The sequence below is a fragment of the Apteryx mantelli genome, chromosome 18 (genome assembly GCF_036417845.1).
Source record: "Apteryx mantelli isolate bAptMan1 chromosome 18, bAptMan1.hap1, whole genome shotgun sequence".
Classification (NCBI taxonomy): domain Eukaryota; kingdom Metazoa; phylum Chordata; class Aves; order Apterygiformes; family Apterygidae; genus Apteryx; species Apteryx mantelli.
This window is the reverse complement of record NC_089995.1, coordinates 5899545-6038676: the sequence shown is the minus strand read 5'-3', so window position 1 is coordinate 6038676 and position 139132 is coordinate 5899545. Positions and strand designations below refer to the sequence as shown.

The window sequence follows — 139132 nt, the reverse complement described above, 5'->3', positions numbered from 1 at the left end:
TTCACAAATTTCAGACCACTTCAGAGGCACAAGGCATTTTTCTCCAGGAAATCCTTGCTGCTCCCCATCTTCAGACCCGCGAGCCTTGATCTGGGAATTGCTGCTATCAGTTGCCTGCAGTGTTCTGCTCCTGGCTTATCTTTCCTGACACAGAAACGACACTGTCAATTGCTAATCAACCTCGAGCCACAGATCTCTGAGAAACATCGGCAGCAGCCACACTGTTCCCTCTTATTTCTTTTCTCCTCAGCTTATGAAAAAAAAAAAAATCATCCTTTACTGTCTGTAATTTCCTTAAGCTTAAAAAAAAAAGTTGAAGCAGAATTTTAATATGCTCATAGAGTCATTGCACTGACATTTAGCTGAACTTGATTTTTAAGCGCAGAACTATTTCAATTCAGAGTTATGGGCATCGTTTTCCAGATTTTGGTCAGATCTCTCTCAACAAAGGGTAATTCCTCAACAAAGGGCAAGAGTAAAGGTACTTTAGTGAGAATTGTATCTTTTGCAGGAATATAGTCGCAATTCTAGTTTGGCCTGTCACCCATGTAGCTATTTTGAACCGAAATAGCTAACGTGTGCTAAAAGCACTACTCTCCATGCCCATGCTGGCCTTGACGTTTGCTTGGATTGCCTATAAACTGACCCTGCATTTAAGCCAACTCAAAAGTTTCAGTTCAGTTATTCAGGAAAAAAAAAACAACAAAAAAACCAGCTTTTCTTTTATCATTCCTGCTGCCACTCCTCCTTCCATTTCTTCTTCTGCCTGGACCGCTAATATTGCACTTGTCATCACTGTGCCAAAAGTGGCAGGAATGGCAAATGTTCCTGCTGGAGTGTGTGGATGCAGAAGAAGACTTGGGGTCCTGGGATGGGAGAAGGTGTCTAAGGAGGGTTTGTCTGATGAATTGAAGTGTCTGTTTGAGGTTTCCATGAAGTTCAACTGAAAAATCAGGTAATACGTGCAGGCTCGACCTCCAACTGTAAGCCCTCGTGCTTGGCTATAAAGACCCCAGGCACCGGGAGCCAGTCTAGTCAGGACCTATGGCTGCATAGTGTTCATTTCTACAGGAAGGTGAGGCAAGGGCATCTACCCTGGCACATCGGTCCTGTGCGACTGCTTCCTGCGGTGTTTCCAATGTGTCTTTATGGCTAGCGAAAATCAGTGTCTGCCCGAGGTGAGGTTTAGTGGCTGTGCTGGACCCCAGCCTCTAGCCTTTCATGTCTTGTTATTTAAGGCAAGCAAGCAAGGTCAAAGCTACAAGAACTCCCTCCTCCTTTCTTCACGATTCTCTCGCTGTAATTTTTTTCTAAGAGCCAGCCATGTGTGAAATCAGGCAAAGGTTAAATTGCACAGCTTTCTTAGCCAAGGAGAGACCTGACTCCTAGCCTGAGGCAGGGATGTCTAGCTCGAGCTGTTATATTGCTTGTTAGATTCTGTTTTTTTCATAGACAAAACGTATTGACAACATAACCTCACTATACTTGTTTCCTGTGAGGAGTGACAGGTTTTGGTCAATCTGTGTAAATGTGATCTAACACACGCGGGTAACATGTTCCCTAACACTTTGAATGTCAGGCTGCCAAAACCAGGCTGCACCGTACGTTTCTGTTGACTTTTACACCAGGAAGAAGCTGTGCATGTATCTGCATCTAGTATCTGGTGAGTGGGAACTGGGAATTATTAGAAATCTTTTCAGATTTATTCTCCTGCAGACGAGCAAGATTTTTGTTTCCCATCTGTGTATATACAGCGCGTATCTTGACTCGCGATATGTCCATAAGTGCTGACTGATTGCCTCTACTCCATCAGGGAATTTATATGCCTTATAAGTCTTATTTGTAAGGCTTCTTGTATAAAAAGAAAGTGAAGTTGTAGCAAAGGAAGCCACCACCGTAAAACCTCAATGTGGGCCCATCCTTATGGACCATCTGGCAGATCTGTCTGAATTGCAGAGCCTGCAGGGCTCCGTGTCTAGTGACACACAGAGGGAAACCAAGCGGAAACAGAAGCGCTGCTCATTTTATCAGCAGGAACAGGACTTAAAATATGACATAGAATTTTATAATAGACCTCAGAGAAGATGACTGCTATTGTAGTTAATTTTTTTCCATGGTGATGTAGGCAGCCCTCACTTCTACGTGTCCTCTGTTTTTCTGGCCCCTGAATAATTTGTCTCATGAAAAAGGCAGCAGTTTCTCCAACCGATCCTTCCGGATTCCCTTTGTGTTTTCAGGAGTCTTCCTGATCACATCTGAATGTAGTTTTAACTTGGTGACTGAAGCGGAAAATTACAAGAAGTCCAACACCATTGACTAAGTCTCAAATATTCCCTGAGCTACGGCTCTGTTGAGCCTTTTTTTTCTTTCTGCCTGTTTCTTCCAGACATCCCTATGTAAGTAATATATCTATAAAACAAATATTTTGATAATCAGGTCCCACACACTACTACAGAACAGCTCCAACCTTCTTTAAAAAGCCAGAAGAGCCATTTTTGCAGTGACAGTCCGGGAGCCGAGCCTGGGGCAGGCAGAGCACCGCAGAGGCTGAGATACTTGTAGCCACCTTCCAGGCAACTTATTTTCTTCTGGCGGTCAAATTAAAATGGTTAGGAGCCCAAAGGAGCCCAAATCTATGACACATTAAAGCCACCAGCATCTAAGGTGGATTTTGGAAAAAAAATTACGATTGACATTTCTTTCCCTTATGTGGACTGCTTGTTTCTCTGCTGCCTGTACAACATATGGCCCTGCAGACAGAAAACAACCTTGGCTTTCACGTTGGGATTCAGATAAACAAAGGCATCATCATCATCATCTACCCCCAGAGAGGCTGGGCTGTAATTGAGGTTATTAGCTTTGCTGTTTTTCAGGCAGCGGCGCAGGCTGGCGGGAAGCCAAGGCTCGCTGCGCTGACAGCGGCGCTGCTGCTCCTCCGACCGCTGCATTAAATGCCTCCCCTTTCGCCGCCGGCCCCCACCTCCTTTTCGCTCTTTCCCCAGGCTGCCAATCCTCTTCTCACCAGGGAGCGTTTGAAGCGGCAGCACGTCTGTTTAAAAATAAAATGAAATTTTAATGACTACAAAACGTCCCCCTTTTTCATCCAATTGCATTGCGGAGGAAGGGAAAATACGTAAGCTGGGGAATGCCCAAGAGCAAAAAAAATGCAGGGGCAGAATGGCTCTCACCTGTTTTACCAGGGGCTGCATGGTGAAAAGAAGCAGAACAGATAGTTTAATTAACCAAATTAATCTTAGATTGTTTTTAACAGCAGGGAGTGGGGAAAAAGTGGCGAGGGAACCATTTGTTTTACTCCGTAGCAGCATACACAGGCAATCAGCTCTATTTATATGGTTGTGCTGCAGCCAGTGCCTGACCGCCGAGTACATTTCTGGGCCCTCCTACCGACATTTCCAAATGTGTCCAAGTCTGGACACCATGGAAGAACCGGATTTACAGAAAGCACTGAGCACCCGGGCTCTGAAGGTCAGGTGTTCGCGGTGGAGACCAGTCGTGTCCTGGACGGCGCACGAGGGGAGCCCGGTTAAGCCTGGCTATCGCCTTCCCGAGGGAGCTCAGCCGGAGAAAGCCTTGGCGTTGCGTAGCCCGTACAGTCCAGCGAGCTGCTCTGCTCTGCGTGTTTGGTCTAGACTGAATTTGTCCCTTTCCCCGATTTGCCCTTGGGAAAACCCCATGTCACAAAACTGGTGTTTCCGGGGACTCAACCGCGGCGCTGCGCTGGTCTCCAGAGCTGGGAAGGGAGCGCTGTAACCCCTCCGCGCCTTCCTCCCAGGAGTAGTTTGTGACCTCTTCTAGTCATTGCTAAGATAGATTTGGAGACACTGGATGAAATGATAAGCCCATGGCAAGACAATATGCCTGCCGACACAGGGACGGTGAGGCGGAGGGGCCAGCGGCGTGACGGTTCTCGTGGGGTTGGTGGCTGGTGGACATCCTGGCCAGCAGCACCATCCGCAGCAGAGCTCTGCAACAACCTGCTGCTGCCGAAACCTTCCCAGGGCACTGCTAAATGCAGCGCTTTGGGCCCGAAAAAGGGCATTTCCCTGGCAATACATCCTTGCTGAGCAAAGATGAAACCTGGAGCACCCCGGTTCAGCTGAGGTTTGCTGCCCAGCACGGGTGCTGCCCTGGCTCCCGTCCCGCTGGCTGGTGGAGCAGCAGCAGAGTCCCTGGAGGTTAACCGTGATGAGTAAAAGCGCCCAAAGAACTGAATCTGTCGCACAACATCTCATCCTTAGGGCTGCTAGAGAAGTCTTAGGGAATCCCGGAGGCTACCCAGCCTCCACGGTCTTTCCTCTGCCAGGTGCGTGGGGCATTTCGTAGTGCGCCGGTCCGGGAAGCCCCCTGCATCTTGTGCTGAGGTTGCCCTCGTAGGATTCCCTTCCGCCTCTGCCAAGAGCTCACGATCAACGGTCGCTCCTTCATCCTGTGTTTGCTCACAATCAGAAAACATAAAGCCACAATCATCATTCCTATCTGCTCTGTGACTTTATGGATTAATGTGACATTTCTGACGGCTGTAATTTGATTACGGATACAAGGTATTAGCATCTAGAAATTAAAGTGATGGGTGCTTTGCAAATGTCTAGATACCTAAAAATAGATGCAGAATACAGTGATTCTAGTACGTTTGAAGCAAGAGGACAAGACATGAAAGCTTTCCAAGCAATGCTTGAGGGAATAGCAGGCTTTCTATTTAAGACTGTATTATTTAATTGGATGATCTGATTAAATATATAGGTTATGTGAGGACCCAGTCCAAATCCCCTTTAGAAATTGCTGCATACATGTGAAAAATGTCATAACAACCAACTGCATGTGAGGGAGAGTTACAACAAATGCTGTTCTTGACGCAGTTGCTCTGGAGAAATTGGTGGCAGATGCATTCTGCTGTTATTTGGATAAAAAAAGGCTTTTATCCCCGAGATGAATCAGTTTATAAACTGCAGTGAATTGTTCTTTGCCAAAATAATTGATTAAACCTGGGTCATTGATACTGGGTATTTTGTTTGAGTCTGCCCTGTTTCATCATCACGCTGAATATACATATCCTCGCAAGAGCGCTGCTGCCGCTGTGTACAGACCTGCCTGAAAGCCACTGAAGCTGCTCTTAGACCCCCCTTAATTCTGGTAGGAGTCATAGCTGATTCTGTGCGTAAAGTGAATATATTTAACTCCATGCTTTTTCTGTGCCTGAGCAAGGCATTTGCCGTTCCCTGCTGTTGGCTGTTTATTAGCATGCTTAATAGCTAGCTATAAATAGAAATAAAGGGCGCTGCAGCCTGCGACCTGCCTTCCTAAGCTATCTCTGGGGTTGTTGCCTGTGGTCTTTCTTTTTTTTTTTCCTTCCTTCCTTTCCCATTTTCCACATTGATAAATAGTTAAAAGGCAATTACAATGTTAATTTGTTGTGTTAATGCGCTGCAGCAGGAAGGCGGAGGGAGGGAAGCGCGTGGGCTGATGCGGCGAGGCAGTCGATTCAGACGAAGGGGCCGGGCCGCCAGGGAACTTCTCGGCCGTTGAAGAAAGAGGAAACGCAATCAGTGTGTTATCGAGGCTGACACCGAAAATGATGCAATCATGTTCAAGTGTCCCAGAAGGACGGTGGCACTGAATAAAGATAAAGCCACTCAGCCCTCTCTTTCGTCGCTAGGGTCACGGGGAAGGGAAGGATATTATTAGCCAAGCAATAAATCTCGCTCCTGAGGCTTCTGGTTTGGGGTTTTCTCTGCTTTGTTCCTCTGAGTTAGGTGAGGAGGCGGATGAGGGACACCAGCGTCCGTACCTGCTGCGGGGCTGCAGTGGGCACGGGCGGGCTGACGCCTGCCCACGATGGGACCGTGGGTGGAGGACAACCCCTGGGGCTCACCCTGCTCTCCTGGAAAGGAGCCGCGGTGCGCGGGAGCGAAACGGGGAGACCGAGGCTGGGCCCAAGCTTTGGCGCCCAGCACGGACCTTGGGCTGGGAGGGAGCTGTGGTAGGGATTGACGGGCTCCAGAGCGAGTTGCGATCCTTCCCTCGGGTCCATGCTTTTATCTGCTTCTGCCAGTACTTTACTGAGGATTTCAGCGCTTTTCCCTCAGGGAAGGGTCCTTCGTGCCTGCCCCGTGCTCTGTCGGCAGCTGGAGTCTGCCCAGGCCCCAAAGCCGTGCTCTAGCGTAGGCTTTTCCACAGCAGCAACAGGAGGACTTTTCCCTCTTCCTTTGCCTCCCATCGCCAGCCTAGTTCCTTCCAGAGAAAGGGGTTAAGAGGCAGAAGGGTATTCTTTCTGGTGCCTGAAATCAGGAAAGTTTCTCTTGACTTCTGGAGTCTTTTCTGTGAAGGATGGGGCTGAGGATGATGGGAAACAACTCTCTCCACCCTGGTGAAGGAAACCAGTGAAATGCTTGTTCTCCCCTCGCTGGCGTGCGATTGAACAGAGCTGCATAATTCTTACAAGTAATAGCACCATTATTTTATTATTTTATTATATTTTATTATTTTATTTTTTTCTTCTGGGGCAGAACAGCAAAAAAAAGCAAATAATTTGCAAGGTCTTCATCAAGAAAGCAGCAATTAACAGCTCTCCTCTTGCATGCACCAGGAATCCCTTCTGCCTCCCTAGGTGTTAGTGTGGACACCCATTTTGCTGGGTGCACATCTTTAAGCAATAATGAAGGCGAACGGCCAACTTCCAAATGTACAGTGAGGATCAGGAAAGCACTGTGTACCCCTGTCTCCCAAACTGCCTTCAGTCTGGTGGTCCCTTACATGGTGACTTTTACTGGAATCATTAGCAGCAGAATCTTAATTGAGCTGGATATTAAGGTGAGCTTTGCAAACCCAGACCATGGGCAGACATGGTCTTTCAATAGGTTATCGAAATCTGAAATTTTATTCCTGGCTTTAGTGTGGGTGCAAGATCTAGCCTGTCTTTTTATTTTTCCTAAGCTGCTTTCTGCTGTTTTTTTAGCATGCTACTCTGAGGGTATGAAAATTGCTTATATACCAGAGTGCTAGTAGAAATGCCCACATTTTGGCCTTTAGCTAATAGCATGTTCATTCCATTCCACTTCTCCTTCTTTTTGAATGCTTACCAAATAAAAATTGCTCAGGAGTAATCCATAAAATTTCTATTTCTTGAACAATAAAGCACAGCCTTAATCAAATGCTTTTTGGTCAGGATATGCATAAATAAATAGATATACTAGTCTCCAAATCAGATGACTTTATAATAATAAAAAAATCCCTTTTTATTCAAGTAGCTGACCTTCCAACGAATTATAACTCATTAGCCTCTCCCATTTTGGAGAAAAAAGGAAAGCTTTTAAATGCCAATTTAAAATCCATTTGCCTGCTCTCTCGAGGCCTTTTATTGCCACTTGGATCCAGTAAGGAATCTCTGTGTTCAACAGCGGGAAAGTGCAGAAAGCAGCAGTGTTCTGTGGGGAAACCTGGATTTCTGAAATCTTCTTTTGTACTAAAATAAATAATAAACTACTAAACTAACAACATTTTCAAAAATGTCCATGGTGCCTATAAAGAGGAGAGAAGTGGAAACTCGGTGCCAAAATAGGCAAGTTCCAAGAGGACAAACGGCACATTCCTGCCCATCATGGACTCAGGCCCATGCCCGGTGCTGAGTGCTTTCACTGTCTGTTTCTCAGAGAGGAAAAATAAAAGATATTTGCAGAAGGTATCAAATTAAAGTCACAAAATCAGATATGTGATAGCATACTTTCTTTCCCTCTGCATTTACTTTTTATTTGAGTTTCTATGTGATTTGAAATGTAACACCTAAACCACTGTACTGGTGCTCTTTGCTTTCTTGGTTAACTACTTGACATCTTGAGGCCTGATTTTTCGGTAGTCCAGTTCCTCAAATCTGCCTTTAAAGTCAATGGAATCTGGATTTTGAACATAACAGTTGCCCAATAATATGAAATTCCCTTAAAAAAATGAGATCCTGGGTGTTTCAAGTTGGCATGCACAATTAAGCACCACACTTCATAAGTAAAACTGGGATAACACTGCCATGCTCTACTGAATTGATATGCAGATAAATCTCTTAGGCTTGGAAAACCCAGTTGCTGTAAAGGCCATCAAAAATGCGTGACAACAAATACTCTGACAGTCAGAATATTATCCTACCACTATGCAATAAATGAGGCTTGTGACCACAAAAAAAAGAAGAAAATGTTGCAATTTATTCTCGCGTTGAGTGTTATCCATGCCGTGCGCGGAATGAAGCAGGGCCCATAAAGAGAAAGTGCATTGGTTGGAAGGCCGACTTTGGATCTGCACAGAGATGCTAAATTAAACCTGCAAGGATGAGTTTAACTCTGGTACTTTTGGTCTCCTGAATACTTTTTCCAACGGTCCCAGAGTTATCTGAGTATAGTTTGTGTGTTGTTTCCTGCCTTTAGAAGGAAAATTATGCTGACTTCTAGTTTGTTTGCTAGCAGGGCTGTAAACTGTAGATTCACCAGACACTTGGACTGATGGAGCAGCTATTAGCTGTCCGATATGTTATAATTCACTATGTAAACCCAGGTGAAACATGAAAGTGTTTTACTAGGTGGTTTTATAGTTATTTTCAGACAGTGCAGAAATAGAGAAATTCATTACTTGTCCCATTTCCCTCTTTCTCAGACTTCTCCCCCCATCTCCTTCCTCGCCGTATCTTGTATCCTGCCTCCCTCCCAGCCACAGCGCCCTCGGGCAGTTCACGCCAGCTCCCCCTCCAGCATGTTTTTGTTTGCACCAAGCATCTGTCATGGGAAATTTTGGTCTGAAAAGTCAGCGTTTGCCCAAGCCGAGAAGGGCTGGAAGAGGTTTTCAGGTGGGAAGCGCTACGCCTTGCTATTGGCTTCGAATAATTGACGTTTCTCGCACACCACATTCCCGTGAGAGAGAAAATTTGTGGCTCCGTTGGTTTGCCAGTAATGAGGCCGGTAAACCACGGCTCTGGAGTCACGGCGCCTGTCCGGGACAGGATGGGGTCTCTCCTGAGCCTGTGAGCGATGCCGCACGGAGCAGCACCCGGCTGGCCCCACCGCGCCATGCCCTGCGGGAGCCCCCCGACAGCAGCGGGTTTGGCATAACCCGAATGCTGAGTGTGAATTCAGCCATACCTCAGTGACGATGCAGTTTTTTAAAAGCATCCCTATCATAAAAAGTAACACAAACCCTGTAGCTCCGCTGAAGACATCACCGCCTCTCAGGATAACTCATGAAGATGCTATAGAGACATTTTTAGCCTTCGCACCCTGATCCTGCTGTTCCCGAGAGCCAACCTGAGTATGCATTAGACTCTATCACAACCCGTATCATCCGACGCTAGCCGTGACCTCTCCGGGCCGTGAGACGAGGCCGGGAGTGTCCCAGCTCGCGGCACTGCGCCTCTGTTGTGTCACCTCGAAATGCCACGTGCTGTGCTGAGAAGCTGCCGGGGTGGGAGAGGACGGTGGCGTGTGGGGACGTGCCAGCTGCGGAAACCCGCACCACGGGAGAGGACGGGGGGTTCGGCAGCCTTCCAGCATGGGGAGGTAAAATTAAATAAAAATCTCGATTGAATATTTCAATGTGGCAGCAAATGTTTGGGAGAAGATTAGTAAGGACTGTCCCTGTCCCATGGACATCTGGAGAGCAGGGTTTGGTCCTCATAAAAGATATAATGTAGCCTGAACTGTGAGGGTGTGTACACGTTAATGTCAGTACAATATTCCTGATTTATAAAGATGATATCCTGGGATACTTCCGTATGTCTACTCTTTCCTCTTGTTACACCTCGTTTTGGTACTTCAGGCCTTGTTCAGTCTTTTATTGTCACATGAGCATTGTCACGCTGCTCGTGCTGGCTCCTTGACAGCGTCTGAAGGCATCTTGCGCCCAACAACAATTTCCAGCTAAAATAAGATCAGGCAATGAAAAACACATTAGTTCACCTACTATTGGTATTTTCCTATGAACCGCGGTATTCACAGTGTGAGTCTTCGCTGAAGTGGTGTCCACGTCATGCCAGCATGGCACAGGTTGGAGGCAGCAGTTGCCTTCAGCGCTTCCCATATCTGGCCGAGGGTCGGCAGCACACGTATAACTCGGCAGAAAAGAGCAGTGCCGGGATTGCCACTGCTTGGGTATATCATGATATATACGTAGCTGCCCCCAGTGTGGCACAATATAAATAGTGCATAGTACAGAAGTATTGAGGACTTCTGTTTTCTAACGTGGGCTTGAGGGCTGGGCAAATCTCTGCATAAGCCTGGGGGCACGTTCACGGCTATGAATCCATCGTACTGCTACAGTGCCCATGTGAGCAGGTACAAGGGAGTGAACACTGCTGTAAAAATCTCTAATTTTGTAATTACAGTTTAGTTTGGATGGGAAAAAAAAAGGGTCAGACTACAATGCCTTTAATATATGTCACTTTGCCATTAAATCCTGTATAATGGTGTTATATCAGCATACTGCATTAGCAAGGTACCTCACTTGAAAATTCTTCCTGAAGAGTGTTTTTCTCTTTATGTAGATTTAAACGCTTTGCCCCATTTGCCAGGAAAGACAGATTGTTAAAGGCCCTAGAAACCCTTTGCCTCTCTTGGCACTCCGCAGTGCCACACAGCTGCTGCGAATTTTAATATTACCATCTTCAATTTTAAAAAATTAAGCCAATTTTAGGAAAAAGTAAATAGTCAGGGTTTTCCACTAAGCCCAGCTCATCTCCCTGCCCTTTAAAATTTTATAAACAGAAAAACATCATCAACAAACTCCTTCATTGTGCAAGAGCCTAATTTCTTCCCCTCCAGTGGGATCTGGTGTGTTTTTCAGCCCCTGTCATTAATTGTGCTGTATTGTGTGCATTTTCTGCTTCACTAGTTAGTCAGATAGGCAGCAAATGGAGTCAGCTCTAGGTCACAGAACACAAAAAGCCAACTCCTGCTGTCTCCCAATCAGGTAGAGATATTGAATTGGGCTTCACATAATTGAAAACATTAGCAGGCTAGAAAACAAGCCAATTTTTAAACACAGAATCCTGAAATGCAGAAAAGAGACAAGCTCGTAAATGCGTGATGAGTCTGATCCAACTCCCGCACAAAGCAGTAGAAATTCTCCCGTCTCTTGCAATGGGAGTAGATTAGGATGCATGGAAAAAAAAAAAAACAACTGAGGGCACAGTGATTTAAAGGCAGAGATCAAAATATTCAGCAAACAATGATACTTCCCTGTGACCTGTGAATCAAATAACTTCTAGTGTTCCCACTTTTTGAAGAGGCAAGCTGTGACATAGGAAAAAATGTAGGGATTTTTTGCTATAGTTTTCAAAAAGAATGAATATGGACTTTCTCTTCTCTACCAATAGAGTTCATAGGAACATCTTATTTGTTTAGAGCTTTTCCTTCCCTAACTTCATGTCTAGAACTTGTAAATATTTGACCCTCCTTTCCTCAGCTGTTTGTTTTTTGGTTTTGATGCCCAGGTCAGGCGTGGTGTAGATCACTTTGGCCCTATGAATATGCAGGGAAAGAGGTTACAGTACCCTGCAATGCTCTGCTTTTTATGTGCCGCACAGCACAATTGCTGGTGGAAACTGGAGACTCCTGCTCCGGCGAGGTGCGTGTCACAGCTAGGGACAGAAAGCTCTTGAGGATGGGCTGCTCATTGTGGGCATCTCAAAACACTTAGCCTGAGTCCCACCTCTGATGCTAAAATACCGGGAAGGGGGTGGCAGGGAGGGAAATGCACATTTTTCTGTGCAAATCTCTTCCAGGATAACTATCATTATCTTACTACTTCTCAGTGACCACTATAATGGGATTCAGCACAATCTTGCCCGTTAACCTGTACCATGTGATTCTTGGGATTCCTTGTCTGGTCTCCACTGGGGATGCTGTGACACCAGCAGCCAATATATGCATTTTAATTAGAATTAGTTTGGATGTGCTTTCTTCCGAATCTCCTTAGATCTAAAAAATGCAGGATAATAGTTGTGGCCAGGCAGAGGATGTAGGGCAAGAAACTGTACAAATGTGCTTGATGGAGCTTTCCTTATCAGGTGAGCAGCACTGGCAGATGTGTTCCTCTGGGACCTGCCAGAAATGATGACGTACCCTGAATGAAGGAGATAAGGCAAGGAATAATTCCCCATTGCTTCCTGCTGCTTCTGACCAGCTATCTACATCATCACAGCCCCTTAGTCCGTGTATGCCGAGCATTTGGCAGGCGTCACAACAATACATGCGCATCAAATCAGCATCAGAACAAAATGTTTGGGGTTCGTTGCTCTAAATCTGCTCAGCTCAACAGTTTTGAAAGGTGTGAACTGGAGCTTGCTGCTGCTGTTGTGTTGTTGGCCCCACAAGAGCAGTGTAATTCCCTGAGCAAAGGGGCAATTCAAATATACATGGATGGACGCTGATGAATAGCTGTATCTCCAGCAACTGCCCAGTACCCTATAGAAAAGGGCCCTTTTCTATAGAATTTCTGTCAAATGGACAAAATCACCCTTTACTGAATCTCCACGGAAAAAAATTGATCTACTGTAGCCACTGCATTTGTACATGTAGTGGCGAGGTGTGCACGCAGGGTATGTACCCTTCCATTTTGTCTCCTCCACCTCCACATTCTGAACGACAATTTATTTTATCATGGCAGTAAACTTCAAGATGCAGCACTCTGAAAAAGAGTGTGTGCCCGTTCAGAAACGCTTCCTTACAACCTCATGTAATGCTTTGCTGATACAAATCATACATCGGAAGTGCGGTACAGGTTTCACAGTGTCATCGTGGGCATAGGGAAATACTCCAGTCATGCGGCTGGACGCAAGCCAAAACTCAAAGCGTGCCTGTTCAAACACGGGAAATGTACAGTGGCTTGTACATTCAAAGTGGATGAAATGTGTCAGGTGTAAAATGCTCAAACATGAAAACAGATTTTAGTACTGAATTTTCTTCAGCATCACTCTAGAGTGCACCTCAGAGCTGTATTACAGGTTTTGATAACAAAACGTTGGGGAGAAGCAGGGAGACACAGCTTTTATGCAGGTAAATATATTAACGCTGTTGATGGCGCAAGCAGAAATCTCTTAGCTACTTGTGATGGAGGGGGAGACTGCTAACGTCTGAAAATAGCTTTGTGGAATACTCTTATTGTCTGCACACTCCCGTGCTGCTGCATCCCTTATTGGTCAGCCACGTGGTCTGTGACGATCACAGAAAAGCAGCTGTTAGCCAGCGATATGGACATACAGGTCACATTCATTAAGTTTCAGAGTAAAGATAATAATAAGTAATAAAGATAAATAAGGCAGTTCACAAAGTTCAAAGAATAGAGAAAGATAGGCTTTCAGGTTTCATAAAGATTCCCAGAAGGTGAGAATGAATGTCTGTCTTGACCCAGCTGTATGCTGTTAGCTGACACCTTTAACAACATCCTTTTACTACTAGAATCGTTGGGGCATAGCAGCAGCTGAGACCTTTTAACAGGTTTACATGTGTGATGTTGGTGCTCACAGATCCATGTGGGAGAGCAGTTGCCATCTCAGTGAAATGAGATATTTCTGGGTGCTCAGCAGAGGGAATGAGTCTTGCATGTTTTCAGGTGGCGTGCTCTTTGATTTTTTGGTGCTGACCCCGAGTTGAAAGCTGAATGGGATCTCTCCCTTGTTCAGTGATGGATTTTACCTCGTGGCTGCAGGAATCTGACGTAAGTATGGGGCTGCCGAGATGCTTGGTATTGTATCAGGCTGCTCTGGATGTTTTGGATAAGGTGCTTCCAGGAAAGATCGTGTCACTACTGCTGAGCTGCACCGGGTTGGGGACAGCTGCATTGCAGTACTCAGCAGGTCTTGCTGAGCCAGATTTTCCTTTCTGAAGAAACCCCTGGAAGAGGGTATGTAAAGAACATACACTTTATCTCATTGGTGTGGGAGAGATTTCCTCATGGAGAAACCACTAGGGGTATGACCTGAGACCTGGCAGATTTCCAGGACAGATGCTACACTAGATCACAGCTTCTCTGGTGCTCCTCCAGCGAGAGCAGGACACCTTTCCTTTCCAACCATGAGGTTCTCCTCTGCTCTGTCCTTCCTCACCTCTTTTCACAGCAGGTCCCATCACACTCCTTGCCCAAAAATCTGGGTGATCAACAGGAGACTGACCCACATCTAAAGACAAAGCTTCCTCAGGTCCCAGATGCGTGGAAGTTGCTGAGCCCTGTGTTGAAGACAAGGCAAATAAAAAAGCCTTCTCTGGTTATTGATCTGGAGTGTGTGGTCCTGTGTTGGGACCTCTCTGTAGAGCCAGCTAGGACAGCTTAGAGATACATGCAGATGCTTGCAAACCATCCGGTCACCGCGGTTATAGCTGTGATACTTTAAGCCAACAACTTCTGTTGCACAACAGGGACAGGCTAGGAATATCTACAAAGTTGACTAGTGTGATTTGGCTGGCAAGTGGTAACTTATAATGCCGTAGTAATTTGTTTACTGTAATCACCTGTCCATAGTATGACTTCTTCTTTGGTCTGATTTGACCTCCCTGCCCTGTCTTTTGTTTGAGAGGCTGCTGTCGTGTTAGCACTTGCTCATGCACCCTGGGGTATCTACATGGATGCTTCTTCCTAGCCTGGTTTGCTCTTCAACCTGTAGAAGGTGTATATCAAACTAAAATCTCAGGGTGATGTTGACATCTGGAAATACTAGGTTAAAATAATACTTCTCTGTGCTATTGCTAAGGCATAATTTAGAGACTATCAAATTTTGTGCTTGTATGTGTGTTCTTATACTAACAAAATGGCTTTGATACTAACTGAAAATGAAAAGAAACTATCTGAGGGTAACAAGAAACAAAACGGAGAGAGAGAGATACAGGTTTTGATTATAAAATAAAACTTTAATTCTTATAAAGCCCCGAAAGAGACACAGGAGGGGCAAATATTTATTCTGCTACTGACCTTCTCAGGCAAATAGCGCGTTAGGCCCTGCCGGGGCCAGGAGCATTGTACTGCAGGGAAGTGAGAAATCATTAAAAACGAGGAAGGGTTTTAGAGAAGCAACTGATTGCTCAGGGGAATGATAATGAATTCCCCAAATTTCAGTGTGATGAAAAGCCATTATCTGGATGAATGTGGCCAAATAACACCCTTGGATTTTTAGAGTAACATCTGTCCAAACAAACACAACATTTCCCCCGCTGGGTTGTGCCGACATCCTAATGGTGAGAAGATCCCGATGGACGCTCAGACTTTGCAGTTGCTGCAGCTGAGGCTCTGGGGGAAGATCTGGGACACCCATGTGTCCACCAGTCTGAGAGCTGGGCCCAAACCCCTTTGGTGGTTCTTCATTACCAAATTTCTATAAAGCTGGAACACAATTGCTGAGGATGTGCTTAAGTGGCAGCATAGTCTTGGCAGATACGGAGCAGCAAACGTCAGTCGTGTCCACAGGTTGCTCATGAGGGGTTTATCCTCTTCCTCTGGTGAGATGTGACATTGGAGGCGCCTGTTTTGAGGGCAAGACTTCGTAGCCGTGCATGCTTGGCCTCTCACAGCAGAGCCTCCTCAAACGCCCAAACCTGCCTTGGGAACTGCTGCACGGGAGCCTTCCCGGGGAGCCCCAGGAAGGGAGCGTGCGCTGGGCTGCACCTCCGGAAAGAGCGAGGCTGATCTCTGGCTGTGGAGCAGTAGGAAACAGGATAGGAACTTTTTTCCTCATGCTAACATCACCCCTGGATTACACGGAGCTGCAGCAGACACTGTACGTGGAAATATAAGTGGTGGATAGTACCAAAAGCTGTCACTCCAACAGTGAAGGCTACTGAATAGAAATGCCTTATGGGTTGAGCGTATTTTCCTTCAGGAGGCTTCACAGCCATCTGCTTCAGCATTTGTACTGATAGCACAGCCCACAAGAAGGAAGAAAATAGTTTAAGTGCTAGATAAGTTTTACTGTTCCTTTATCAGGTCCCATTATTTCTAACTTCTGTTTGTTTTTCATTTTTAAAATACACTCAGATATGTGTCTCTTGTGGGACAAGATGAGAGGAAATACTCTTTTTGTGAAAAACGCCTTTTAATGAGCCTTCTATAACATACCAAAGGCCCATAGCCTAGTCTTGACATGTCTTTGTCACAAATAAACCAACCAAAAAAAATCGGATCTGATAAAAAAAGACAGAGGTGCAGCTAGTGCTGAAAGTGTGACAAGAGGAAAAAATTGGCCAGAGGTTTTGGTCAGAAGACAGTTAATGCCACCCATTTGTGGTAACCATCCTTAGTGACAGCTTCCACCTTTTAAAGCAGCGTAGAGGGTCGGATGCTGAAAGCTGATGTGAGGAGGGAGAGGCTCTGCCAGAGCGAGAATAAGGGTTAATTCCACCGAGGATCAAAACCTGCTGTTCCCTGCCTTCCTTTGCTGGCCTCCATAGACACGCAATCCGGTGAGGGCATCCTCAAGAGAAAGCCCTCCTGACGTTGTTGGACATCTCTCTTTGCACTTGAATGTGTCAAAAATCTGGTCTGAAAGACTGTTTTTTGGAGCCTGCTGCCCCCTGCGCTGTGCTGTGCTCAGCCGATGCCATGACGCTGCCGAGACACCGACCTGAGCCCTTCCTTGCTTTGTGCTGTCAGCTGGGGGACAACCCTTCTCTTAACATACGAACTGAGCTTGTAATGGTTTCTATGAAGCTGCTGAAGGCCTAATCCAAAGACTAAAAAGGTCAATGGGAGTATTTTTTCTTTTGACAGAAGTAGCATTTTGATCATACTCTGAGGGACAATAGACATAAAAATAGTCATATTTCTTAAAATATTGACACTTGAATTATTGGTAAAGAAAGTCTAATATTGATTTGGGCTGGTGGGCGTTTCCTGGGAGGGATGAGCAGCGTCTGTGGGTTTTGGCTAGGATGTGGAATGACGTTGTACCAAATATCTGTTACAGCCGCTTAGACGTGTGCCCTTATCCTGATGTGGACACGCAGGAGCGTACCCTCCCCAGGGGGAGAGCAAGCCATTGGCACTTGCTGGGGTTTTCCCTCAGTCGCAGCGTGCGTACAGGTAATTGCAATGCAGGAATAGCATGGGTGCCACAGTTTGTCTCTTTGCATCTTGAAACATTATGGACCTTTCGAAGGAAATCTTGGGGTCTGCCTGGTTCTTTCAAACATTTGCCGTTCTTCAGTTCATCAGTAACAATGAAATTTCAGGCCTCTGAGATGGTCTTGATTTGCCACCAAGACTGCCTGGCTGGATGCAGCTGCTTTAGTCCGCACTGGCTGCCAGCAGGGCATGTGCCTAGCGGTGCCCAGGCCCCTGCGGACCATGATGACAGCTGCCCGGGGCACGGGAGTTGGTTGCACCGGGTGCCGCTCCTAGCGAATGCAGCGCTCCACAGCAGCAGCAGCGAAGGCAGCCAGACTGCACTCAGGGAGGAAAACTCTACTGATCAGAAAAGAGCCTGATTCCCACCTCAAGTCGCAGTGGGCCAACTCCTAACAACAAGCCGCATGGATCGATTGCAGTTATTACAAGAAAAATCTGTGCGGCGTCGGGGAATCGTAAGATAGCTGAGGCCCAAGGAAGCCCAGAGTGTGTCTGCAGAAAATGGACAACTTGCAGGGTCTTGGGAAAGGTATCTGCACCAACACACTGAAGTAGCAGTGTGCACAAAGTGAGAGAAGAAGGGAAAGCCAAGTTTCGGAAGCCCACTCGAGAGTGCAGGGCTCAGTTATGTTTATTCCTGCTAAAACAAAATAAGAATAAAAGCTGTCTAAATACTTAGAAATCATGTGGATTGCCCACTCCATCCCCTCGGAGCTATGGGGATGGACCTCGAGGACCCTGCTAACAAGCTGCTGAATTTAAGTGGCGGGTATGAAACATTTTTATGCACATGGAGGAAGACCCAGCATCAGAATTAGATCCACAGCAGATGGTGGGAGACTAGCTGAGCACCACTAAAACATGGTTTCAAAAGGCATTGGACAAAATTCAGCTGAAAATCATCAGAAAGATGCCTGAATAAGAAGCTCTTTTGCATAGTTAACAAAAGATTTTTTTTCTCTTGTTCATATTTACTATAAACTTGATACAGCTTTGAATGATAGTTTTCTCAGGGTTAATAGTTTTGCTGAGAATACCAAGATTGGTTTATTTCTGCAGGGTTAGCGATCATTGCTGCTGAAGAGAAAGAAATATGTTTCCAGTGTGAGTCTAGAGTTGAATTTCAACATATTTTCAGCATATGTGTGATTTTTCTGCATGTGAGCAGTCCTGCTGCTTCTGCTGCAGCAAAATGGTTTTTATTATGTTGAGCTGAGAAACGGTCTTTGAGTGAATTTGGGTAGAATTTGCCATTCCATCACATGGGTAAGTCAACCTTGGCGCTGCCTGTGTCTCCACGGGCATTCACCTGCGCTGGGCAAGCGGCAGGAATAGCCGCTTACTTCACCTACCGCTATTAAAAGCGATGTTGCTGCTCTTTGGAGTGCGCACGCTGCGGGTAATGCAGCCCATGGAGCTGGTGGTGACTCTACCACTGTGATTCTTGCCCAGCCTGGAGGTTTGGGTGGGTTTAAGATGCAAAGGAGAAAGAACAGCCAGGAAAAAAGCTGCAAGTGCAGATACCTGGCCGATAGGCTAACGGGGTGTGCAGTACTCACGACTCCCGGGCTCTTCCTTGCAGGTTTTCTCTTCCTGAGAGCACCCCTCAGTCGAGTCGGTGGCTTTATTCTGGGCAGCTGATCAGCTCCATAATGATGCCATTTGTGACTAATCTTCCAGGATTAAAAATGAACTGTATCTGCTGCAGCTTCCACCTTTGCCGCATAGCAACGAGAGCAGAAAGTCAATTAATTACCTTCTCGCTGGAATCCGCCGGCCTTTCGTCCTCGGCTCAGTCAAGTGTGTAATGGAAAAAGGAACGAGGCAGGCTGCATCTGGCCAGCAGGGAATTGCATGACAAAGTGAAAGATGAGCTGTGGGAAAACACGGGAGGGAGGGCACTGGGGGGAAATCCTGGTCCTACAGGTTCATTTAAAAAAGTAAGACACCACTGATTACACAATTATTGACTTATTTCCCTGCTTTCAGCCCTAGCTACAGTTGCGCAGGCACCTTTGTCTCCTTGCCGTGCACCACCTGAGCTCTTGGTGATGAGAGGTGTTCTCCACCAAATTCTTCCCTGCTTTAGATCTGTGCTTTGGAGAAGTTTGGGGTTTTTTTTCCTTTCTTTCTTTCTTTCTTTTTTCCCAGTGATGTTCACTTCTTGGCTGTCAGAGCCTCTTACGTTGCCCCAGACAGATGCCACATAGCAACCGGTGGCCAGACCTCCACTGTAGCCCCGAGAGCTGGTTTCCAAGGTGGCCGTTTTGCTGTTCTTTCAGGTGGCTTCCTATGGTGAAGGTTAGTGGAAAAATAATTTTAATGGTCAAATTTCTTCAGAAAGATTTGACTGGTGGGTACTAACACAACTGCGAAAGCACAGGTGATGAGCTGAACTGATGTTAGGTTTGACTCCAGTCAAGAGGAGGTGGCTTGCCTGTGATGTGAGGATTTTTAATATCACCCTTGGCCCTCCAATGCTAGGGCTTAGTGGGCAGAGCCCTATTTGGGGTGAAACTGGGAAAATGCAAGAAGATAAGGGACCTTTTAATGTCCATTTATCAGGTCTAGCAGCTTCAGACCCCTCTGCAATTGCCTGTTAATGAGAGAGTGAGTTAACGTTGCCTTCAGGTTTACCAGCAGCACTCATCTCACCTTTCCCTGATGTCCTACCATGGTTTAAGGACGGGGTCATCATGAAAGACACCTCCTGGGCAGGGTGGGAAGAAGTGGCAGCGGCAGGGGGGAAGGATGAACTGGGATGCGCATAAAGCCTCTGATGCGGGACCTCTGCCTGCCCTTCCTTTGGTGGCAGAGACGTCATTTAAGGTGCCGGAGAGACGGAGCAGTCCCTAAACTGGCCGTCCCTTTGGTGTTGCTGACAGACCTGGGGGCTGGAAGGGGCTGGTAAGGCATTTTTTCCCTCTGGGGACCGTCCCGAGCACAGCAAGCAAGGCAGCTCGTGATCCGCTGAGCTCTCCTGAGAGCTGGTGGAATAAGCAGCATCCGGGTGAAGTCAGGATGAGGGACCCCCGCGATCGGAGCTGTCGGGTTGCACCAAGAGGCTCCAAAACACCGTGGGGGAGCGAATCCGGCCTCGAGCCCGGCCGCGCCGTGCGGCGGCCCTGTGCCAAGGCGGAGGGAGAGGGCGGAAACGCTGCTTCGGCACACAGCAAGCGCTTCGGGGGGCTGCGCGCTCACCGCCCGGGGGGGTGTTTGCTGGCCGGGGGGGGGTTAAAGCTAAAATAGGGTGGATTCAATAGAGAGGGGAAAAGGTGCTAAAAATAGAATGTAAGGATTTTCAGGCTGGAATCGGAGCCAGCAGCCAAAGCATGACAGACCCTCCTGCGCTAAAGCGTCCCGAGAAGCCTGGCGGCAGGCGTCCCCGGGTCTGCAGCAGCAGGAGCGGGCGACCCGAAGCCTTTGCTGCCTCGCAAAAATCCCCCCTCTGCTCCGGCTGTGACCTTCTGCTCCCTCCTCCTCGTCCCCTGGGAAGGGACAACTTCAGCAGTGCCCAAAGGTCTGTTCTGTTACGTTACACTGGGCAAAAAAGCCTCTTTGCCACAGGCTACGGAGCCAGCGCCGTGTGGGGGGACGCTCAGGGCTCAGCCCGCCGGGGCGGCCGGGCTCTGCCGGCGTCGCGTGGCCGGGGCATCTCGCTGCAGAAAGCCCAGCCGGCTGCCTCGCCACAGTGGGAATCGCTCCTGAACAGCACTAAATCCCACCCTTGGCCCGGCTTGCCATCTGAAGCATCGACAGGAAAGCTTTCCACATCGGTGTATTTGATAAATTATATGGAAGTGCTACGTGTAGAACACAATTAATGTGCCCTGTCGCCGTGCTTGGGTCCAGTCACCAGGGTGGACCTGTCTGCAGTCCGAGACGATCTGCTGCTCGATTGCGCCAAGGACTGGGCACTTGTCAGAGCAGGATGGGGCAGTTAAGCAGTGGTTTTATTTGCTATTTGGGCCATAGAAGGAATAGGCAAATTCTCTATTGCCTGAATTAGACATAGGTAAACTGTGTTTACCTGCATTTGCCCTCAGTTACACCCCTAGCCACAGTGAGGCTGGTTCTGCGGGATGCGGCGAGTTTCCTTGCGGTCTCGTTGCCTTTGAGCCGGCAGCGCGTTTTCCTGGCACTGCGCGTTGCTGTGCTCACGCTGGTCGGTCTGAGCTGAGAGCGAGCGACGTGCCTGGAGCCCTTCTGCAAAACACGGCTTTTTTTTTTCCTCTTTCTTTTTTCCAGAACAGGAAAACCGCAGCCCCCAAAGGAAGCCAAGTCCAGCGCAGGTTTCATTCCTCCCCACCGGCCCCACGAGCCGGCCGCGGGGCTGCAGAGGACCGGCAGCCACCAGCGCAGCGCGGCGTTTTGGTGTTGCATCCTTTCCAGCAACGTGAAGCAGCGGCACCGCTCCGTTTGGATGGAGTGATGACGCACCTCGCTTCGCGGGCAGAGCCCGGCTCTTTGGTTTCCCTTGACGCGGTAATAGCTTCGCGCAGCGTGCTTCAGAGCTCCGCTTGGGATCGTGTCCTTCCCGCAGCTTTTATTTTTGGCCTCTGGCAAGGAATAATTGATGACATCCGCAGGCGGAGGCTGCGACGGCAAATTCTGCCTCTCGAAATAGCAGCCTCGCTGCAGGCAGCACGAGGGGCTGCGGTGGCTGGTTTCGGAGACCCGGCGGGAGGGCTGGGATTTCGGCACCCTCGTGCCAGTGTACCCTAGGTGTGTCAGCCCAAAATGCTGCGCGAGGTCCTGCTTTTGGGTGACGCAAAGCTCCTGCCTGCTGCTTCTCCTTGCCAGCCTTGGCCGACCTGCCAGGAGCACCGCTCGCCGCCCCGGCATGCTGCTCTCGGATGGGGTTAGGACGTGTTGGCGAGGGATGGGTTTAGCTTCCTACGTAGTTACCTGCCTCCATCAGGGTGCCGCTGGCACGACAGCGAGGAGGGAACGGAGCAGGTGGGGATGGACAGCACCGAAACTGAGCGCCGCAGGCAAGAAGGCCCCAGAGGGCGAGCTGCCTGCCCGCGCTGCCCCGCGCCTCTGAAGCAGAGCCTTCGCGGGTAAAAAATTATACCCGGGGGAAAAAACACACAGAAATGTATAAATTCTGTAATAGTGGGGCTGCTGACTACAGGCTGCTTAGGAAGAAATTTCCGCTCCCACACAAGGAGCTGTCAGGCCGTGGCCGTGCCTAACGCTCGGTTTTCTGCAGCTTGAGTCCACCGGAGTTTTGTTAAAAAACACGCGCGCACACACACACACACACGTGCGCGTGCGCACACACACACACGTGCACACACGCTCACAAAAAAAAACCACAAGAAAACCTCTCAGCATTACGTTGGAGGAAAACAGTTTGTTTAGGACCAAGGAGCGTGATAATTCCATAATTTTGAAATAAGGCGCTTAGGTTATAGCACTGTAGCAGGAGAGAAGAGAATGGTGCTTCTTATTTGAAGGTCAAAGCTAAAAAACGTGGCATGTATGAACTATGCTCTTTCTGTTCTTGGTCTGTAATTCTTTCCTAGGAGATGCAAGAGCATGAATATATATGGATATTCAATTTGTCAGTGATGAAGCTTTATACGTTTTGTCAATGAAAATGCTCTTAAGCTCACGGGGACAATACTATTTGCCTAGTAAGCTGGGGATTTGGCATAACAAATAACCAATGACTTCACTTCATTTTTAAGTCAATAATAAAGACACACTCTCAGTTAAATTTAATTCCAACTTATTGGGAGTATCTCTGAGAACACGTTTCAGTCAAATTTTGAAGACGCTTTTGCTTCACAGATGATAGTGGTTTATCAGGGCTCCCCCCTTCCGGTGGCTGAAAATCACAGAAATTCACATACAAATTGGCTCCCAAATTACAGCTCAGAAGGTCTATTTTATAAATAGGGAGATCGAATCGAGAAGCCTATATTTAGCATTCACGTTTTCCTCGGGCGGGTTTTCTTCAGGGCTAAATCCGAAGCCATCAATCCGAAATGACGATACTCCCGGCCATTTATCCGCTGCCTCTTTGTTTGGCGTCCCTACAGTTTAGGCAGCCATTTTGTGTTCTGCAAAGGAGACTGAGCGAAGGGGGGACACCCATCGGGAGCCCCTGCTCCTGGAGACGTCGCTTTTGGACTTTATTGCTTGGTGTGATCTTATTCCAAAGTAATTGGAATTTTATATCGTAGTAATTTAATGGTGAGTTGAGCTTTAATATCCAGATCCGAAAGACACACAAAAGGGAGCTAATACGAGCGCTGGTTCCGTACGCAGCGCTCTCGCTTCATGCTATACACGCAGACAGGGTGGTGCAAGAAGGGGCGGGCGGGGCAAGGGGCAGCCGGGCAGCGCCCCACGCCCCGGCGCTGCTTTTTCCGCGTGTCCCCAGGGCGCTGCGCGGCGGCGGCTGCTCCAGCCCTTCCCCCCCCCCCCCCACGCGCGCTCGCACCCCCGGCGCCTTTTCCTTCCCTCCCTCCCCAAATTCCCAGAGCTATTAGCCAGGTCACGGGAGCTGCTCCCAGGCCAGCAGTTTATCTAATTGCCTTTTTAAGAGTTCCTTGTGCAACTCTTTATTATCCTGTCAGCGCCCCCCCGCCCGCGGCCTGCGGCGCCGAGCGGGAATTAATTGCCGCGGCGGCGGGAGCCGCTTTGGGCCGCGGCGGAGCGCGCGGGCTGCGGGCGGGTGGGGGGTTAGGCACGGGGGGCACAGGCACGGGGGGCACTTTTGTGGCACAAGGGAGGAGGCTGGCCAGGGCATCCGGGGGCTGCCTGCTTGCAGGCAGGCACCCCCGCTCCTTGTGAGTGTTGGGCAGGAGGGTGAAGCTGAGCACGGAGGACTTGCCTTAAGTTCCCTTTCGCGTGTGGACACGTTTCTGGTACTACTGAGTGTTCAGAGCGGCCCACCGAAGCCGGTGGGAACCAAATCCCTTGGGGGTTGGGAGCGTGACTTTGCAGCGAACCAGGCGAGCTGCTGGTCCTGCTGCCAAAAAAATCGTGCTTCCGTGCAACTGTTGCCGCACTGTGCCGAGCAGCCCCGAGAGCGGCTTTGGAGGGCTGGAGAAAGGCACTCTGCCCGGGACTGGCCTTTCCTGCTTTGCTCAGATGAGTTTTAGCATGAATCGCTCTTTTCCCTCAGTTTGGTCATTAGAAGTGGCAGCCACCAGCCCCACGGAGCCTGCTCTGCGGAGATAAGGCAGCGTCGCTCCCCTCGCTGCCTTCGCCGGTCTCTGGGGAGGCTCGGGGAGGGTTTGGGCGAGGGGACGGGCTGTTCCCCGCAGCAGCAGGGCTGCCCACGCCGAGCCCTGCGAGCCCTCGGCGGGGGACGAGACCCCCAGCCCGGCCCGGGAGCGCTGCAGAAAAAGCAGCCGCGGCTGGAAAAATCACAGCACGACCGCCCCGGCCGGCGGGGAGCCCTGCTGTGTGCGGAGCGAGGGCTGCGGGGTGTCTGCTCTCGCTCGCACGCTCCCCTTTTAGCTTCGGCTGAAATGATTCGCAGCTCAAACACCCCCCCGAGACCCGCTAACCTTTGGACAAGGCTTGGCTCTGTTATCCTGCTTGGGTTAATTAGGGGTTAGGGGGAGCCCAGGAGTGACGCGGCTGCCTCCATGCATCCCTCCATCCCTCCGTGCATCCCTCCGTCCTCCCTGCCTGCTCCCTCCAGTCCTCGCTCCCCAGCGGAGCAGCGCGCTGCAGGCGGCGATGGGGAGAGAAGCAGAGGTAAAAGCCAAAACCCTCCTCTCTGTCTCTCCGGGCTTCTCTCTTTCCTCTCTTCCTCTGCCTCTTCCTTTTTTTTTCCCCCCTCCGGTGTGTTTTATACCCGTTTTTTGGCCTCTGGCAGCAGGTCGAGGGGCTTTTTCTAGACGGCGCAGAAAGGCGCTGCTGAAGAAAGTCTTTCTCGCCGTGCTCGGGAAGCGGGGCAGGAGCGAGCCCCCGCCGCGGGGCCGGCTGCGGGGGGAACCCGGCTCCGGGGCCGGGGGCCGCCCCGCTCCGCGCCCGGGCTCCGCGGTGAGGGGCGGGGCGGGGGCCCGGCCCGGCCCGGCCCTGCCGGCGGCGCTGCGGGGCGAGTCCCGCTCCCGGCGCACGTCGGGGAAGTTTTTCTGCCGCGGACTTCGGAGGACCCCGGCGTCCTGCCCAGCTCCCGTGCGGGAGGGGGAGGGAGCCGCGGGGAGAGGCAGGCGCGGGGCGGGCTGCGGGGGAAGCGGCCCTCGGCAGCCGCTCGCCCGCTGCCGGGGTTCCCGGGACCCGTGACCGTGTCCTCTGCTTTAATGCCCCGCTCCCAGCGGAGGCACCTGCTTTTTTTGTCACTAAAGAGCCCCAAACTTCGCCTCGTTTGTCACTGCTCGTTCAGGCGTTGAATCGCCGCCTGCGGGGGTTGGCCTCGGCCACGGGAGTATTGAGCGTGTGCGGGGGCACCGCCTGCACCCCTGCACCCCCGCAGCCCCTGCACCCCTGCACCGCCCTCATCCCCTGCCCCCCCACATCTCCCGTACCCCTGCACCCCCTGCACCTCCTGGACCGCCCTCATCCCCTGCACCCCTGCATCCTTTGTACCCCTGCACCCCCTGGACCGCCTTCTTTGCCTGCATCGCCCTCACCCTCTGCACTCCCGCATCCCCTGCACCTCCGCACTCCCGGCAGTCCCGCACCCCCTGGACTGCCCTCATCCCCTGCACCCCACGCCGATGCCTCCCCTGCACCCCCACATCCCCTTGGACTGCCGCATCCTCTGTGCACCCTGTGTCCCCTGCACCCCCGTGGACCGCCCGCATCGCCTGGGCCGCCGGCACCCCTGCATCCCCTGCACCCCCCCCCACATCCATTCCACCCCCCGCATCTCCTGCACCCCATATCCCCTGCTCCCCCTGCATCCAGTGCACCTGGACCTCCTGCACCCCCCACATACCCTGCACCCCCTGGACCGCCTGCACCCCCTGCTTCTCCTGCACCCCCCGCATCTCCTGCACCCCGTATCCCCTGCACCCCCCTGCACCGCTCTCATCCCCCGGTTGCCCAATTGCCTCGGTGTCCGCCAGGCTTGGCGAGCAGCTGTTTTTTTGACTGGGGTGATAACGTGAGGGGCTCCTTCGGGGCAAGAGGAGGTACTGCTGCACCCAGCAGCGCATCGGCGGCAAAAAGATCCGCCACCCCAAGGCCTCCCCCCGGTGAGAGGATCCAAGTCGCAAGCGGGGGCGAGGGGCGGGGGGGGGATCCCATAACCCGTGCAGCTGCAGCTCCCAGCAGCTCCTGCCTCGCCCTCCCATCGCTCCTCTGCTCCGCAGCCCCGAGGAAGCGGCGCTGATTTTCAAGCTCTCCCTGGCTGTCGTAGTGAGCAGCCGAAACCGCGTCCCTGCGCCCTTGGCGTGATGCTGGCGGCCGGGGCCCCCCCGGGACCGCGTGGGGGCGGCCCCGCGGGGCGGCTGCGGCCGGGCCGGGCCCTGGTGGGGCGCTCGGCGCGCCCGGGGAGGGCAGCGGCGTGTCCCAGCGCGCCCAGGAAAGGGGCAGCCACCAGGCACCGATTTGGGGGATTCTTCGTTCTTTCCTCCCTGATGCCCCCTGCAGCCCCCAGAAATCTGTCTCTTTCACGTCATTTTTTTACAATAAACTTGTCTTCGGTTAAATAAAAAAAAAAAATCGTTCAATTAACCCGCCGAAGTGTTTGTCTTAGCGTTTTTCAGCATTGTCAAGAGGCGAAACGGGGGCTGTTCGCTACTGCTGCTGCCGCAGCCGTTTTTTAGATAAAGGCAGCAGTTATGGTCAAAGCCTTCGTTTCCTCGTCCGGAGAGATTTTAATTTATCTGGATTAAATTCTAGCCGCGAAACGCTCCTCGCACGGCCCCAAACGCAAGCTGGACATTTCTAAATCTGGAGCGCGAGTGTGCAGCGCTTGTCTTCCTCGACCTATTTGTGCAATGATATGTAATAATTTCTCTGCAGAGCAAAGGCAGAGATGCGCCTTGTTTTGCTGCCTTCTATGCCTTGCAGAGGAGCATTTGCTATAAATAAGCCCCATTTTGGGGGCTGGGCCGCGGCGCCGGCAGCAGCCGCCTCCGCGCCGAGCGCCGCTGCCGGCCCGGGCCGCGCACAGGTGCCGCAGCACCGAGCAGGGGCCACGGACCGGCGTTTCGTTGCCGTCCGAATTAGCGATGTTTCTTTTTGAAAAGTGACATTTCAGCCACTTTGCAACAGGTTTCCTTCCGAAGTCCATCAGACAAATCGTTTCTTTAAAGCGTTTTCTGGAAAACGGGAGAAGGATCGTTTCCCCAGCTCCATTCGTTCTCGTGCCGCATCGCACCTGCAGCCGCGGCTTGGTCGCACTCGTCCTCGTCTCCCCTGCTTTCAGTAACGATATTAGAAAAGAATTTGGCGTTGACGATTCCGCTCGTCTTTAGTACAAAAATGTGCATTTTTTGCCTTCTAAAAGCAGCAAAAGAGGCATAGATTATTTTCCCCTTTCAAGGACCATCTTATTTTTTAAAAAACAAAACCATTCAAACGATTTTTCGCTAAAGCAAAAGGGGGGAAGGAGTTCTCAAACGCACTGCTTTAAAATTACAAAGGTTCCCTTGCAACAATGTGGTTGTCTTTCGTAGTGGCTTCTTTGCCACGGAATAGGACAGGGATTTTTTTGTTGCCATTATTTGCCGTGTTGGATGGTCACCTCGGAAGCATTTAAAATAAAGACGAATACTATTTTTTTTATTAAATCATAAGTATAAGCATTTGGAAGCCAAACGAAAATATTGGTACTTTTTAAGGAAAGGCGAATCTCTACATTTATATCGTAGAGAAATCTGTAACGAAATATCGCCGTAGGATGCAGATGTCACATAGCTACACAGTGTGGGGACAATAACGACGCGTTCCCCGATGCAGGCGCGGAGCAGAGGTGTCATGGAAGCTGCCTGCCTGGCTGTGAATCCCAGTCAATAGGGAGAAACCTGCATTTCCATATGGATTTGCCGCACACAGACAGTCGGAGTCGTTCCAGACATCTAAGTCTGCGTTCGCTCCGTGCAGATTTCGTTATACCGCAGTGGCGCGCCCGTTCTGCCCCGCCCGCCCCCACTGCTGTGCCCACCCTCCACATTACTATTTTTTTTTGGGGGGGGGGGGAGGGAGACAGACTGGGGGAGGGGGAGGAAAATTCCGTTAAAACCCGTTTGTCCGCCCCTTCAGTGGGGATTTCTATTTTGGGCGCCCGTTCTGCGGTCGGAGCGGGCTCGGGGCTCGGGGCTCGGGGCTCGGGTCGCGGTGCGGTGCGGTGCGGGGCGGGGCGGTGCGGGCCGTGCGCGCCCGCGGTGCTGCGGCGGAGCGGGGGGCCGGGAGGCGGGGGTGTGCCGGGCCGTGCCGTGCCGTGCCGTGCCGAGCCGTGCCGAGCCGTGCCGGGCCGTGCCGGGCCGGGGGGCCGGGCCGGGGCTCGGTACCTCCCCCAGCACTGCAGCAGCCCGCCCCCGCGCCCGCCGCTGCCTGCCGGGGGGCCGCGCTGGCGTGGGGCCGCGGTGCGCGCAGCCCGCGGCGGGCGCTGGCCGTCTGCTGATCACCGCGCGTCCCCCGCTCCGCATTGCCCGGCCACGCGCGGAGCGGCGCGGAGAGGCGCGGAGCGGCCGGGCCGGGCCGGGCCGGGCCGGGCGGCGGCGCGCGGCGCCCGCACCTTCCCGCGGCGGTGTCATGCCCCAGGGGCTGCGGAGCGGCCGCGGGGCGCGCTGCGCTGCCGAGCGGAGGTAGCGGCTCGGCAAAGCCTCCCGCAGCGGCGCTGAGGTGCCGTGCCCCGCTCGCCGCCCCGTCGGGTCTCTCCGCCGCAGAGGGTCTCGGAGCCGCGGAGCCGGCGCGCCGGGCAGCATGGCCACCCTGCTCCGCAGCAAGCTTTCCAACGTGGCCACCTCGGTGTCCAACAAGTCCCAGGCGAAGATGAGCGGGATGTTTGCGCGGATGGGCTTCCAGGCGGCCACCGACGAGGAGGCGGTGGGGTTTGCCCACTGCGACGACCTGGACATGGAGCACCGGCAAGGGCTGCAGATGGACATCCTCAAGTCCGACGGCAGCGAGGAAGGCGCCGAGCCGCCCCTGGAAGGGGATATCCACTACCAGCGCGACGGCACCGGCCCCCTGCCGCCGTCCGCCTCCAAGGACGCGGGCGTGTGCGCGGAGCTCTCCGGCCAGGGCAAGCCCAAGATCACGGCCTGGGAAGCGGGCTGGAATGTCACCAACGCCATCCAGGTAAGTCCCGGCTGCCGCAGGCGCCCCGCTCCGCTCCCGCGTCCCCAGACCCTAGCGACTTCTGTGCCCGCCGCACAAATTGCGTCCGGGATCGCAAACCCCCTCCGCGGGGGGGAAAATATACATATATATATATATGTATATATATATTTATATATATATAAACCCCCAAACAAACAAACAAAAAAAACCCAAAGCCAGACCGTTTGCCCTGCCCCCCCCTCCCCCGCCCGCCCCCGCCCGCCCCCGAATAACGCGCAGAGCCAGGGAGGGGGCGGCGAGCCCCGCGGCGGGGAGCGGGGTCGGGAAGGGGGGAGCGGGTGGCCCCCGGGGTGGGCCCGGCCCGGCTCGGCTCCTCCCGGGGTCCCGGCTCTGGGGACGCCCCCGGGGGTCGCAGTGCACTGGGAGAAGCTGCGGGCGGAGACGGCAGAGATGAGGGCAAAGGCCGGTGTGCGGAAACTGTGCTGGCTTGTTCTGGGTGCGATTGCGCGGAAGTGTGCGAGTGTGCGGGTGTGACAGCACGGGTGTGATTGCGGGGGTGCGAGTGTCCGGGGGCCGTGTGTACGAGGGAGAGAAAGGTTGTGTGTATAGCTGTGTGTGGCTGTGGTTGTGGGGGTGTGATCGCGTGGCTGCGTGTTGGTGTGCATGGCTGTGATCGTGTGCCACTGAGCTAGTGCGTGTGTGTGAGCCTGTGACTGTGCAGCTGCGTGTGCACGGGAGCAGGCGCCCGCCTGGTCCTCCCTGTGAGACAAGCAACACAGTTTCCATTTTGTCTCTTTCCAGGGGATGTTTGTTCTGGGCCTGCCCTATGCCATCCTTCATGGTGGATACCTAGGACTCTTTTTAATAATTTTTGCTGCAGTGGTTTGCTGCTACACTGGGAAAATCCTTATTGCCTGTCTTTATGAAGAGAATGAGGATGGGGAGATAGTCAGGGTGAGAGACTCCTATGTGGACATAGCAAACGCTTGCTGCGCGCCCCGCTTCCCCACGCTCGGAGGCAGAATCGTGAACGTGGCTCAGATCATTGAACTGGTCATGACCTGCATTCTCTATGTGGTGGTCAGTGGGAATCTGATGTACAACAGCTTCCCAAACTTGCCTGTCTCCCAGAAGTCATGGTCCATCATTGCCACGGCAGTGCTCCTGCCTTGCGCGTTCTTGAAGAACCTCAAGGCAGTCTCAAAGTTCAGCTTGCTCTGCACGTTAGCCCACTTTGTGATCAACATCTTGGTGATTGCCTACTGCCTCTCCAGGGCACGTGACTGGGCCTGGGACAAAGTCAAGTTTTACATTGATGTGAAGAAGTTTCCCATTTCCATTGGTATCATTGTCTTCAGCTACACCTCCCAGATCTTTTTGCCTTCCTTGGAGGGGAACATGCAGAACCCCAAGGAGTTTCATTGCATGATGAACTGGACTCACATAGCAGCTTGCATCCTTAAGGGACTCTTCGCCTTGGTCGCCTATCTGACCTGGGCTGATGAGACCAAGGAAGTCATTACAGACAACTTGCCATCTACCATTAGGGCAGTAGTCAACATTTTCTTGGTGGCCAAAGCCTTGCTTTCTTATCCCTTGCCCTTCTTTGCAGCTGTGGAAGTCTTGGAGAGATCCCTTTTCCAAGATGGAAACAGGGCCTTCTTTCCTAACTGCTATGGGGGTGATGGGAGGCTCAAATCCTGGGGACTCACCCTCAGATGTGCCCTGGTAGTTTTCACCTTGCTGATGGCCATCTATGTCCCTCATTTTGCCCTCTTGATGGGTCTTACTGGGAGCCTCACAGGTGCAGGTCTCTGTTTCCTGCTCCCCAGTCTTTTCCACCTCAAACTCTTGTGGAGGAAGCTCTTGTGGCACCATGTCTTCTTTGATGTAGCCATTTTCGTTATAGGTGGTATCTGCAGTGTGTCTGGGTTCATCCATTCTTTAGAAGGCCTCATAGAGGCCTTTAGAACCAATGCTGAAGACTAAGGAGTGGCCAGAGTTGGTTTCATTAAAAGAGAATTGCATTGAGCATCGGCATAGCCAAATAATTCTGCATCCTTTTAATGAAGAGTCATTATTTTAGTTATGTGCATCCAACAAATTCTATGTCATAGAATCTAAAAACTAAATGAAATAAAAGGAAATAAAAGTGTTTGCCCTAAAGTCTTTTTAAATAAGCTAAGATTTAAATTTTTTTTTTGTTATTTAGATTTTTTCAGAGGAAAATATCTGATGCCCCACCCCATCTCCTCACTAGTTGCCTGAAGCTTGGCTCCCAGCAAATGACCTATTGGGAAACAATCAGTTTTCAATACTCTTTACAGATATGCAATTCAGTGTTTCAGGAGCTCAAACAGTTGCCAATCCAATGGATTTGGGTTACTGTGCTTACAATTAGAAGCGAATTAGTAGTGAGTGCTGGGAGCAGGAACCTTGTGAGACAGGTGTAGATGAGACCTAGATTGTGTGAACAGCCTGACAACTCCAAGCAACAACTGATGACCAGCGATGCCAGTTACCTCTAATGTTTACACTGTAGTTACATAGCACATAAGGACTGCTTAATTCTTCCATCTCAATTCATATCGAGGAATGGCGCTTCCCATCAATTACGATATTTTGCCTCCAACCGAAATCACAGAATTTGGAGTCTGCTTCTTGGTGATAGTTTTGTTTTGTTTGTTTTAACAAGTGGTACTTCTAAATTATGGGGGGGGGGGGGGGGAAACAACGTTGTTGGATTTGACATTGTTCAGGATACAGAAACAAAACTAAGACACAACTCATTTTGTGCAATCTACCAGATCCGTGGAGCTGTTTCCAATGTATGTGTGGTGTAATTGTGGTAAATAAGATGAAAAATGTATATCAGAAAAAAAAATCTATCTTTAACATATAATGTGGTACATAAATATATCAAACAATAAAGAGGAAACATAACCGACACGGCTGGCCTGGTCTGTTGGGGGCTCGCAGGTGCTGCGCAGGGCCAGGAGTGGAGGGAGGGCAGGTGGTCTCCGTGCTTTTCGGTGTTTGAGAGGGAGCAGGGGAGAAGGGAGAGCTGCCTCCGGTCCCGCGGGGGCCAGGGCAGGGGGGGCCGGAGCGGGCAGGGCCGGCGGCAGCGGCAGCGGCGGCGGCAGGGTCGGTCCCTGCCTCGGCCGCTTCCCACGGTCCCCGCGGGGCAGCCCTTGGAGGCAGAGCTCGGCATCGCCCCTTCCCTTTCAGCCTTTCGTGGAAGCGCCTCGCTGCTTTTAAGCAACGGACGGACAGACGGAGGTTTCTTTTCGCCGCCTTTGATCGCCCCGGGCAGACGGGGCGCGTTTCGCAGAGCGCGGTGCGGGCACTGCTAGCACAAGGACGGCACCGCAGCCGGGCACTTGTTTCTCATCACCTGTCGAATTAAATTGCTCGTAACAGGTCTGAAATCTGCATTTCGTGAGCAGCTCGTCCTGCGCCCAGCGAGGGGGGCGGCCGCTGCCCCGGCCCCGCTTCCCCGCGCCGCGCTGAGGCTCCGGGCTCGCAGGCGCCGTTTGCAAACGCATCCCGAGACTTTGCTTCTTGTGAAGGGGAAAAAATCCCACGAACAAACGAACGCCGTGGGGGAGAAAACGAAACGAAATAACGGGCTCAGAGCAGCCCTCGATGAACGAAACTCTCGTCTGAGCCCTGCCTTGCCCCAAACGCTGCGGCCGGGCGCGGAGCGGGGCCGGGGCCGGGGCGTTCAGCCAGGCGCTCTGCGTCCGCGCCCCCAACGCCTTGATCCGCAGCAGGAAAACGCTGGCCGTTTTAAAAGCGGCAACGGAACAAGTTATCCTCCGTGCATTCGCTGCTGGGGTACAGAGGAGCGTTTGCAAGCGCCGGGACCCGCCGGTGCCGTTCCCGTAGCCCCGCACCCGGGGCTTAGCGGCGCGTTAGCAGAAGCGGTTTCTATTCCGATTGCCCCCAAACTGTGTGCGGGCCCCGCTAGGGGCAGGCTCAGGGCGGGGGCTGCCTTCCCACCCGGTGGGACCGGCGGCGGCGGCCCGCCACGGCCGCGGGCAGCTCCGCAATGCGGGGCCGGGGCGCCGCGGCTCGCCCGGCTCGGGGCCGAGCGGCTGCGGCAAGCAGGGGGACGATCTCCCTTCCCCGCACAACACCAGCCCGCTTCCCTCGCGGGTCTCCCAAAGGAGGCCGAAGGGAAGCTTTCGGCGTGAGCCGGGTTTATTCCGTGTAGGGAAAAGCACCCCACGCGCGTCCAAGCCTCAGACACGCGTGCCGCGGGGCGGGCTGGCGCCGACCCCCACCTTGTGGCGGGTCTTTGCCCCCCCCGGACAAGCCACCCTCTGCTTCGATCCCTCCCGGGGCAGCTCTGCCCGAGGAGCCGCACTTCTCTCTCCTTCCCGGGGAGATGCACCTGTAACCGATCTCATCCTGCCCCAGGAGCCGGGAGCAGGTGAGCCGTGATCGACCTCCCTGCTGTGAAACGGGGCCGCCGGGAGCCGCCGCCAGGATGAAGCCCCCCCCCGCCTGCGCCTCCCTCCCTGGGGCCGGGGGCTGCCCGCGGCCCCCCACGCTCCCCACGCTGCCCGCGGCTCCCCACGGTGGCCGCGGCCCAGCGCAGGAGGCGGCGCGGAGCTGCGGGCGCGCTCGGGGCAGCGCAGCGCCCTCGCCCGGCCGCGGCCCCTTCGCACCGGGGCGGCGGGGAGTCGCCGGGCTCCCTCCGCCCGGGAGCCTGCCGTAACGGGCAGCAGGTCGGTGCAGGCTCTGGTTTCCAGGCCCGCCAGCCCTTGTCACCTCTCCTTCGAGTCACAGCCGCCTCCTTCCTTGGTTTCTGTTGCTCCTCTTTGCTGTGACCTCTCTGTTTCAGCCCCGCTTTCCTTCGAGAGTGCTGTGGATGGGACCAGCATGGGAGGAGATCCACTCCACCGTCCCCCCCTCCCTGTCCCATGTCAGGCTGAGCTACCCTTCGGGTCCCGAGAGTAAGTGGGGCGCTGAGGACCCCTGGAAGGTTAACCTTCTCCTTTGGGTGTTTGTATGCTGTGGTTTCAGGGTCCTTCTCCCTGTATTCCCCCCTCAGGCTGCAGGAGGCAAGTGGATGTGCCCAGGGCATCTGCATCTGCTGCAGCGGTAGCACAGCTCACTCGCCTGCCCTCGCAAGTGGTGCATGTGAATGTTCACAGATTGTTCTGGTGGTTTTGTGGTTTTTTAGGGGCTAAATTCTCTCTGGTTCAGGACACAAGATGATGGAAAATGTCTTATGGCACTTTAACTTTGCAGAGGTTTCAAAACTAATTTGGGATTTTCTTTTTTTTTTCCTTGTGAACAAAAATGGTTCCTGATCTGAGGGTATTTGGGGCTGTAGTAGGCTCTGTGCCTTTATCAGGATAGTGGGGGAAAGCCAGAGCAGCAGAGGGCTCCTTGTTTTGCCCTTGGTCTGTGCCATGGGGGGATGACCAGGCGAGTATGAGCAGAGACCATCACTCAGTGCGAGGTGTGTGTGCACCCGAATCCTCTCTATGTGCAACCTGACCCACGCACCGGCTGCCCTGGGAACAGAGCTACCCCAGCTAGAGAGACAGTTCCCACTCGTAGGTCCTACCTCTGAAACACGCTGTTGTGCACACATGTGCATGCACACACCTCCTGGGAGTGGAGAGGACACTGCCTGCCCCTTTCCTATGGGCTCCTTGACGTGCACCAAGCAGAGCCCTCCTGGCCCAGCACCCTCGGCACTGCTCTGCTTGCAGGACTCGATCCAGGACGCTGGCAGGAAGGAGGATCTGTGGAGGTGGGAATCCCCTTTGCAAGGCAGTTATGTCTCCGCTGTGATGCCTTGGAATAGGCTGTGCTGGATGCAGAGGATGACGGGGCATCTCAGTCTGGCCGGCTGTAGTTTTCAGCTGTGGTAAAGTCAGAGATCACTCAGAAAGACCAAACGGGCTTTGTCGTGCTGTCAGCTCTGCTCAAGTGTCCTCCTGCGCGTTGCTGCCAGGCTGCTGCCACACTCTCGCGGCTGTCGCGCACACAGTGCCCCGCTTGCAAAACCAACACGCTCAGCAAGATGAAGCGATAAGCCGAGGCTTTGTCCTCTAAACTTGTCCGTGGCTCAAAGGAGCGCGGTTGTTTGTGCAGCCGTTGTGACTTGGGCTTTAAATGCGCACAGGCTGCGTCCAGCCTGCTGGAGCAGACGTCCTGGTGCTGCGCTGATGCTAGTGCAAGTTATGCAAACACAGTTTTGCTGGAGATGTGCAGCCTTTAAGCAGGGAATGCAGTGAGGTGATCAAAACAACCCCCCAAATAATGGCAGGGAGGAATCAACAAAGAAATTTTCTGAAAAGCTAGCATGATGGGAAAGTACGATCTCTATTCCAAACGGCTTTTCTCTGCAGATTCGTAGCTTTTGGTCATGTGCTGTACCAAACCGTCTCATTCTGGAAATGAATAAAACAAAGGCCCTCTCTGCCCTGGGAGGAAACAGATTTCTTTATCTCTCTGTGTCTTTATAGTTCCTCAAGTACAATAGGGACCTCTATTTGGGTTAGTTCCCCTAGACACCAGTGTAATATAAAATATTCATTATTATCATGCACTTGTGCTGCTGTACCACCAAACAGATCCATGGGAGCTACAGTGAGGGGAAGGTTTAGCTCACTCCCTCTCTGCATGGTGGTTATGGTGCTAGAGCTCAAAAAGGGACAATAATGGCTCTGCATTTTACCCCAGTATGTGGAGTCAGTGACCTTGGCAAGAACAACTGACTGTCTTGGCCTAATGAACCTTGAATTCCTCAAATCATGCATCTAAGACTGCTTCCAAAAAATGTTTATTTTGATGGCAGTCATATGTTTTTTTTTTCTAACTGATGTTGTCCATCAGCTGCCTTTATAACCACATCTTTACGCCCTCTTGTGTATTCAAACCCTGCCTCGGCTCACGCTTTTCCGGTGGCCTCCCCTTGCACAGGGTGACCCTTTTCTTTTTACAGTGACCCTTTTTCTTTCTCCTCTTTGGCCTGAGATCCCCAGGCCCAACTGGGAGGTATACCTGCCGATGGGGAGGCGGAGAGGTAAGTGGATTGACAGACATGTGAGGAACTGTGATGCAGTTGTTTTTGTTGTGGGTGTTCTTGTTTTTGTTTTTCAGAGCTGTGGGACCCAATTGACTTGATTAGGTCATGATCCCGTTCCATGAGAGGGCAGGTACAAAAGGTCTTTTAAGTCAAAAGAAATGTAATCAGAAATCCCGTGTAATCAGAAAATGCCTTACACCTATGAGGTTTGTATTTCAGGTAAGGAGCTGGAGGTTTCCTTAGGGTAGTATTAGCTGGTGGGATAAGGCAGAGCAGAGGGAAAGTGCATCCGCAGTGAACAGCCGTCTGACTTCTTGCTTACTCTTGAAGTAATCGGCCCATAGCAGCTGTGACGAGAAATGCCATCCTTTAGCCTCTGCTAAGAAAAAAAGAAAAGGGTGGGGGGATGCAGTAAGTCCATCAGCATGCTCAACGGGACAGCTGCGTAAGGAGCCCACGCAGTGCTGCGGTGCACCGCTGGCCCTTCGCGGTGCTGGGCACCCTTGGTGGCGTAGCCCAGCCGCTCTGGGGTGCCCTTTGCTGCCTTAGGCCCCGGGAGAGGATCCTGCGCATGTCCCGCTCTTGCTGCAACATCTCTGTATCGCGGATGAATGATGCACCTCACTCATAGGAGAGAAGCAGCAATATGTTTTACTGAGATAAGACTAATTTAACAAAGTTCGATGGCAGATAAAACAGTGATTTAACAAGATTCGATGGCAAGGTACACTCGGTTATTTACTGCATGGTGGGAAGGGTCAGACAAAATTGTCAAGGAGACCCTCAAGCTCCTGCTGCGTCACGAGGTTCAGAGTGGATCCCCTTGCTTTCCAGACTCCTCCTCAGAGGAGTCTGGGTGTGGTTGGATCCAATCTTAGTCCCAGACTTGGTCAATGGTTTATGTCTAAAGGATTATGTGCACAATTGTTCAGAGATGCAACTTTGCAAAGTTTCAGCATGTTATTAGTCACTTAGGGAGGATCTGTTGCAGGTGAGGAATCTCTCAAACTTGAGGAGTAACCCTGAGAGGTGTCCCTGCTCAAGAGGAGGTTCTGCAGCGCAGTCCACTGCCGTGCAGGAGAGCTCAAGGGGCTCTGGGCTGCCTCCTATTTATGGGATAAGATGGTTGACTCGTAGTCATATCTGCATACCAGCCGTGTTTGGCTGGGCACATGCTTAATTAGCCCCTGGCTGTGTGCTGTTTACGGAGAGGTCAGGTTGGGGGGAGGTGTGGGGGAAGGAGCACACTGTCACACTCTGTCCCTGTCAACAAGGTGGGAGGTGGGCTGGTGGACCTCCTTCAGGGTCCGTGAAGAGAGCATAGCTCCAGGGAGGGGTATTTCTCAGCACAGGGAATGAATACAAGGGGAATGAAGGGGAGCAGGATGCTCAGAGGGGAGATTGGAGGGGACCTGGAAATGCAAGAAGAGAGAGCTTGAGGAGGGGGCCCTGACAGGCCCGGAGGGGAACGGAGAGGAACAGGGAGCAAAGGGCAGCAGGGAATGGAGAAGGCAATGAATTTGATTTGGTTTTTAACTTGGGCTGGTTCCAGCAGCATTCCCCTGGGCCAGTTAGCCCTTTATGTGCCTAATGGGAGGACTTGGATCTGACATGCACCCAGGGCTCAGTCCTTGCTTGCTCTTCAGGTGTTTGTTCTCGCATATATGTGGCCCTGGATGGGGAGCACGGAGCCAGAGAAATGTTATGCAGGAGACAAAAATGATTCTGTAGGACTGTTGTACCTGCAAAGCTCAAGCTTGTAAATGTCCCCAGAACTCCTGTCCAGCTGAGGCCCTGTGCACAGGGTGGTGGAGGCTTACGGGGGCAGTGCTGCAAGGTGACAAAGATCCATGGCGGATGGACAGCCTTGCACAGCTCTTCCCTTGCCAGCAAGCTCAGGTGGATCAGTGGTGGATCATGTCCAGATCCAGGACTTCTACCAGTTCCCTACTACCTGGTGCTGCTGATGTTTTGGAGGTGACACATGCCTCATTACTTCTGCTAGGACCTGGCATGTGACCCGGCATAGCCTCCAGAAAACAGAGCACTTTGTTCTAACCCTTTGCACTGCCCTTGGAGGTGAGCTGCCCTCTAAGCCCCCACAGGAGGTATTTTTTTTCCTCTCCCACCCTAGTTCCTGTGCCTCAGGCACCTCTAAGTGATGGCAGGGTAATAATTTACTTCCTGCTATAAGCCACTCCTTCGGACTTTCCTTCGACCTTCAGACTAAATCACCAAAATAAAAACAACAGGAGGGAGAGAGGTAAATGCTGCCTTCTGCAGCTGGCGCTAGGCAGCTGCCTGCCTTCTCCGGCTCCCGGGAACCCAGGAGTCCTGCTCTCTGCTCCTCACCCCTCAGCCGGTAAAGCTGACTTACTTTCTCGTTGATGATGGTGACTTTCTCTTCTCTTAAGGACTTAAACTAGTTTGGGAGAGGGGTAGCTTTTTGTGAAGGTCTTGTCCCTTACTACTGGGGAAGTACTACCAGGTTCAGAGAGGACCTGGCTCATGGGAGAGCTGGTTGTGGGCATGGTGGGTCTAGCTCTGGAACAGCAGTTGGACATGGAGTGGGGGAGGTATTTTGATTTCCAGAATTGGGTTTGTTTCCCAGTTATGGAAGATCACATGAATCACTGCAACTCCAGACAGGAGAGAGGCAGCCTGCTTCGATCCCCTGGAATTGCTCTGGAGGGTGGAAAGATTCCTCATGTTGAAATGTGGCTTCCCCAGGCCAGCGATTGCTAGGAAACCACTGGGCAGGGGTCAAAGGAGCTTCTGTCCCTTGCTTGTGTCCTTAGTCCTGCTTCAACTTACATTCCTGGGATCTGAGGAGCTGGGCTGCACCTTGTGAAGTTCAAGGCTGCTGTGTCCAGCACCCCTTGTTTGGGGTGCCCCAACTCCCCCCTCCGGCAGGGCAGGCTGTTTCTGTGAGACAGAGTTCGACTCCAGAGCTGGGAGAATGAAGGTTCAGCAGAGCTGAGGACTGGGTACACGCACAAACCTGCTTTCTGTGTTATTTCATTGGGAGGGTGTTGGGTGGCTGGATGGATTTCACTGCTTTTGCACAGATGCTCACAGTGCCAGACAGTGCCTTGAGCAGCACTTGGCCCAGTCTGGACTGGGCTGCCTGCTGGATCCAGTATTTAACTATATAACTTTGTTGGAGATAATGTCTTGCCATGCCAGCACCAGTTGCACTCCAGGTTTTACATGTGGATAAAAAGGGGTAGAGGCTGGCACCTTGCGCAGCTCCCCGCTCCTGCAGGGAAGGGGAAGGAGCAGGGCAGGAGGAGGGGTTGAGCTCACAGGTTTGGGGGCAGGCAGTCAGGCCAGCATTCCGGGGGATGCCATCCAAAAGCTTTCCGGACAAATCCAGTGCTGTGCCAGCAGAGTGGAGGCCTGGTTTTTGGGAAGTGTGGCTGTAGGAGCCATCTGTTAGCTGTTAAGTTGTGCTTGATCCACCTGGGATGCTGCCAGGAAACTGCCTCTCTGCCCTTGCCCCGGTTATGCCCGTCACACCTGAGGGTCGGAGCTGTGGGCAGCAGCCCTGCGTGTGCACCCTGCATCAGATATACTTAAAGGTGAATTGCACTGCAGGAGAAAAGGTGAATTTGTCTCAAAAAGCCAGATATTTTGCTAAGAAAGCCCCCAAAACTTAGGCTGTAATGTGACAAAACTATTCCAAAATCCTGCTGGGGAGGAGAGAATGGCAAACAGGAGAGTTGCAACATCACCCAGGGACTGGCCCGGGCAGCTGGGAGAGGAGGAGATGTTTAGAGTCTGGCTGCTTCCAACTTTGTTATTTATTCTTTGAGATTGTGTCAACACTTAAAAAAAAAAAAAGAAAAAAACACTTGGGAGCAAGTCGTAGCCTAATTTAATGGTAGTAATAAGATCAGGTGTTTCTTCCTCTGAAGATGTCAAAGGCTTTACAAAAGAGATCAGTAATGTTCTGCCATGTTCGTGGTTGTAGAAACCGAGGCACAGAAAGTTGCAAGCGTTGGTCAGAACCACAACTCTGCCCTGTGGAACAGAAACCTGAGCCAGAGCACTCTCCTCTTGGCTCCTTTCACTAAAACATGGAAAACCTCCTGGCGTCCATGTGAGACTCCTTGCCAAAATCAAGGGATAATACCTTGGGCAGAGCCCTGGCTTTCTGAAGCTAAAAGAGAAGGAGAGAGAAGGAAGATGAGGAGAAGAGAGGAGGAAAAAAAAGAAAAGCAAAGATTTTAAAGAACCCCATTGCTCACCAAAAGTCTGTTCAGTCTTTCTTGAACCCTCTTAAGACGAAGAAATAGGCTGAGACCTTTTAAAGGGCTATGCTATGCGATGCAATGCTATTCCTTACAAAACAGAGATAACGGAGCAGCCAAACATCTCCCAGTAGTGCCTTAAGCATTTTAGGTCACCTTTCACTGCACATTGAAGGAAACTGTGCTCTCCAGGGAAATGTTTACTTTAACCTTATCTGGACCTTTCCCTGTGATCCTGATTGCTTAGGACTATGTAGTTCCTCTCAAGTGATACATTTATGATTACGGTTATGGATATTGGTGTATAAAGAGATTAAGACAGGACAACATTATAAAATAGCTGAATAGCATACAAAAGGTTATAAAGCAGAGTACATACAAGAGAGTGAGTGAGGGGGCGCTTCTCTGCATGCGTACGTGGGCTGGGCCCTTGTCCATCGGAAGCGTCTTGCCCTGGAGCAGCCAGAAATGCGGCCTCCATAGAGGACAGTGACAGCAGCCGGTCCGGCCAGGAGGGCCAAAGCTCAGCCTTGGCAGTGCAGAGGATCCACGTACCCCATCTTTCATGTCTTCCTGGGGTTTGGGAAGGTAAAGGCAGCTTTCCTCTGCCAGAGGCAAAAGGAAAAAAAATGTTTCCAAGTACAGGCAATGTCCAGAGGCTCTGGGCTACCCCAGCGCAGCCAAAAAAACAGCTTTCTGTAGCCAAGGCTTGCTCCCAGACTGTTTGCCTGACTTTGCCACTGTGGTCTGATGAAGCCCAGCCCAGGCAGGAGCCGTGGGCACAGAAGGGGTTAAACTGCCCGAGAGCTGCTAATCACCTCTGGACTGACCTCCAGCGAGAGCTGGTGCAGATAGGCTCTCTGGAGGGCAGGGAAACATCCCCCCACGCAAAGGGCAAAGCAACGCCGGTAAACCCCAACACCGACACAAGCTGGCCTCTGGCTTTACCCAAATAATTCAATTTTGTTTAGGAAACCAGTTTAGACTGTGCCAAGATGAACTCTGTGAGCAGTTTAATCCCTACGTGCCCTGGCCAGCCTGCGAGGCAATGCCTCCCTCTGCACCCAGGGCCTCGGTCGTTTGGCAGCGTCGCACGTCGCTGCAGGGAGCAAAGACCCGGGAAGGTGCAGTGGAGCTGGTGACTCCTCCAAACACCCTCCTTTGGGGTTTCCTGAAGTGCAAAGCTGCAAGATGAATAAATGCTGGGACTGAAGAGCCGAGAGCTGAGCTCTCAGGGGCGCGGATGCGATGAGCCAGGTTTGGGAGCTCGAGCTGGCTGGGTGCACGTGTGTGTCCTCGCAGCAGTCACTGACAACCTGCCATTCCTTCTAGCAGCCCAGGCGGGCTAGAGGGCATCGGCCCTGTTGCAAGCTGTGCTCAGTTACCTCGGCAGCCCCTCTCGCTGTAAGGAAGCCGCCAGCCGTTTTAGGCAAGACCTGGGTATTCAGAGGTCTCTTTCCAAACCCTGATGCAGTCTGACAGCCCGTCAGGGTGGGGGCCTGGTGTCAGCAGCCCTAAAGTGACTTCCACCTCGATGTGCTGCCGCAGAGCTCAGCTGGTCAATATTTAATTGCAGGTGTTGTTTAATCATTAAAGAGCCCAGTTCCTCCTCTGGTTCCTACCCGGCATCAAAGGGGAAGAAGACGCAGTCTTGGTGTCTCCCATCCCGGGTTCCCACTGCTCCAGACAAGGCACAGACTGTACTATTTCTCAGCAGGATGGATGATATGTATGGACATAGCGGGAACCTGCTGGGTGCTGGGCTGGAAATGGGTCAAACCCAGTTCCAGGGTAAGGAGTGCCCACAGGGACGCAGGCGCAACAGCAGGGCCTTGCGGAGATGCAGGGTGTGCTGGTCCCTGCCTCCAGGGTTCGGGCTGAGGTGGCCTCATCTTCTGACCAGGAGGGTCTGCAGCGCGGGTGATGGGGGCTCAGTGCCGAGTACCTGTGCTTAACAGCTGGTACCTCCAGTGGGAGCCACCAGGACTCGCAGGGAGCTGGTCAGTCTCTGCCATCCCTCGCCTGCCCCATGCTGCCCTCCTGGCCTGTGGTGGCGGTCCTGTGTTCTGGACCTGGTGCAGAGTCCCGCCTGGACAGACAAGGACGGGGTGCCACCTTTGCCTGACGGCCGTGGCTCCCGGGTGTGGGTGCACTCCAGCCGTCACCCAGCTGTGAGGGCTTGTGCCAGCACTCAGCGCATGACCATGCCCTGCAATATATCTGGGGAAGTGGGCCTGAACAGCCGTATAACGTATGTGCCCTGCAAGCGTTCCCACGTCCAGCAGCCCGTCCTGCCCTTCAGTGTGGCACCAACATGTCTGGTCATGGGTAAGGGGCAGCAGGGAGCTGCGCGGGGGGCAAGAGCTGCTGCCCCAGTGCTGCAAGCTGCTCTGGAACATGTTTGTGGGTACATAGGGGCAGGGTGAGGGAGAAAGCTTCATCCTCCTGCACGTACCAATGGTTTCCTGGGTGGGAATCACGATGGAGTCTAGCCCTGCTCACACCTACCCTCTGTTCCACTCATGTCACCTATCAGGGGGACAACCAGATGCCTAGGACACCTCTTCAAGCTCTGGGGTTCTCCAGGACAAGCCCCTCTGCAGCTGCCCCAGCAGTCTGCGGGCATCTGGGCCCTGATGGTGACTCTCCAGATGGAAGCCCACCCTACACTCAGGGTATACCAGCCCTCAGCACCTCCCTGCACTTCCAGAGCACGTGTTCTCCTGTGTCGGGGAGCCATCCATCCCCAGGCAGTCAGCGCAGGTGTGTGGAGGATGGATTTGACCTCAGGTCCTCAAAAGCATTAAATAGCAAAATCCTTTCCCAAGAGCAGAAACTTGTGAATTTAGGAACGGTATGGTAAACTTCTTCCATTGGACAGAAGTCAAACACCCCACCAATAACACCCAGCTCTTATCTAGTGGCATCCATCTACCAGCCTCAAAGCACTTTACAAAGGAGTCTAAAGAGAGGGAAACCGAGGCACTGGCAAGCAGCTTCCCAGCAGGGCAGCCACAGAGCCAGGAGCACACTGAGCACCCTGATCTCCACCAGACCTCTCTGTAACTGCACGTTGGGTTGGGGTGACCAGGCAACTGTCAGGGAGCAGGCTGCCACGTCCCAGGGCCCATGTCCAGAACTTGGCAGCTCACCTTGCTCTGCTGGCTGGCAGCCAGCAGGAAGGCCAAGGACTTGCTCTCTTTCTTACCTGTGTATGACATGACCTTCATCTTTGCAGCAGAAGAAAGGACAGGGCTGCAGCGTGCCTGCCCTCCGAATGCTCTTCTCCCCAGGGACGCCGAGCCGGTCGCCTGGTGCCAGTTGCTGAACTTCTGCCCGAGCTGTAGGGAGAAGTGACAATTTCAGTGGACTTTATGTACGTGACCTGGATGGAGCCCTCCTCCACAGCCCTGGGGAAGACGAAGGGTAATGCTCCTGGCTGATGCAGTATTGCTGGGGGACTGCGAGGGCAGGGAGGAGGAGGAGGAGGAGGAGGAGGGAGCAGGCCATCGTGTTATGTTTGGCAGCCTCTGAGCCTGTCCCGGTTGGAACCCACGGTGGCAATGGGAAGTCCCTGATGTCCCCTGCTGCGCAGCTTCCAGATGGGCTTATCTGGCTTGATGCTTGGTCCCTGGCCCCCACTTTTGACTTTGGACAGGGTATTTCTCTTGCAGACATAAGGAGCCCAGACACAGCCTAATCATCACTTTTTCCATCATTAGATGTCATCATCACTGACCACGCTTTAGCTTACTTATTTTATATATTCTAGCTGGTAAAAACTTTTCCTTCCAGAAGCCTTCTACTTTCTCTTCATTGGATAGAAAACAGTCTTTTAATTAAAGATATCTTGTGGAAAACACAAAATCAAATAGATTTTGTCAACAATACTGAGGTTTTCATTGAAAGAAACAAAAGCAGAAGATATTGATTTGGAAATGGAAGTTAGCTGCTGAAAGCCAGAAAGTGTTCCAAAACCTGACCATTCCAATTCAAATAAAGGCAAAAATGGAGAAAAAGATTCCTATATTAAAAACATAATAGAAGATATTACAATCTGATAATGCTAATAGCTTTAGGATGCTGGCTGAGCAAAAATTTCAGGCTTTGACCAAGTGACAACAATATTTCAAGCAACATGATGCTTCCCCATTCGTGTCACACATGGTGATGAGCACTAAAAACTGAAAGACATTGTCACCTAAATTAACATTGGGCTTTTTATCAGGCTCCTTTCAAACTCAAGACCGTATCAGTTACAGACATCTAGAAGACTTGTCTCCGTAGCTGTAACTGTAAAGGCTGCTTTCTTTTCAAACGTTTTGCTCCTGGTAGGTGAGGTTTGGAGCAAGAGGCACGTCTGGTGACAACCAGCCCCTTAGCCCCCAGTAGCAAAGGCTACCTGGACTGCTGCAGTGGCTGCACAGCCCTTATTGCTTCTTCACCACATCACTTGCTCTGCTCAAAAACAAGGCAACCCCCGCTCCCGTCATCGTAGGCTGGCATTTCTCCTGCTGTAGCCATGTGAAGGAGATTTTATAGGAAATGACAATGCAAGCAAAAAGAGTTTTGTTTTTATGAAGAGAGAGACAAGACACCATCCCTTTTCTAATGTTTCCTTTTCCTAACAGCATGCCTCCAGCACCAGGTTTTCCCCTGCCCAGGTGTTTATGTTTGCATTTAATACTCAAGCAAAGTGCCAAACTGGCCACCCTAGTCTGCAGTCTTCCCTGTTTGCTGTAAGGTCAGTGGCGGATGCTGGAAGGAGCAGCTTCCTCCAAGTTTGACCTGAACCAGATGACAGTTTTAACCTTCCCCCAAACCACGTGACAGCAGACAAATTTACAGATCATTAGAATGTGTATGAAATTGTTCTAATTCCACCTGAGGTGCCTGCCAGGATTTAATTGGCTCTTACCACCACCTGCACCCCTCCTTCCTCATTCAAAATTACCACACCCCACCTAAATTTTGGGTGCTTGGGTATATCTAGCAGATGCCTTTTCATTTTACCAGCTGATCAGCTTTTCAGGTTCTCTTTAAAAGGTTGCAGAGCAGGAGTAGTGTGGTCACCTGAAGAAGGTGGGAGTGTTAATCTTTGTGGGCTAAATGAACTGTTGCAGGCAACAAAACTGTTTCTCCCTGGGTTTTAGGAAACAATGTTGGGCTTCTAGGCTGGAAGGGTGGTTGGCCGCAAGGTGGGCCACAGCAAGGATGGGAAGTGTGGGGGATGAGATACCTCCACATCCACCAGCTATGGATTGCTTCCCGTGCTTCCGGACACAGCCTTTGCTAGTAGATGTGCTCCCAGGTGTGTTTGATGCTTTGTTCTCTATTTTCATGAGATTTATTTATTTTGTTTATTTATTCAAAATGTTGTAAGCTTTAGCCACCTGCTGTGTTTCCAGATTTGCAAGTAGCTTTTTCCCTAAAATCTAGGGGGCTGCTTGCCTGTTAGCTCCCGTTTGCTCAGAGATAGGGCTGACCAGCCAGGGTTCCCTCTCTGGTTTGCAGCCTCCCTTGGGTGGAGGGAAAGAATCCTCAAGCCAAAACTGGGCAAGCCAGAAGCTCTGCAGGGGACAGCTAAGCATGTTTCTACAAGTGAAGAAATCCTTGAAATCTTTCCTGACCTTTTTCTGGGCTAGCTCAATGGGACCCTGTAGACTGAGGAGACATCTGAGGAGGTGAAAGTGGAGCTCAGTGTGGGTTTTCAAGAGGTTGCAGTCTCCCAGACTTGTGGCAGGGGTAAGCCTGAGTCTTCTCTGGCCAGTAAAAGCATGTGTTTGATGTCCTCCTTCCCTTGTCCTCCCTTTGCGCTCCTTCTCTGAGCTGAAACTGGGGCATCCCCCTCTTAGGTTTCATGCAGCCCTGGGTTGGATGAAAGCTGTGGGCTACTCCAGGTGCCTGTCTCTCAACCCTGCCCCTCTAAACCCTGTGCTTCTTTCAAAATGTTGACTGCTGTCCCAATGGCAGCCTGCCAGGCCCTGCTGCCTTTCCACGCTGGCAGCTAGCATCCCCTGGAGAGGGAGCGGACCAGGCACTTGCTCGGAGGGGTTTGCAATCGAGGTTAGGTAGGAAGAGATGCCGAGAGTGGTGACATCAGGGAGGAGGGTGGGAGGCAGCTTGCACATGACGAGTCTGAGGTTGCGTCTCTGTGCAAGGTACACATTGCTTTAGTAATGCGTTTGTAGCAAATAATGCTGGGCTAGCATGGGAATGTGGGTCATCGCCGGCAGAACCGTTGAAGGAAGAGGGAGCTGCTGGCGCTGTGCTGCGAAGAAAACGTATGTTACTGAGGGACCTTTTTTGCAGGGGGGGATCCAGCTACAGTAACTGCTCCAACTTGTAAGTAGCAGCCTTGTGTTGTGCGAGCTGGTGCCTGCTGCCTTAGGGGCACCTCTGGCCTGTGCGTGGGGTGTAGAGGTCTCTGAGAAATGTTTGTGTGTGTATGGGGGTGTGTGTGTGCAGCAGTCTGTGTTCCTGGAGTGTCACATCGTGTCATGGAACTTGGACTTGTTTGCTGTTGCTGTCTGTGGCCCTGGCCATGCCTGGAGCATCCCCGCTGCCCCAGCAGGAGCGGTGAGGGATGCAGCTGGGCATGTATAACCAAATATTCCAGTGTATTTTCATGACCTATTTCTGATTCTGTTGTTCTGTGCTTGTGCACTCAGAAAATCTTCATGCTTTAAGGGCAGCAGGATTTGCTAGCAATAAGAAAAAGCCTGTTTGGTTTAAATCTCCTGAGCAGTCAGGAACTACCCTGCCTTTGCAGGTGTGCTCAGGCTGGGGAAGGTGGCTCTTAGTCACTCTAGTATATGGCCCAGGATTGGGTTATGCATATCACAAAAATGTGTGTGGGACTTCAGTGCAGAAAGAGACTCCTGCCTCAGAGTAGGTACATTTAATGAATTATCTTTGTTGCAAAAGCTGCCCTTGGTCAGCAGGGACTTGTTGAGTAGCTTCACTTACAGCAAAGCAGCAGCAGAGCAGGATGGGGCTAGTGGAGGGAAGCATGAATGAGCCACAGGCGCCATGGCCCCATAAGGGCTACGCAGCCTGTGTTCAGCCGTGCCGCTTCAGCCTCGCTGCAGGATGGGGAGACTTTGCCAAACCAGGCACTGCAGTGTTTGCCCAACTCCGCAAAGCAAGCTGCGAGCTAGTCCTGAATCCTGCACTGCCAGCACATACCCCCAAGCTAGATGGACGGGTTCCCATAGCTTGCTCACCTGCTCTCTGAGAGACCCAAGCCCCGAAATGTCCATGTACGACTGAAGGGAGTCATTTTCCTCCCCTTGCCCAAGTCTGGGGTCACACAGTGTCTATGGCAGCAAGTTGAATCTGGGACAAGATACAGGCTTGTGAGGGTCCAAATCTGGAGGACAGGCTGCAGCAGCTGATGGAGCTGTGTGCGCAGAGCAGCAGTGAAGTGGTCAAACTGCTTGGGCTTGGTTGGGTTGCTCTGGTGAGGGGCTCTTGGGCAGGGGGAAGAGACCCCCTCCTCCATAGCCCTCTGTCAAATGCTGCTGTTTGCAGCTTGGTGCTTGTTCCACAAGTGTATGTGTGTGCACTTGGTCATCCCCTGTCCTGGCCTCCTTCCCGTCGCTCTGCTCTGAGTTAGTGTTGCCTGCTTGGAGACAACAGAGCTGATGTCCCTCGGCCTGTCTCTCCAGGAGCCTGCGGGACAGGCACAGCCCCTAGGCAGGCACTGGGTGACCTTCAGTAGACCTTGGTAACCCAGTGAAACAGACTATTGGGGAAATAAGGACTATACCAAGTGGGAGGAGGAAGGGCATTGATTTATCTTGGTGTTAGAAGCTGCCTTTGTGCTGTCCCTGCTGGTGGGTGCCTGCTGGGACAAGTTCTTGCCCTGCTGCAGGGCAAGGCATCAGACAAGGCTGGTGTCTTGGTGACTTCCCTGGTGTTGTAAACTCACTGAATGGTTTGTGGTTTTTTTCTTTAGATTCCTGCTTTTCCCCTCCCAGTCCAGTCAAACTCTAAAGCTGCTGCCTGGTTTTGCTCCTTGTCAGATCTGCACCCGGGTTTCGGCACCGCAGGCTGCACCCGAGCTAGCAGCTCTCTGGAGCATGCTTAGCCCATCTACCCGCTGCACACCAGCCCCAGTTCAGACCAGTAGGCGATGTGCTCTGCAAATGGTCACAGGCTTGCCTTTACCTCAAAACTTGTTCTCCAGCAGACTCCTTGCCTGGGAAGATGGGCTCTGGCAACCAGTGCTGCCAAGTTCTGTCCAATATGACATCTTGCTCATGTCCACAAAAGCACTTTTTAAAACCAAATTGAAAATGTGTATGATTCTGTGAATGTTTTGGTTCTCTCTCTTTCCCTTCACTAGCCAAACCAGGGCTGAACTAGAGGGTGAAAAATGAGTCTTTAAACGCTTTCATTACCTACCACTAAACAAAATGAGGGACTCGTCAAAATGCAACCTGAACTGAGGCTTTTCTCCTGCTCTGCCTATGCAGCAGGGAGGCAGGCTCAGGGTTTTGCCCCCCTGTAAAGTGAGGGGGTGAAGATGGGTGGTGGCAACTGCCTGCTTTCCTCAGCCTGTGCAGCCGAGCACAGGGATGCTCCTTGGTGGGAATCCCGGCTCTGGCACTGCTGCGTGTCCTTGGGCAAGTCACTTATTTGCTGCCGTGTGTGTGTGTGTGTGTGTGTGCGTGCTGGCCTACCTCCTGCAGGGCCCTGAAAGGTTTCATTCATGTCCCTAATTGCTCAGAGAGCCCCGAATGAAAGGGGCAGTGGATGTGCCAAGTGTGACGTATCCCAGCACAACATCTTCCTTGTGAGCGCTCTCCTTCTCCCTCCTGGGTACCCAGGGGTGTAGCTCAGGCAGGCTTGAGGGGGTGTTTTTGACCAAGTCCATCTGCCTGCCCTGGGAGAGGGTGTCCGTTTGGTGGTGCTTATCCCTGTCCTACCAGCCATTGCGGGCTCCTGGTGGGGGTGGGAGGGTGTCCTGGTTCCTATAATTTCCTGGTTATTTTGGTATGTGGGTGGAAGGGGGGAGGTGGGTGGCTGTGGAGAGAAGAGCAAGGTCAGCGAAGAACAAACGTGCCTCTGTGCGCTTGTGATCATGCCGCCAGCGCATCGGCTTAGGGTTTCCCAACCTTTCTTGCAGAACTTATAAAGCACGGCCGCGAGAGGATAGGACAAACCATCAAGGCCTCCGGCTCCAGGCTCTGCTCATAGTGAGTACGAGAGCCTCCGAGCGGGATCCGAGCCCTTTAAAAGCACGGCCTGATAACCCCTGCTCCGGCACCGTGCGGTGAATAGAGCTGGCTGGCACGGGCCAGATGTGGGCAGGGCCCCGGGGACGGGACGGCCGCCAGCGCGCTGCCGCCGAGCATCGCGACCATGCTCGGCCCTGCCGCGGAGGAGGGGGCCGCGGGGAGGGCTCCGTGCCCGGCGGTGCCCGGGGGACGAGCGGGGGATCGCGCGGAGGTGAGGTGCGGGGGAGCCCGGTGTGACAGCCGGGGACGGCGGAGGGCTGGGGTGCGAGCCGCGGTCTCCGGAGCTGCCCTGTGGGGTCTGGGAGCTTGGAGGGGCCGAGGGGGAATGGGGAAAGCTCTCTAGGGCAGGGGAGGAGGGACCGGAGTGGCTTTTTCTTCTGCCATGGCTTTAATCTTGGCTTTTGCAAGGGGTGAGTGAGAGGCCTTGAAGAAAAGGGGGATCTCTGGGGTTGCAGGACCCGTCCCTCCCCAGCGGTGCTGTCACTTGAGCAGGGCAGGCCTGAGCCAAAAAACGTTGCTGGACTTAAGCATCCGATTTCTCTACCCCCTGCAACGGCTGCCTCGGGTGGAGGAGAGGTTGTTTAATGCATCTGCTTCCTGAGCCTGCCCCGGCTGCTGCAGACCCTTCCCTGCCGACACGAACGGTCCAAAACGGCCCTGTGCAGCGCGTCCCAGTCTGCGCTGGCCTGGGGAAATGGCCCCAACCAGTGGCAGCCCCGGGCGGCGTGGAGCAGCCGGACTCGCCTGCCTCGTGCGCAAGGCCTCGGCGGGAGGGGGCACCCACCGCGTGGCGTCCCTGCGTGGTGCCTGCCGGGACTGAGCCCTGCTCCCGGGTTGGGGTGGGCACCTGGGCCGCTGCTGCGAGCTGGGGAGCTGTGTCCAGCCGTGGCAGAGAGGACTGCAACCCCGTCCAGCCCTGCAACCATGTCGTTGCTGGGACTGGGACTGTCTCCACGTTGGCTCCCCTGCCAGCTGCTGCCCTTGCGAATGAAAGGCTAATCAAAGAGTGTTTAGGAAGCTTGTGCTCATTCCTGGGTGCACGAGTGATTTGAACCTTTTCCCCCTCTTCTGTTGGCCTGCACCACGTGTACCTGCTGTCCCCTGCCCACCCCAATGCACCTCACTGAGGGCAGCGCTGCTCTGGAGGACGGGACAGGGCCCCGCTCCATCCCGAAGTCACACCGGCAGCTGGCCTTTGGTGGGGAGCTTGGCTGATGCCCCCCATGAGGGAGAGTGAGCGTGTGTTGAGACCTGCGCTGTCCCTGACAGGCTTGCAGGTTTAGGGTGTGAAGCTATTTCTTGAATTTGGTTTGGGTGGTGGTTTTGTATTTATTTATTTTCATTTGCTCTTCTCTTCCCAAGTGCTGAACGAGTTGCCTTTTTAATGGACCGATCCAGAAGCCCAGACATTAGTCCCCAGGTGAGACAATGGCTCTGACCTGGGAACACCATCACCAGACGATGAGAGGGGCTGGTGTCTGTAGGAGAAGGCAAGGAGGACAGCCTGTATTTAGCTCCTGGGCCCAGGCTTAGGCATTCCTCTTCTAGTTGTACCTGACCGCCCAGTTGCAGAGAGCTGAGCCTTGCCTTGGCAGGGCTGGGAGGTCACTGGCCATGTGCTGCTGCCCTGATTGATCCCAGCTGAGTTTTGGGGATGTGGTGCTGTCCTGTATACCTTCAATTTGAAGGGGAATTTTGCACTGCCCTGAGACTGGCTCCCCCCCAGCCTGTTACTGCACAGCTGGGCAAGGAGACCCTGTGGGGCTGGCTTCTTCTGTGCCTTCCACGGCTGAGAGGCTTGGGGATGTGGCAAGTGCCCCATCCCATGTACTGGGCTGCATTCTTCTGGTGGGGAATCGTTAGCTTATGGTGTAGAGCAAAAAAGTCCCTCCTGGGGTGCTTGGTGGCTTCGGCTGGGGAAGGTCTACTGCTCTCTTGTCCCTGTGGTCTGTGGGTGATGCTAGCTGGAGAAAAAGGAGAAAGAGGCCCAAAACAGTCTTTTAGACAAGGATTATTGCCCCCAGAGTGCAGGGAGGGGAAGATTCCTGGGGAACAGGAATGAGGAGGGGAAGGAAAACCATGTGTGCACATACATGTGTGGGAAGATAGAGGCTGGAGGCTGTACCTCGGTGGCACCGGATGTGCAGATCACTTCCAAGGCTCCAGACTGGGCAGTTCAGGGGTTCAACAGGCCATCACTCCACAGTGCACAGAGGACTGCTCCTTCCCATGCTGGGGTGGCAGGGTTTGGGCAGGGTGCTGATGTCCTGCCGCAGGAGTGCTCCACTGTCTGAGCTGTGCTCAGGGGCTTCTCAGCTAGTGTGGATAGAGGGGAGCACCCTGTTGTCTTAGGTCTACCATGGGCAAGCTGAGTCATGCAGTGCCTCTCTTGCTGTACCAGAACAGCAGTTCTTGAGTGCATCAAGCCAGGAGCCAAGCAGTTTCCTAAGCAGTCTCTGACTAGGTCCTTCTGTCCCTTTCTGCAAGCATGGGATGAGAACTTCATCACAGATTTTGGCTTAGTAGAGCCTCCAGATTGGGGATGGTATTGCTTTAGGACATAGCTTGTTCTCCCTTTCCTTATCCCTTAAAGCTTAGCAAAGCATCCCATGTGTCTCTCACTGACCAATGTTCCTCAAAGGCTCTGTGCTAGGGGAGCTGTACTGAGGGTGGGAATGCACAACCTGTAGCATGCTCCTTGAAACTAATGTTATTGTCATCCTCTCTAGCCTCCAACACCAAGTGACAATATCAACCTTGGACCTTCTGCTAACCCAAAGTAAGCTTCCTGCAACAGCCAGGTAGGGTGTGGAGCTTGCGGTAAGGAGACCTGGTGGGGAAACCAGTCAGCCCCTCTGTCTTGTTAGGTCTTTTGCAGATGCCACCCATGCAATTACATTGTCCAGCCTTTGACACCACGTGTATCTCCAGTGCACCTTCCTTCAAGGCACTCAGCTACAGCTAGTCCCTGTTATCATAACCATTCTCTCCTGTACATGTTCTCTGCAGCCCTTGTCCCATCTCCCTTTTGAGGGAAAAATAGGGGAAGATCTTTTTCATCAATGCTGGCTCCCTGGCTACTTTTCTCCCTAGAAATAGGGATGAACTCTGTCTGCTTTAAAGGTGCCACTTGGTCCTGACAGTTGCTTTTACCTGCTGTTGTGCTCAGCAGGTGGGCTGCTGAGAGATCCCTCATCCTTTGCTTAGTGCATTGACATTCGCAGTGTGAATTGCCTGCTTTCTGACAGTGCCTTGAGGAGTGAGGGTGACCCATCCAGTGCCCCTTAATCCTTTCACAAGTGCTTGTATTTCCGAGAAGGAACATTGCTCTGACAGTAGTGTTGCTGTTAGATGTTTCTCTCCTGGAGGCACTAACTTGCTGTATTCTTGTCCAACAGTGCCAAGCCAACAGACTTCGATTTCCTGAAAGTTATTGGCAAAGGAAGCTTTGGAAGAGTAAGTGGGTTTGTATGGGTGGGCTGTAGTTCTCTGCAGGCAGCTTGGAAAGCGACTGCTTTGGTAGAGATTTTAGCTGTGTCCTTCACTTGCACATCTCCTGAGGAGTTTGGCCATGTTGGGAGTGGGGCTGAGAATAGATGAGACCCGAGACAGAGGTTTTTCATCGTCCATTCTTTCTTTGAGATGTCCTGAGGTGTCACTTTTCAGAAAGTGAGAAGTGTCTTATGTGCAGTGTTTTATGGTGGTGAGGAGCAGTGCTTGGCAAAATAAACCTTGAGCTCATTCAACTAGTGAAAGATCCCTAGACAAATCTGTGCCTGGTGAGGTGACAAAGACCTGCTTTAAGAGGGACCCTCCCCCAGTGCTCCAAACCCACTTGCTGCCGTGTGGGTAATGCGTATTTGAAGATGTCTTGTGCCTTTCTCTCCCAATGGGAAAGCATTGAATTAGGGGGAGTCAGCAGGCTGAAGCTTGGGCTCTTAAAATTTTGTATCTGGCCCTCTGAAGCAGTGCTCTGAGTATAATCACTCACATGAGTGCTGAGCTAGTGAGGAAACACTAACCAAGAGGCAGAGGGCAAGAGACTCAAACCTATGACCATGACTTCCTGTTGCAGGTTCTCCTGGCCAAACGCAAGTGTGATGGGACTTTTTATGCTGTGAAAGTCTTGCAGAAGAAAACCATCCTAAAGAAAAAGGAGGTATGTCTACAAGAGAACTCATTTAGCTCCTCAGAGGGTTGGGAGGAGGCTTTCATACTTTTACCCTTTCAGTGGGCTTAAGTAGGAGTTTATATTAATAGTTCCCAACAGGTACAGCATACCAACAAGAGAGGAACAGAGCTTGCCAATGAAAGTAATGTGGCCTACGACAGTGAAGCCAGTGCTTCTTAGAGGGAGGACTGAGCCTACCCTGGCTGTGCTCTGCATAGGGCCAAGCCTCTACCACTTTGCAGTATAGCTGCTGTTGTTGGTTTTTTTTTTTTTTTCTTCTTCTTCCCTTGGCTGCTTCCACAAATATGTGGCTACTTCCACAAAAAAATGAGCAATCACAATAATGTAGTTGAAGTACCTTGTGGTTGAGTGAATATTCCTGTAGACTGCTCACATGTTAAATGTGGACTTCTCTGTGGCATGGGAATGTAAAGAAGAACTGAGAGCAAAAAGCTTCCCTTTCTGGGGCTGGAGGTGACCACTTTGGGCTCCCAGCTTCTCCTTGTTCAAAATGGCAGTGAGTCCCTACTGCACCTTTGGCTGGACCCTGGCTTGAAACTAATGCTTTGCCTGGTTTTTGATAGCAAAACCACATCATGGCGGAACGCAACGTGCTCCTGAAAAATGTCAAGCACCCCTTTCTTGTGGGACTCCATTACTCCTTTCAGACCTCGGAGAAACTTTATTTTGTGCTGGACTATGTAAATGGGGGTGAGGTGAGTGCATATACAGCCTTTGTCTTTAACTAATCTACTTAGTCTTTCCCAGACCTGCTGCTTAATTGTCTAAACCTATTTCCTTTCAGACGATAATGATGCTGAAGTGTAATGTTGCTTTAACTTCTGAAAAGGACCAGCTAGGAGTGGCTGGCATGCATCTCACTTGTCAGTCAAATGAGGTCTTGCTGGAAATGTTGGGGTAGAGTGAAGACTGGAACAGCATGAAGCATTTCAGAAATGACCCTGCAATGCTGTCTGTCACAGCCTTGAGCACCCATCCACCAGGCGCTGTCCTCACTGTACAGCCCAGTGCCCTGATGAGGTGTCTCACCTCAGTCTGAGCTTTGTGGGGAGAAGGTTTTCCTGGGGGAAACATTTTAGCAGGGATATGCTGCCTCTCCAGCATCTCTTCAGCGTGAGCTTGGGTGCCCACACAACCATGTGTTGTATTATGCAGCCTCGCTAGACAGGAAAATAATCCACTGACTTCTGGTTCTGTTGGACTTGCTTTATAACTTCAGCTCCTCCTAGGGAGCTGGGAAACCTGCAGAGGTCAAACACTTAGCTGTGAACCTGCATCTGAGGAAAACTTAGGGAAACTGGCTGAGACCTTGCCTGTGGCCAGCCAAACCTAGTGCTGGCAAACTCTTACCGGATCTGGTCAGCAGAAAGCACTGGCCCCAGCTCTGCCCAGACAGGCGGTGCTGTGAGTTATTATTATTTTTTTTTACTGACCTGTGCTAGCTGCTTCCCAAGATGAGACCGGGGGGGGGGGGGGGGGAAATGTGTGTGTTAAGGGCATTTTATAAACTGTTGGGAGATGCTGCATCTCTAGGACATTAGTGAGCTCTGGGCAAAACTCACTTGTGGACCAGCTCTGGATCCCAGTTTAGTGTTTGGGTGACACCACTGCAGTATGCTAAACCTCTTTTTCTGTCCTCTAAAAGCTCCTTTTGCTTCAGCTGCCATTTTTCTGGGCTACCTGAAAATGGTCAGGAGATATTGTTAATATGGATGTCTTGTCAAAGTGTAATTCATATCGGGAATGTTAGCAGGTTCAGCTCTGTGTGTGTGTACCACTCTTCATGGCTATGGTAAAGCTATAACTTGCCTGTGGGTTACAGCTTGCTACACTCTAGCCTCAAAGTTTAATTGGATCAGGAGATGACTACTTCTGGTCAATGTGTTCTTAAGTGAGATGGTGATACAAGAGAGATGCACATGAAGCAATTTCAGAAAGTCTTTTAGATTGTTAAATAAGGCCGGTTGGTTTGGGCTTATTTGGTGCTGTTCATGTGCAACTTGCTGCAAATCAGTTTTCATTTGGGTAGCTGACTTTCAGGCTTGCTCCAGATATCCTTCAGCTTTAGAAAAGAAATGATACAACCCTCTCTCTTTTGCCTGCAGCTCTTCTTCCACTTGCAAAGAGAGCGCTGTTTCCGTGAACCCCGGGCCCGCTTTTATGCTGCAGAAGTTGCTAGTGCAATTGGGTACCTGCATTCCTTAAACATCATTTACAGGTAAGGCATGCATTCCTGCTGGGGAGAGCAGGCACAGGAGCCTGCACAGCCAGGGTGTGTGCCTGCTGGGGAGGGGAAGGGCTTCCTGTGGGAACCATGCAAGTGCAAGACTAGAGCAGCTGAAGGATTTCCTGCCCCAGACAAAATACTGCTCAGCTGGCATTTTACTCTGCAAGAGGGGTGCTGTCTGTACAGGACTGGCTGGGCAATAAATACTTGCAGCCTGGGAAGGGGAAGGAACAGCTGGTGAAATCTCTGTGAGAAAAAAATCTAACATAAATCTAGCTCAAGACATAGAAATTCTGTCTCATAATGACAATTAATGCACGAACAAGCGGGGAAATGCAGGCTAACATCTGATCCTGTGAGAGCTGTCTTTCTATTTTATCATGTGCATATGGTGATTCCCAGCAGAGATGGGAATCTGTACTTTGGGAAGGTGTTAGTGAGTTGGATTGTCAAGTCCAGTCAGCTCCTGTTCTTCTCAGCTGACGCTGTTCCAGATCAGGCTTTTGTAAACACCTAGCCAAATCTGTTCAAATAGTAATTTTTGTCTTTCAGGGACTTAAAACCTGAGAACATCCTCTTGGATTGCCAGGTATATTCACTTGTCATATTGCCTTCCTTTTGGCTTTAAAAGCATCGGGATCACAAATAGAGGGCTAAAGTACTGCAAGCCAAGCTCTGGCTCACTTCACTGCATGGATTTTGTGTGTGCCACTACACTTCTGCACAGATGCTCTGAGATGAAGTGAGCACACCCTCTGCAGAACTGCATGCATGGTCCCTGTTCGTGCTCCTGCCCAGAGCTGGGACCTGACCTGTGGGCAGGAATCTGCAGTGTTAAAAGCAAGTCTCTGCTGCCACTCTAGAGGTGGCCACTGTGTGAACTGGCTCTGGGATAAAGGGGTGGCAAAGCACAGCAGAGCACTCTGGGTGTCTTCATAGCGACACAACTGCAGACACACTTTAAAAAAAATCTAGCTCACTCTATAGGCTCCTGTACTAACATTATAGGATGCCCAGAAAGTAAGGGAGGGGAAACAGATGGACAAGGGGCACTATAATGCACACTGGTTGTAGTGTGATGGCCAACACTTGGAAATACTGTCGTCTTCTCACTACAAAGAGTGGGCCAGCCTGAAATCCCTTCCTTTTCTTTAGGGGCATGTAGTATTGACGGACTTTGGACTCTGCAAAGAAGGAATGGAACAAGAAGAGACTACTTCTACTTTTTGTGGCACCCCTGAGGTACAGCATGTGCTGGAGAGTTTCACTGTGCCCTGGGAGCCAAAAGACCTGCAGAGATCTGTTGCCCTGGGTCTCAAAGACTTGAGTGGGCTCAGCATCTCTGAAAATATGGACTGTGGGAGCTAGAGACTATCTTGGGGCTCTTTACGAGGTTGTCAGCCTGAAGCTAGAGTTAAAATAAGGCCTTCCCTGCATAGGAGAGACAGGTTTACCTGTAACAGCTCACCACTACTTTCAATTTGCTGTGTTGTCAGGGACAGGGTGTCCTGGTATCTTGGAAATGGCTGTTCTTGTGAAACTGGGGCCATTCCGGGTGGCTGTGGAGACAACCTTGACCTTGGAAGCCCGGGCGCTGGCAGCTGCGAGCCTGTGAGCAGGCTGTTTACCTGCTCCGATACCCTCTGGTCGCAGAACATGAAGGGTGCAGTTTGGCCCTGGCCCTGCAAAGGCCCCAAGATTTGTGGTATGCAGGGGCTGCAAAATGTCTCATTTGGAGGAGAGGACCAGGCTGTGGAGAATGTCTCCTAGTTGGGGTGAATTCTGCGTGGAGAGGCAGGAATGCCTTTTCCCTAGTACAACTCAACCAGACTTGGCTAAAGCCAGCCTCCTATTTAGGCTCTCTAGAGGCTTGTTTTCCTGCTCCTTACTGAGCTGGGGATTTCAGTAGCACTTCAGTCTAGGTAATGTGCCTGTCCTGCTGGTCTTTTCACCTGGAGGAAGGGTCTGTAACAAAAATACCTTTGAGTATTTGCGTTCAACAGAGGCAGGCAGGAATTTCCCAACAGTAGCCTTTAGTTTACAGCGGAGACCTGTTTACTTAGGCGTACCACATGAACTAAATGGGAATGGTTCAGCTTAGTTTTGTTTTTTTGGCCCTGGATTGGGAACCTGATAGCACATGGAAGAGCCTGGTTTCACACATGAGACCACATTATGTGCTGCTTTTTGTGCAGCAAAATTCTTGAATTCTTGGCTGTTGCTCCCCTATGTGGTCACAGAGCTGTGCTTATTGGTGGTTTCACTGATTTGGGCAGACTTACTAGGCCTGAAAGGTGTGGGTTTTTTTTTTTTTTTTTTTTTTCCGAACTATACAGGCTACTTAGTGTAATGTGTCACTTCAGGACAGGTTTGCTGGTTGAGTTGTGGTGGCAATTCTTTGTACAAGTCACCTATAAAAAGAGACTATTCAGCAGCCCAGAAAAACACTTCAGGAGTGTTGGCAGGTGCCTTTCAAACTCACTGCTCTGCAGCAAGTGGAGGGTCAACTAAAAAAATGGTAGGAATTGCATCTGTGTGCTTCCTAGTGCATTTGCTTAGCTTGAACTGCAACCAAGTTTGCATATTTACAGAGGCATAGCCTCACCTGTATGATTTGATTTGAATATTTTCCTTCTGACTCTTCCCAGTACTTGGCTCCTGAGGTGCTAAAGAAGCAGCCATATGACAGGACAGTAGACTGGTGGTGCCTTGGAGCTGTCCTCTATGAGATGCTGTTTGGACTGGTGAGTTTTGAAGCTCTGTTTTATTCTGTGTGGAGGATAACTTATTTTTCCAAAGCTGTGATGTGAGGTTGGCCTGGTGTTCATATGGTACGTGACACAGATGACCGAATCCTGTATTAAAGGACTCAGTTCAGTCATATCATTGACCTTTTAACAGACAGATCTGGCAGGCCTCCCTCATCCACTCACTGCAGAACTTGTTTAAACCTATGATGCATGGTCCCTTTCAGTAGCTCATGTTTTACCTAGCTGCTTCTCCTCTCTTCCAAATTAGCCTCCTTTTTACAGCCGGGATGTGTCTCAGATGTATGACAACATTCTGCACAAGCCACTCCAGGTCCAAGGAAGCAAGACTATAGCAGCTTGTGACATCCTCCAGGGACTTCTCCACAAGGACCAGAAGAGGAGGCTGGGTGCCAAGACAGACTTTGTAGGTGGCTTCCCTTATGGCTGGGAGGAAGGCTAGATAGAAAACCTTCCTCTTCTGAGCCTTTCTTTTGTGATAACAGCACTGCCTTGGAAAAAGCTTTCCAAGTAGGTTGATCTCTTTCTCCATAGTCCTAAAAGAAGCTAATGGGGGAAACAGGGTTGGCTTGGGTAAAGGTCATCTAGTCTCTAGACACAGTTACTTCGTGGAATCCTTCAGGGCTTCTTTTGATTAAGTTCTGATCTGATCTAGCACACCTAGCTTGTACAACTCCTCTGAACTGAAGCCTCTCTCAGTTTTGCTCCAGGGTGAATAATGCCAGGAATATACTATGGAGCCCTGGTTCAGAACCAAAGGGAAATGCCATGGGTCACGGTGTGGTGGCAAGTTAGGACGCGAGTGTGTGAAGTTTTCTCTCTTTAGGGGATTATCAAACCATGATGCTCATGTAATGAGGATTTTCTAAGTGGGTTCTACATGAATGTGTGGTAGCTCCAAATTGTGCTTCAACAATTTGACTCTTGATGCGAAACCAACTGTCAGTTTCTGGAAAAGGAAAGTTGGCAGAATACTGACTTTTTTCATCCCCTCTCCTCCCCTTCCTCTGCAGCTTGAGATCAAGAACCATGTATTCTTCAGCCCAATAAACTGGGATGATCTGTATCACAAGAGGATTACCCCTCCATTCAACCCCAATGTGGTAAGTGGATATTTTTGTTGGTATCTGTTATATAGTGGCACAAAAGGAATTAAGCTTGCAAGGTCAAAGGTTCCTCTCCAAATGCCTCATGTTGACCCTGAGGGATGCTGAAGTGCAGGTTCAGAACCACAAATGCAGAGGTAATGATTGCTTCGGAAGAGCTGCTGTGTTAGACTGTCCAAACACAACCAAGTGGTTGAGGTCTGCTCATGTGAAATGATGCTGTGCCTCTCTGCTCCTTGGTTTAGGCTGGCCCAGCTGATCTGCGACACTTTGATCCGGAGTTCACCCAAGAAGCAGTCTCAAACTCAATCACCCACACACCTGACTTAGCAGCCAGCAGCTCCAGTGCCTCAGATGCGTTTTTAGGATTTTCTTATGCACCGACAGAAGAGGACATCTAGATTTTATAAAGGCTTTGAGAAGCCAGATTTTAACTGAATGGGTTTTAACCTTTTTGACAGGAATGGTACTGTCCTTTGCTCATGGTTTAAGGAAACTGGGACTAACACACTAACTGGCTAGGACAGAATGGAATTCTTAATTTCTGCTGTTTGGTGGATTTCCCTCTAAATGACCGCTTCTCTGGTAGAGGAGGCGGGACACTGATTTCTTTCTCCCTGGGTGTCTTGTACAACTCTGGCAGAACTGTATCCACTCTGTATTTGTATTTACGGTTGAGGTACGTACCATCACTCACATCAGCAGCCACATCCCTGTAACTGGCCACTTCTTTTGTGTGGAGCTAACTCAGCCCAGCTATGTCTCCTTATTTTTCCTCCCCACACATGCACACCTATAACAGACTGATCACACTACCTACAGCAGTGGGGAAAGCAGTGGCTTCCTTCCTTAAATAAGCACAAGTCCACTTAAAGTGGTTGGGAAAGGGATGGTCTGTTCACCAGTGGCCAGACAAACTGAACGGGGTTAGCTTAGCACGTCCTTTCTCTAAGGCAAGCAAAAATCTGGTAGTTGCAGATTCTGCAGTTCTTCTGTTGCCTGCAGGTGCTGGTCAGCTTTAATACTTTATGCCAGGGCTGCAGGGGTTCAGTGGGAGTCTCCAAAGAAGCAGTGCTGTGTTGGCAGCACAGGTAAGCATTGCTGCTCTTGGCAGGAAGCCATTTCTGCATCCCGGACTGAGCTTGCAGGTGACATAGCTGGGCTGAGAAACTGTTGATCAGGTGTTGCTCCAAAGGCAGCTAACGGTCTGCAAGTCCTGAACTGTGCTGTGGTCTTCCAAGCCTGCCACTCTGCCCCCAAAGTGAATGGATCTTCCCCTCTCCCTCTCTGATCCAGGACTGGGATGTTGCTGAAGCAGCAAGGAGGCTGCTGTGGAGGGGGCCAGTGTGTGCAAAAACCCCAGGTAAAATGTGTGGGGAAGGGGCCAGGCAGAGTGGCTGCATACAGACAACCTTATGGCCAGAGCCTGCCTCGCGGGAAAGGGTTCCTTTCACAGCATGGACTGCGCCTCTTGACTCATCTCTGAAGAACGTGAGCACCGCTAAAACATGCGTGGTCCTGAGCACGGTGGAGCACGGGCCAGCACCAACAGAGGCTCCAGCCCCTGCACATAGGCGACCAACACCTCAGACTGAGCAAGAAAATCATCTGGCCTCCAGCGGTGTTCTGAAAACGCCTGTCACCGATGTAGAAAAGCTATTAAATGCTGGTATACTCACTGAATGTCACCTTCCCCTCCTTCCCCTCACCCCCCCTTTTTTTTAAAGACAGTTTGTTATTCTGTCTCTGGGGGGAGGCAAAAGGGGACCAAGCTTCTGCATTGTCATTTGTGTGCAACACATGGATAAACAAGAGCATTTCTAAGAGTTGTGCAACGATCATGCTGTGGGGAAGCCTATATTCGAACAATTTTTTTTAATTACCAGACTCTATCTTGTGCATACTTACGACAGCAGCAGTACTACATGGTTTATATTAAAGTGAACACACGGATGGGTTTGCACCTTTGTGGCCTGTATGTAACTGAGGGGAGCGGGGGCAGCTAGGCAGCAGCCACCTGCTTTTTGCGTTTCCTGACAGTTGGCTGCAGCTTCCGCGTCCCCCCCCCCCCCTTCTTTTTTTTAAAGGAGGATTTCGGCAGGTTAGTGGAAGGGTTAAAGGGGGGGGGTGGATTTTACTTCTGATCTATGAGTAAGTAGCACGCCCAGCCCTAATTCCTAGCGGGGGCAGAAAACTGTCCCGGTTGGGGTAGGGGGGCGGCGGCTGAGGGCCGCGGCCTCCCCCGGCGCTGACAAGAGGCGCCGCCGCCGCCGGCCTCGGGGTCCCGGTGGGGCGGGATGGCGGCGCGCGGGCCTGGCTCCCGCCCCGGGCGGCCCTCGCCAGCCGCAGTGGTACAGTCCAGCCCCTCCCCCTCCCCGGGAATGGAACAGCCCGCTGCCCCTGGCTTCGGGAAGGTTCTTTGGCCGAGGCTGCCACCGCGCCTGCGCGGCCGGCGCGTTGCTAGGCAGAGCGCGGCGGGGTGGCGGTCGCGGCGGGCCGCCGCTGGCGCCGCGGGGAGCAGGGCCGCTGGCGAAGGGCGCGTTGCCGGCAGGGCTGGGAGATTCCCTTCAAGGAGCTAGCGCCGCTCGGGCTTCCCGTGGATAACCGCGGCCGCCATGGAGAAGGGCCAGCAGAACGACATACTCTTCAATGCGTCCAAGGGGGAGGCTTTCACTCTCAACAGCGGCTACAAATCCTTGCGCAAAAGGCTTCGTAGTAGCTGGAGGATGCAGAGGTGAGCTGCGACTGCCCGACGCGCCCCTCGTAGCTTCTCTGGAGCCTCGGGGTGGGGGTGGGGGGGAGCTGTGGGGCTGTGACACAGCCTCGCCCACCCGGCAGGTTTCGTGCCGCCCGGCGGGGCGGGTGGGAGGCTTTGCCCAGGCTGCAGGAGGGGTTTGGGGACATGCTGCAGTGGGGCCTGGCATTAGCTGCTTGCTTTTGTCCTCATCCTCCCGATTCGTCCCGGCATTGGCATCTCTAGCAGCGGGAGTTGTCTAAAGGGCGTGGGTTCGTGGGTCTTCAGCCATAGGGTGGTTGGTGGGCTCCTTTACAGGCAGCACTGAAGGCACAGTTGGGCTTTTTTGCAGCCAGGGGAGAAGGGCTGTGTGGATTCACCTCCTCTCCAGGGGAGAAATAGGTTGCTGCTGTGTGAAGAGGCTAGGATGCTTCAATATGTGCTTCAGCACATATTCATCAGTGATATGCAGATATTACTGTAGGCCCAGTGGGTGGGAGTTGGGGCACTGCAGAGATATCCCCAAATTTGTATGTAGTCTGCAGCGTTTAATTCCTTGACCTACCTGAATGATCTTTGGTAGTCTTTATGGCAAGCTAAAATCCTTCTTTGACTTGATTGAGCTCTGCAATGTTAGCTGAAATTTCGCTCCAGGATGCTATGCGTGGTCTTTGTTGGAAGCTTTCAAGTATTTTATTTGTGGAAGAGACAGAGCTCAAGTTGTGAGGATGAAATTCAAAATACAGGTTTTTGAGTCTATGTTGCCTTGAAGTTTGTGATAAAAAGAAATTCAGCCCTTCTGTATTAAATTACTACGTTGTCTCTCTGTCTGCTACAAGATACATCCAGAGAAAAAGAAAAAAAAGTAAGAAGCAGCTCATCTGGTGCAAAGTTTGATAACAGCTATGACAGCTTATACTAGTTCTGGATCTGTGACAGTACCTTTTTTAGTGTACTGTTCTATTTAATGGGTTGAAATACATAACGATTATTTTAGGTTGAGTTGTCAACTTTAAATTGCGAAAGGGATGTGAAGTGACTGAAGTGATTTGCTTTGTGTTTATTTGCCAGTTCTTTACAAAAAGTTGTGGTTCAGGATGATATTCAAGAATAACATGTTTCTTGATTAATCTATTTGTAGTTTAAAAGATGAGATCACATTGGAGAAACTGATTGGAGTAAAATTGTGGATTACAGCAGGGCCAAGAGAAAAGTTCACTGCTGCTGAGGTAAGGAGTCAATAATTGTTTGCAGTTTAGTTACGGTTTTAGATTTGTTTAATGCAAAAGACAAAAGAACAGTGCAGAAGACTTTGCAATATTACTGCTTTATATACATTTACACAAATTGAGATTTGAATACCTTTCTCATAGGATCAAGTTCATTGCAAGTAGTCAGAAACAGTTACCTTCCCTCATCTCAGCGTAATTTCCTGCGGTATTGTTCTTTGCTCTTTTCTTACGTATTTTTCTGGATTTTTGTTACTTTATAGTTTTCTGTTCTGAAGAAATTCCTGGAGGAGGGTGGAGCACTGCTGGTGATGCTGACAGAAGGCGGTGAATCCAGATATGGCACAAATATTAACTACTTGTTAGAAGACTATGGGGTAGTGGTCAATAATGGTAATGGGACTCACTAATACCTCTTATTCCTCTGCTTCCAGCAAAATCTAAAGAACAAGTTCAGCCTTTGTAGGTGTAAGCCATGTAGATACCTCTCACAAAGCACCTTTTGGTCTAAGATTTTTTCCTTAAAATCTACATGTATACAGCAGTGTAGTACTGAAGTGCACCAAGGGCTTTTCATGCCCACAGTAGTCCGATAATATAGCCATCTCCATTCCTTTGCTATAGTTGTCAGTTTTAATGGTATTTACTAACAAAAGTTAATACTAGTGATGTTTCTTGGTAAATAGCCTTTCATTACAGACATTTTTTTCAGTGTGTTTTAATGGGTTGAATCACTTTATACTCACTCTGAATAAACAGTGTCACCTTTCTTTAGCAGCCTGCTAAAATACCATTCATGAGAGTTTGTGTTTCTAAAAAATAACTGAACTGTGTGTTTCAGTCCATAAAATATTTTTAGGCTCTTTAGTGGCTGTTGGACAGCTGGTCTTCTAGGCTGTGCTTTTTGCATCAGAACACTGATGGTTTTGGAAGATGTATAAAAAAGAATTTGAACTTGTAAACCTTGATAAATATTTACTCTTTTAATTTGAACATCTTTTTGCATCTGTAAAAATTGCAGAAGATGTGGAGATGTGCTTATTCTGCATGTTTTTGTTTGAACTTGCAAATACATTCCTGTTCTAAATCTGTATGTCCAGAAGGAAATTCTTTTGGGAACCACATGCCAGTTTTGTGTTAGAAGCAAACACCCAAGGTAGCCAAGAGCTGAATTCATTTTTCATTGTTATGTCTAGCATAATATATTATATTAATGATGTAAACTTCTTCATTTTTCTCTTCAAGATGCTGTAGTACGAAATGTATATTACAAGTATTTCCACCCGAAAGAAGCACTGATTTCTGATGGAGTTTTGAATAGGTAAATATTTTGGGTATATAAATCTTTACTGTAAAGTCTTATACTCCCTTGTGTTTTCAGTAGGTTTTGCTTTTCCGTCTCTTGTAGAGGAATCAGTGAAGCTGCAAGAAAAACAGGGTTTGAGACAACAGATGAAGATGGAGGTGGACATGCTGCACAGTAAGTGTTTTCCTCTGAAGCTGCTTGTGTGGAACGTTATAGCATAAATCTGAATTGTCAGGCTTGTAACCTAGCAGGAGTGTATTGTGCTTGTGTTGAGGTGTCCTGATGTATTTTTAACATCAATCAGATTCTTGCTTCTCAAGGTTCTATCTGGAAAGAAGAATCTGTTCAGTAACTCTTGGCAACTAGTCAAGGAGCAGGAGTGGTAGATTTTGAAGGGAATTACTGCTCTCCTGACCAGGTCTTTTTTGTCCCTTTTCTGTGGATTTGAATTTGATTAAACAAAATAAATATGAATGCCCTCTGGTGGGTTGTCTGGCTGTAGGCATGAAGAATTCTAGTTGTTTTCAGAGAGTTTTATTGCAGAGTAAGATAGACAAGTAAGACATTTATCATAAATTTTGTATTATATTGTGTATTTACAGTTAAATACTCCTGCACTTCTCTCAAATTCAGAAGTACACAAGTGAAAATGGAGAGCCTTCTTTGTTGCTTAAATAAGACAAACAAATCCTCAACTTGGAAAATCTCTGGAAAGAGCCTAAAATGTCTTTTTAATTGTCTGAATTTTATAAAGCATTCCTCTTAGCGTTGCACCACCACTACACAGTTACAATTTGCAGTTTAGGCAGATAGACTGAGTCTTGTAAATATGACCGGCCTACTTGATATAGCAGGTACTTAAAGAGTTTCTCTATTTCCTGCAGAACTCTTTCTTTTGTGTATCCATTTGGTGCCACACTGAATGTAATGAAACCAGCAGTGGCTGTTTTGTCCACAGGATCTGTTTGCTTCCCGCTCAACCGACCCATTCTTGCTTTTTATCAGCATGAGGTACGATTCTGCATGAAATAAACCATGTATTCTCCCCCTTGCCTCCCATAAGAATGGTAAGTATATTATCTGGCAGAGCTTATAAACCACTTCTATTTTTGATGCATCTGCAAACTCTATATGAATCCAGCGACTCTTATCTGCTTTTATGGAAAACTTTGTTGCATGGGGTTCAAAGGAGAATGAATTTAATGGTCAGCGAAGATTATGTATTTCTTTGGATACCGGAGGATTCTTTTTAGTTCTTCTTCATTGCTTTGTTTTATTTTTTCACTGTTTTAGTGACTATTTAGTAAGTGAATTTATTGTTGGCTTCAAGTAGGCCATATTGTATTAAGAAAGAGGACCATCTCCTTGGAACTAGTTGATTTTTATGTGTTATCTTACCTGTTGGGACCTGTTTAGTTTATTTAAAAAACAAAACAGAAGACAGTAGTAGCTGATAGGTACAAAGAGATAATATAGCGAAAGAATGTAATATGTTAACATGTTGTTTACTATGTAGATGCATTTCTAATAGTACTGTGATTTTTGGTATCTTAGGTAGGTGATTTTTTTTTTCTGAAGATGTCTGGCTTAATTCGCCCATGTTGTGGCTGAAATAAGCCTCATAAATCAAAGACAATACAGTAGCGTAAGGTGAACTTGTAAGTACGCTTACTGTTCATGTTTTAGTCTGCGGCTGTCAGAGTAAGATATAATTACATCTCTCTCCCCCGTGCTGTATTTGCACATAGATCCAAACGTATGGATCCATGCCTAATCTTGGGCCCATGATAATCTTGAAGTTATTTGCATTAATATGAAGATCCTTTTTGACGACATGATCATCTAAGTTATGTAAAACCCAAACTGTACTGGGACTATAGCCATGACAGTTAGTATTGTGTTTCAATACTGTACCTGTTTAAGTAGAGTCTCATGTGTTTCCCCTAACTGGTATGGAGAGGAGTGTTTTCTTTTGAGAATTGTAACAACCAAATTATACTATAGATGAAGCCCAAAAAACATTTCTGTACCTTCATGAAGTCATTTGCATGGGTTGATTACTGAAATGTAATACTTTTGTGTAGTGGAAACAATTTTACATCACACTGGCAATTCTTCCTTTGATATGTTACAGGGGTGCGAATGTAAAATAGATTTTTAATCAGGCATCATTTTTTCTAACTAGCTGGAGGAAGTTTTAGACACAAAGATAAAGATGAATAAAAAGACTTGTGCCTATCTTGTGACTTATCTTCAGACTTGTTACAGCAGTCTTCCTGATTACATTATGCTACTAATTTTACACTCGGTGCAGAAAGCATTGCTGTTTTCTGTTGTGTTGAAAACTTCCTATTTCTTATGTATATCCTTGTGGAAGGGTTAAGGGGTAATCTGGATAGAAAAGAATTATAAAGCAGGTTCATGCATACGTCTTCATACATATTTAATTTAGCTAAATTAAAATATAATGACCTGCATATTTTGCATTTAATCTTACAAAGAATAAAATTATCAAACTCTTCTCATTAGTTGACATGAATGCATGCTACATTGGCATGCTTGCATGTCAGTCCTTTAGGAATACATTCTGAACTAGTCGAGAAGGGGCTGCTGGAACTTAACAATATGTTAATTTCACTTAATTCTTTTTTGCTTGATTGAAAAAAAGCATTCTTTTTCTGCAAAAATCACTTAAATGCAGCTATTCTTGATGATACTCTGTGTATTTTTGGGGGGGGGGATTGCCAATCAATTGCCTCTCTAATCTTACGAAATGTAGATCACTATTTTTAGTAAATTTATAAGCCTTGTAAAAGTAAGCATATATACACTCTTACAGTAATGCTGCATTCTTGTAAGCTTGCCATCTTTGAAACTGCCTTTGGCACTACTTTTTCCAAAGTTCCTATTTCTTTAAATCACTTTGTAATTAAACTGCATTAACAATTGCCTCTAAATCTCTGATCTGGAAGGATTTTTTGCTATATTTTCTTTGTTGATAGGCTCAAGGTGGAAAGATGGCAGTGTTGGGATCTTGCCACATGTTCTGTGATCAATATTTAGATAAAGAAGAAAACAGTAAGATCATGGTAAGTTTTAAAAAAATGTTTTCTTAGTGGATCTTCACAGCATTTACACAGTAGTTCAAGCCTTTTAGCTTCCTCTTAGAGCATGACAGCTATGAAATAGATTCAATATGGACATTCTAGCCCAATACTAACATACCGGGGAATTTGTCAAAACACAAGTAACAGGAATGTATTCTAAAAAAAATAGATTGTTATGGGACTCTGAAAAGCTTTTCCTACTTCTGTCCACCACTTCATTGTTGTTGATGTTTAAATATTTGGTAGCTTTTTGGTTTGTTGCCTATTCAGAGCTTCTTTAAATCATATAGCCACAATCAAGCTCTAATAATAAACCTTTGCATATATAGTTCCCACCATCTAGAGATATTAATGGATTTTCCAAAGTGGAATATGTAATGTTATCATCATATGTAAGAAAGGGTGTTTTCTGCTGAGGTGTTCCTTGAAAGCATGCATCTACCACGAAGTGTGATCTTTGTTGTAAGTCATTGCTTCCATAAGTATATACAAAGTTTGTATTTTCTCCCTACGTGTTTTGTGGTTTATTACACAGTTTTTTCCTTCTTTTTCAGCATATGTTATTAGTTGGATTTATTATGAATGTTTAAGCAGTTTTAGCATCGTAATAGATTACTTGGACTCTCCTGAAATTAATTGTTTTGCCCTTCTCCAGGATGTACTTTTTCAGTGGCTCACAACATCAGATATCCAATTAAACCAGGTGGATATGGAGGACCCTGGGGTAAGAGAGATCCATTGCAATGAAGTAAATAATAGTTTGATCCAGCAGGACCAGTTTTACCAAACCATGCATTTAACAGAAAATGAATAACAGCTAGATAAATGCTGCTGTTGTTGCAGACCTTTAGTTCCTGGCAGGAGATGGGCTAGACAGAGGAGCTAGGCATAAAAAAACAATGGCGCAGTATCTCTGTCACAGTTGGATTGATGTTTATTGGAAAACTTCAGTCACAGAAGCGTGTTCCAGATTTGCCTGTGTTTACCAGATCATTTGTTGCTCCAGTTCAGTAGGTTTGTACTTCAGGTCTGAGCCTTCGGGCAGGAGGAGCATATATGAGGTAAAGGCAGATTTTCTCTATTTGAGTAGGGATCAATCTGTGTATCGTTTTCAGCTGATTTTTGACTGATGTAAGTGCTGTTTCGTTATTTGGAAATAACGTACCTGACAGAACTGTATACTGCTTATGCATAAAAAGGTAGAGCTGCAGTATTTCACAGGTGACTACAGTGAGCTCTCTATTTCATTTTAATAAACAACTAATTGGCTTTACAGCTAAGAGAACAGGGATTGCGCAGTTTACTAAATCTAATAAGCTACACCGCAAAGGGTCATAGCTGGTAGAGAGTGATACAATTATTTATAGATGAGATTTTAAGTGAGGTAAAAACTAGAAAGAGACTATGTAAATGAATTTTTTTCCACTCATAGCAATGTCTTGTGTTCAGATTTCAGACTATACAATGATCCCAAATACAGCTGCGTTGTCTGAGCGATTGAGAGTCTGTCTACAAGAGGGAGAGGAAATCCCAAGAGACTTCACAAAGTTGTTTGATACGTCTCTTTATCAGCTAGATACAACTGCCCTCCCTTCAGTTATCAAGTCAGCAGCTGTGATTTTTTCTTTTCTTTTTCTTTTTTTTTTGCTTTCTCTATTTGGCATTTTCTGTTTGTTTAAATGTGTGGGAGCTTACGAGCAGAAGGGACTGAGCTGTAAGCAGCGTTATGAATACGGATGCACCAGAGGTTTGATTTTTACAGTGCCACAGTGATGTTTCTGTTTTCTCTTACCCCTTTTCTTAGCTGTAATTTCTGACATTCTCTTTGCCGTTTCTGACTGCTGCTGATTGAATGAACTGGTATTTCTCATAGAACTTCCACAATGATGCTGGATTTCTTTCTGAAATGATACTTGAGAGCTGGTTGTTTTTCCATTTACATGTACTGTTTGGCATTTATTGATGCTGAATTTCATTCATCTTTGCATTTTCCAATAATTCTGTATCTTGAGGTGCATCTGCTACTTGGTTTTATCAGTTTTGTATCACTTAATAGCTTTGTCACATCACAAATCGTACATCCAGATCATGTATGAACGTGTTGAATAGTAGCAGACTTAACATAGGTTCTGTGAAACTCCACTGCACTGTGGACGCTCTTTTTTCTTACTATGTATTTCTTGTATTTTCACTTGGTGTGAATTCATGAGGGGATCTCCCTTCCCATCCCATAACAAATAATTTCTTTAAATGGCTTTTGATTAGGGACTTTTTCAGAACTTTTTGGAAATCTACAAGTCTGCTTTTTTGAACTGGATCACCTTTCCCACATATACAATCATCCCTTTAAGTCTCTTGAAGAATTTTGATGTGTGACTTCCTTCTTTTCCATCATCTTGTATCTTCAGCAATCATTATTTTTTTTCTTCTCTATCATAATTTTAGCTAATTTGCTCTCTGTAGAAGTTGGTTATTACTGATGTGTAGTTTTCTGGAGTCCTAAAAGTGGGCATCCCATTTGTTGCCTTCCAGAATTCCCCTGTTAACAACAGAATTCTTTTATTAGAAATGGTCTAGAGCTTTTCTGGGAAAATTACCTTGTTTATTGTTATTTAATATACTGGTTTGTTTTGTCTCCAGTAAAGAAAGCCTTGTATGTGGGAACTTCACTAAGCTATTCTGTAGGGAACGGTGATATAAGTAACTGTTGCGACTTTTCCATTTGTAGCATACCTTTCTGGCCTCCTACTTCTGTGTCATGTCAATCAGTCACTTCAGACTGGTTTGTGATTTTTATTTTATGCTATACCTTTGCGCAGAATGTTGACCCTGGTGTCTTTGAAATATTCATATCTGTAAGCCTTTCTAATGCACGCGAGTGGAAATAGATATTGTATCGCTTCTCCTCCTCACACTTTGACTCTTTCTGTGCTGCAGAGCTTATGAGCAGCTGAATGTGAAGCATGAACCTCTCCGGCTCATTCAGCCTCAGTTTGAGACTCCACTGCCGCCCCTTCAGCCAGCTGTGAGTAATCTCCTTGCTGATACAGGATATGTAGAATCCTCCTTTTAGTATAAAACCTCTGGCATCATTTCCATAGTTCTCAAAAAAAAAAAAAAAAAAAAAAAAAAGAGATGCTGTGTTTTTATTAATTATTTGAGAGTTGAATACATTGCAAGGGCTCTTTTAAAAAGGAGCATTTATTTACACTTGTACTCTTTATCAACAAAGCTTGAAAATGAAGCATCTGGTGGCACAGCACAATCAAAATCTAGAGAGCTCAGAATGACTCGCATATATAATCTCTTCAAATCCTGCCTAGGTGTTTCCAGTCCTGCAAGGTGTTGAGGTTCAGCCTTTACTGTGAAAATGGATCATGCTGTTTTGGAAAGCAGTGATGCTGCAAGTAGTTTATCAGCTGTTGCCAGAGGAGGAGCCAGTCTGTCCCACTCTTCTTTATTCTTTCGCATCCATTGGGAAAGTAGGAAGTGGAGCATTGCTCTTCTACAGCAAGGGCTGGCTGAATTTTGCTGGCAGCAGCAACACAAGTTTCAGTGGTGTCAAATTTATTTTAAAGAGCAGATATCTTTTAAGTTTTGCCATCGCTGCTCCGTCCTTTACTTTGGCCCCTCAGGAGATGTTAGTATGATCCTTATAGCTGCAGGGATGCCACTGAAAATAGTGTCTCCTGCGCAGCTCTTTAAAAACACAAGGTATTCACTCTCCCTTTCAAGCGCTTGTAAGCCCTGTTAGTTGCAGAGTGCAACCTGTGGCTTAAGTGGTGATCGCATGAAAAAGAAAATCCGTTTTTTCCCTGACAACCTTTGCCAGAATTAATGTGAATACATTTCCAAGGTGAATTGGCCAGCCTGTTACCTGGACTTTTTCAATCCAAAATTGAACCACTTGAGTCTCATGCAACAAAACTAAGAACAAACTATGCAAATGCAGTATATCTTTTGTTGTGATGCTAGATGACAATAAATTAGATTCCTCAAAGCTAACTTCTGCATAAATCAGAAAAGTGTCTGATTTTAATGCTTGATTTCATTTTAAGAATATCTAGAATAAGAGTTTAAGGGGAGAAATTCTGGCATACATGTGACTAAACTCTTTTGGAATATTTAGTTATTTTTATGAAATCTAAATAGAATTTTTAAAGTACGAAAGGTTTCTTAAAGTCTGATCTAAGTCCAGAGCTGTCTTCTTAATTATCTACAAAGTGTAAGAAAAATATTTGGCAATCAACCATGCGAATTCTTGTCTTCAAGGTTTTTCCACCTGCTTTCAGAGAATTGCCTCCTCCCCCTCTGGAGCTGTTTGACTTGGATGAAATTTTTTCCTCTGAGAAAGCCCGTCTAGCAGAGATTACAAACAAATGTAAGCAGAGCAGACTGATTGTTCTCATGTTTATATATAAAATCCAAGTTTTTGGAGGAAAACTGGTGATAACATTCAGTTTTAAAACACGGGCCTCGCTTATGAAAACCTATTGCTGTCATCCTGGACCAAGAATGCTCCAAGTCTTTGGAAGGTAGTACATAACTTCTTGGTCTTGAAATATCAAATAGCAGCAGTGCAGCTTCCTCTTCCTTTCCCTGTGTCTTTTGTTTTCCCCTTTCAAATAGATGTATGACCTTCAAGGGGTCCTGTTATGCTAGAGAGTTTTGGCTTCCCTTTCTATTGTTTTTGAGTATCGTTTTTGAAGTTACCAGTGCAAAATGTAGCACTGACTGTTGGTAAGTGCCTGTGTGCTGCTGACATTGCTGACGAGACTGCAGCTCATTTAATATAAACAGACATTTTATTTTGTTTCTACCTTCCATTTCCTATATCATTCATAAATCACTTTTCACACTGTTGCTGATTAATTTCATATCTTTTTCTGCTTTAAAGTAAAAATGGTAAGATTTATTCTAAACACACCTTAAATCTAAACAAGATGAGAAAGTACTAGCTGCAGAAGTACATCATGGCTAGTCCACTCACCTGAATTATAGGACGTAACTTCCCAAAATGCCAATGACAAATAGCAATGAGTAGTATATTTTTGCACAGGTGCTGCAGGTATGTATAATATTCATCTGTCTCCTTCCTTGGGATGCTTGTTTAGGTACCGATGATGACTTGGAGTTTTATGTCCGAAAGTGTGGCGAAATCCTAGGAGTAACGAGCAAACTCCCAAAGGACAAGCAAGATGCCAAACATATCCTGGAGCACATCTTTTTCCAAGTGGTTGAGTTTAAGAAACTGAATCAGGTATTTTTAATAACAGAACTGCAAGTGAATAGTTTGTAGTATCAGCACAGAGGCTGGCAGTCAGTATCTTTGTAGGAGCTATGCTTGTCACAGGCAAGAGGTACAGTGATACGTTAAGACGTTTGCTGTACAGTAAATTAGACCAGTGAAGTGTGATCCAGAATATTTATGACTGGTAATCTGTATAGAATGTGCAATGCTCAATTTATTAAGTCTTATTTTAATTGGATTAATACACACAAGTGTAGTTCAGGTAATTTCAGCTTAATATGGCTCACTGACTGTGCAGACTTTGTAAAAGCAACATGCCCTCATGAATGTTCCTGTTGCTTGCTAATACTAAATTTGAAACCAGCAGTGTTACTCACAAGGATTGTGTTTTAAATAATTCTTCATAGTAAAATTGATGCTTTTAAGCCTGTTTGGGATATCTCCCACACAGATCACTTGTTTCCACTAACAAGTGTTTCGCGTTTCTTGGATAGTCTAGTTAAAGAGAAAATCTTAAATTTTTACCTTATCATTAATATTCTCTTGTTTTTTCTTCCTCCTATTCCCTTCACTAGGAACATGATACCGACACAAGTGAAACTGGATTCCAGAATGGTAACTGAGACCTGGCTTTCTCCAGTCTGAGAGAGATGTTTTAGTAAAAACATACTTGTAATTTTTTTTTAACCTCCATATTCATTATATTAATTGGGATCATCCTAGTGGTTCTTCGAATGTTTGGATCGTTTATGTGTAGTAATTTTAAGCCTTTTGAGGAAGTGCCTTGTATTTTGCAACCATTTTCCAAATAATTCCCTATTTTTTCTACTACTTTATTGTAACTGTGATTTTTTTAACATATGAAAAAAGTCTTATGTTAATAAAATGTGTTTTTTGGTCCTTCTTTCTGGCTCTAGTATTAATGTTCTTGCAGTAAGGCTTACTGTGCCTTCTTTCAGTGTACACGTAGTCCTTAATGGCACTGTGGGAAAGATGAGTATTTTGGTTTGTGAGCTGTGGAAGAAAATGTTGCCATAAATACAGGAGTTGCTGAAGGTATGCTAATCTGTCACTGAGGCAATCTCCTTTTGGCTGTCTGCCTAGATGAACCAAAGAGAGGTAGGTTTCTTACTGTAGAAGGAAAACACCTCTTCCAGGGGTGGGGGGAAGGGAGAAGAACTGAAAATAAGCAATGGTGACACTCTGTTGCCTTTTATAAGGCTGGAAATGTATCATTTTGAAAAGAGGGGACTGCGTTTGAACGAAAGGGACTTGCAAGATTTAATGGGTTACTATTAAGAAGACATGATACTGTGCAGCAACTTTGGGAATAGCCTAGATATAGAATACCTGTAAGTAAAAAATATTCCAAAGATAGTGAAGTAGGCACAAGAATGGAAATTAAAGTGGAATTCATTGGCTGCAAAATACTGAAGCTCAGTGCACAGCAAAAATGGAGCCAAGAGTATTAGCAATGAAAGGAAAAGGTTTGTCAATAGTATTAGCACTGTCTTCGTTGCAAGGACATTCTTTTTACATAAATGTGAAATTGTACTCTGACATCTCCAAATTGTGTATTTAATCTGGGACCCAAACCATAAAACTGAAATTCTTTCCCCCCCCCCCAGCCTACTATGCAGCCTTTGTGATCTGTGATTTATCTTGCTGTGTCCTGTTTTTTAACTTAAAAGCTGTTTTTTCCAGAACATCTTTGCATCTTTGTTTCATCAAAAAATCCGTTCATTTTATATTCCTTCATGCTTTGGGTTATGAACGTTGCACAGATTTTCCCAAAGCAGGTGTAAGTTACTAACCAGTTGAGACATGCTAATATGTTAGCAGAAGTGCTTGTATGTCTGCTCATTCTGTAGCCTTTTTTTTAATGTAGGTAGATGTGATATATGGCTTATTTTACACAGATGTAGGCAATTCAATAAAGAATTCACAATATCCCAGGCTGCCCTTGTGCCTCCACTGGCAATAGCTGAAATCTGCAACTTAAGTCTTGGTTATAGCAGCATGTTTGAAGTGTTTTGTTTCTGTCTCTTTAATTGACCCGGTTGTATATTTTTACACAGAGCAGGGCATGGTATGTTCTAGCTAGAGATTTACACAATAAGCTTAATCTTTCCTCTGCAGTATCAATACCAATCAGTCAACCGGCACAGACTGCGGTTGAACCAAACAGCTGCATGATCTTCTTGCTAATTACAGATCTGGTTTGTACTGTTCTGTGGTGTTTATACTTCAAACTGTAGATAAGTTCCCTTCCTGGGCCACTTTCATGAGTTGTCACCTGTTCCTGATGTTGTAATGTGTTTTAGAAAGAGAATACAAGCCACTCTGTGTTTGGTATTTGGTGTCTATACTGCCACAACTGAAGTAGAATAGATGTTATTTGGCCCAGAACCTCTAGTGTAAAATATATGTGGAAGCAATAGTTTTCTCCTTCAAAGCTGTGCCTTTGGCCCTCTGGAAGTATTTAAACTGTTATTCTGTAAACAGAAGTGCTTGCTTTGGTCACAGAAGTATGGTACATGTAAGGTTTGTTGCTGGGTGACAGACTCTGGAAGGAGTTCAAAGGGGTGAAGGTTTTTAACAGTGAGGCGAAGACCCTGCAGTGTTACGCACAGCTCACCATGGAGTTTATATAGGAACGATCTTATTGCCACAATTCACAAATCTTGGCTATAAGCAGACACTGCTGCTTTCTCCTTTTTCTGTCCATCTCCTTATGCAAAATTTATCACTTCTCATGCCTTACTCTATCCCTAAAGGAAGATTGAGGAACGTGTATTATTTCTTCAGCAAACTTTAAATGCCTGGGGAGGCTGTTTTGACACAAGTGCTTCTCCAAGTTGTCACATCCACTGTAAACAGCATTGAACAAAAAGGGGAGGTAGAGCAAGTAGACGTGTAAGGTAGGAAACGCTAACCAGGCCCACAGGAAAACCCCTAAACAGGGACTGAGGCATCTCTTTTTTCCCCCAGAGGGGTGGAAATTACAGAAAGAGGTAAGCTGTCCCTGCACCTGTGTTGGTAAATGTTTGTGTTGAAGAATTCCTCCAGACGAGTGGAGGAGTAAAGCCCTGCACAAAGAGCGATGCTGCTGTAGCGCCAGGGAGCCGCTTTCTCCCCAGTCCCCCCTTTCCGAGCCTCCTGCCCCCGGTGCGTGGGCTGTCTTTCTTCCAGCACACCAGAAGAGGGATCCCCAGCCCCAGTGGCCCCCCACATGCCACAGCAGCACTGCTCCCCTCCAGCAGTGAAGCTCCCACAGCACCGTGTGCCAGGTAATGGGGTGGCAGCGGGGAGTGACTGGCGGGGGCTGCAGAGCTGTCCTTTCCCCCCACCCTGGCAGGGCCCATCCATCTTGTCCCATCGCCTCTCGGCCCTCCTTGGCACAGCTGCAGTGACAGGCAGCCACTGCCGCAACTTGGCGCTGCCTGCTCGCCCTGCAGCAGCCCCAGACCGAGCCTGCGTGCAGCCACACTGCCCCTTGTCCTCAGCTGGCCTTGTTCACCAGTCCTCTGCAGGACAGCAGTGTTCCCCCCCCCCCCTTCTTTCCCCCTCCAGGGATAAAGTAAAGCTTGCTGAGCAACTATCTTTAAGTGTATTTACAGAAGTTCAGCCTGAGGAAGTGTTAGCAGTCAGAGCTTGCCAGGTGATGAGTGTCAGAGACCACACACAGAATGAAGTTGAAATCTTTATTGCGTTAATACAAAAGACACCGATAAGGGAGGGGAAGAGAACTAGTCTGGGAAACCACTGGAGCTGCATGGCACTGAGCAGCGCCAATTAGCTGGCATTAGCTTACAGCAGCTTTCTGGGGACTACAGCTAACAAACAGTCTATGCTTTCTCCATCCAGTAGTGCCCCAAGCAGTTTTCCACCTAAGTCATCTCCAGCTGGAAGATTAAAAACTACACCTACATCAGCAGCAACAGGTAGTTTCCTCAGCAAGCAAGCCCCCGGCTCAGTTCAGGGTAGGAGGCTACTTGGCTTTGTGATCTTCTGTGCTGCAGCATGCATCCGTTGCTTGTGTAGCGTATTACGATCTGCATCACAGAAGTTACCTGAAGCTGTCCGATGAGGCATGTAGCAGCTGAACACACACAAGTTCAAGATAAGGATTCACTTAGATCTGGAGCTAGGGCAGCAGCATCACAGGGCTTGATGCAGAAACACAGATACAGGCTTGGTCACTCAGCTGAGTCTCACAGGTGGAAGACCTATGGATCAGAGTAGGGCACCTCTTGAAGGCACCAGGCCAAGCCAGAGGAATTACTATAGAGGAGGTCTCCAGCGATGGGGTATCCAGTTTTGAACATCCCAGCAACCTTAGCTCTTCAGCACTTATGTCAAGGGACAGATTGGTATCCAGGGGGGCTTTTATTTCAGAAATCTCCCATCTGGGTGCTGGTGGCTTTGCAAGGGTTGAGATGTCAGTTACAAGCTCAGTGCTCTTGGAGAGCAGATTCTCCAGTGGTTTGGGGTGCTTTTCCATCTTGCACGGTGTTGATGTGTTCTGTGAGACCACATCCATCATGGAGTGGCACCCCAGTCCTCTACTGGGGTGTTCAGTAGGCAAACCAGACAGATCAAAGACAGTTTGACCATGAGGGGTCTTGCAGAAAGAGACAAGACTGCTATCAGAGACTCCCTGGGTCAGACCATGCAGGTCAGTCTTCACACAGCTATTCAGAGACTCTGACTGCTTGACAACATACAGAGAGCTGCCTTTTGCTGTGTTGTCCAAGTCTATGAGGAGCTCCCAGGTATCGGGTTTTGAGGCACTGCTAGAGTCCATGTAATAACAGTGAACAGGAGAAGAATGGCTATGGCTGGAGGCCCCTGCCACAAAGCCATTTTCCAGGATTTCCTTTAGGGTCAGGATACTGGTACTCTTCCTCTTGGTGGACAACATGATGCAGTATCCCAGCAGTGTCAGGCTTGTGAAGTTGAAGATGTCCCTGGTAGAATAAATATGCAAATAAACAAAAATCCTATTTCTCAGTGTCACTTAGAAGGGTGAGGAGACATGCAAGATCCAAGGAAAGTTAGGCATCCAAACTGTAATTTTCTTCTAATGTAAGACAGCTGCCCATTTATAGGCAGTCAGACCATGACCATTTACTGCTCAGAGGTGGTCATTACTGTCAGTGATCTAAGAAGTGCTCCCCCAAACACTGCAGCATCCTTGCCAAATTGAGGCAGAAGGGAGCATCCCCAGTTGCACCTATTCAGCTTTTGGCCAGAGAATCAGAGAAATCCTTGGACGTACTGTTAGGCAGAGCTGTTTCCCTTCTATGTGAGGCCTGAAGGAACAGTCCTCCATTTGGTTAGATCAGCTCTCACAGCTGAGCTTCAGCCACTGAATGGCATCACTTAATGTCTTCAGCCTGCATACTATTACTCTTAGTTTTGTCCTCTTAGATGTAAAGAGTCTCAATAAACCTCTCCACCTGCTAGTGGTACTAAGCTGGAGCAGGACAGGCCTTTTCCTGGCAATACCAGATATTCTGTCCTCATTCCTCAAACCAGGACAGTGTTAACCTCTGCTGGAGTGGAGTTGCTTGCTTTTGAGAGGGACACCCCAATACTGGACTCTGGTTAGGATAAGTAAGAGTTTGAGAGTAAGGAGTAGCGCCTATATTATGTTTAGTCCTGCATGTGGTAAAGGCCCTGTCCACAGATTTGTGGGACCCTGCGGTCTACACATGTGGCACCTGGGGAAGTCCTGGTGGACACATCCTCCTGGACACATCCTCCTGGCTGCTCTTGTCTCTCTCTGACACTGTGCACCAGTACATTTTGCTCAGTCAGTAACAGTTTCCATCACATTCCCCCTCCTCTTGCCAGGAAAGTTCTCTCCCCTTGGTCAGTCAACAACTGCTTGTTAACCATACGGAGAAGGAATATGCGAGGACAAGGTGGGGAAGGCAGCCAGTATCATTAAAGAAGCCACTTTATTTACTATAAAGGGGGACTGTACAACTATGGGTCATGGTGGAGGGAGAAGTGTTCTTTAAGAGACTAAAATACTTCTTCCTCAAAGACACTTTAAATAAATTAATACAAGAAAAATACTAAGGAAATAAAAAGTAGCTACTTTTAAGAGGATAGAGGTGGGAAAAAAACCTCACTACTTACCTTCAGCTTCTATAGAGACCCACTTCAAGATCCTGATCCTTTCTTGCAAATGTTGCTGGTAGTATTTTTATAGTTTTGGTAATTAATTAACAAGCTAATTTCCTAATTAAGCTAGTTTGGGAGAGGGAGGATTTTTAGCTTGACGGTAGTGATTGGGGGATGTGACCAACCATGCTGAAAGTAAATCCTGAGGCCTGCAAGGACTTGCTTGCACTTGTAACTTTGAAGCAAGTTAGCAAGCGGGTTAGGAGAACAAACAGGGTGTTTGCAATTAAGTTCGAGCGGGCTTGGGACCCATGTTTTTTGACTGTAGAAGAAGGATATTTACAGCATTCCTGCCTTGTGGGCCCTAGACAGAAAGCTGCTAAGTTTAGTCTGCAATACAGACCAGGGAACACTCGTGTGCACAGACCAAACAATAGGAATTAGAATTAAAATAGGGGCACTAGCAGGTGTGTGTAGATATGCATGTGTAGTATGCCATGCAAAAACAGCAACAATCCAAAATACATGTGTGCAAATTCCTGGCATGTTCAAGAACAGCTATAACTCATAATTTTTTACGCTTCTTTTTCAGGCCTGCTTTTTTGTGTGCGTGGTGTAACAGTGCCGCCCCCTGGCAAGAAGGGATAAGGAAGGGTAGAGCGAAGGTTTTCCAGGAGAGTCCCAGGCGCTGGGAGCGTGCAGACCCCTGCCTTCTGCTCGGGACCCTGTAGTGCCCCCCTGGCGCTGGAAAAGCAACATGGGGAAGGTGTTTAATCGTGGTTTTTTTTTCCTGCCCCCTCCATGGGCGGCAGGTGCCGGGAAGCGGAGGGAGCAGCGCTCTGCGGGCGAGCGGCAGGCTGCGGAGATGCTCTGTGGTCTGTGGCTCAGAGCCTGGCCGTGGCCGCAGCTGCGTCGCGGCCAGCGCAGACCCCCCCTAGGGCTGCCTCGCCGGCCTACCTGTTAGCAAAGCTGTGGCCTGCGGGGTTCAGGCCCCTCTTTTCCACCCCAGAAGGCAAACCTGTGCCCATATCTGTGTTCAAAAAGCAGTAGGTTTTGCAAAGATAGATGTGGCCCGGGGGGACGGGACAGACACCCCCCTGTCCCATGCAGGTCCCTTGGGAACGGCCCCTCTGCGAGGAGGGATGTGGGCAGAGGTGGCTCCTGCCGCGGCCCCCCGGGGACAGGCTGCGCCGAGGTGTCCTGGGGGCGGTTGTGCGGGGGGCTGGCGGCAGAGAGGGCAGATGATTTGTTTTAGGTTTGTCTCCATGTGGTTTTCCTTATAAACCCCTCGCTTGCCGGTGTTATGGAGGGGGGTTCCCCACGCGTGGACAGCTAAGCAGCCTCGGGGGTGTTTTAACGTGAGCTGGTCTGCAGGGAGGGGTGCGAGGGGGCTCCCCGCGCCCGGGGCCCTGGCACCGCGGGGCAGCTGCCGCGGGGCGCCCCGGCGAGACAGCAAATTGCCACTTTTTTGTCACGAGCCATGCTGAGAGCCGCCGGGCCTGCCCCGGCCCGAGGGGCCTGCCCCGCTCCCCGCGGCGCCTCTCCCTCCTCGCGGCCCTGCCCGCGGCCAGACCCCGCCGTCCTCCCGCGGCCTGGGCCGCCCGCGACGCCGCCCTGCCCGGGCCGTAACGGGCCGCGGAGAGCAGCCGGGGGGCGGGAGGCGCCTGGGGGCGCGAGGTGGCACCGGGCCGGGCTCCGAGGGGCTCCCGGGCGGGAGCGCGGCCGGGCTCGGCTCCGAGGGGCTCCCGGGCCGGGCTCGGCTCTGAGGGAGCCGCGGGCCAGGCCGGGCCGGGCGGGAGCGGGGCCGGGCAGCGCCGTCCCGCGCGCGCCTCTTTGTGCGGGCGGGCGGGCGGGCGGGCGGCGCCGGGAAGCGGCGCGCAGGCGCGGCCCGGCCCCGCGGCGGGGGGGGCCGCAGTTGGCGCGAGATAGGAAAGTGCCTGCTGCCGCCGCGCCGCTGCCGCCCGCCCGGCTCAGCCCGGCTCAGCCCGGCCCGGCTCGGCCCGGCTCGGCCCGGCTCGGCCTGGCCCGCGGGTCCGCGCCGCCAGCCCGCGGCCGCCATGGCGCGCCGCAGCCGCGGGTGAGTGGGGCCGCCGCGCCGCGCCGCGCTGCGCTGTGCCGCCTGCGCGCGGGGCTTTATGTGCCTCGCCGCGGCTTCCCGCCGGCGGAGGGGGGCAAGGCCGGGCGGGGTGGGAAGGGGCAGGCCGGGCGGGAGGGGGGCAGGCCGGGACCCCCCCGGGACCCCCCCCCCGGTGGCTGGGGCTCAGCCCGCCCCACAGCGGGCGGCGGGACCCGCGGCCGGGCGCCGGGCTGCGGGGCGAGGGGCTGAGCGCGGGGCAGCGGCGCCGCTCCCGCCTGCCCGAGCGGGAGTCGCCGGTGCCGAGGGCCTCGCGGCCGGCGAGCCGGGGCGGCCGGGCGGGCGGAACGGGGGAAGGGGCCCCGCGTCGCCCTGCTGTTACCGGGGCGCAGGCCTGGTGGGATGTGCTCGCTGGGGTCCCTGCCGCGTGGTGTGGGTGGCCTCCCCCTCGAAACCTCACCCCGGACACCCGGCTGAGAGCTTCCCTGGGCCCTTCCAAACCGTTTTGCTCTCGGTGAGTTGTTCTCCGACTGGCTTCCCCTCCTTTTCTCATCTCTTTTGTTTATGCCAGCGGTCAAGGAAGGAGACTGATGATCTGTAACGAGGGGCAGTAGTGCCAGCCCCTGGACGCAAGGTCCTCCCAGAGGGAAAGAAGCTAGCAGAGATCAAGAGAAATGCTCCTTCTCCCGCTCCCTTGGCGGCATAGAAATTGCTAGCACACACCAAGATTACAAAGCCGAGGGCCCCCTTTAAGCCTCCTGTGTCTGAGTTTGTGTCTGTGAGGCATTGGGATTCAGCACGGGGACGACTGTAGATCTAGAGTTCTGCGCTCCACTGTGGAGGTTGCTCCCTCTGCTGCATCTTTATTGGAGGAGGAAATAATAATCTTTGTTTATTTAATTCTTTAGTGAGGACCAAGATGATTTGCATTACCAGGATACCGACTCGGATGTGTCAGAACAGCGGGACAGCAGGTGCAAAGTCAGATGGACTCAAGAGGAGGTGAGTGAAAGCCTGGCACTTGCTGAGAGCAGATGTTTCTGGGGAGGGTTGCAGATGCTGTGGTTGTTTGGAGGCACCTCAGTGACTTCATCTGGCACAGATAAGCTGTAGGAGAACAACTGGACACATGGAAGAAGGCCGATGGTATGTGTTGAGGAAATTCGTTTATCATATCCATTAGCAGCTGGGAGAAGAGGCTGTCCCTGGCCTCTGGCATGGCACCTGAGGGTTGGGTGCTGCCATCCAAGTCCTTGCTGAGTGGCCACAACATCCCCTCGTGTCTTGTCTTGCTACTGGAAAGGCCATGGGTCTGTTTTGCTGGCTTGAGCTGAGATCTTAGTAAGAAAGGAGTTTCAGGTGAGTCTGAAGTGTAGCTGGAGAGTGGGAGCTCAGACCATTTCAGCTTAGGTATCTAGTGTGTAAGGCTCTCTAGTAAGCCACAGGCGGTTCCAGAGGATGGCTGAGGCCTTGGTGAGCTGAATCACACTGTGGAGATGCCCTCCCTTTTCTGTAGCACTGAGAGTGTTGGGATCATGGTTTAGTCATCCTGGCTGAGAGCCTGAAATTAGTCGGTATGTTCTCTGCCCTCCTCCCAGTTCCTCTGAATCTTCATTCTGTGTGAGAACTACAAAATATCCTATCTCCCCTGGGGTTTGAACACTGAGTAAGAGCGGTCTTTGTGCAGAGATCAAAGCCTCTTGGGCTCATGTTGGGCAGGGAATTGTTTGTTACCTCTTTGCCCAGCCGGAGCACATGGGCAAGCCGGCCTGTGGCAGACTTTGCCTGATCTGTAAGAGTAGCGGAAATGTGCGGTTTTTGAAAGAAGTGCTATAAGGGCTCATCAGTACTGAAAGGCAGTAGACTACCAGGTTAGCAGTGATGCACTTAGACAGCAAAAGCAGTGGTTGAGTTGAAGACGGGCTGTCTGGTCAGGGATGTGCTGGGACTGGATAAGCAGGTAGCCCTGGCTGCACAGTACAGTTTCACTGTACTAGAACAGAACTGAGATAGGCCTGAATGTGACCACAGCAGCAGAGCTTTTGTGTTATACCTCACTGTACAAGCTGCTCCTTGTACAAAGCCTTGGACCAAGCAGTCCACACACTGGAGTGCTGCTAAAGGACAGCATGAGCTGCCTTCCTCCCAAGATGTAGAATGACAAAAAACTTCTTGACAGATCAAAAGATCATGCTCCTTTTCTTGATGCCATTGGACCTGGGCATGCCTGTGGCATCTATTGCCTCAGCGTATGTGAAAGTAGATGTCGTTATTCTTTGCAGGATGAGCAGCTGAAGATGCTAGTGAGACATTATGGGCAGAATGACTGGAAGTTCCTGGCCAGTCACTTTCCTGTAAGTGAACCCTTGCCCAGTTGGGAATCTTGGTGTATGCCTGTTGCTTCTTGTGCTCGGTGCACTAGTGATCTGTGTTTGTGCAGCAGTTTGTGCAGTGGGACTCTGGTTTGTGACTGCAGCTCCAGTTTGCAATTACGAAAACAGTGTTCTCTCAGGGCAGGAATACATCCTTCTTTCACAAAGGATGTTTAAGGGTGAGTCTGTTGGAGCTGGGATGAGAAATCGGGGCTCCTGTCTCTATCCTCCATGTCCAGTGCCCTAGCCTATAGTATGTATTCTCCATGTGCTTCTGCAGGTTTTCCATGGGACAGCCTGTCCCCTACTGTCGAGATGTGCATGTGGGGACTGCTGTTGCCATAGAGGCTCTTGAAGCCTCCAGTCTAATGCAAGGTATTCTGATTCCTCCTCCCAGAATCACAATGATCAGCAGTGTCAGTACCGGTGGCTGAGGGTGTTGAATCCAGACTTGGTTAAGGGCCCTTGGACCAAAGAGGAAGACCAGAAGGTAAGCTGTGGAAGGGCAGGATCTGAGCACTGGAGTGTGGTCATCTGTGGAGACGATGGAGGTGTCAGACCCTCAAGTCTTTTCTTGTAAACTGTGCAATTCTTTCTATTGGTTGTTTCCCCCGGGAGCAGAACTCTGGACTGCTCTGAGCAGCCTAATGCAGCCGCAGCTGTAATGAGCTGAGGCAAGTCAGGGTCTCATCAGCACTGCTGTAGTGGGCTGGCAAGGGAGAGAGCAGAATGGGGAATTCATCCATCTGCCTGTAGATCTCTTTGCCTGAGCTGTCTGTGGACACAATAGAAAATAAAAAGGCTTTTCCTGTGCCACAGTAGACAGTCTAAAGTAGACATCTGAAATAGGCTGGGTGGATTGTGACTACTGAGACCCTGTTTCTCTCTGCTGATTCCAGAGTGAGCTGAAAGGAACTGGTTTGGATAGAGACATCACCTTGACATGCTTGAGAAAAGCTGGAATGAATTTCCCATGTCACGTGTTTTCTGCCCCAAAGTTTCCTAGTTTGTCTAGTTCCCTGTAACACTCCCACTCCCTCCTTTCTCTCCCTTTTGCTTGGGTGATGGGCTGTTACGGTCCCATCTGCCCCTCAGGCCTCCCATCTATTTGTTATGTCGAGCATGTCCCAGGGAAACTTGTCATGATGCCCTTCCACCTCCCTGCAGCAGAGCAATTGCTGCCTGCCCCCCTTTCCCTCTGCAGCTCCCCTTTGCATGTCCTGATCGCACCTGCAAGCTCTCTGGCTCCTTGGACCATGCCAGTTTGACGTTTTTGGTCCGTTTCACTGCACTTGGTAGTAAGCAGCAGGGACTTCCTTGTCTGCTACACACCAAGAGCCCTGTGAGTGCGGTCAGTGAATCCCCTGGCTACCAGTGCCTTTCGGCCAAACACGCTGGGCAGGATGGAAATGCTCTTTGTGAGCCCTCCAGACTCCTCTCTAAGCCTTTGGCAGGGGAGGGGTTGCTGCTGAACATTGCAGGCAGCAGGTTACATTGTAGTGATTTGTCCTGACAGTGCCGTGGACATATTGCAGGGGGCTCAGAACAGGTTCCCTGCCCATAAGCATTTGCACTGATCCATGGGCAGAAGTGACAAAGTCCTGGGTGAAGGGGAAGTGGTGGAGTGGATGGTTCCGAGGAGAATATTGCTCATTTCTGCTTTGGAGCTTGCACTGTGCATCCTGGTGCTAGCAGGGCATGGAGCTGCAGCCCTTGGCATGTCCGAGGCGTAACACCCTCCGTTACAGGGAGACCCCCCTTGTCCTGGCAGGCAGAGCAGTACTGAGTGGATGGGGACTGATCTCATGCAGCCAAATTCCCAGTAGAAGCGAGGGCAGGAGGAGCCTTGGAGCATGTGGGACTTGATACTTGTTCAGAAATGGGCACGTGTTTTTAAATCTGGGCCCCTCTGCACCCAGTGCACCTGGCAGTCTCCAACTGTGTTCTCTGTGAGCAGTCATCTACGTTCACAGAAGTCCTGCAGCAAAATGGCTGCATGGAAATGGCCTTTTTCAGAAATCTGTCTGAATCATTGCTCGCGCAAGTGGAGGTACAGCTGACTGACAGTGTTGGATCTCTGCAGCATTTTCTCATGAGTGGGGGCCTTTTCTCTCTGCCCTTACCTGGTCCCAGCAGAGGTGAAGAGCAAAACCCGAAGATGGCTGTACTGACCCTCCACTCCTATGTTCCATTTCCTTATTTTCTACCCCCTCCCCCCTCTTTAAAGGTAATTGAACTGGTTAAAAAATATGGCACCAAGCAATGGACTCTGATAGCCAAGCACCTGAAAGGGCGGTTAGGAAAGCAGTGCCGGGAACGCTGGCATAACCACCTGAACCCAGAGGTGAAGAAGTCCTCATGGACGGAGGAGGAGGATCGCATCATTTTTGAGGCCCACAAGGTCCTGGGGAATCGCTGGGCTGAGATTGCCAAGCTGCTGCCTGGGAGGTAGGGCCTCTTTGCTCACTGGTACCTTCACGGCTGGGAGGGCTGTGGAGATCCATGTGTTGGGCCCACACGATGGGGTTGGGGAGTGTGTAGAAACTGCCAGCAGTTCACCACTGTTAATGGTGGTTTCTGTTTCCTTCCTCTTTCTCTGCAGGACTGACAATGCTGTGAAGAACCACTGGAACTCCACCATCAAGCGGAAGGTGGACACGGGAGGTTTCCTCAATGAAGCAAAAGAGTCCAAGTCGCTGTACTTGCTAGTGGAGGTGGACGGCAAGGAGGACCAGAGTCAAACGAGGGCTGAGTGCCAGGTACTGTACCAACACATTTGCAGTGTCCAGATGGGGTCTGTCATCCATCCTTCTGCTGCCTTTGCCACAGCCAGGTGTCTAGATAGGAAGTCTGTGCCTTCCCCCAGCCTTTTCCAAGATACTTAACTCTTGGGAGACCTCTTCCTCCAGGAGGTAGAGGTATAATGTGTGCCTGTGTGTGTCACCCCATGGAGAACAGCAGTCTGGTAGTGCTGTTATCTTCCCAGCCACAGTGTCATCTGTGCTAGGGTCTGAAGATCTGTTGCCTGCGGGAGAGGGAGGCTGCTCCAGACAGTGCAGTATCTGGGATCATGGTGGGAGAGGTATTGTGTTTCCTCCCATTAAAAAAGGAAAGAGGGGAAATAAATGCAATTATCTGTGTGAAGAAAACGTGATTTTTCAAAAGCGGGCTCTTGGAAAGTAGGAAATGCAGAATTAGTGCTACCTGCTCAGCTTTCATTCAGCTTCCTCCTGGTGTACTGTTACACTGAAATCTTTAATTAAAGACTCCTGTGCCCATTATGTTGCACAGACTCCTTCCTCAGATGGTGTATGAGACAGAGCAGTGAGGGAGAATGGGGATGTAAGAAAAGCCAGATAGAAGGGAAGGAAAGCAGGAGGAGCTGAATGTGTCCAGGGATCCTTGCTTCTTGTCCCCAGGGCTTGACCTTGCTGCCTTGGTTTCTGTTAATCGCTGGACTTTGTCTTTGTTGTTCGGGAGAAGAATGTCCTGCCAAACTGGCCAGTTGATATCTCTGAAATAAAAGAAGAGGATGCCAGTGATGAGGAAGTGACAGGCCTGCAGGAGTTACCCTCGGAGCTGCCAGCTGCTGAACTGGCAGAGCATAACACTGAGGGGACCCCAGACGACGTGGTGCCTGAGGATGCCTCGACATATGTCACGTCACCGTACAAATGGGTTGTCGAAGCTGCCAACTATTTGTGTCCAACATCGGTGCCAGCCTTCAATGAAGCTCTGGACATGATAGAGTCTGTAAGGAATGAACCCATGCTCCTCTGCTAATGTAGGGAGGCCGTAGGACCTGATCCGCCCAGCCCTTTCCCTTGAGTGAACTTACTGCCATAGGTTTCCTGGGGAGGGATGGATCTCTGGCTGAGTTGTGACTTCCCACTGCCTCTTTTCGATAGGTGGATTAGGCCTTCCCAGCTGTGCCAGTATTGCTTTGAGCCTGCAAATTCCCCTAGGTGTTCTGGTGCAAGGGCTCAGGTTGCGTGTGAGGTTGTTGCTGCTGGCAAACCTGGTCTTGAGTCCTCCTTTATCAGATAGGGTGTAGGAGTGTCCCCAGCTGTCCCCTTGCTAAAGGTCCAGGCCCATGCTCGTGGGGCTTTCCCTTATTCCCCTTCCTGTTGTGGGATGGAATAGGACAGGTTGAGAGTGGGCCAGGTCCACTTGTAGCATGCAGAACAGATGCCTCTGTATTGGGGTGAGGCCACCTGTGGCTTTCAGTGGAGATAGCTTCATGAAACTAATAACTCTGCTCCAGTAAAGTGGTGCTGAGGTCCCTGGGGTGACCTAGGTGTGCCAGGGAGACTGTCCAGAACTGGGAATCTGGGTTGAATTTTGGCAGCAGCAGCAGGGCAAGGCTCTCCAAGGTGTGCAGGCTCCCTGTGCATAGGCAAGTCTCCTGATATTTCAGAAAGTCTCAGTCCTGTGTCCCTGTTCTCACAGCTTGTGCTGCTGAGTCCATCCTGAGCTGCTGTGAGCGGTAAGGGCTGTGATGGTAGGAGGGCTTTCTCCTGCGTGGATTCCTTTAGATTAGCCTCCAGTTAAATATATAACCAGAGCACTTGGCTGCCTTTAGAGGGAAATGTCTCTGCAACCCCCAGCCTGGCTGGGGAGCTTCTGAGCTGATTATCTGTGAAACATTCACTTTGCATGTGTGTGGGAGGACAGAGACTCTGTCCTCAAGGGTTTAATGGCCCATCTGTGGGTCCTTAGAGGCCTGCTGATACTTTGGGTATTGATGGGGTTGAGCTGTGCTGGGCATCTGAACTGGTCTGGTTATTTTTTAATCTGCTTTCAGACATGCACTTTACAGCAGGGCCTTATGACCACCTGCACTGGTGTGCCTGGGACTGTGGTTTGGTGTTTGGTGACAGACCGTGTTTTGTTTTGTCCTTTCTGTGTTCTGGTGCAGCTGTTTGTGCAGCTGTGCTGTGCCCTGAATGGGGGAACTGGTCTGGCATAAAGAAAGAAAACTGCCCTACGCACAAACAACAGCTTTCAGCTGGATCAGTTCCCTGGTCTGCTTCTCAGCTGTGCTGACAGCAAAGGAGAGGGGAGGCTCGAGCTGTTCTTTAGCCAGGCTTCTCACAGACCCAGTTATGTCACCCCCCCCTTCCCACCCTGCAGTTAGTCTCTGCCTGTGCACCATTCAAACTACTCTGCCTTCCTTCCTGGGCTGTTTCTGATGGTTGCTCTTGTGTGCAGGACCCAGATGGGTGGTGTGATCTTACCCAGTTTGACCTGCCTGAGGATCCTTCTGCCGGCAGCAGCAGTAGCAGCAACAGCCCCGTGAGGCAAACGCCCAGCAAGCCAGCTTCATCCCTACCTAATGTGACCGAGTACCGCCTGGACGGCCACACCATCTCTGACCTCAGCAAGAGCAGCAAGGGAGAACTCATCCCTATCTCCCCGCACGCGGAGGTGAGCTTTGGCACACCGCCCTCCGTGCTGAAGAGGCAGAAGAAGAGGAAGATCTCCCTCTCTCCTGTTACAGAGAACACCACCAGCACCAGCCTTTCCTTCCTTGACTCCTGCAACAGCATGACACCCAAGAGCACCCCTGTGAAGACATTGCCTTTCTCCCCGTCCCAGGTACGGAGCAATGGCAGAGGCCACTCTGTGCCCCTCTGCTTGAGTGAGTTTGTGAACTACTAAGAATGCCAGTGCTTTATCTACTCGCCTTAATGCTGTGTGTTCCCACCAACTCTGCCAGCTTTCAGTTTCTATTCCCTTGAATGAGGCAATGCCAGTGCACTGGGTATGTGTCCCTCTCTGCTGAGACAAGGTGCAGACCCAGGATCTTTCTGTCTCTGTCATCCACTGCCATAATGCCCCCCCCAACACACACACACGCACACGCACACACACACGCACACACACGCACACACACACACGCACACACACACACGATCTCGCAACATACATCTTGCTGGAGCACCGTGGTGTTCAAACCACCTGATGCCTCATACATTGACATGATGGAGTTCTGTCTGTAAACAGAATAAAGCCTGCTGCACTGCTGTGTCCTCCAGCGCAGTTCCTGCAGCCTGCTCTGCCGTTCTCACCCCATCTCCCTATGCCACTGGCTGAGCCTTTCAGTATTTCTGCTGTGTTTCTGCAGCTCTGGGTGGCATGTGGGAGGGTTCTAGTGGATCTCGGATGTGAGGCCAGCAAGAACCAGGATTTGGGCATGTGACCTGAAACATGCAGTTCTGCAGAGTGTGAAGGCTTGAAATGCCTGGAGTGAGTCTGAGAAAACAAAGTGCATATCCTGTGTCTCAGACTGAACTCCAACCACTGGTGAATGTAATAAAAACAGCTGTTCTCCCCTGACAGGTTCTTGGATATGAACCTTGTTTCTTGTAGGAGTAAAGCTGTATCATTTATTAACTGTCATGAAGTAAAGCCCTAGCAGAGATAAGACAGTTTGTGGTTTTCTCATGATTTAGGTTGAGGACAACTTGGTACAAAACTTGGCAATTGTACAGAATCTAAACTGTCACGTTGCTTAGACTTTCAGGTTTGTTAATCTGAGGTTGGAGTAGATCTTTAGGTGGGGTGACAGTAACCTTCCTCCCCATCTTCACCACTTAGGCCTTCTCTGGACCAGTGCAAGCAGAGACTTCCCTCCCACTCTGTATCTGACTGTAGTCACACCAGCTGGTTTGTTATGGGAAGGGAGTAAACTCCATAGGTGGTGAGGCACCTTCCTGCAACTTTCATGTATGTGCCCATAAACAAGACTATATCCACAGTAGGAGTCATCCTAGTTCATTTGTAGTAGGACAGACTCCCCTCAAGTTGCTGAGTGTTGGTAAGCTGAGAGGATTGTCCCTACACCAGGTTTTTCTCCTTATTTATGAAAAGGTGATACTTGTGATAACGTGCTGGGAAAGCTTAAGACTAAGTGTGCTCTCCTCTTTCCTTCCTGTCCTGGCCAGTTCTTAAACTTCTGGACCAAACAGGATACTCTGGAACTGGAGAACCCATCTCTGACCTCCACACCTGTGTGCAGTCAAAAGGTGATTGTCACCACCCCTCTGCACAGGGACAAGACCCCGCTGCTCCAGAAAAACTCAGCGTAAGTCCTTTCTTTCTCCTGTTCCTCCTCACTTGTCCCCACCTGAGCGGCATCCTTTCCACACAGGATAACTGGTAGCTCCATTTGTCTGGTGGCTGTGCTGGGCTGTGCCTTCAGCAGCAAACTGTCCCCTTAAAATGCTGCTTAAATTGCACTGAGGAAGCCAGCTGACAGGAGAAGTCAGTGTGTCTAAAACACGCAGGGCAAAGCTGCAAGTGCAAGTGAAAGTCTGTTTAACTGAGCAACAGAATATGCATCTCCCTAACGCCACCGTGTGCCTTTTGCACGTGGCCAGGGCTGGGGGCACAAGCCTCCTCTTGGATCCCCAAGGGTGGATGGAATTGGTCACCTTTGCAGGGACATCGGAAGCTGTGTTGCCTTTGGGAGCAGTCCTGCAGTCCCCATCACGCAACTGTTTGTGGGCCAGGCTAGAGATGGGTTCAGGAACTGATCTGAGTTAAGATCACCTGCTGTGAAATCAAATCTGTGCATTTTCTTAGCTAGGTGAGCTCTCCAGCCCAATTCAAGTATAGCTTCCCCAGTATTTGCACTGGCACTACTGAAAGAAGGGCAGGGCTGGGGATTTCCTTAAATCAGTGTGGCCCCCAAAGACAGCTCCTCTCTGAGCTGCAGGTAACAAATGTCCCGTCTGACTGGGGCTGCTGCCAAATGACCACCATCATATGAGACAGAGGCTGGAGAGGGTGGCCTGAACAGGGGCTGGAGAGGGTGGCCTGAACAGGGAGTACTTTGCTGGTGGACCTGTCGCCGTGTGTCACTACACTGCAGCAGCACAGTGTTCGGGGACACTGGCTGTGCTAGAAAAAATGCTCTGTCATTGGTATTGCCTGGAGCAGCTCCCCCAACCAGGCAGTGTGAACTGGCTTGGCTGCTCCAGGTGTGTCTGTGCCGGGGACTTCTGCTGGCCCAGCTGTGACTGTCACAAAGCTCAGGTTGGACCTGAAGAGCTCTGCCAGCAGAAGCATTGCAGAGTAACAGTGGCTTGCAGAGCTGTATGTTGCCTGCATCGGGGCTGCCATACCATTTTCTAGCAAGGGTGCTTGGCAGCTGGCAGATTGGAGCAGTGTGACTGGCATTTCTGAAGGATGCTGCCACCACTAAAGGCTCTTCAGTGCCTGTTCACCCTGCTCACACCCAGAAGCAGTCCAGCCAGGCAGGTGGCGCCTGCTGTTGCTATGTGAGACAACTCAGGTGGCTCATGTAATGAGAGGGCTTGGAAGGACGTAGGGTGGTTTTGTGGGTTACCACATATCCGATCCTTAGTCTTTCCTTCTCTCTGTTGCCAGGTTTGTCACACCAGATCAGAAGTATGTGGTGGACAACACTCCTCATACCCCTACACCTTTCAAAAATGCCCTGGAGAAATATGGACCAATTAGGCCCCTGGTATGTATTGGGCAAGCCTGCTCTTGCTGATGCTGGTGCTTTACTCCCTGGGACCCTTAGTGAATCCAATAGGACATGGGACAGGTTGCAGCAGAGCTGTGAGCTGGGCAGTAGTAGGGTGGTACGGTCTGGTAGTACTGGGCTGAGCTGGGAGGGATGAAGGGGACCTTATTATGAAGAATGTGTCATGGTAAGTAGTCACAGGACTCTTAACTGCTCTGTAAACCAGCCCAAAACTTCAAAAACTGCCTTTGGATCAGGCTGCAGTACTTGGCTATTGATGACCTAGAGGAAAAGCAAGCAAACAATATACCTAGGTCTCCTTGTGGAACTGGGTCTCTAACGTGGACATAGCTGGGTGCTGTGGACATGACAGTTTCCAGTATCCAAGGCCTTCTCTTCATGCTGGTCTCTTGGGGGTGCATCTGGAGTTGAGTGTCTTCATGCCTGGAGAACCTGTAAATCTGTCAGGCTGGCAGAAATCTTGTTATGCCTTTTCCTGCTGGGAAGTGAATACTTCCTCCTCGTATTCATCCTTGACTAAGTGTCTTATGCTCTGTCCCTCCCCTCTTCACTCCAGCCCCAGACCCCTCACCTGGAAGAAGACTTGAAAGAGGTGCTCCGAAGTGAAGCTGGCATCGAATTGATCATAGAGGATGATGTAAAGCCTGAGAAACAGAAAAGGAAACAAGGGGTGAGCGGGTCTTGTGTCCAGTACCTGCTTTTGGGCTGCCCTGTGTTGCTGAGGGGTGTTTGCTGGTTGTGTTTATCCTGCTGCTGGTCCCAAAGGGCCTGTTGGCATGTGACTGCTGGCTTTTCATCAGTGGGGCTTCTTGTGTGCCTGAGGTTAAGACCTGCTTGAAATACTGCTGGCTGCATCCTGATTTATGCTGAACTCGGGACCCTGCTAGGAGATACTGTATATAGCATACAGGAGATTCCCATGTTGAACTCAGACCATCTGTGATGTGTTGGGCTTCCAGGAGGCTGTGGGCTGGTAGACTAAGTCTCTTGGCTCAGTTGCCACTGGTAATGTGGTCTTCTCTTCCTAATGTGAGGGGCTTCCTCTTCTGAATCAATGGCTTTTGATGCTAGGGGGAGAGCAATGAAGCTGCTCTGCCCTGTGGTGGTGAAGGCTGCAGCACCTCTTCTTCCTGAGGTGCTAATGCCATGCAGACCAGGGGTGATGTGAGCTTGGTGTGCACCTTGGGCCCTTTGGTGAGAATTCGCTGAGTTGATTTGTGCTGACACTGTGTTTCTGTGTCCCCCAGCTGCGCAGGAGTCCTATCAAGAAGGTCCGGAAGTCTCTGGCCCTGGATATTGTGGATGAAGATGCAAAGCAAAATATGCCTGCTCTCCCCAAGACAATCTGTTTCAAAAGAGCCCAGGTGAGGGATGCTGGGATCAGAGCAGGGGTAGAGCTGGCTGCAGCAGGTGTGAGACGAACTTGTTGAGCTCTTTTGGCAAAGGAGCTCTGGGCAGGGATCTGGGCTGGTTGGTTCTGTAATCCTTGTTCAGGATCCTCCACAGCCTTCTTGGAGAGTGAGGAACTGCAGGGAGAGAGCTTTCCTCGGAGTTTAGGCTGGGTTTTTAGAAGGAACCATTGGTCAGAGGGCAGCAAGATGGACTTGGTATCAAATATGAGCCACTGCTCCCCCTTGCCTGGTTGCCCACAGAACCTGCTGCTCAGCTTCTTGCTGCTGTCAAGCTTTGTACGTGGTTGAGGAGATCAGGGGCCTTTACAAAAGCCTTGTGCTCTGATACCAAAGCAAACATCTCCCTGAAAATATAACATGTCCCTCTCCATCGCAACGCTACCACTGCTGCTTGCCTGACAACGTGGGGCTGGTTCAGGGAGCTGACCTGGCAGAGCACTATCCTGAGGAGGCAGTGATAATTTGTTCTTCACCATGTTAGCTCCCTGAGTTGAGCTGCTGCAGAGGGTGGGTGAAACCTTGAGGGAGGGAGCAATAAGTAGATTGCTCCCCTTTCACCTGCAGCTTTTCTGTACCATCAGGCTGTGCCTGAGAGTATTCCCAGGCAGCTGCACTGTCCCATGGCTTGTTCTGCCCTTCCAGCGCTGTCTGGCTGCAGTTTTCCACCCACCACCACTGCTGCTTTTATGTGCTGACATTGATGAGCCTGGGTCATCTCTCTCTGTGTCACTTGACCCCATTAAAACAGCAGAAAAGCATCAGCTTTTTTTGCTGTGCTTTCCCCCCCCCCCCCCCCCCAGCAACTTAACACAGTGACTGCTGAATCCAGAGCCCTGGCATGCTGGGGGGCTGCAGGTGGAAATCACAGCCTGAAGGGCAAAGACTCCAGATGGATAGAAATGCCCATGAAAAGTTACTCAAACCACAGAAGAGGGTGCAAATTCCCTTGTGGCTTCACCACTGCCCAGCTGTTTTTTGGCCTATAGGATGGAGGAGAAGCCTTATGTGCTCTCATCCTCAGAGCTCCCAGGCTATCCTGGACAAGGTTGGGTGCGGGTGTGAGAAAACCAGATCTTACCAGCCCTCTGTGTCTGTGGGAGGAAGGAGAGGCTGCATTTGGGCACAGTTGCTTGCTTTTAACGTGATAGCCTGCATGTCTTTTCCCTGCAAGGCTGATTAGGTTAGTAAGCTCTCTGAAGAACCCCTGTGCAAAGCAGCTGTGGGAGCTTTGCCACCTACAGCTGCCTCTGAACACCACTTGTTGATGTGGATGCAGGGCTGGATTTGTTTGCTAGACCTTCTGGCCAGGCCAACTATGCAGCCCTGTAGGGCATATCAGCTTTTTTGCTTACACAATTTTCTATCCCTTTACTGCAGCCAGTGAATTTCCTGTCGAGATCCCTGAACCTTTCCTCCTCGAGCAGGAAGAACGACAGCGGTTTGCTCAATAGAGCCTTCGTGCAAGTGCAGCCAGAGAAAATGTCCTACAGGAAAATGCCAAGCCATTTCAGACCACCAGCACCGGTAAACCCTGCAGCCACTGCTCTCCCCATCAGGAGTGCAGCTGACAGTGCAACCCCTGTTCCTCCTCAGGAGGACGAGAGAGGGGGCACAGCCCTGGAGAAACATAATGCGCTCCCATGTGGGCATCCATGCACTGCCAGGGCTGGCTGCTGTCTTCGCATCCAGGTTTGGAGATGCCCAGCCAGCAGTGTCATACCACAGCTCCTTCCCCTCTCCTTGCTAACCTGCTCTTCTGCTGAGACTCAAAGATGCGAAACTGCTTACTGTGTTTGGCCTCTATTTCCTCATGGGAATCGCATCTTGTCCCAGCCCATCAGGGAATTTGGACTATTGACCAGCAGTGAAGTAAACCTTCCTTTTCCCAGCGAGCACTCCCTGGGTGGGCAGTAGGAGGTTCATCCTTCTTGTTTCTCTGCCCACAGCAGTCTGAGGTGCTGCAAAAATGCCAAACAAAAAGGCATTCCCACCCCTGTGATCTTCAGGGTGTTTCTAGGTTGTGGTGAGGGCAGTGGGGCATAGATAGCCCAGGCTGGCTTTATCCTGCTGGTCACTGATCCAGTGCCAGTGTATTTACTGACATTTCAAGCACGGCCTGTTGAGTTTGGTGCTTTTGCAGCTATGCTGTTCCTGGGCTCCCTGCTGTTGCATCTGGGTTGTGCTGGGGTCTCGGCAGCCTAAAAATACCCTCAAGATCCCTGGGATATAAATGGTTTATTGTGCTCTGTTTAAAATCTTTACCACTTGCTATATTTGCAGGCAGAGTGTATGAGTAGGGGTGTATCCTTGCCTTGGTTGGTGGTGTCTTGCCTTGGTGATTAGAGAAAGGGGACCATGATTTTGCTAATGTTTGCTTGGGCCAAGTCATGGGAACTCTCTGGTAGCTCCCATGAAGATGGAAACACATGCTTTTCTTGAAGTGGGGGAACTGCACCTGCAGGCACTGTGCTGGTGTTTTCAGATCCCAGGAAGGGCCTAGATGCAGTGTTGTCTTCACTAAGCAGCCTTAGCTCTGTCTTCAGCTAAACACATCAATGAAGAGGGTGCCAGCCATCTCTGGATTAGAGCTGTCTATTGCAAAAGCTCTTTCTTCTGACAAATAAGTAATCCTCAGCCAAAGCAATTCCTTCCCCTTCTCAACATAAACCCTACTTAAACACTTCCATCTCTCCTCCTGTCCTAGGCAGGGTCATGTTGCTCTGAGTGCTAGTAGATCCATATAAGTAAAGCTCTGGAAGTGACTTGATGGTGACAGTAAGGCAGCCTGCAAGATGACAGTACAGGTGTGCAGTGAACTCCCATCGCCCAAAGACAACAGAGCTGCCTGTGGTGTTGCTGGGCTCTGGGATTTATGGTAGCAGACTGGTGCTGCTGGCAGCGGCAGATATTTATTAAGGAACCCCCTTAGCTGTGGGCTGGACCTGAATTAGCCCTCGAGAGCACTAGTTGCCAAGCTGTGGCTGTATGGGGCATTTTAATGTTAGCAAACACTGCGCCTTGAGCTCTGGTTCTTTGGTGTACATGTGAAAGGGTATTTCCAGTGCTGGGGACTGTGTATCTTTTGGCTGCATCTATCAGGATTCCCATAGGTTTTCCCAGCGTGCCAGAGCACCTCGTGAGATCCCCTTCCCCAAGCAGCGACTGAAGCGCTCCTGGTTCACAGCTTTTCCAGTGTTCTGCAGGGCCCTGCTGAAACTACAGGCACCAAATTGCAGTTAAGGATGGTCTTTGTGACCCGTCTAACCCTTCAAGATCTGAGGCTGAGCAGCTCCTGTAGGAACTGAGCCGCTTAGGAAAAAACCCAAAGCTGTTCTTGAACTCCTTCCATCCTTCTGGACTCTTTATTCAGCATGAGGAAGCTTAGTGGGTTTGCACTTTGGGGTTTTCATCTCAGAAGTCACATGAGTGAAAGCCTCCAAGTGTACCTGGGTAGTCCAGAAATAGAGTGCTTACCTGAAAAACTAGGGAAGGTAACCCCTCTTAGCTAGACAAGACCACCTGTCAGCTGAGATGCAGTAACTGGTGGTGTGTGAATGTCTCCTCGTTGTGAGACAGGTATTCCTAAGCAAGAGGTTTTATTTTCCCTGGGTCTCAGTCATTTTTTTGGTTTTTGTTTGTCATTCTCTTTGCCCCCCCGTGTTTTGAAATGGTATTTCAGTGCTGTAGCTCTCCCACTAGGACATATATAGTAGGACTCTCAGCCCCTTCCTCTCCCCTAACTGTGGTGTAAGTGTACTTTCTTCTCCCTCCGCAGATGACCAGAGCTTGGAAAGCCGTGGCCTGTGGTGGAACGCGAGACCAACTCTTCATGCAAGAGAAAGCTCGACAGTTCTTGGGCATGTTGAAACAGAGTCACACATCAAGGACCTTAATCTTATCATGAAGGATTGTTCTGCTTTTTTATTTTTATACAAATTTTATAAGTGGAGGGGAGGGAACCACACTGAAAAAAGTATCCTCTGCAAGGCCATAGTGTTGGAGGATTTTTTTTTTTTTTCTCCTTTCTGTTCCCAGGTAGGTCTGAATTTTAATAAATTGGGCTAACTGCTGGCTAATATGTGGGATGCAAGTTTTGAAATCTTATGAAAAGGCAAATAAGGGAGAGGTAGAGAGTGAACAGGGTATTTATCACTCTCTGCTAGCCCTAGGTTCCCCAAAAGTAAAAATACACAGCCATGTTTCACCTTGGAATAACGTGTGAAATGGACGTTGGACACCGACCTAACAGACTGCCTGGATTTCATGCTGGCTGCTCTGATCCCTTGGAAATGGCTTTTGCTAAGGTTCCTGCACACCTCATGTCTCCTCCTGGCTTTGCCTGGGCGATGGAGTGGTTCCCCCCTCGCTCTAGGCCGGGAAAGGTGTTACGCTCTGGTGGGAGAAGGGACGTGCTTCGAGGTGACCTTCGTTCGGAGCTGGTTGCTCGCTCCCCGCGGAGCTGCTTTGTACTGCCGTGCGCTGCGCAACGGGAGCAGCGGGCGCCTCTGCCCAGGGATGTGCTCTCTCTCTAAATAAACGATGGTGCTAACAACAGCCTTTCGTTCAGGCTTGGTTTGACTTCGTCCGGGGTGTCACGATACTCTGCGGGAGGCAGTGCTGTCCCAGGGTAGTGAGATCTGGCAAAGCGAGCTGTTGATTACAGCATTTCCAGGCTCCTGGGCAGGAGAGGGACCGGTGGGGCTTCCCTGTCTGCTCCCCATCGCCCACATCCGTGCAGCCAGCCTGGGGGAGGTCAGTCTGGTCTCAGTCACCTCCCCCCAGGTGGCTGGTGGGACCTTCTGTCTCAGGGGAGCCCTTTGCAGACCCCGGCTCTCCTGGGCGGTGGTACCTGGGGCTGTGCGCCCTGGGCGAGGGAGGCTGGGGGAATGGTTCAGCCGGTGCAGCAGAACAAAATGCTCAAACCTTAATAACTGGTGGGATTTAACACATGAGCCTGGGCCTGAACCAGACCCAAGGGATACTGTCATTTCTCGTAAGGGATGTTTTAAGAGATATGGAGGTCAACTGATGAGGGGGAAAGGTACAGGGCTTGGTATAAAGGCAGGAAAGCTGGGAGAGCTTGGAAGGAAGCCTGTTTTCACGTGGGTCCTTCTCTTTCCTGGCAAGTTGCTGAATTTCTTTGTTAGCTTCCCAGTGTTGGGGAGAAGAGTTGGTTTCTCTCGCCCCTTCAGTAGTTTGAGCAGGTGTTTGGAAACGTCTTGGCTACTTTGTGGGAAGGTGCCTGCTGTAACAGCCCGAGTACTTGAGTGGAGCACCCTGCTCCCTTGGAGGCTTAGCATGACGGGGAGCTGCGCAAAGCTGCACAGAGCCATGTAGGAGGACAACCCCAGGAAAGTGTGGTACAGCAGAGCCTTTTCAGGCCTCTTCTGTCCTCTTTCAGATGCAAAAGATGTGCTGATGTAGCTGTTTTAGTGCAATAACAGTGGTACGGTCTCCTGTTTTGATACAGCCGAGGACGAAATGCACTGATTATAGCAATATATTAACTGTTTGCGTTTAGAGTGGTGCTGGAAAAATTGTAGAGTTCCTCACCAGTTGGACCAGTCCGCAGACAGCCCTTGGAGCAAGCTCTTAGGGTCTGCGCTGCGATGTGCTGTCCCTTATGAGCCACCCCGGCAGGTATTGCCTCCAGGCGGATGGTGGCCACCGCAAAGGTGTGGGGTGCGGGTCTGTTCGCCTCTGCGCCTCTTAGCGGGACGCACTGTCTGCAGTCCCCTTGCAGGGTGGAACAGCAGAGGAGGCCTATATAAATCTTGTTTCAGGTTGTGGTTTCCATTAGAAGCACACAGCTGAAAAATCCTTACTGACAAACTTGTTAATAAAACCTTGGATCCTAGGAAACAAGGGAATTCTTGCAGCCCAGCTCATTTTTCATTTCTACAAGCTCTGGGCCAAAGCAAATCCATGAAGTCATTTTTATTTCTGTTTCTCCGTGCTGCAATGTTTGCTTTGGAAATATGGCTGGGACCACTTGTCTGAAAGCATGGCTGTAACTGCTTCAATTTCATTGTTATTTTAAGAGAAATATTTGTAAAACTATCCCTCCCCATTTGGCTTTGGGAAGGAAGAAGGTCTTCGTGCACCTCCTGGGTCTTTTTTTTTTTTTTTTCCAGTTGTCTTGGACAAATCCTGGGATGATTTTTGGGTTCTCGTTGTACTGAACCTTGATGAAGATCATCCACAAAAATGCTTGTGTTCTCTCTACGAGACCTGCTGCGTCTCCAGGACGTGTGAACAGACTTGTGCTATTCCAGCACAGCCAGCCCAGTCCTCCTGCAGCCTTTAAAATGAGCGCACGCTTAAAGGCCCAAACTCTGCCCAAACTAGGGAGAGGATTGCTCAGAAGCGCGGGGAAAGGCTCTGCGTCGCGGCTGTGCCCCAGCGCGAGCAGTCTGGGCTGCGGAACGTGCTGCCCGCTGCAGTTTGTCCGGCTCTTGCTGCAGAGCTGCTTCTTGACGCAGCCGGCGCTGCGCACCAGGGTTCGGCCGGACGGCTGGAGGGAGCAGCACCGGCTGAAGCGTTTGCTGTGTTACGCCGTGCCCGGGGAGCTTGTCCGCGGAGCGTTTCGAGTTTCTTGGACTCTAGTGACCAGCCGTTGCTCCTTGTGCTGCCTTCCTCTGCTGAGGAGGGGGCCCGTGGGATTCACCGTTGGCTCCCTGCAAGCTCCCGTGGACCATGCATGGTGGCTCCCCAGAAACACGTATAGAGCAGGTGGGATGGTGGGACGCTTTGCTTTTCCGAGACTCCGAGGGTGCAGTTTGGGCTCCTGCCTGCCACAACGGAAGGCGTGGGAGCCTCAGCTCTGCGGAGGCCCTTGTTTGCCAGAGCCAGGGTATTCCCAGATTGCCGCCCAGCAGCCCGCAGGTGTCCTGCTGCCGCGGGTCCGGAGGACCTGGGGAGGAAGGGGACGCTGCCTCGGAGCTCGCAGTGGCGCTCCCGAGGCCTGGGCAGCTGTTGTGCTGCCCGCTCGGGTGCTCGGAGCCGAGCCCCGCGGAGAGGCGGCTCCCGCACGGCCTGAAAAGCTCTCCGAGACCCCCACAGCTGTTTTCTGGGAAGCAGGAATTTTTGGAGAGCTCCCGGGAAAGCGCGGAGGAGGCAGAAGAAGAGGGCGCTCTCCGGCTTTAGCAGTCCCAGCCCCTCCTGAGCTGGACGAGTTACAGACCCAAACACTAAACGGGGTTTCCTTCCCCGCGCCGGCGTGAGCTGCGAGCCCTGAGCAGGCGCTGCCAGCCGCAGCTGAAGCATAAATCAGCGCACAATCCCGGCACATATGTTTCAGAGTTGGCCCTAAATTAAAGGATTATGAGCCTGAGAAGTATTAACTGCTACTCTAATGCCGTGAATCCAGACAGAGCTGGGTGTCCTGCATTGCAGATGGCTTATTAAGAAAGATTGAGGTGCGGAAAAATACGGAGGAAAATGAGCAAGGATAGCATGGTTAATGAGCGAAAAGACAATTAGCTTTTAATTGGAAAATGGAGCTCTTTCACGTGCGGATAACACCGGCTTGGCTTGGGAACAGCCAGGGCAGGAATGGGGATGGGAAGAGGTGCAGCTCGGGAGCTGCTGGCTGCAGAGAAAGGCCCTGCTTGCGCTGTTTTTCCTTTAATTCAGATGCTTTATTTTACTCCCCACCTGGAGCCCCCTTCGTTTCGGAGGCCTCCGAGCTCGGTGTCACCGCGCCGGGGGCCGAGGCCGTGGGCGCCGGGGCCGAGCAGCAGCGTGCGGCTCCCGGGGCCCCTTCGCCGCCCTCGCGGTGACGCCGCCGGCTCGGGCTGCGCCGCCCTCTCGTGCACGGAGCAATCTGCAAATTTAATTTAGCTTCTCAATGAAAGACAGGAAAAAGCGTCCCCGGGAGCCCCAGAGCCGCGGGGGCGCTGGAGAGAAAACCCACAAATATTGGGGTAAGAAAACGAAGAGAGGAGCCGCGCGGCAGGGGCCCTCCGCAGCCACAAACACGGTCGGGGTGCAGGGACACCCGGGAGACCGGCGCCCGCCTTGCCAAGGGCCCGGGGCTCTGGGGCTCCCCGGCTCGCTCCTGCTGGCTGCGGGCGTTTTACAGCCTTTTTATCTTGTTTTCGCAGGCGATTCTGCTAAAGCGCTGCGCGAACAGCAGGTTGTTTATAGGGGGCTTTTCAGCAAGGAGCCCGCGGGGAGAAACGTCCCCGCACGCGGCTGCTGGCGAGCGCCGAGGGAAGTGAACGGCCGAGCCGGTATTTTTCCCAATCTCAGGCATTACCTGTGACTGAAGGAAAAAGATTTCATGCGGATCGGAGCAGGATGAATCTCTCCCCGCTCTCCGAAACTCTCCCGTCTCCAAGAGCCTAAACTTCCCGCCGCTTCTTTAAATCAGACTCCCACTTACCCCACTGATGGCTCAGACCAAGAAAAGCAAAAAAGTCACTTTTTGCCCCGCTTGGCAAAGCAAGCGGGCTGAGCCGTCAGTGCCGGCCCAGGGCACGACAGAGCGAAGGGATTCGTCTGCATCCGGACAGACACCGGCTTACTGCTCCGAACGAAGCCTGACCGTGGTTTTTCTCCAAAGCCTCTTGCCCCTGAGCCCAGGGAAGAGACTCCAGGGACGCCCCGGGCTTCGGTGGCCGCGGCTGCTCATCCCGCTGGGTCCCGGCTGGCCGGCACCCCGCACCGGAGCGGAGCCGGCTCGGCGCTCCTGCGGCGCCCAGCTCGAATGGGCTGGTTTCGGGGCCCGGCACAACGCGGTGGAGGTGGAGGTGCAACGCCGGGGGCTGCGGAGGAACCCGCGCTGCAAGGTTCCCCGAAAACCCGCGCTGGCCTCGCTGCACCAGCGCAGGAGCGGAGCGAAGCCGTGCTGCATGGCGGAGCCGTCGTGACAGAACCGTGCTGGCTGCTGCCGCCCGTCCCCATCCCCGTCCCCATGCCCGACCCCAGCACGCCGTGGTGCCAGCCCGGCCGAGGACAGCCCTGCCTGAGCCCAGCAGCCGCACGGAGGAGCTGGCACCCTGCTCGCGACGGGCGCCGCAACGGAGACCTGCGGCCCTTCACCTGACTGCCATGACCGCGAGCAGCAAAGTGAATCGCACGGCGTAAAACTACGAACAACTGTTTAATAGTGACGGGAAGGGTTGAGATTCGGCATCGCCTGTCGCTGCCCGACGTTTCCGTAAAAACGCAGCGAGGTTGCAGCGCGAACGCGGGGCGTCCGTCGGGTTCCTGCTCCGCTTCCTTCGTGGCAGGAGCGGCGTAATGCCCGGGGCTGCCGGTCGCTGGCCGGGGAGCGCGGCTGCACCGGGAGCGCCGGCGCTGGAAGGGGCTCCCACCCTCGCCTCTGTTACTTATCGGGCAGTTGCTAAGCAATAACCTTGTAAAATTTCCCATGTCCTACTTTTGACACTCTAAACCGTGGGTTTTAGAGGCTTAGGAAATTAAAAGGACAAGTTGAGGCTGATAGATGCATGCTGAGGATTAACTGAGCAGCTCCTGGGTTTTGAGAGATGGAGACCCCTCGTGCTCAGAGCTGGCTACCGCTGGACAGGAGACTAATGGTGCTCTGGGAGCTTCAATTTTTTTTTTTGCCTGCTGCTGGAGCGAGGAGAGTGCAATTCTTCATCTCAACTAGTGCAGAATAATAAAAGATTAAAAATTGGTATGAGGTCAGGCAAAACATTTTGCTGTGGGAACGGAAGGGCTCTGAGCGAGGAAATGAATGTTTTCATTTGGAAAACATTAGAGAAAAGAAATTTCAGGGAGCTGAAAACTCCTGCTACGAAAAGACCAAGCAAAAGAGCCCGAGGGTGAACCGCGGTTTAGCCCAGGTGGCGTTTTCCTGCGGGGGCATGTGCTGCGGGAAAGGCCCGTGCGCCGCTCTCGGCCGCGCGCTGCTCCTCTCCCCCAGGGCACCGCTGGCTGGCGGAGGTGTCCTTGGAGAGACGGGGGCACTTGGTGTCTTTAAATATTTTTTCCTTAAGGGGAGGCTATTTTTCCAGGGGCAGGAAGACGTGTCGCACGTTAACGGGCGCTGGCTTGGGCTGACGTTTGTGCAGCACCAGATCCGGCCGCGGCTTCCAGCCCAGCGGAGATGCTCCCCTTGGGTTTCCACTGGCGCTTTTCAGCTTGTGCCCATGCAGCTGGGGGAGGTCAAACACCCCCAGCGTCCTGTGTGATTGCCTGGCTGAAAAGCTAGCGAAAGGCAGATTTAGCAACTCCTCGTCCGTGTGCCGCGCTGCCGGCCGAGGCGGCTGCCGCTGCTGGCCGAAGCCCCGCTCGGGGCGGTGAGCACCCGACTGCTCGCAGAAGGAGGGACGGCTACGGAAGCGATGCTCCTCCGAAATCCGGTCTCAGCAAGGCGGCAGCGCCTCCTCTAGCGCGAAGCCCGGTTTGCAAAGCTGCGTTTTTACCGTCCTGTGCTGGCAAAGGTGTTGCAGAGGGAGGCTGACCCGGCTCTCATGGATGCTCCGGCGCAAGCGGCTGGAGAGCGGAGTTGCGAAACGCCTCTGTCCGGAGAGACTGTTAGTATAAAAATGCCAATATCAAATTAGAATCTACAGTGCTGTAAAAATAGAGCCTGTTATCTGTAATTGTGTAGCAGGTAATGGGCGCCAACATCTGTGTTAGATCAGCCCAAAAGGACCCAATAAAAGGGGGGGGGGAAGTAATAATTTTAGATTCAATTCTGCTGATGCACTCGTCTATTCCCAGTGTTAGTGTAAACTGGGTTTTGAATTAAGCCCAAACAGCCACAGTTAATGTCTAAATCTACCATTTCTCAGGCCATGCAGAAGCAGACAAACAGAAAATCAATATTTTCCCTAGCTGTTGCTAAGTTTTCTTTATGGATTAATTTCTGCCCAATAATCCCTGCAGAAAGGGGTCTCCAGAGCCCTTCCCCTCCAGGCGGTTATCCTGCTTGGAGCCGGCCACCATGGCAGCACTGTTCGCTGCCCCCCGGCTCGGCCGGGACGAGGCAGCCGCGAAGCTGAACTGGGTGGCTCCCGCCAGGCGTCTCCCCGGAGCGATGGCAAAAGCTGCCACGATCCCTCCGCCAACGTTTAAGCGCAGGGAAATAAATCTCCCCTCCTTGCAGTGGAAAGATGTTAAAAGCTTGCTTTACTAGCTGGGACGCGGTCTGGCTCCGCAGGGCAGCTGCGGTGGGAATATTGCCTTGGAGGGGAGCAGGCAATCCCATCGGGACCCCTCTCTGCTTCCTTCAGCCTCCTGGACTTTCCTTCTGCTGCTTGAATCTCGCTTGCAAAAATCTGCTCGAACTTCAGGGGAATGAAAACCATTCTTCCCCTGAAAGGAAGAAAATCGTCTTTTTTCCCCTCTCTTGGTGCTATGCATCTTTTTTTGGATGGCTGCGATAAGTACCAGGCTGCGGACGTGCGGCCAGATTAATGCACAGATTTCCGTGCCGGGCCCGTGCTGAGGCAGGAGATCGTTCTGTCTCCCAGCCGTGTTTTTTCCGATCTGAGCGCTTGTTCTCGGCTGCTGCCGCTAAGCGGGAGTGTTGCCTCGCAGCCGAGCCGAGCCGGGCCGGGCCGGGCCGCCGCCAGCGGTGCCCTTCTCCTTCTTGCTGTTCTTTCTTCCTGCGGGAGCAGGAGGAAACTCTGGGAGGAATTTTCCGCGCTTGGAAACCTTTTAGCGAGGCCGGCACCCGTGGAAGGGTGCTCCCAGCTTGTGTTTCTGGCTCCGCTGTCACGAGCGGCCGAGGCCAAGTGCCCCTTCCTTGCCCAGGTGCTTCGGGGAGGCCCAGGTGCTTCCCAGCCCTGGGAAAGGGGATGTCCCCGGCTGGCCGGCACAGGGACCGCTGCTCTCACCAGTCTCTGAAAGCCCGTGCTGGGAGCGGAGAGCTTCCTTCGCAAAGAAGTGCCGCTAGTCCAACGGCCCGCAGGCAGGGGAGGGAGGCAGATGTTGGTGTCCCATTTTCTGGGGGAGCATCCATGAGTGCTGGATGAAAAAGCACCAGCAACACGGTCTCCAGTAGCTCAGTGAATGTGATCCGGCTTCTGCTTTTTATCCATGCTTCATGCCAATACTTCATTTGAGTTTGTTAGTTTAGTGAGTTTGTCCTCACTGTGTATATTTAACTTTCCCAAATCTAAGCTGTTCCCTGACTCTCTCAACCCAACACACAAATGACTTCTCCTTCTAATGACTTCTCCTTCTAGCAGTTGTGTCTTGCTGGCAGGACGGCTCTGAAGGCAGAAGGGAAGGAGGAAGCACAGCGACACTGGGGGAAGGCTTGCAGCCACCCCTGGTGCTTGGGCAAACATCCCCTTGTCGGTGGAAGGCTTATTTTGTGTTAAAGGGGCAAGTGACCCGAAGTTCAGAGACTTAGCTGGGACAAGGAATAAAGGTTTGATCCTTCCCTTGCAACTAAATGAGTTTGACTACACGGACAGAAGGAGACTGATTTACTCCCAGAGCACTCGGAGCCGCAGGGAGGAGAGGTGCTGATGAAGAGCTGGGTGCTGCCGATGAGGATGCAGGTCAGCTGAGGGATGTTTCACAACCTGGGGAAGTGCGACTTCCTGCTGTTGGAATAAGTGCATCAAGAATAGAAGAAATCCTCCAAAATCTATTGTGGAAGTTCTCCCTGCCTGGAGAAGAGAGCAATAAATGGGTCTTGCTCACTCATTCAAGAGTTGCAGTTCAGGATCTCTGCTTTTGGGTGCTTTGATATGGAGTTATGTGTTTTGTTATAGACATGAAGCGGGATAGTGTTTATTCCTTGTCCTTGTCCTTGATCTTGATAGAAGATGCCCATCTGCTGCTTTTGGATGTGTTGATATGACTTAAAAGGCAGCGCTATCAAACTGGCGAAGGATCCCTCCCCAGCGCCCTCCGCAGACACTACCAGGCTGGCTGCAGTTCTCCATCTCTTAGAGACAGCGGTCTCATTCGCGTTTTGAGTGGGCTGAGCTCGTGTTCGCATAATAACTTACGTGCTTAAGTTGACCTGAAGGTTATTCACCTGCTCTGTGAGATGATACAATTGAAATGAGGCTGGGCTTAGGTAGCTCAGGTTAATTAAATCAGGATGTAATTCAACCCTTTCCCCAGTTAAGACTCCAGTGCCTTTGCCTATGAAATGCAGATAACCCTGTTTATCTGAATGTTCAGCTCTTCCTTCAAAGGGTTTTGGGTTCTACAAGTGGCAAACATGCTTGTTTATGGCTTGCCTGAGTTAGACTTGTGAGTTTTCTTTAAAAATATGTTCTGTTTTCAGTTTCTTATTTCATTTCAAATGTCATCATTTTCTCTTCTTCTTCCAGGGCCACCCAGGGACTTTATTCACAGAATTGGAATGAGCTGCAAAAGGGATAAAGATCATTCGAAGGAACCTTGAAAGAATTGTCTGAGCTCTATGAAATGAAGATTAAAAATAAAATAGGTAGGTGAAGCGCAGAAGCTGGCACGCACATCTCATAAATACTTGTCCATGAAACCGTGTGCTCTTCCCACCATGCATTATGCCTTAAAATCCGTGAGGGAAGGAGCTGCTGTATCTGTCTTACAAATGGGTAAATGGGAGCACAGACCGAGGGTGGTAAAATTCAGCAGATTAGAAAATCTGCCAGCACGCTGTTAAACACATTTCTGCTTCTTCCTCCCTGTGTGGAAGCTGTAAAGATGTGCTCTGCTGGGGGCTATTTCAAAGTTGGCATGTGTTACCTGAAGGATATTGTTAAAAATGCTCTACCCTTGCCCAAGTCTGAGCCTTGTAGTGCAGTCACAGGTGACCACGGTCCACTTCTTGGCTGGTCATGAGCTAAGCTGCTTGGACACAATGCGTCTCGTTCCTGTGTGCCGGTGCCTGGTTTTGTGCTTGTGGTGGTGTCAGTGGGGTGGGGAGAGGTGATCGGGGGTGGGGGGGGGGTCCGTGTTATGGGCCTGGCCTCAGACCCGTCCTGTGCCAGAGCAGTGGCTGGGGCGATGCAAAGCACGTGTGGGACCTGCGGCAGGGATGGCGATGATTCATTAGTCACATGAAGAGCAAAGCTGGGGGAGCAAAACTCCAGAGATGGTTCAGTGCAAGTGAGCGGCTCACGTCATCTCCAAAGTTAACGATGGCATAGGCATCAACTTCTAATTCCTGGGGGAGGTGAGCCTTGGAGGAGGAGAAAAGAGACTTAACCCTTTGCTGCCTTCAAACACAACCTTCTGGTGCTTTCACTGCGAGTGTAAAGTGAAGGGCTGCAGTGATCGCCGCTGCCCTGAGCAAAGAGGAAGCCTCAGCAGTGGCCGGGTTTCTGTGTTGGTCTGTGCCTGGGAGACTGGTATTTATGGGTCTGATAGATGCACCTGGCTTGCTGCTGGTCTGAGGATCCAGAGGGTTTTTTACACTTTATTTTCTGAACAGACTTAGCATTGCTCCAGCTTGCCTTCCCCTTCACACCAGTGCAGCCCAGCATGGTTATTTATGATGCACCTGGGAACCTGCTAGGTTATGCTCTAAGGACCTGGGTCTAATTGCTTCCAACATTCATTGTGTCTTGGCTGACATTTATGGCTCTAGTTTCCTTCTATCACACCAACAATATTCCTCTAAAATGCCTTCTTCCAGGTTGGCATTTGCATGGTGAAACCCAAGCAGAACCCATTCCTCCCACATTTTTGCATACAAGCTATCTCTCTTGGCAAAGTAGCAGTGACTGGCCAGGCAGGGTCTTCAGAAGAACTCAGTCCTTTCCCTGTAAGTTTATATAGGTAACTGTTCCTGTCTCCAGCACTGTTAGTCTTAAGCACAAGTCAAAGAAAGAGTTTCCTGGAAAATGTGAGGTTGCCTGGTGAGGGCATACACCTATTTACATAGCAGGACTTAGTCCTACAACTTGACGAAAGAAAGAGTCCTGTAGCCCAACACCTCTCATTCTGCAACAGGGTTCTTCAAGGCTCAAATATCTCATTTGCTGGGGGTCAGTGAACAGCCCAGGCCGCTCTCCCAAGGGCTCATTGGGCCCTCCTCACTGGCTCTGCCTCTCCTTGTAGCTGACAGAGTAGGTAGCTGAGTTCAGACTTTAAAACATTGGTCAAATCATGTTTGTTCTGCTTTGGAAACAGCATTTAATTCTCCCCCTGTGCACGTGCACATACACGCATCCCTGCAAAAAGCTGCAGGACCTGCAGTTCAGAGCAGACGTATCACATCTGAGTGGGAGGACAGCAGCAGCTCTATATACGTTTGCCCTATATAGGCAAGAGAGGCAGCTAGAGATGCGAGTCTTGGGTAAACATAGGTTTGGAGCTGGAATCACCCAAAGGTAAAGTGCTGTAGGATACACCAGATGCAGATGTTCGGGGAGCAGTTCCAGGACGCAGGTGAGTGAGACGGCAGTCCTCTCTGCAGACCGGTACTAGCTCCTGCATTGCTGACTCCAGCAGACCTGGGCTCTTCCAAGAGGCACCATCTCCCCTCTGAACTGACCCCTGGTGATGGTGGGCTGCAGCATCATGCAGAAGGCAATGGCCTGCTTCAGCAGACCTCCAGTAAGGGATGCTGGGGGCAGCCGCAGTGGGGCTTGGGGACAACCTTCGTGACAGAGCTGTGTGATAGGACGGGCAGTGGGTTGGGCTAGCACAAGCCTTCAGGAAGTCTGGTCACCCTTGGAGTTCACTGGAGAGCTGAGAAAGACCTCTAGCCCTAAGGACTAACTTTCTCTCCCCCCCAACCCCCCCTTCTGAGTGCATGGGCATTGGAGGGCCTTTCTAGGGACCTTGTGAAATGAGAGAAGCTCAGATACCCAGATAGCACAGTAGGCCTGATGTCAACACATCAGATCTACTAAACTTGCCCTCTGAACTGGATGGTGCTTGCATGATTGAGGGCCTCCCCATGGCCTCTCTTGTCTCACACAGTCCCATTCTCGTTCTCCAGGCTCCCTTAGGTTAACCCTGGATCTGCTGAGTGTCCCCACTCAGCATGTCTCTAGCATGTACCTTCTAATGGCTCATTCCTCGAGGCTTTCTGAGGTCAGGGGCATGTTCTGGCAGTGGCATATTGTGGGAATACCTTCTTTGCCCAGGTAAATTTATCTGTTACATGTGGCTGACGGATCTGAAAGTCAAGCGGTTACACTACCTGTTTACTGCCTCTCAGATGAAGTAGGTCACCAATCCATCTTGGATTTATTTTGTATGATGCACAGGAGAAGGCAGTAAGCTCCTATTCGTTCCCTCTCCTCCTCTCCACCCACCGATGATAGGACATAGGGCTCTGAAATCCCAAGGAGAAAGGCCTCATCCTGCGCCGTGTTGGCTCTTGGCTTGACTGAGCGGAGGAGGCTGTGACTCGCAAGGGAGGTGGCTTGTGCCAGGGCAGTTGACTAATTTATTCCCATTTGCTGATTTTTGGTTTGCCTTAAGATGTTGGACTGCAAACATCAGTGGCTTGTGGGATGCTCTCCAGGAGGGTTTGCTCCTCATGTGGAGGCCACGCAGGTGTGGGTCACAACTCTGTGGGTCATCCCTGTGCAATTTGCTTCATCTTTGAGTCAGAGGCAAGGGATTCAGACATAGTATTTGTGTCAGAAAAAACATACTTAAAAACAAGCATAAAATGTGAGTGTATCTGTTGCTTCTCTTGGGGGTGTAAGCAAACTTGAGGATTGTCTTTCAAAATAAGGCGAGGGGAGACAGCTCCTGTTTTTGCTTTATGAAAAGTCATACTTTGTCTATGCTGGTTTTCTTGGAGGATCCTGTGGCTGGCTGCTGAAATGTTGGGTTTCTGACCTCTCTGTTATCAGGAACAAGCCATAATTAAACATGAAACTCCCCCCACCCCCCCATCCCTTATCTTTAAAATTCTAGTTGGAGGTTTTTATTGGTGCCCATCTAGCTATGGGCTGGCTGCTTTCCTCTCCTGCCCTCGGGGCCCTGTTCATGGGACAAGGGCAATGCCAGGACATCAAAATGACTTTGGGAGGTGGAGATGAATAAAAGCCAGGTCATGGTAGGTAGCTGTTGAGAACATAACAAAATAACTCAATAAGGACAAAGATCTCCAACTCTGCAACAAGCAGTAAAGATGAGGAAGGCAAAGCTGCTATTTCTATGGAGGATAAGTGGAGTCCTGGTCCTCCTCCCGGTGTAAAGAAAAAATAAAAACCATTTTGGGTTTCACTGCTTAGGAATCAACTAACCTTCCCCTCTCTATGTTCCTACCTTTGCAAGACACCATACAGTTAAGACCTAACACGTAGGGCTTTCAAAAGTGTCTTGATGTAAGCGCTTGGGCAGTCCCTATATCATTTAAAGTCTTTGTAGCTCTGTTATGAGCTGTGCCCCTGCTTTTGCGCACCTGTGTCCAGGGACCAGCACTTGGTTTCAGGGAGTATGTCAGGCAGTGCTTCGTATCACCCAAACCATAGCTAAAGTCTGAAGAGCTCTGCTGTATTTACTGAAATTTCTTTCCATCATTTAGGGCTTGCTTCTGCCCACACACACTTCTGAATAATCATAAGTTGCTTCTATAATTATGTTTATTACATGCTTGCTATGGTGACACAGTATCTTGTGCTGTGGTTGAGACTGCAACCAAGCTGGAATTTTGCTACAAAGACGAAGCTGATTTTTGGGAGGTGCTGAAGGGTTGGGGGGAGTGACATCCTTTTGCAGTCATTCTGTCAAGCTGCTCCTGCCCAAAACAGTGTCACAGTAGATTGTGCAGAGCTTAATAACGTGATCAGCTTTCTTTTTACTTGTGTATTTTGATCAACAGCAGACTAATTAATAATGATGTGTCAACAATTTTTAGGCTTTTATGATTAACACCAGGTTTAGAAGAAGATCATAACCATGTCTGAGCTGCAGTGCACAGATGTAGGCAGACAGGCTGCAATAAATGTTATATGATCTAGATTTCGAAGGTTTTTTTTTTTTTAATGTTTATTTCCTGGTTGTGAATGTTACAGATTTAATCTTCTTTTCTTCCCACCTGCCCCAACTGATCCAATCCTCTAATTTAGGATAGAACAAAGACTTTTGCTTTATCAGATGAACGATTGCTTTGGGGTGAGATCACCCATCCCCCTAAACTTCACGTTATTTTATAAATTGTCTCTTTGACACATTGTAAGGAGGACCTGGCAGCTGAGGTGTTGGTGGCATATCTGATGTCCCAAGCAGGGAGTTGCTAAGACTCTCGAATCGGTGGAGCTTGACATGGAGCAGGAGGCTGTCTAGGCACTCAGGTGGCTGTTAAGGCAACCCCTGAGGTACCACTGACTTTGTCCCAGAGCAGATCATGGGCTGGACAGGCTGTGGACGCTGCTGCTGTGTAAACGCTTTTTCTGATTCATGTTTGAGATCAAAATTCTGTTGTTTGGTGTCAGATGCTTTTACAGGCTTTTGTTTCTACAGACATGATTCATTGTTATAGAAAATGTCTGCACTGAGCTCCCTCCTTTCTAGAGGTATCTACCTGCCTTTTGAGGTCTCATATAGCTCCTCTCAGAAGGTAAAATAGGCAGAGGGTTAGGGAGTGCTGATGTTCTAGTCTGCAAGGGCAGTTGTGATATTTTTGTAGGTACTGGCCCATATTTGATAGTACCTAGGCTATTTTGCACTGACCCTGATGGAGATCAAAGGAATGGGAGATCTTCAGTGTCTTTCATTCACTGCAAAGTTCAGGATAAGACTGTTCAGCTTCCAAATATTGGAGAACCCCTTGGAGATGGCTCCCCTCAGTTTCCATTTCAACCAGGGATCCTAGCCCTGTGGCAACCCTTGCACAGAAAAGCCGACTGAAGTATCTAGCATGTTGAAGGCTGAGGGAAGGGCCAGCTCTGCTTGCAAAGTGATGCCTGGACGGCCCCTTGGTCCCAAATGAACCCCTTGCAGAAAGGGTGATTGATGGAGCGGAGCTGGCCTTGAATGTGCTGTCCTTTCTAAAGGGCATTAAGTGGCTTGGTGTGGGGATGAGGTGGCGAGGACTCTGTGTCTAATTGCTGAGAGAGGGCATGTGTCTTCCACCTGTCTTCTGTGACGCAGCAGAGAGCTTGCTGTGTTGCCAGGGTTTTGCGTAGGGGTAGAGCTCCCCAGGGTTGGCACAGGTGGGCTTTCCTGACATGTTTGTTGCTTATAGCAGCCTGGCCTGGTCTGAGGCCAGTGTTGACCCTGGTTTGAGCAGGAGGTTGGATCAGAGACTTCCAGCCCGACTTGTCCGATGATTCCACAACACTGCAAACTTTTGCCAGCCTACCCAGGACGTAGATAATCGCTCTCACCCTTCTGCCTGGGCTGATATAGCTAACGCAAGTAACTCGCCTCTTGGCAGGCTGCAGGTGCAGGCAAAGGAGTCCCCTCGTGTTGCTCCGGTTCGTGCTGCTTGGTGTAACGGAGGTGGTGAAAGAACTTGCCAGCCTGTCTGTGCAGCTGTGTCAATGAAACCTTTGTTATGGCGATGCCTTTTTCTACCCACTTCCTTCCCCTGCCGTCTTCATTGTCTCTTCCTTTTTCCTATCTTTACCAGCTGCTTCTATCTTTTCCTCTGAATAATGTTAACCTCAGCGGCATAAGGATAATCTTTTAGACAGGAGCTCTGCCAGTTGAGCCCCTCTGAGAAAGCTCCTTTCTGCTCCTCCAGCAGAGACCATCCGCCTGTCTGATACTGGAGCTTTTCTTCCCATCTCGAGGAGGAAGACCCCAGAGCGATGAAGCACAGAGAGGGGTGCAGTTAGTGCCCCGCCGCGATCCCCAGGCAGCGGGAATGGCCTGCCTGGCTGCCAGCCTTGCTGCTGAGAGAGCGAGCTGCGTAGCATGGCGTACTGGATACCAACAGGGTGATCAGCGCATAAGCTGCTAATTAAAACATAAGTATACTGCAGTGAGAAGGTGCTTGTGCAACGGACCTTGAAATACACTGTTTGCATAGCTGATGAGAGATGGTTAACACTTCTGCAGTAGCTCTGGGCTTCTTGTATGGAAACCCGTGGGCCTGCCCAGCATCGTCTACCTTCCTGGGACCCATGTGCACCTGTGAAGGGAGTTCTGCTCCCACCCGTGTCCATCCCAGAGGCTACTGCCCCTGCAGCAGAGCTGGAGTTAAGGTCTCAGTTCATTTTACGCTGTAATTGTGTCTCAAGGTGCATTTTGTGACATCTAGGGCCTGAGGAACAGACACACGGGCTGAGCCGGCAGCTCTGGGGAGCAGCCACCGGGGGTGGCAGCCCGTGGTGGAAACAGAAGCGCAGTGCCCCGCGGACCTCCCCGCTGTGAACAGCCAGTGCTTTTAGCCCGCTGAAGCTGTCCTTCAGATGTCGAGCCTTTGGCTTCCACACCTCTGTGCTGAGCCGAAGTCGTGTGAATCAAGGAGGTATGGAGGCTCCCTTCCCATTGGGTAAGAAGTGACATTTCTGTAGGGTTCAGACCTTCTACCCCCAAACGCCTGGGTGTCAGCTGTCTGCCATGCTCCTGAGACACCCGGTCTGAGGGGAGGACGGCGAGGTGGAGCGCTGTCAAAGGAGGGCCGCGGGCACGTGCACTGCTGAAGTTCTTCGAGATCCTGATACATGCTCCCTGCGTGAGCCGTGGGAAGCCAGAGGCTCGGTTCATCCCCGGACCTGTCCGAAAAGTGGTGGCAGAGGGACATGGCAGCGGGGCAGTCTGCCCTCGTTCCGCTGCCTGGATAGCGGAAAACATCGCTGCGTGCGGGCGCAGAGGTGGGCAGGGGAGCTGCGGCCTCTTTCACTCCTTAGTAAACCCACTTCTGGAGTATCCTGCCGTAAACGGGCTGTTTGCTCCCTCCTGCCTGCATGCCTGGAATGGGGGGGGGGGGGGGGCTTCAATTTAATCACTGTTTGCCAAAGTGCCTTGAGATCGACGGAGGAAAAATGTAGTCTTAGACTATGCTTGTAATGAGCCAGACTTGGATTCGCTCTTCTCCCTTTCTTGCTCGTCCGTGAGGTCTGCTCGGAGCAGGTTCAACATTTACGCAGGTGACAAAGTCAAACATGGTCAATACACCCGTTAAACAGACGCGCACGCGAATTAGGAGTGAACTACAATAGGTAATTCCTCTTCTAACGAGCGTGGAAAACTAAGCAGGGAGGGGAGGAATTAGGTGGCTCTGTTTCGCAGACTCTCTCGCTGAGGAAGTTTCCGTTCGCCTTTGCCGGGTGGGGGCCGCCCTGCAGACCACGGCCGTTGCTTTGCCTCTGGACGTGCACACGGCCAACCGTCTTCTGCTGGTTTTTCCCCTGCGCCGCACTCCCAGGCAGCCCCTCCGCTGTCTGCACCCCGCTGGTCGGTTGGTTAGCAGGGATCAGCTTTCCGAGCCCAGTTTTCTGACAAAAGCAGCACCGGCGTGGCGGAAAAGACACTTTAGCTTTGTTTTTATTTGCTGGAGAAATGATCTCCCAGTCACTGCATATTTAATGGCTTCCTATGGCCATTCGTTAACCTGACAAGTCGATTAGCGCACCCGGAGCAATGATTCTAGCTGCTTGCCAGAATGTCTCTTTTTTACCCCAATAAACTTTCCCATTCCTCATAGCTCGGCTGATGAATCTGCCCTTAGATGCAGAGGAGGGTATCTCCAAAACAATGAATTTGTGTCAGAAGATTTGTGAACAGGCAGCCAAACAATTCCAGCCACAAAGACGTAAGAAAGAATATCATTCCCAAAAGTACTGCATTATTGATTAAGCATTTGTGATCCATAAAATACGGTAACAACATGGGGCTGGCTGCAGAATGAATTCGACCAAAAAGCTGCCTTTTACCGCCTCTGATCCTCAAGGACGAGAGTGAAACAAGTTTAGTGTCGAGCTGGAATTCATTTGTATAATAATGGTTTTTGATGACTTGCAAAGGTTATTTTGTGATTAGCCCTCTAATTATAAAATGGCCAGCGATTCCATCTTATCCAAATCTGCATCAGTGAAATTATGAAATGCCCTTGTTCTATGCAAATTCTGGAAATATTGCTTCCCTAACCTTCCAACCCCACTGTCTGTCAATAAGGCTTGTGTGGAGCATAAATCTTAGGGCAGTGCCAGAGTTTGATTCAACTGCAAATAAAATGTGGTGAATTAATTCTGCAGTAATACTTGGTGGATGGCGAGCGACGAAGGAGGTGTGAGCATGAGCCGGGTGCCAGCAGCACACCATGGTGGGGCTCGAGCAGGGCTGCTCCATCCCGGAGGGGTCCCGCGTGGCAAGCTCGCCGCCTGCGGTTTGCTTTGGGAGGTATGTGGGCTGCTTATTTTTAAAGAAGGATTCATTGGATGTCCAGATGACTGCGGAGAAGATGCTGGATGATGTCCTCAGGCTCTGGCTGTGGGAGCGCTGGAGGAGGGCTGCCCCGTTCCCGGCTCCGCTGCACGCTCCTTCCCCAACCTTCAAACCACCACGTGATTTCTCTCTGATTTCATTTCTCTCTGTGAGCTGAGGCAAAGAATATTTTTCTCTTTTCCCCCACTTGGTAGGTGGATGGCTCTGAAGAGCGTGTCCGGAGGGTCCTATGGTGATAGGCCATGAAGTACACACCCTGCTGTGCTCTGTCTCCTCCAGGGCTGGTGGCGGGGGGAAACTGAGTCACAGAGTCCCTGCCTGCCCTGGGGGACCCGGGCAGGGGCACGTGTCCAGCTGCACTCAGGCCCCTGCCCCAGCACGGGCGAAATGCTTCAGTGGGACAATTTGCAGTCTCCGTGCAAAAAGGCAACCTGGAAGGACGGGCCAGAAGAGGAACCCCGGGTCCTCTCACTCCGTGTCCCCTACAAGCAACCCAAGTGGAGCAACCTCCGCTTACAGAAGGGCATTTTTCCTGCTGTGACCATTTCCCTTCCAGGCTTTTGCTGTCCCAGCGCATTGCACTGAAGACCTCAAATCTGTGCTGGCAAATGGTGCTGCTTGGGCCAGGCAGGGAGCGTGGGAAATTGCAGGGGGGCAGCCCGGGCACGGGCACCCTGCCTGCCCCAGGGCTCTTCCCGCGTTCCCAGGGACTGCCGGGCTGGAAAAAGCTGCGGTTACGAGGGAGACGGGGTGGCTGCGGGCTCAGCGGGTGGCTGCGCAGAGGGGACGTGCGGGTCCCCGGTGCTGCTGCATCCTGCCCGGGGCATCTCGCTGCCCAGCTCTGGGGTCTCGGGCAACGAAAGGGAATTTAATTTCTTGGAGGCTTCCTCTCCTCTGTGAAAGCCGTTTTGGGGGCAGCTGCCAGACAAGCAGAGCCAGGAGACTTGACGGCTGCAGAGGTCTTCTGGCAGGCTGCACCCCGGCATCTTAACTCCGCTACCGCTACGGTGCTCGACCGCCGAGCGCAGGGGGCAGCGGCGTGGGGGAGCTTCCCCAGCCCCGGCCCCGGCGGCTGCTGCGGCGAGCACGGGATGGTGGTTTGAGCACAGTGAAGCCAAGAGAGGTGTTTCAGAAAATAAGTAAGGCTTTGTAGGAAGTAGCTGTGTTAATTGGCACAGATCGTGTTGGACAGGAAATAAAACCCCTGAAACTTTGTTCCTTGTACTCCACGGTAGAAATGATCCGTAGCTGGATGAGAGCTCTGGGGACAGTAAATTTTATGACTTGGTTACGGTGTCCTTCTTTGTATGTTAGATGTGCTAAAAAAACACCTGACCTATGGACAGTGCAATTTAAAGTACAGTCAGTGCAGGTATTAAAATTGACTATTGCAGCTGTTATAACCTTGGAGATATTTTGGAAAAGGATGCCACCAGCAGAAAGACAATATCAGGGCAGAGCACGGCTGTTAATAGCATGGTGCAAATGACCCTTAGCTCTCTTTCTACCTGGCCAACCTAGAGTATAAATAGTCATATTTATCAATGTGATAGGAGAAGTCTCAATATGGACCAATTTTTTGGTGTTATTTTGAAGGTTTGGACTCTAATTACTGAGAAAAAGTGTCTGGAAATTCTTGTGTGTGGGAGAGAGAAAGTACATGCATGAACATGGGGACTTGTATTCCTGGAGATGCTGGGAGGTGCCGTATTTCTGGAATTGTTGTCCAGGGAGCTTTTCTATACTCATAAGCGTATCCCAAGACTCAGCTGCAGCTGGCCATGATCATGGGAATATTTAGAGCTGTCACCGAAACACTGTGTATATGTATATATCCCTTTTGTGCTTGGAAAAAGATGTCAATTCCTAGTGCTTAAAAAAAAAAAAAAAGACGAATAATGAGGCAAAAGAAATCGTTACTTCAGACTTTCGGTTAAAATCCTCTCAAACTGAACATCTTGGCTGCTCAGGGAAGAGGACTTTCCCTCCAAACACCGCAGCTTCTCTCGTAGCACTGCGGAAGACAATACTGAAATAAAATAGTCCGAGGCTGATGATTCTTGCAGAATGGGGCGGAAAAAAGCCCTCATTGTCCAAATCAAGTGGGTTTTTTTTTTTGGTTTTGGTTATTTTTTTGTTGCCGTTCACGTTGCTGTTGAAACAGGCCTGTATCGCGGAGGAGCGGCCCGGGGGCGAGCGCAGCCACAAGTCCTGGCTCGGTGGGACTCCCCGCCGGCGCCGGTTGGGGAAGCGGGGTCCTGGAGGGATGGAGAGGAGCAAGGAGGGGGGGAAATGCTGCAAAAGGGGAATGGGGAGGAAAGAAGGATGATGACGATTAGGTCCAATTAGGTACGTGCACTTTAAACATCGGCTCCCATTAAACGCTCCCGGTTTAAAACAGGCCCCGTTACACGGTCGCAGCTTCCAGACAAAGTCCTATTAAGTGCAGCGCCTTTGAAATCCAGGGGCCCAGACACGTCCGTTTTGAAGATCGGGCCCTGTTAAATATATTCGGCTTGAAGATGAGGCCCCACGAAACACGGGCGGTTTCAAGCCGAAGGCCAATCAAGCGCGGGCAGCCGGAGAATCGGAGCTTGCGGGGAAGGGGAGAGCCCGTAGCGCCGCTCAGCACCTCCGTGCTCCCTCGCCGGCGGGAGCCAGCGTCCGACCGCTCGCGGGACCGCTCGCGGTCCTGGCGGTCGAGACGGCAGCTCGCGGCAGCGACCTCCCTTTTCCGCTGGCGAAGGCACGTCAGCCATAAATTGGTCTGCCCCAGCCAGCCGGGGACCTGGTAGCGGCTTTTCCCGTAGGAGCACCCCGCTCCTCCTGACCTCTTGCGCGGCTCCCGGGCTGCTCCGGGCTGCGTCGCTCCTGCTCCCGTGCGGCCGAGGAGCCTCCCCGGCGGCTGGCGGCAGGCGCTCCTGTCCCCGTTCCCTCTCCACGTCCCACTTCGGTGCCTCCTCCCTGCGTTCGTCCCGATCCCTCTCCGGCTCTGCTCCCCGGGCGTGCGATGCACACGCGTGTGCAAAGAGCAAGAAGGGTCGTTTTCCATCCAGTCCCGCCTGGGCGCAGGCTGGGCCGGAGGCGCCTCGTCGTGCTCGCGGGGACGTTATCGGCACCGTTGCTATTCACTTCCGGGGGGGTTATTTTTACTGCTTTCGGGCCTCCACTTTGGCAGCTTCAGATAACTTTTAATTAGTGCCAGCTGCTTTTTTCTTTAATGGTGCAAAGGGATTTATGCCATTTGAATTTTATCGTGTGAAATATTAACTTAAATATATATATTTAATTTTGGGCATTAGGTATTATGTAACAGCACAGTACTAATATTAAAACTTTAATACAGTGTAAATGTCAGAACGAGTCGTGAAGATAAAATCTAAATGAAGTGTATTTACCTCACTGTTTCGCTTACAATAAAAAAAGATTTTCAAGTCAAAACAGATTTCTTTTTGCTTTTCAGCTGAAGTGCCTTTTTTTTTTTGTTCTACTAGAAACCATTCCATTAAAGCTTTTTTCTACCGCTTCTAGCTCGCACGGCTTGACGACCCGCGGTGCTAATGAGCGCTGGGGCTGAGGCCCGCGGTGGGAGGCGAGAGGGCTGTCAGCTCTCGTATCCGCCGAGCCCGATCTTTCCTCTCCTAATTTCTCCTCTCTCCCGGCCCGTTCCCAGCCCGGCCCGTGTCCGGGAGGGGGACACGCGCCCCCGCCGCCCGGGCCGCTCTCTCTCGCCCGCCCTCTCCCCGCTCAGGCCGGCTCCGTCTCGGCTCCCGCGCCGCCGTCTCGCCGGAGCGACGCGGGGTTGGGCGCTCCCGGCTCGCTCGGTGGCGTTTCGGTGCGCGGGTGCTCACGCCGCGCGCGCGCGCTGCCCGTCCCGGGTTACCTGCCTGCTTCAAAATGCTGGGGGGCACCTCTGGCTCCTGCCGCCTCCTGGCCCCCCAGGAGGGGTTTGCTGCCGCTGCCGCTGCCCGGGCCGCGCTCTCGACGGCCTCGGTGGCCGTGACATCGGCCGCGGAGGAGCCCGGCCCCGGGAAGGGCGCGACGGGGCGAGCGCCGTGCTGCCCTCCGCCGCCGCCCGCTCGAATCACCAAGATGGAGCTGGGACGCGGGGACGCGTGGCCGGTGCTAACGCAGAGCGCCACGCGAGCAAGCCTCTCGGTGCAATACTTCTTAGTATCGCCTGCCTTTCGCTTTAATCTTTTCATCTATCTCCTCTTTCTGAAGAAGGAGCAGATGAAAGAGCCCGCCACGCGCATCAAACTCCTGTCACGCATGCCAAAGGGAATGGTTTTGTGCTTGACGGTTTGCTTTGAAGGGAACACTGGCAAAATGAGCTAGGAAGGCACAAAAGATGCCCCAGTTGGTTTAGCAGCATTTAGCAGGGTCAGAAATTTGCACTCCAAAGTAATTACGACCCAGCCCTTTGAAAAGGACACCTCCACTCAGAACGAGTCGCAGGCTTTCGGGATAGCAAAGGGTGGAGATGCGGAAGCATTTCCAGTTCAGAGCCCTGAGCTGCAATATGTTTCAGCTTCTCCAGAATTTGATTTTCTGGCTGAATCCCGGTCTCTATCTGTCTGCGTATCGGCACCTTTGCACAGGCTGGGCTCACCTTGAAGCAGAGAGGAGATGCCCAAGTGGTAAGTGAAGCTCCTTAATGACAGCATGGTTGAGGGCTTCCAGGACTGCACTCATTGGGAATCTTGGGAATTAAGGCTTTTCCTAAGGTGCCACAAAGTTTGACTATTGGAACTCACTGTCTTATGATACAGTGTGATATAAGGTGATACAACGTGGCCTTGAAGCTTGGCGTCTGCTAAAGAGGAACTGGACTTAAGCAGCAGTGAGAAGGGGCTGGTGAGACAGCTCGGCGGGGTGACGTGCGGAGGTGTCACAAGCAGGCCGGTGACGGTGTGTTGTGTCCCTTGTGTGAAAGGCAAGAGCGGAGGATGCAGCCGGACTCTCCCGCCTCCTAGGAAATTGCTCCCTCTGTACGCCCAAATTTGGGATCCCCATTTAATAATGGGCCAGAGCGCGCAGCGTGACGGCAAAGGGCTTAAACGGGGAGATCCGGAGATTTCGTATCTTATTGTGTAGCAGCTATAAATTGTAACCCTTGTGTCTAGACGTGCTGAGGTTAGTAAAAACCAAAGGAAAAATGAATTCCGCTCAGCCGAGATGGTAGCTGAAGGCACTTCATTGCTCCGCAGTGCTGGCTCCGACGGCTTCGCTCAGCCCAGCTGGCAGCCAGCAAACTCCTTGGGGTGGGGGCTGGGCCGATCAGCGCTTCGTGCACAGGATCCCTGATCCTGTGGCCCCAAGGCGCGTTTGCGGACGTAACGAATAGCAGCATCTGTTCCCCTCCTGCTCGCCTGCTGGGAAGGAGCCGGAGCTCGGCGAAGCTCCCCGGCTCTTCGCATCCATCTCTCCCCTGCAACAGGCAAGTGCACGGTCCCTCGACTGAGCGAGCGGCGAGGTGTAGAACAAATAAATTGAGGTGTTTTTGGCTGCAGGGTGTAATTGGCCCCCTGTTTTCCAGGCTCAAAGCCATATATAGCTTCTTCGGAAAAGCGATCAGTAATTTTACAGCCAATAAACAACTGCTGTAGGTTTACAGGCTCAGCCGCTTTGGAGGTCATAGCTCACCTCGCAGGGTGGAAGCATGTCCACTGAAGAAGCTGCTGCTGGTCCACCTCCTGTGCGTAGAGGGGAGCTGCCTTTTAGGCATGCTGTGGGTCTGGGTCCCTTTGAAGCACCCGTCTGTGGTTATTTCCCTGGGGTTGGATCCCACTTTGGGGGAACCAGAGATCTGCTCAGTAGCGATGAATCATTCGTTCTTGTACACCAGACCCAACATCACATCCCCCATGCCTTCCGGGGGGTCTTTGCTCCAGCGCAAATGTCTGTCGAGGAAGGGAGACCGTAGGTCCCCGCAAGGGACAGGGAGGTAGACGGGGGTGGGCAGGATGGTCTCCTGGAGCACCAGGGCAGGGGCGCCTGAGCACACGGCAGCTTGTTTCTGTGGCACATCTTTGCCTTAGAAGCGTAACGGTAATAAATGAAGTGATGAAACCCACGGCCGGGTGCGAGGAGCTTTTCTGCTGGCTGCAGCTCCCTGCGTGCTGGAAGCGAAGCACTTCTCGCAGGAGGCAGGAGGGTGTCCTTACGGTCCACGCGTCGCCTTGCAACTGCTGGCCATAGCCACGCGGTGGGCTATATTTCACTGCTTCTGAAAAGCGGAGGAATATAAAATTCCAAGTGATAGCTGGAGTTTTAGTTTTATGGGCGTTTCGGGAGCATTGTGCTTTTTACCACCGGCCACAGAGGGGCTGAAGCTAAATTGAACTCAGAAGTTCAATCTGCTTTTAACAAGCTGGGAAGTGGTGGCAAAAAGGAGCAGGTCGCTCTGTCCCGCGGGGCCGGCGGGCAGCGAGCGTGGGGACACTTGTGGCTCCCGGTGGATGCTGCGGCCGGGCGCGAGCCAACAGCCCCGCTGCCCGCGTGGGCTCTGCGCCCAGGCTCCGGCGGTGAGCGCCGGCCTCCGATTCCCATCTGACCTTCAGGATGAGGCAGGAGCCTGGGATTTTCCTTGTTGCACACACGCTGCATCAGCCTCAGCCCCCTCTACAATATTAACGAGGATTCACAGGAGTGAGGAACGAGTGGCCGCCGCAGTCACTTGGATGCTGCGGGGAGGCGGAAATGCAATTCGAGTCCTCGCTTTTGCCCTGGTTAATCAGGCTTTCTGGAAAGGGTAGCGATGCTGAAGGTGAGGAGGACATCGCGCGGCCTGTGGTCACTGCGCGGGACTCAGCTCTCCCGGGTGCTCGGCTCAGGCTTTGCAAGGAGCTCAGACCCGGTGCATGGTGCTCTGTGAAAGTCTGGCGACCTACTGAATTTCTAAATGAGCGCCGAGCTTGCCTGCAAACGTGGCCTTAACCAGGGGCTAGCAACTGAACAAGAGTCATTACATCCAGCATGATGGTTTCGTGAGCAAGGCAGAGACTGCTCAGTGCCTTAGCTTGAGGATTTGCAGTTATTTCCATTTCCAGAGTCGATCTGTCTTCCTTGGGATGTGCTGTCCTGCTCAGCACGATGCTTGGCAGATACTTTATCTAGCTTCAAATCAAGCTGAGGTATTGGATGCTGTCCAGCCCGATGAGTCTGGGCTAATATACCCTGCTGAGCGTCAGTCTGGCTGGAGCAACTTGCTAGCAAAACTATGCCGTTGCCTCTGTTGATACCAGTTTATTTCAGAGCTGACGCTGGTAATCTCTAGGTGGCCCTGCGCAGTGCGGACAGAAGTAGCTCCATGCAGTCCCTGGCTAAGGAAAGCCTGGGCAGAAAAATACTAATTGACAGGAGCAATAGAGGTGTAGGAGAGCCGTGAGAAACTCGTTTGTGGGGTCCCACGTGGCTGGTGACTCCCCTTTTGGAGATGTCTCCAGACCAGTGGGGACGGTGCTGGGAACACAGGCCGGTCTGTGTGTGACTGGGGAAAACAGTCCGTCGGCACCCTGGCTCCAGGCGTGAACCATTGCGGGCAGGCAAAGATTTGGTGAGCGCATCCGTCCCATCGTCCGCCCTGTCCCGCTCGCCTCCGGCTCTTTGCTCCCGCAGCTCTGGGGACTGGTGGGGCTTCATCCCCCGAGCTGCAGCTGCCATTTCACTCCCCAATCCGTGCGGGCACAGGCTGTTCAGTACAAGCCTATGCCTTGAGGAGTGGTGACTGCTGAGCTGATGAGAAATCTGCCTTTAAATTGGAGGAATTTGTAAGTGTGGCTCGCTGGATTTGCGGGGAAATGCTATTGAGCTGTTGTGCTATTGATTTAGACATTTGCTTGGGGTTTGCAGTCTCACTCCTCTTCCTTTTGTTTGGTTTGGGGCTCTGCTGGTGAGTATTGACAGAAGCTATTCAATTATTTCCAAGAGAAAGAGCGAGAGGCAGCGGCAGCGCGGCTGCTGCAGCCGCTGCGGAGCGGTTCCCAGCGGGCAGGTCTCAGACCTGCGGGACGAAGCCCGTTCCCGGAGCCTCAACACGGCACAGCCAGGACCCCGGCAGAGAAATCTGCTCTTTTGCTCCTCCCAGGCACACTCCTCCGCCTTGGCAGTCAATAGGAGATGGAGAACTTTTGCAGAAACCTCTTCATAATATCTCCTTCCAGTTACACCCGGAGAAAGCAAGCATTTAACAGGGAGGCCAATTTTAAAAAAGCTTCCAAGCTCCTGCTTTTCGCTCAGTAACTGCGTCTCTCGGGCCACCACTAAGAGGAGGCCTTGTGCATGCTGACAGCCCAGCTGAGGCCACCAAGAAGACGTTGCTTCCTCCAGACGCTGCGGCAGCATCCCTTGCCGGGCTGCAATCCCCCCCTCCTCCAATCCCTGCTCTCTCCCTGCCCTGGAGAAAGAGCTCGCAAAGCCGGCTGAGCCGCTCAGGCCGCTGAGGCGGTTTAGCCTGAATGGATATACTTAATTCTGCTCGCTGGGAAATCAAGGGCAGCTGGAGGCAGAGCCCGAGCGCTGCCTGCGGTGAGCGGGAAGGGCCCATCCCCGGCGGCCTCCTCCCAGGCAGGGCTGCCTTGTCCCCTCCCAAGCCACCAAAAAATCCTGAGGCCTCGCAAGTGCCTTGATGCCGCCCCCACGCCTTCGTCGACATGGCCAGGCTCTCTGGGTAGCCAAGTATCGCATGGACAACGCGTGCAAAACCGCCGGGTGTCCCCGTGGCTGAGGTTCCCACCGCGCTGGGAGAAGGGGCGGTGGATGCTCCGAGGCTCAGCTTTGCCATTCCGCATCCGTCCGGGCGCCTGCAGAGCAGTGAGGCTTGTTCAGGCAGCAAGGGAGCATCTGGGGCACGAGGAGGAGCAACTGATTTCCCTTTAGTGAGGAAAAGTAAATCCTCGGTGCTGGTGAAAAGCTGCACAGAGAAGGAGTTGTCTGGATTACAGGGAGAAAAATACCAATTATATCAAAATAGGGGGAAAATCAGGAAGGCTTTACAAAGGCCATTCACTGACAAAACTTACAGCCGAAGGCTGTATATAAAAAGGCTCCGATTTGAATCCACAGAAACATTTCAGCTATAATAAACCTGCAGCACCTGGGCAAAACTCCTGTGGGGTCCGGTGGGAGCCTCGCTCGAGGCCTGGAGGATTTGCCTTATCGCTCTTTTGAAAATATTAGGGCGTTTAAAACCACTGGTTGACTTACCCCGTGGAAAATGGAGTGCAGCGGGCCAGGCCGGTTCCCGCGTGTCCCGGCGGGAGCCAGCACGCGGCGTCCCTCGCCGGGGGACCGGGCTTTGCTCCTCGTCCCTTCCCTTTCGCGGTGGGGCAGGAGGAAAGGACGAAAGCGGGGACCTGGCAAGTTTCTGCCTCCGCACTCCGGCAGGCCTTTTTGTCCCCTGATTTCCTTTTTGCTTGGCTTGGCTGTGAGATCCGCGCTGTTCCTGGCTGCTCGCTGCCCTCGGGACTCGGCGGGGACAGAAAGGGGCCGGCGCAGGGTCGGGGGGAGCCTTCCCGGGGGCCGTGTTGTGCCTTGCCGGCGGTGGGCGCGACGGGGACCCTTCCCGCAGCCCGCGACGCTCGCTGGGACTAGCAGGGGTGCCGAAGCCAGCCGGGAGGCAACGCTTTTCGAGGGCACCGAAAGCAAAAATTACCAGAATTTTCTTGCGCAGCTGTATTTCGCTTGGGAGGCAACCAAAAAAGGAGCCAGAAAAGATGTTCCTTAGCCTATTCCTGCTTTCTGGCCTCTTCCTTGGAAATGTTTTCTGGGAGGCACCAGGCAGCGCGGAAGCAGCGGAGGGAAAAGGCGAACGAGCTCAGAGCAGGATCCTCCAGGGACCTGTTGGAAAATCGGAGGCAGAAAGTACCAGGCAGGAAGCCGGAATAACTCAGGGACGGAGCAGCTCCCGCCCGGATGAGACCACCCCGCTGACGTCCCCTCAGCTGCCACCACCCGCAGCTGCAAAGGGGGACCGGGAAAAAACTGTGACTGGTGGTAACGGGGAAGTTATTCAGACAGCTAGTGTTTGCACTGTCCCCTGAACGGCAAACCTCTCCAACCCCTCTGCTATTTTTTCTCTCCTGTTTAACGTGGCTGTGGTTCCTCTCGCCATCGATTTAAGCCTCTGGTCTGCTTTAATCCTGCTAAAGCCTCAGCGATCGTCTGTGGCAGCAGGTTGCAGAGGCTAATGATACGCTACGTGAAATATCGTAAAAATATAAAAGAAAATCCCCCCAGGCACGTTCACCTCTGCTGGACGCCCCGGCCAGGCTGGCTGCGTGCGATGCCGCGGAGGAGACCGACTGGCGGGGCACGGCTTCCCCTCGCCCTCCTCGCCCGGCAAGCCCAAAGCCCGTCCCGGCCGTTAGCAAGCGCTTTATTGACTCGGCGGAAGCGCAAAGAGCCGCGTTTGCAGCGGGGCGAGGAGCCGGCCCCGGCGGAGCGGGGCGGCCGATGCGCTCTGCCCACGGCCGCGGTGAGCGCCGCCGTGCCGTGCCGTGCCGTGCCGTGCCGTGCCGTGCCGCGCCGCGCTGCCAGCCTGCTAATTAGCTAAACCCATCGGAGGCGCCGCCGGCTGCCAGTCGCCACAGCAGCTGGCTTTCACCTGATTATGGCTAACTTTTTTTTTTCTATTTTGGGATTGAGTTTCTTTTCACTGGCCGATAATTGGTGCGGGGTTGCGGGGGGAAGCCATCTGTGCGGCTTGGGAGATTTACCGAGTCGGGAACAGAAGGGATGTTCGTGGTGTTCGTTAATTTAGAAGACGACAGTAATCCCAAGCTGATTACAGCTGGGCTGACGCAGTGGGAAATTTGGGGCGTATTGGCCACCGAGCGTTTCCAGCAGCGTCAGGCTGCAGCGGTCGGTCTGGGCGCTCCTGGGCCCCGGCCGCTCGCGGGTGCCGCTCGGGGACCAGCCCTGACGCTCCTGGCGCAGTCGCTGCTGCTGGTTCTGCTGCAAAATTCAGCGTAGCGTCACTGAAAAATCCAGCCGGGCGAACTGGTTGTAACTGGGCCAGGTTGGCATGGTCAGCTCTTGCGTGTCCTCCGTGGTGATTTATCATCCTCAGTTCGCTCCCTCCTTTCACTCCATCTTCCTCCACGGCTGCTGTATAAACGAGTCTCCGTAAGGGGCCCGAGCACAGGCGGTGCGGAGAGCGCGTCCTCCGTGCGCTGGACCTGCGACGGGCACCTGAGAGCGGCGGGCGAACGCGTCCGCGCCCCGCGCTCCCGCCCCGTGCGGCGACAGGCTGCGCCCAGGGCCGCTTCGCCGGGGGCCGCTGCGGGTCGGCCGCTGCAGGGCCCCCTCGAGGGGCCACGTTTACTCACCGGGGGGTGGCCACGGCTCTGCGTCGCCCCCGAGGAGTAACGCAGCCTACGCAAATCGCCCCAATACACGTCAGGCTTCAGAGGGAGCAATGACGTATCCCCGGCGGGGCAGGGAGGCGTCGCTCACGTTTGTCGCGCTTTATTAGCAAACACAGGAGGTTCAGCCACCTTCAGTCCCTTAAATAAATGCTGAGCGTTGATGCTCTCCTCTGCAGAGGTCTTTGGCTCGGCCCCGAGGCCGCCGGGGAAGAGCGGGACCGGGCTGTGGCTGCGACGCCGCGAGCGCGGGGCCGTGCCGGGCGCTTTCCTCCGCGCCGCGAGGTTTTCCCAGCGCTCCGTGTTTGCCTGGGGAGCAGGGGCCACGCGCGAGCCTCTCCGGAGGCGACGGGCTCTGCAAAGTGCAGCAGCTCTGCCCCAGGGCTTGTCTGGGCCGCAGCACCCTTTCCGATGGAGGAGCCGAATGCGAGCGCTGGGGAGGAAGAGCCCGAATCCATTCGGCTTCCAGGCGTTCGTACCCGACTGCCTGCGCGAGACCGTGCCGCCCCGACGCTGGCGGCGTTCCGGTGACACGTGGCAGCGTCCTTTGATTCCAGTACAGGCGAAACCCGCCTGTGCCGTCGGCGGGGTCTCGCTTTCGGAAAGGCCGGGCTGCGGGAGCAGGCACGCAGGCTGCCGACGCGAGCTGTCCCGGATCGAACGCCGCTATTGATTGTCGCTTTGATTCCTGCTGGTTTATTTACTTGTTCAGTAATAATTTGCTTAATAAAACCCTGCGACGCTGATTACTGAGTCCCAGAGCCTTTTGATTTCCAATTCCTTTCCCAGCCCCAAAGTTATCGGCGCTTCTGTGGTTCCTTTGAAGGACGGTCGAGGGTTTGTGTCACATATGCAGCAGCATCTCACTACTGCCCCAGCTTGCAGTATAGGTGTAAAAACTCAGCAACTAGCACGACGCTCTTGTGTGCCTACGTGGGCAAAGGTCTTAACAGCCCACTGCTCATGTAAACACAAAAATATGACTTATGCAGAAGCGTTTCAAGGTGAGAAAGGCTTTTTTTTTTTTTTTTTTTTTTTGCATCTGTACAGCACCCAGCACAACAGGTCCCTGCCTGGGAGCTGTGGGCAAGGCAGCAACATAAATATGAAATAATATTAATAAGGGTAAGCAAGACTGGAGCTTGCCAGCTGCAGCCATGCTGGGGGTTGTCAGGAAGTGACACCACTGCGTGCAGCCTCTGCGCAAGATTAGCAAGTGTTTGGAAATTGTCCCCCTGAGTCTTTAACCAGGAACGGACAATATGCAAATGCAGTTAGTTAATCATTGCAAAATAGGACAAGGTTTCTGGGGACAGAAGGCAATTTTATTCTTTCAGTGTGCAAGCTCCTTGCTCTTAAATATGTTTAAGAGAAGTCCATGTTTTTGGAAAAGCAAGGAAAAAAGTGAATGGAAAGCTTTGTACTCGGCGGGAGCTTTTGGAGACCCTCGCTCTTCCCGGGGGCGCGGGTGGCAGGTATTGCGTGGCTGTGCCGGGCCTTGTCACGCGATTCCTTTTGGGTTTGGTGACTGCAGAGGGTTTGAACCTGGTTTTGGAGCAGTGGTTGCTCATCCCGCTCTACAGGAGCTTGGGGCGAGCTTGGAGCGGGGACTGCCCCAGCCAGCACCCGGCAGCGCTCAGCACATGCAGGCGGCCCCCACCTTCATCCATGCCGGACTCTCCAGCTGGGAGAGGACCCCGCCGCGGCAGGGAGGAGGTATAGACCTGGCCCGGACCCCACCAAAGTGAAACATTTGATATTTTCTCATCGGCCTTTTTTGTTTCCCTGGACTGCCCATCAGTGAAAAATGTTCCTGTTTGGCGTTTTTAGTCTAATCTGGGATGAAAACGAAATGCTGAAATATTCCTCTGACCCGCGGCAGTGTTTAGCCAGCTCTATTAATACATCTGCATGCATATTAATAGCCAGGCTGCTCGCAAATGGGTGGCGAGTTCTGCCGAGCCTCAATCACCGCTGCCGCGCGGCGACACAACAGCGCGGCCCCCCTCGCTCCCGGCTTCGCCGCGGTCCGGGGAGTGCCGGCGGGGCTTCGGGGAGCTGCTGGAAGGGGAGCCGGGGCCGGGCGGCAGCGTGGGACGCTGCAGCGTTGCTGCCCCGCGCGTGTCCTGGTGGCCACGGGGAACAGGAGCTACCCGGTGGGTCTGCCTCAAGCAGGACCCGAGAGCGATTCGGCCTCCGTCTCTGCACCCAGGGGGATCTTTTCGCCTTGAAACCCACCGGGACCAAGCCAGCGTCCTCTTGGCACCGAGCGAAGCTGCCGGCTGCGTGCGCAGCGCTGGCGGCTGCTCCGGTCTGGGCTCCTGCCTCTAGATGGCACTGACCCAACGCGGATGGGTGAGAAAGCAGGACAGCTTTGAGATTTTTCTTTTTTTTTTCTCCCTTTGGGTTATTTTTGTTGTGGAGCAAATTTGGAAGCCCATAATAATGGATTTTCAGTTTCAGAAACAAGGCGCTGATTACAGAAACAGTCGATGCCATTGAGAGAAAGGAGCTTTGCGAGGCCAGGCCCTTGCCCGCCCTACTCGTTTCGGCTGCGCTGGTGCTTGGAGGGTTTCCTCCGCAGTGAGTGAAGCCCAGGTGCGTGCGCCTTGGTCCCTCCTGGTGCTTTCGGGGCGCCCTCTCACCAGGGAGAGCTGTGTGTGGACGCCCGGTGCAGGGTCTCTCCTCGTTCCCAGGGAGCGGAGCACTGGGTCAGTCTCTGGGACCTTCCCTAGAGGTTGCGAGATGTTCCCCGAAAGCTCAGGTCTCCTCGTGCCCTTGCTCCAGTGCGAACCCCCACAAGCAAAGACAGCAGGGTGTGATATGTGGCCTGGGGGACATGCAGCTGTGAAGAGTCTCCCCAGCTTCTGCTCTTGGTTGCCCCTCGGAAGAGCTTTGCTTTCTAAAGCCTCTTTTACACCTATTCCCACCTCCCTGGAGTCAGGCAGCAAGAACCTGCCTTCAGATCGGAAGCACTGTGAGATCTGTGAAGTTTGGTGCTATAAACAGCAGCAAGGTTTGCTCCTTTTCATCAGCCACCACTCGTAAACCTCCTTTCCTCCTTACTGATGCCGCAGCATGTTCACGGCCCCGTGGTGGTGGGCCAGGTCCTCTCCAGCATGGAAGGGTCTCCTCTGCATGCCAGGAGCGGAGGCCGGGCCAGCGCCGCGCTCCTGCAGCCCCGGCTGGCTCGCGGGAGTGCAGGGATTGGTGCCGTTGCTGAGCTCTTTGGCTGCAGAAACGGCTGAGGGAAGTGGCACCCTCTTGTTCGTAGGCACCACAAATTAAATGCATGAGAAGAAAGGGAAAAATCCCTTTCCTGCTGGGCTGGTTGTGGAGGATAAAATTCTCTGGCATGGGTAGGATTGGTGCAGGGGATCGCAGCTCTGATAGAAGGAAGACTTTATGAAGAAACCCAGAAATATGGGGTGGCTTCAAGGACCAGGTGAGAGTCCGAGACCTTAATGCTGTTCGGCAGGACGGGTCGTGTGAGCACGTCTGGGTTGGCCGGGGCAGGAGCGAGGATGGCCCCGTCCCCACGCATGCACGCTGCCTCCCTCCCTCCTCCGCTGAGGCTGAATTACTGCTCTCGCCGAGGGGTATTACTTATCTGATGGAAGATAAAACCCCCAAGGTCACCCAGGCTGAAGGGCTGCTTATGCTTCCTCCTAAGAAATAATCACGTTTTCGATAGATTTTTGCCTGACCTTGAGGATAATGATGTGAGTGAGCGAGAGGCAGGGATGGGGCTCATCAGGGCCAGCCCATGGCCACGGAGCAGCTCTTGGAAGTATCTGGCTGGGATCTACCTGGTCTTGGGCGGGGAAAGAGCAGTTTATGGCCTGTCTCAGGATATTCATTTGTAGGTATTTGAAAACCGGCGTGATTGCCTACTCTACTTGCCAGGCAGCTGGCCTGAGGGCTGAGTATTTGCCTGTGCTCCTTAATACTCTCCAGTAAGCTGCCCAAAGGACACTGCAGTGTTATTTAGGTGTACTTTAACAGGCAAGTCAAGGGAGATTTCTGGGAAATTGGGGCTATTCCCCATGCAGTGAGGGAGGGGAGAACTCTACTCCCTCCTATCCTGTGCAAATTAGCAAGCAGTGCATGTGTCACCTGGGCAGGAGGGAATCGAATTTGGAGGGGAAACTTCCAAAAAGTAGGATGCATCTATTATCTACTGTCCCCGCCGTCCCGATGTCTGACCTGGGGGGCAGCTGTCACACTGTGCGTGGCTCCCTTGCTGCTGTGGGATGTGCCCACGATGCTGCCCATCGCGTCGGAAGGGACTCAGGGTTAGGGTGACAACAGGAAGGTGTTTATTTAAGTTAAACCTTCACATGGGAAAGGGTTACTACTGAGCCTGTGGTGTCCTGAAGGGGAAAACCTCCAACTAAATAGGTGGGAGACTCTCGGGAAGGGAGGAACCTCCACAGGCATAACTAGAGAGCGACACATTTGCTGCCAGCTGGCAGTGCAGCTGTGACAAACAGCTGGAATTGAATCAGCTGTGATTGCAGGGCGCCATCGCCTCTCTTGAGCTGCAAAGGTGCTGGGACTGCTGGGGGGCCCCCAGACCCCTGAGGATGGACAGGATTTTGGCTGTAAACAACTTCTCCAGCTCTGCCTGTTCTCCACTTGGAAAGTTGGTCATCCAAAGAGAGAAACGAAGCTGTGGGACCAAGCACCTCTCCCCGGGGAGCGCGGCGGTGAGCAGGACTGCACGCAGACCACTCAGAAACCCAATATTCAGCAGACTGTTTAGGCCACATGACTTAGCAGCTGTCTGCAGAGAAGTAAGAGCCCTGCGCGGGGAAGCAGGAGGCTGGTTAATGAATCTGCCAGTGCCCAGAGTGTGGTTTTGTGTAGGTCACGTCACCCCTCTCAATCTCCTTTCCTTCATCTATCCAATCCAAATTGGCTGCTTTTTCAAGAAAACAGTTATTTCTTGTGTGTATGTGCAGTGACAGGTACGTTCGAGGCTGGGAAGTAATGATAATAGCCAGTAATGATAAAACCCAGTTTGTTCAGTTCGGTGCGCACCGACGTGGTTATCCCATCCAGCTGCTGCGGGCGGGTGAGGATGGATGCTCACAGCTGAGAGCGCTGCTGGCATTGCCACAATCAAGGGGTGGTTTCTAGGGAGAAATAATATCTTTTATTAGACCGATTTACACTGTTAGGAAAAAATAGTCGAACTTTCAGGCACACAAGTCTCTGCCAGCCTTGGGCAAGTTTACTTTTTCAGCTGGTCTAGCAGAAAAACATTGCCTCTTCCCATAAACCCAATGCCATTTAAACCTTATCCCATCAATCCTATCACATCAGTACAAAGAACGGATGATAAACGTGCATTTTCGCAGCTATCCAAGCAGACTGCCGGATCCCTGGATTCCCACCCGAATGCTGCTTCAGAGACAATCCCATTTGCTCCAGTTTTAACCAGGTTACACACTGCTGACCTATGGTGTGTGGGCGCTAGGCCCAGCTGCTGCCAGGGATTTCCAGTTCCTACGCTTAGCATCCCTATTATTTGGGACTGTTATGAACTAGGTGAGTCCATTGACTATATCATGATCCAACTGTTCAAGATTTGATGGTCTTGAAACTTGATCCAGCACCCAGGGGGGTTAGAGTTGTTCAGCAGACTGCAACATGTATCAAGCTGTTGGAGACAATATTTTTCTATATACTTCCAGAAATAGGTACCTGTAGCCACCTGATACCTGTCTGCTGTGGTGGCCTCTGAGGTGCTCTCATCCCCATCACTCTGATTCCTCTTTTGACCAGGAGCTTTGGAGGGCAGTCACTAGCAACGATTTGAGGAGGGGACCAGAAACTGATTGCTTTGATGCCATCTTTGCCTGTTTGTAGTCTGTGAGCTGTAATTAGTCCCATGATATTGGTCCTGCCCTCTGGCTGAGGATGGAGTTAGCTGGGAATCATGGAAATCATGGTTGGAAAGAGCCTCTGGAGGTCTCCAAGTCCAACCTCCTGCTCCACATGGACTATCACCAACACCACGTCAGTTCCAGCTGAGTCTTGAAAATCCCAGCAAGAAAGAATTTCTGAAATGCACATTTTCAAGAACATTTTGGGAAGGGTCATGAATACCATTAAAAGAAATTTGGATGTTTTGTTTGGATGAGGGCATATAATTTTTCTGGGCAATGAATGCATCTGATAGGAAATATGAATGTGGGTAAAATGTTCACACTATCTTCTATTTGCAGAGTTGCAAAGCTCCTAGAAACATTGCTTTTATTATTTGCTGTATGTATTTATTCCTTCAGCAAATGTTTCTGGCTTTTATTCGTATTTGCTGAATGTTTGGCACACTTCCAAAGCTCAAAAGAAAGGAATGGGCTTGCATGTCCTGTTGCATGAAGAAGGAGGTGAGATTAGGACAATAATAAAAAGGAGCTCAGGTTCCCAATTTGATCTCAGTAAGACGCTGTTTGCTCTCCCAATTTTTGGCTCTGAACATTTTTGTAAGGTTTATCTCCTCCCTGGAGGAAAACACCTGGACATGAGTTTTCAGGAGCTTCTAACAGATTCTTTTCTTGCAAACCCAAATGCTGAGTGACCCCATTGCTCCTCTGACAAGACGGCTGCTGCTTAGTTCCTTCCAGGGCAGAGTGTGAGGAGCAGCTTTAAATATAGGTTGGAAGCATTAGCCTTCACATGGCCACCTTGGTGGTGTGATGGGTGGTTTGAGAAACCCAGCTATAAAGATGCCAAACTAACGACAGGGCTCAGCACCACAGGCAGCGTGAGTATCCCCTGATTCAGTAGTGTTGTGCCGAGGGCTAAACAGCTGCCAATATTTTTTGTCCTCTGAGCTGTCTGGCTGTGTTCAGGTCTCACAACATACTGATTTTGGCAGGCTCCGCATGAGCCTTGGGGCCATGAGGGTCACTGTCACCCAGCCATACACAGAGGTTTGCCCATAACTCTCCACACCCAAAGGATCAGCAAAACAAAAAAAGCAGAGGGTTTGCCAACCTGTCCAAGTATTGGGCAGCTCTGGGCAGGATGGCAACGACAGAGACTGCACTCCTACATATCCCCTGGGAAGGAAGGAGCAAGGTTTAGTGCCCTGGACTCACACACAGGGAAAACAAATCTCCCAGCCGCAGAGAGATAAAGATGAGGGAAATCACTCCAGAACATTTCTAATGAAGCGTAAATAAGCAAACATGGGCTAGCTGTCTGCCCAGGTATATAGCTTCATCAAGAGATGCTGGTGACACGCTGATAATGGCTTGCATTTAATAACAGGGTTTAACGTCCTCATAAAGGGAGCAGGCAGTTGTCTGATGTCAGAACCGCACGATAGAATTTTCTTGCATTATACTTTTACAAATTGCTTGTGAAATAAGGTCAGGCAGCTTCTGTGTGAGATGCTGTCTGTTCCCGCTTCCCGTCCGGAGCTGGACTCGCAGCCGAGTCTTTGGTGGCTGCTGCGAGCGTGCAGGGAACCAGCAGAGCTGCTTCCCCCCGTGCTGGCCATGCTGGGTGTTGGGCAGCCGAGCTCCCTGTCTGGCTGCTGGAGCTGCTCGTGTGGTTGGACTCTTAGTGGGGCTTTGTTGCCTCGGCCCAAATCCAGCACCTTGCCCTCTGGGCAGGTTTGACCCGCTGCCACTGAGGGTGCTCCGGGCCCTCTGCTCCACGGCAGCATCCTGCCCATGAGGAGCAGAGCTTCACTGGAGCCCAGGCTGGGAGTCCTCATGGTGCTGGCTGTCATGGGACAGCCTGGCCGAGGTCTCGGGCTGGCCTTGTCCCAGGTGTTACAGCTCTAGGCACCCAGTGCAACCAAAGACGGTGGTTGCTCAGCGGTGCAAACCGTCCGCAGTAGCATTGAACTCATCAACCCCCTTGCAGTCCCACTGGGGCCCAGGAAACTACTCCAAAGACCCAGCTTGCCTCGAAGGTTTGCATGCTCCGGACGTACAGACACCTCCTGGGAGCCCTGCGGACGCCACAGTGGAGGATGGGCTGTGAGGACAGCCAGCAGCACTCACCTCCTTCCTTAGCATGAGTAATCCCAATTTAGTCATCCAGCAAGCTCCTGGGGCGGAGGGGAGGATGCTGCGCGCGGGCGCGAGTGTGCACTACAAGGCTGTTCACAGGCTATATCAAAGGGGTCTGATGATATCATGGTAACCACGGGGGTGAAACTTGATTAGCTGGGGTTGTGATCAATAATTAATGATGGTTATTTATTATTTGTTAAGTGCCAGCACTGTGATCTCTTCCACATCCCCGAACGTATACATAGCCTTGTTTGGTGTCCCTGAGTTGCATTTTTATACTGCTTGTAGGTCACAAAAGATTTCAGAGAGAATATTTTAAAAAAATGTAATCCTTTGTACAGAAAGAACAGAAACATCCCTCTGCTGCAAATTTGCTGTAACTGGGGAGAAAAATTCTCTTCTTTTTTGTTAGCAGTTTTATTTCAGGACAGCTCTCAGACAGCGCGGGTTGATATAATCTGCAGGTCAGGAGTCATCACAGGAGTGGTGTGAGTTCATTTCTGTACTGCCGTTCCTCTGGTTAACATAAAGCAGGAGCTGTGCTGAGTGCATCAGAGCAAAGAGGAGTGAGAGATGTAATGCAGCTAGATTTTAAAAGATTTAAATAATTTAGGTGGCTGGGTCATGGGCAGAACATGCCGTTTGTGATACCTCTGAAGTCGTGCTAATGCCTCAGGGTTGAAATTCATCCCAGGGCAGAAGGTCTGTAGCTTTCCTATAGCTACATGTGGTCACTATCGCCATATAGCGCTTGCGTGCGGACCGGAGACCCCCCCTCAAGAAAGAAGGGTCTGGACCTGGAGTTGGACTCTTTATAATGGCAAGGGATCAAACAAGACGAAGAGAGGACAACATGATGGGACTGAGAAACTAGACTGTCCAAGATGCAGGTGGTGTTGACAGCAAGAAGGACAAAACACTGAAAGACTCAAGGACTGGAATTTAATATGATAATTTGAAACCCTCTTCCTCTTAACTGGTGGGAATGGTTTATGGTGGGGAGGTACGGAGCGGCAGTCTTTCTTCCCACCCCGTCATTGCCAAGCGAGGTGCAGCTCCCTATGTCTTGTAATGGGAACAACGTACCCCCTCCTGCCTCCACCATGCCGGTGTTATCGCCAGCCTCCTCTGAAACACCATGTGAAAATAATGCTGATTTTCTTAAGGTGAAAAAGAAACACAGCTGGGATTTGGGAAAACAAGTGAGTGGTTAGTTAAATCTTTATAACCCCTTCCCAGAGGTCCCTCAGATGCACTGGGAATGGGTCCATGGAGAGGACAGGAAAAAGTCAGGGCCAGAGCGTGGCTCCCAGACACACAGAGCTGCGGCTGGGCTGTTCAAAGGAGCTGGCTTGTGTTTTATATTGGTGAACTTGGCAGCCTTAAAATCATATTTCTTTCCCCACTGCTCCAACAGTTAGAGACTCTCTTCTAATTTCCAACCTAGCTGTAACTCCTGCCAAATTGCACCCTGGGTGAGAACGGGAAGGTTGCCCAACGCAAGACGCACGGCAAGCTGTCAGCGCAGGAGCTCCCTGCATGTTTTGCTGGGCCTCGAAGCTGGGCAGGGCAATTGCAAACCCCACGCCAGGCCCAGGACATTGGGCTGGGGGGAACCTCTCTGCCCCAGGCTGGCGGCAGTGCTTCCTCCTCTTCCTCCTCCTCCTCAGGCAAGGATTGGAAAGGCACCGTAGCCTCTCCACGGAAGCAGGAGGCCTTGCTTGGCCGTGGTGGGGCTGGTTTGGGGAAGTGTCCTTCTCCACTGCAGTCAAGTGATATCAGCCCATTTTCCCCCAATTCTTTTTCTTCCTCCAATATTTCTTTCTTGTAATTTTTGTGTACTCTCAGAAATGCCATTCCTTCCGGGGGGACCTGGGGCCAGTTTTATTGCCTTGTTGACACTGGGATTTCTGTCGCTTGCCCTTCACTCCCTCACGGGAGGAGTCATGCCTTCAGAAATTTCCCAGATTCTGCAAGTCACCTCATTTTAGGGCATTTTCCCCCTCTCCGGAGCCTGTCAGCACTTGCTGGAATAGATGTGCGGGTTCTGTGGGTTAAAAGCTGCCACTGAAGGCTGTTCTCCCCAGCGTGCGTTTCAAGCTTGCTGCCGCCGGTCCCTTGCCGGGAGCGTGTGTCTGCTCGATGTCTGTCTCATAAATCCCACCTATCCTAATGCCTGCTCTAATTCTTCCGCTGCTTTAGCTCCCATCCTTTCACTCCTGGCTTCGCTGTTTTGGCTTAAACCGGTGAGCGTGTGAATACGGGCGGTGCATGATGTATTGTAAACTTGCAGAATCAGAACAAATGTGTATGAGGTGTCAGTGTTATTTGTAGCTGTCTGACTGTAACAAATCAAATTTTTAAGCAAACTCTGGATACTGTGCAGCCCTACTGTTACCTAGCTCGTCCTGGTGGCTGGGACAAATCACTTAAGCTTTGTGCTTGTGGTATATATTTTTTGCCAGGAACCTTTGTTAATATCCGATCCCAGCCTTAAATCATACAGAGGGGCACAGTTAATCTTCTCACTCTCTCTAGAGAGAATTTGGTGTATACAGAGTGCTATTTTGTACAGAAACACTCTCTACTTCATCCCTATTTTGATGCAATAGGAAAGGGAATGAAGGGTTAATTAGCCCTCCCTGGAGAGATCAGGCGAGAATTTTTAAGGCTTCTTTAGTCCTGTAACATTTATTAAAGGCTTTTTTGTTTTATTATTGTAATGCTCCATTCAAAGAAATCCCTCCTGGAGAATTCTTTCAATTTGATCTCCAGCACAGAAATAAACTAGCTTATCTGAGATCTTTTAATATCATATTCAGGGCTTTTAATAAATGTGAGTTTCATCAGTGTCTTTTTTTTCCTTTTTTTTACTGGCAAGATAATTTAATATTAACACATCACACCTTATCACCCAATAACACTTAGTCTCTGTAATCTTATGACAGGCTAATTTCTGTAGCAACATCCCCTGTGTCAAATCTGCTCCATTCCATTACTACCCCAGTTGCTCATACAGTCTGGGTTGGTAATGAATATTCTGGCTTCTAAGCTTTTATCTAAGGATTATGAAATGAATTTTGAGTTTAGTTTGAGGGAGTTACAGCTTCATTTTGCCTAGCGGAGTTTGTTAATATCGTTGGAACAAATGGTACTTTCTTTATGCCAAAAATGTAAGATGGAGACCCCAAAATATGTAAGTTATAATCACGC

General features: G+C 51.0%; 5 protein-coding genes across 7 annotated transcripts; 4 read left to right on the top strand and 1 right to left on the bottom strand.

Moving 5' to 3' along the window:
* Positions 1 to 28944: 28944 nt before the first annotated feature.
* SLC32A1 (solute carrier family 32 member 1) lies at positions 28945 to 31343 on the top strand. Its single transcript, XM_067307820.1, has 2 exons — positions 28945 to 29322; positions 30106 to 31343. Exons 1-2 carry the CDS (start codon positions 28945 to 28947, stop codon positions 31291 to 31293), a joined length of 1566 nt encoding a protein of 521 aa, XP_067163921.1. The 3' UTR covers positions 31294 to 31343.
* A 12639-nt stretch (positions 31344 to 43982) lies between these two features.
* On the top strand, positions 43983 to 60739 carry SGK2 (serum/glucocorticoid regulated kinase 2). The gene is made up of 14 exons (XM_067307545.1): positions 43983 to 44034; positions 49742 to 49811; positions 51216 to 51273; positions 52583 to 52632; positions 53252 to 53309; positions 53929 to 54012; positions 54609 to 54740; positions 56151 to 56263; positions 56825 to 56861; positions 57428 to 57514; positions 58921 to 59016; positions 59291 to 59446; positions 60054 to 60143; positions 60392 to 60739. Exons 1-14 carry the CDS (start codon positions 43983 to 43985, stop codon positions 60545 to 60547), a joined length of 1239 nt encoding a protein of 412 aa, XP_067163646.1. The 3' UTR covers positions 60548 to 60739.
* Positions 60740 to 62608: 1869 nt separating this feature from the next.
* IFT52 (intraflagellar transport 52) lies at positions 62609 to 74677 on the top strand. Its single transcript, XM_013947217.2, has 13 exons — positions 62609 to 62880; positions 64022 to 64109; positions 64373 to 64502; positions 65355 to 65430; positions 65518 to 65589; positions 66300 to 66426; positions 68418 to 68504; positions 69178 to 69246; positions 69972 to 70126; positions 71460 to 71547; positions 72795 to 72903; positions 73637 to 73782; positions 74349 to 74677. The coding sequence occupies exons 1-13, from the start codon at positions 62762 to 62764 to the stop codon at positions 74394 to 74396; spliced, it is 1314 nt and encodes a 437-aa protein (XP_013802671.2). The 5' UTR covers positions 62609 to 62761; the 3' UTR covers positions 74397 to 74677.
* A 2867-nt stretch (positions 74678 to 77544) lies between these two features.
* Positions 77545 to 79996, bottom strand: LOC136993632 (uncharacterized). Its single transcript, XM_067307858.1, has 2 exons — positions 79924 to 79996; positions 77545 to 78743 (listed from the first exon to the last, which is right to left on the bottom strand). Exon 2 carries the CDS (start codon positions 78695 to 78697, stop codon positions 77921 to 77923), a length of 777 nt encoding a protein of 258 aa, XP_067163959.1. The 5' UTR covers positions 78698 to 78743; positions 79924 to 79996; the 3' UTR covers positions 77545 to 77920.
* A 1915-nt stretch (positions 79997 to 81911) lies between these two features.
* MYBL2 (MYB proto-oncogene like 2) lies at positions 81912 to 98832 on the top strand. Of its 3 annotated transcripts, none has more exons than XM_067307541.1 (14): positions 81912 to 81985; positions 82891 to 82984; positions 84265 to 84336; positions 84752 to 84844; positions 86582 to 86802; positions 86957 to 87113; positions 87838 to 88107; positions 89566 to 89952; positions 91302 to 91441; positions 92749 to 92848; positions 93429 to 93542; positions 94120 to 94236; positions 95662 to 95808; positions 98060 to 98832. In XM_067307541.1, exons 1-14 carry the CDS (start codon positions 81966 to 81968, stop codon positions 98186 to 98188), a joined length of 2061 nt encoding a protein of 686 aa, XP_067163642.1. In that variant the 5' UTR covers positions 81912 to 81965; the 3' UTR covers positions 98189 to 98832. The 3 variants fall into 3 exon arrangements, with proteins under 3 accessions (XP_067163642.1, XP_067163641.1, XP_067163644.1); XM_067307540.1 differs by having other exon boundaries at positions 87835 to 88107; XM_067307543.1 differs by lacking the exon at positions 84265 to 84336 and having other exon boundaries at positions 87835 to 88107.
* Positions 98833 to 139132: the final 40300 nt, after the last annotated feature.

Excerpts from the sequence above, each read along its gene's own strand:
- SLC32A1 (XM_067307820.1), top strand. The coding sequence starts at position 28,945 with ATGGCCACCCTGCTCCGCAGCAAGCTTTCCAACGTGGCCACCTCGGTG. Across the intron at positions 29,323-30,105 it reads ATGTCACCAACGCCATCCAG|GGGATGTTTGTTCTGGGCCT; the intron begins GTAAGTCCCGGC and ends GTCTCTTTCCAG.
- IFT52 (XM_013947217.2), top strand. The coding sequence starts at position 62,762 with ATGGAGAAGGGCCAGCAGAACGACATACTCTTCAATGCGTCCAAGGGG. Across the intron at positions 64,503-65,354 it reads TGGGGTAGTGGTCAATAATG|ATGCTGTAGTACGAAATGTA; the intron begins GTAATGGGACTC and ends TTTCTCTTCAAG. Across the intron at positions 73,783-74,348 it reads AGTTTAAGAAACTGAATCAG|GAACATGATACCGACACAAG; the intron begins GTATTTTTAATA and ends TCCCTTCACTAG.
- LOC136993632 (XM_067307858.1), bottom strand. The coding sequence starts at position 78,697 with ATGTTGTCCACCAAGAGGAAGAGTACCAGTATCCTGACCCTAAAGGAA.
- MYBL2 (XM_067307540.1), top strand. The coding sequence starts at position 81,966 with ATGGCGCGCCGCAGCCGCGG. Across the intron at positions 82,985-84,264 it reads TCAGATGGACTCAAGAGGAG|GATGAGCAGCTGAAGATGCT; the intron begins GTGAGTGAAAGC and ends TATTCTTTGCAG. Across the intron at positions 92,849-93,428 it reads ATGGACCAATTAGGCCCCTG|CCCCAGACCCCTCACCTGGA; the intron begins GTATGTATTGGG and ends TCTTCACTCCAG.
- SGK2 (XM_067307545.1), top strand. The coding sequence starts at position 43,983 with ATGTACGTGACCTGGATGGAGCCCTCCTCCACAGCCCTGGGGAAGACG. Across the intron at positions 51,274-52,582 it reads GCCCAGACATTAGTCCCCAG|CCTCCAACACCAAGTGACAA; the intron begins GTGAGACAATGG and ends CATCCTCTCTAG. Across the intron at positions 59,017-59,290 it reads ATGAGATGCTGTTTGGACTG|CCTCCTTTTTACAGCCGGGA; the intron begins GTGAGTTTTGAA and ends CTTCCAAATTAG.